A 119,086-nucleotide genomic window follows, 5' to 3' on the forward strand; every position below is an offset into this window, starting at 1 on the left:
CCTAGTCAAAACAAATAGAAAGAGGAAGAAAATCTCTCTACTTAGTTTTGTTTTTGTGGTTCAATTTTGTGAACCCTCCTATCCTCTTGCAGGGGCCAGTGGTTCTGTTTAGTTATTTGGTTATGGATCTTGTTTGTTAGTTTTGCGATAAGTTTCAGAGGAGAGATGATAGAAAGGTGTATCCAGAGGATTTTATTGCTAGTTCGAAGTCCAGAAAATAGCATTTTGTTTAGTACTAGTCACTCCGCTTGGTTCCCAACTTTGAGAGTAACTTTCAACTCTCGGCACAGTTTTCAATAAATTTCTCTCTCTATCTCTCTCTACTAATTACCACTCGACTCTCAAAAATAACTTTTTATAACTTTCATTACTCACAGTGATGTACATTCTGTGATTCTCCATATTTGTATTTGGTTATTTGCATTTGTTTGTGTCATTGGATAAAATTAAAAGGGGAGAAGGAATGGACATTAAGGAATGCCTATATTGTCCTTGGTTTTTTTTTTTTCCACCTTGGTCCAGAAAGTGAATGATTTTGATCAGCGAAACAGACCCCGAGAAAGGTCACAAATGGCGTAAAGTAGTCCATCAAGTGGACTACAGAGGATCCAGCTCAAAAGAAAAACCACTACAATTCAAATGCCTATTACTTGTTTCCAAACAACTCCTAATTGAACTTATTTTTGGAGACTTCTTTCATTTTTCCTTTTCACCGTCCTGCATGGGAAAGTAGGCCGATTGTCCCGAGAGCAATTTTGTTCGCCTTGGGATGACGTGCTTCTTGTTTTTTTTTTTTTTATCGGTATGGGGAAGGTCAATGTCTAATTAAGATTGACTTATTTGACCAATTGACCCTCCAATCTGAGTGGGACACGAGGCACCTTCAATGTGCGACAATTGGTGCCCGAGGATCGTGACATGTGGCATAGCAGTAAAAAGTGATTTTGGACCTGTGCCACCTGAGCAGCCAACGTGGCGCCAGCAACAAGATATGACCGTCAGGGAAACCCTGCGAGAGCCAGGAAGGGTGCGAGCCCTGACACACCAAAAGGATATCTCCCATGACCTTGGGTAACCTGAACAGGGGTAGAAGGCCCAATAGAGGAGAAAGACATTAGCGTAGTCCTTAGGAAGGAGAGAGATGCAAGAGAGGCCAACATATAGACTAGTGCGTACCCAGAGTCAAAGGGGAGAGAACACGAAGGAGCTCATAACCATCTTAAGGATCCAAACACTTGAGTTTGCTCCGACTGCTGTGGTAGGGCCTGACGGGCCCTTAAAGGCTTGGTCGCAGTATTGGCATGACTAAACAAGCCATAGCCTTGCCCCTAGAGGAATTGGTAGAGATCTAGTGATGAGGTGACTTGAAAAGGAGAAGGATTCTACATGAGAGGGGGAAGAGTCTGGGGTGCTCAAAACCAGCGTGAGGAGTTGTGTCACCCTCGCGGTCAGGGGTACGAAAGAGGTCATGTGTTAATATTTTGTAGAGATACCTAGCGCCTGAGTGCTCGCCCTAGATGTTTATAAATATGAGACATCCCCTTCAGATTTAACCTTGACAAGATATCTAGAGAGAAAAAGTTGATGAGTACGTGCTGATTCTAATTTCCAAGAGAGGAGAATATTAAGGAATTGCCGTTAAAAAAAAAAAAGAAAAAAGAATATTCTTTCTTTGGCATCCTTATAACGTCTTTCTCCCTTGGATTTTTGAGCCGACTTCTCTCACACACACACAGATTATTTGTCAAAAGAACATTTGACAAATTTATTGTGTTCATATTTATTTGTTACGAGACTAATTATTTTGTTTCGAGTCATTTGTCTCGAGACTATGCAAAAATTCAAAGATATTGATGAGTGCTTCATCTAAAAGTGATATTTCTTTAAGTTCTCGACTTGAAAATTGGATTTTTGAATCGAACACTTGCGCGTATGTGAATGAGTTGAACTTTCACATGATCTTTGAACAATTGATTTGAATATCATTGAAGTGAGACTCGAAATGAGCACACACTCACGAGGATGAACAACACGAGGTACAAAGGAATTCGATTTTGTTTATTAGAGTGACTAGAGTCCATCAAATGGAATGGGAAGTCCAGTCCAAGCAATTTTTCGTGCCCATCTCGATAATCGGAATCCTTTATTTTATAGAACTCATCGAAAATATTAATTATGAAAAAAAAAAATTGCCTCTAGCTTTTTCTTTCTTTTCTTTGGGAAATTGATAAATAAATCCAATGTATATAGGCTAGAGGAAAGGATCTTTCTTGAATATATTTATTTATTTAGGGAATTGATTTTCACTCCCTTTTTTGTTTTTTAGTGTTGAAAGTGAATTTTTTTTGGGTTAAAAGATGAAAAAGGGAGTGTGGATATCAAAAAAAGGAGAGTGAAAATCAATTCCCTTGGACCTTAATCTGGGATTTTTGTGATGAGAGTATAGAATTCGGAGCCCAAGAGAGCAAACTCTGAGTCTCCGATGAGTAGCGGTTGCTGCAAACTGAAGAAATTGTAGAAGATTAAACACTCATGGTTATGGTTTTTGAACTGAAGAATTTGTTGGGTATCTTCGTAAGAGGTGAAGATCCATTGCTGTGATGAAGATCAAGTTAGTTCTCTTTTAGACGGTTTAGGATATAGGCCCAAGAATGCCTCTAAGTCATGTAATGCGTCTGCTGGGAACACGAGCGCCAAAATGTCTTTCAAAAATATCCCAAACTACTGAAATTAGCGAGAGCGAGGATTGAATGCGCGGGCGTAGAGCGAGGTTGAGAGCGTGAGTGTAAGGCCTACTGAAGGATTATGTGATGAAGGATTGTCTAAAAGTGGAATTGTGATAGGTTTAGGGTAGGAATAGATTCCAGAGTAAGGATACTAGTAGAGGCAGAAGAAAAGTCGCATGGAGTGTAGGGATTTATTAGCTAGCCGTGTCCCATAGGTGAAGAATTTGGACTTGGTTATAGCTTGATTCGGAAGTAATTAGGGCTGAAATATTTGGTAGAGTTTTTGGGCAAAAACGAAAATTTGATGAAGAAGAAGAAGAGCCCAATGTTACGAGTTCGCTTTGGAGGCTGAAGCCCAGGGCTGGCCTCGGCCGAACAGGCTCAACAGACTTGGGTACAACCATAATTTTTTTTTTTTTTGAAAGGAGGGTACAACCATAATTAATCATACCAAATAGTCCACTTTTTGTAAAATTGGTGCTGTTTGGTTGCATTGACTTCACCAAGACTAACATTGCAGTCGTAGTATTATTTCCCTTCATCCTTGGGAATTCCAGCATTAAGACTGTGGCCAGGATTTCAGGAACAGTTCAATCAAACGCGTGAAGTACGATAATAGATGCCAAAACTTTTGTTGGGATTCTGAATGTGATTTTCTGAGACCGTATTCAATTGATTGGAATCTTCTTTTTGTTTTTCTAGTTTGATTTTCTTTTCTGAGGTAGGGGTGGATCCGATGTAGGCACAAAAGGGTCACGTGACCCTCTTGATTTGTTAATAAATAATATATATGTTGCCAATATTAACATAACGATTATTGGTGTAGTGGTGAAAGATAAACCTTCACCAGAGGTTAGTGGTTTGAAACTTGCTTTCTGCCTTTTTGCTCCCTTTTTAACAAAGGATTTCAAGGGATTTCTTGCTCAAATAAATAAACAAATACCCTGTATACTAAAATGTTAGTATGATTAAAGATATTTGACTTTGTTTCAATTTTTTCCTTTTACTTATATTCAATTTTAAAAGTACTAGCATGGACATTTTTGAAAGTTGATTATGACTGTAATTATAGGATGATATATACTTTTTTCGTATTCTTAGCAAGTTTTTTTTTTTTTTTGTCCATTACATGATCTTAATTCAAAAATAACAATTTTACAACAAAGGTTCAACTTTATTTAAGTGATTTTTATCTTTTTCACTTACTGTCAAAAAAATTATTGATGACCCATATTTAAGGTTATCTTGGGCTTTGAAATTTAAGGGCCAACCTTGTACTTGAAAGGTGACCTCTCTATATGAAATTTCTGAATCCACCACTGCCCTCAGATATAATAACATTCAAAAGAAGCCCCAAGAGATTTGGCCAAGTGGGCATGAGAAAACAAATAAGTGTTTCTCTTCCATGAGGTCGCATGTTCAAATCCCACGTAGGCCAAACATTCCAAAGCTTGGGGTCACTGGAGGGTTGCCCGGTCGTTAATTTTAGAGCCCTGAGATGCGCAAATTGGCACGAAAATCCGATTATCTAAAGTGAGAAACATTAAAAAATAGGGACCAAAGACCAGCTACATTGAGAAACATTCAAAAGTAATGACCCCCTGAAAATGAAAGGAGACAGAGTATCCTTCACTCAAACGTATGGATTGACTCGAAAGTCTTTCCCTTACCCTTTCACCTCAAACTCTTCTCTTTCCTTATATATGAGCTAATTTACTTCCTTGCTCTCAAACCTAGCAATGTCTTATCCTCTTCTTCATACTCTCTTCTGCTTCCTATTATTGCTGCCATTTTCTACTGTTGCTCAGACTAATGGAACTGTAGACGTTGGTGCATCTATCACAGCTGGTGACAATTCCACCACCCCATGGCTATCCGCTTCTCAAAATTTTGCATTTGGGTTTAAACAAGTCCAAGATAACAATCTTTTCTTGCTCTCCATATGGTATTACAAGATACGCGACCAAACCATTGTTTGGTATGCAAACAAAGGTGTTCCAGTGTCAGCTGGGTCGAAAGTAGGGATAACCGCGAGCAAAGGGCTAGTGCTCAGTGACCCTCAAGGCAGAGAGTTGTGGAGTTCCACTCCCATTCGTAACCAAGTAATTGCTAATGGCTTTATGAGGGATACGGGCAGCTTTGTGCTTGTTGGTGGGGGTTCGGTTAACATATGGGAGAGCTTCAAATACCCGACAGACACCTTGTTGCCTACGCAGATCATGGAGTCTGGCGAGCTCCTTTTTTCTCGACAGTCGGAGAAGAATTTCTCCGGGGGAAGGTTATTTTCAGAACATTTTGATAGTAGTTTTGGTTTATGATTATTGAGCTTTATTAGGATTTAAGTTACAAAATTAAACATGGTTTATTATCATCATTTTTCATGCTCTTGGATACCATTGCCACATATTTTCTCTATGTATGGATCTACTAACTGTTGGGAGTCTAATACGGCTGAGGTTCTCCAGTGCGCGCTAGCCCAATCCGTTGAGGAGTAACCACAGAGTCCACACCACATCACCTGGACCCAATATATATTGAATGACCTATATCCACTTAAAAGGCTAAGTCTTGTAAGTGGTGAGTCATCCAATTGTATATTAAGATCCAACTATTTTTCTATTTATCTGATGTGCGGCTCAACCTTTCACACATGTTCTCAACAATCTCCCCCTCATATGTGAATCATGCATTGGGCCTTGCTCCCCATCGATTTGATCCACTACAAGAAAAATTATATGAGGTGATGAATGAAAATCGTCGCAAATTACATGTTTTTCGTCACAAAAAATATAGGTGACGAAATTTTTTTTGAAGATTGTCGAGGAGTCCTACCTGGCGACGAAATCTATTTTTCGTCACCTATAGTGCCTTTTGATGACGAAATATTTCGTCCCAAAAATTGAGTAATTGGTGACGAAATTTTTTTCCTCACCTATTGTGCTTTTTGATGAAGAAATTTTTTGTCATCAATTATTCTTTTTGGCGGCGAAAAAATTCGTCACCGATAGGTCACATTGGTTTTCGTTGCAAAAGACGTTTTCATATATAAAAAAAAATCCCTCTTTCTTGCTACTGCTGGGTTTCAAACCCAAGTCCCATGAGTTTTTCTCGCAAGTTTCAACCAACTGCACTACACACACTTTTTAATACATATTTGAAATATCTAATATATAACATATATGTTTAACATGAAAATATATTTCGAATATAATTTTGAACTTTTAAACATTAAAATTAGCAATTTTGATAAACATGAAAGTTGTAGGCATTTGAGTTATTATTCAAACCCAATTTGAATTATTTTAATTGGAAGTTCTTAGTAAAGAGTTATGTCCGAAATATATTTAGTGACAAAGCTCAATTTATAAATTTCGTCACCGCCACCAAAGGTACCCATTTAACGACAAAATATATTTTTCGTTGCCGAAAGCGTTGAAATGGTGATGAAATTATTTTTCGTCACCAAAGTTAAGCATTTGGTGACGAAAAAAAATTTTCATTACTAAATTGGTCTCATTTGGCGACGAAATATATTTTTTGTTACCAAATGATCATCTTTGGTGACGAAAAATAATTTCATCACATTTTTTAAGCTTTCGGCGATGGAAATTGTATTTCGTCGCCAAATGGGTACCTTTGGTGACGGAAATATTTTTTTCATCTCTAAACAGGTATAATTGGTGACAATATTATTTCATCATGAAAGTTGTCAAAACAATGACGAATTTATTTTTTGTCGCCAAATATACTCATTAAGTGACGAAATTAAATTTCGTCCACTTTTTTGTCACCAAATTTCATTTTCTTGTAGTGATCCATGATCTTTTTTACTCTCCAACACCAATTTAACCTCGGACTTCACCGTACCCATTCCATCGATCGAGAACCAACCCCTTTACTCCATCGAGAGCCTCCATGTAGTGCTCCACCTGCATCCTTGCTCCATCGAGAGTTACCTTGGATTTTTCTTGCTCCTTTGAGAGTCTCCGTGCAAGTCCACCAAATCGGTTTGAGTCACCCCAAAGATCGTCAGCCATCGGCTCTGATACCACTTGTTAGGATCTGGGGTCACTCAACAACACAACAATATGAGGAAAAACTCCCTTAATATTATTTACATAATAATACAAGATGAAAAAACTTCTCTGGGAGAGCCACTATCGGCTCCCACCTCTCCAATGAGCCACACCGGCTCACCCACTCGACTTCACCCTCTCCCTCACATTGTTTCAGTCACACTCTTATCTGCTCTCATATACATCAATATATATAGGCAAGAAGAAAACCCTAATACGGTTAAGGAAATAAGATAGAGAGTGATCTTGTACTTCGCGCACACCACCCCACTTGGGTGGAATCCCAACACTAAGGGGAATGTGACTTGATTTATGCATTCGATCAAGAGAGAGAAATATATACAGAAACAATGAGACAGCAAGAAATTTGAAAAAGGGGTCTTTTTTTCACTACTTTCTATATCCGTGAGCAACTCTTTTCTGACTCATTCAAATTCTCGTGATGGAAGTGAACACAAAATGATTAAGGCTTGTGACTTGTGAGCACTTGAGTTGAACTTTGCAGCGGGTGCACTTCGTCTGGACCTTCACACTGGGAGTAACATCAGCTTTAGACAACGTTTACGCACCTCCCGGCTCCCATTCTCACAAGCATGATCGTTCGTACTAGTTACTTGCTTCTGGATTATTATGTGTTTGGAATGGATAATTATTTGGCCCTTCATAGTCTTTTGATGGATATTTACCATGGGAATAATTTTCTTGACAGGTTCCAGCTCCGCCTGCTCGAAGATGGAAATCTCGTACTTAATACTAGAGACTTGGGTACCAATTTCGCTTATGATGCTTACTACAAGAGCAACACTGTTGATGATGTTAATGTAACAAATCGTGGTTACCGAGTTATCTTCAATGAGACAGGATATATTTACGTATTGAAAAGAAGTAACCAAAGTGTAGTACTCGGACCAACAACTGTACTCCCATCTGGTGACTACTACTACCGAGCAACTCTCGATTTTGATGGGGTTTTCACACTGTACTATCATCCAAAGACTGAAAATGCCAGTCCGAACACTTGGACTGTTTTGTGGTCTGAGCCGGATAACATTTGTGTTGGTATTACAGCGAGTGAAGGTAGAGGGGCTTGTGGCTTCAACAGCATATGCACAATTGATGATAATAAAAGGCCTAATTGTTCGTGCCCTGAAGGTTTTTCGTTGCTTGATCCAACTGACAAGTACGGAGACTGTAAGCCAAATTTCACACTAAGCTGTGAAGAAGATGACCACAAGAGTTCCAACAGAGATCTCTATGACTTGTCGGTGTTAATAGATACTGATTGGCCACTGTCTGACTACGAGCAATTGAAGCCTTTCAGTGAAGAGATGTGCAGAAACTCTTGCCTCCAAGATTGTTTCTGCGCTGTTGCTATTCTGCGGCAAGATAGCTGCTGGAAGAAGAAGCTGCCACTTTCTAATGGCAGGAAGGACAGTATTGTTAATGGGAAGGCTTTCATGAAGTTCAGGAAAGGTGACCTTCCTCCATCTACTACCGATCCTCCTTTTCCTCTTCGGGACATAAAGAAGAACGATCGGACTTTGATTGTTGTTGGATCCGTGCTTCTGGGTAGCTCTTTATTCGTCAATGTCGCACTTCTGGGTGCCTTTTGCCTGGGTTTTTCCCTCATCTACCAGAAGAAGATCTTGAATAGTCGTCATGGGTTCGGAGCTGTGGAAACAAATCTTCGTTGTTTTACGTATGAAGAGCTTGCAGAGGCTACAGATGGATTCAAGGAAGAACTGGGAAGGGGAGCTTTTGGAATTGTGTATGGGGGGGCAGTACAAATAGGGAATTCTAGAACTTCCGTCGCGGTCAAGAAGCTAGATAGGGTGGTTCAAGAAAAAGAGAGAGAGAAGGAATTTAGAACCGAAGTACATGTGATTGGCCAAACCCATCATAAGAATCTAGTCCGACTGGTTGGATTTTGCGACCAAGGGGAGCACCGGATGTTAGTGTACGAGTTCATGAGTAATGGCACTCTCGCTAGCTTCCTGTTTGGAGAGACAAAGCCTAGCTGGAACCAGAGGAGCGAAATTGCGTTTGGAATTGCTAGAGGCCTTCTTTACCTACACGAAGAATGCAGCACGCAGATCATCCATTGCGATATAAAGCCTCAAAACATACTTCTTGACGACTATTACACCGCCCGGATTGCCGACTTTGGGTTGGCTAAACTGCTGATGATCAATCAGAGCCAGACAAATACTGGTATTAGAGGGACAAGAGGGTATGTTGCACCGGAATGGTTTAGAAACAAGCCGGTAACCGCTAAAGTTGATGTTTACAGCTTTGGTGTGTTGCTATTAGAGATCATTACTTGTCGAAAAAACGTAGAGGGGTCGGAGATGGGGGGTGACGAGAGAGCAATTTTAACTGATTGGGTTTTTGACTGTTTTCTGAAAGATGGATTGCATGCTTTGGTTGAGGGCGATTCTGAGGCCTTGAATGACTGGAGGAAGGTGCAGAGATTTCTGATGGTTGGAATTTGGTGTATTCAAGAAGATCCCTCTGAACGGCCCACGATGAGGAAGGTTACTCAAATGCTTGAAGGAGTTGTCGAAGTTCCTGTGCCTCCAAGCCCTTCGCAATTTTCTTTCGTCAGTCATGGTGTCGGGGAGGAGTAGATTGGGCACATACCTAACCTTTGGTAGTAAATGCACAAAGTGGATGTCTCCAGACTAGAACACACGACCCGAAGTTTCGTTGGCTGAGTTTTGTTTGCTCTGCTCTATTTATTCTAGTGTCACTTATAGTTGGTTCATTTCGCAAAATATCCCCTTGGTAAGTTAGCAACCAATATGTAATGTTCACTTAAAATAATGCCTGCTACTTCAGTGCACAATATATGTTGTTTTGAAAAAGGCTCTTTAGACGAAGGCCTGTGTTCTGATATGTTTCTGAAAATTGTGAGAAATCGTATAGCCTGTGTTTTTTCGTCCTACTAATCAATCATGAATATTAACTTCTGTGTTCTCAGTAAGCCTGCTTTTGTTGTTCTAATCTAGTGATTGTATATTGGATAATATCCTACATGATTTACCATTTATAGGGTCCCTATGAACCACCGATGTTGCGATGGCGATGCATTGCAACGGGTAGCCGTCGCCTGTCTGCGTTTCGGACACGCTTTGGGACATGGAGAGATAGCTGTGTTGACATGCCAATTATATTAGGAATTCTTAAGCAAGGAACATGCCGGGAACATGCATGCCCCAAGACTCAAGTGAGAGACCTGGGGACACGTTTGGGTTAATTGATAATATAACAAACCTATTTCGGAAATTGTATCATGGTATTTGCGATACAATGGTGACTAGTGTTAGTTTTGTTTAACTTTTGTTGGTTGTGGACACTGGATACATATTCATGACAATAAGACCGAAAATCGTGTACTCATTTCTTTTTCTCTGCGTCCCTTGCCATGCCTGTGTCCCACTTTCTATGATCGTAGTGCCATTTGTCTGTTACAAACATTTTCTATGATTGTAGTGTCCCGTGTCTGTATTTGTATCAACCATTTTCTGAAAAAAACTTTTTAAGGAAACATTAGGTTTGCTCTTGCTACAGCACGTCTGAGAGAGGTAATAAGTAGGCAACCTTTACTACTGCATGTTCAGGTGCGTTAACCAGTTTAAAGGTCTCAAGAGTCTGAAAGGTGAGTTAATGAAATTGATGAAAGATGGGAAAATCACCGGGCAGAGGCGTGGACCAGGTTTATTTACCATCTGATGGTCTTGACTCTCCAAATCACCATTCTAATGACACAAGGACAAATATTTACCAAGACATGGTGTGTGAAGTTGAATTGACAATTATACCCTCCCTTTTATATACCAGTAAAAAAGCCCTAATTCTCAATTGCTCCCAAATCCTTCCTCATCGTCTACTGCTCTCATCAACGGACTCTCCTCTCTCTCTGCACAACTGGTATGTTCCTCTCTCTCTCGTTCTCTCTCTCCTTCCTCTCTTCTCTTCGTTGTTCTTTGCTTTATCCTCTCTCTCTGGGGTTCTCTGCTCTCTTTATTTGTTCTGCTATTGGAGACGATTTTCTGGTTGAAAAACCAGATCGGAGCATCGGAGTCGCGAAAAAAATAAGCAAAATCCATTATGACGCTTGTAAAATTGGAGTTGCAGGGGGTAAGGGTTACTATGAAACCCTAGGCGCGGTTTGGAAGTAAAATTGGCCAGCATATGAACACTAACTTGTTCTTATAAGTTTGTGTCGGAGTGCTGTTTTACTTTTTTGATGTAACTCGTTCCAAAATAGAAATGGCTTGAACAAGTTGAAAAGTAGATATGCTTAAGTTAATAATGCTTGTAGCTAGGTTGTTACCTACTCAAGAAAAGCTACCTGTAATGCTAATAAGTGGGAATGGATTTTGAAGAAATAGATTGGTTTTTGATAGGTGGGATCAGAGCCCTTTTGGTGAGGAGCTGTTGGGTTACAGTATATTATGCACAATACCACAAAACTGTACCAATTCTGGCATAGAAACTTGGGCATTAAGGTGATTCATTTATGTGTCCTTTGTATGCATTCTATGAATTAGAACCTATATATATAGGTATTCCTTCTTACGCTCCGATTGTCTAAGGAATGATATTTCTAATGGTGTGTAATGACTGTTGTTGTGCCGTTTTCCTTTTATGTATAACTTTTCTTTTTGGGGTTATTGATTCCATGAAAGCAAACAAACCCAAATGACAGTCAGGTATAGAACCTGGAAACAAACACAAATCAGTCAATCCAAAACGTATAAATAGAAGTAAGCAAAGCTACCTCGGGATCGAGGATCAAAGATCCTGAAGGAAACCCTCTAGTCAGTAGCTAGAAGCCTTTTAGAATCAACGTTCTTGACAGTAGCTAGAAGCCTTTTAGAATCAACGTTCTTGATTTTCGTCCTAGAGGTAATGCAAACTCAATGGCCTTTTCCACCAGCTCATCTCTTTTGCCAAGCATAGCACACCTTTGTCATGTAACACTCTAAAGCCCCCAAATTTGTCCACCATAAGAGTACTCAAAGAATAGATGCTCATGGGAATCGTGAGAATTGCGAAGGACACATTAGGATTCACATTCATTCCCAACCTACAAGTCCATCTTTAGGGTTTGTTTGAAACCTAGGGAAAAGAAAAGAAAGGAAAAAAAAAAAACAAAGAATCAAGCACAATAAATTTCCTATACACTTTCCTTTCCTTTTCCTTTATTTTCCCCAAGTTCCAAACATACGTTTAGTTGTAAGCCTCCTTAGAAAATCAGCCATTCAATAAAAGTCCACCTGCGGACAAGATGGATAAACCAAGTGATTTTTCCCCATGGAATAGAAGTAGCATTCTCCTCAAGGCTTGATAATGATGATTTGTTAAATTCCATCCCAATATTAAGAGAATCGGCAGGGATTTGAGTAGTAATTGGTAGAATCTTTTCAATGTTCTTTGTTAATTATAGTATGTAATTGTGTTGTAGGGAGCTGAAAATCAGTCTATTGGGATGTGGTTTATGAGTATGGTCATTGATTTGGTTAAAAGGTAAAGCTATTCACTCCTTTGCCCTATGCATATATATGCAACCAATTGCAAGGGAAGACCTTGCCAGGAATGAAAGAGCGGATGGTAAGGCATAGATTGTATCGTTAATAACCTACTAAGTTATGCAGTTTATTGATAAGCACCTAAGATTGTATGATTGTGGTGCTTAAGTCCCCTAGTGAGTAGTGTTCTTAGTTATAACTCGTCGTTTTTACTCAATTTTACTCATAAGGTAGGTTGTTCAGTGTTTCAGGTAAAACGTCTCGAAAAGGATTATTCTGACCACGAGGCCAACCCCCTGGTGAAAACTTTGCCAGGATGACCCAAGAGCGAATGCGCTTCGGGTTTCCAAACCTTGTATCTAAGGCAAAGGTCTTCTTTCGGTTTAAGCATTTATCTCTATCCTCTTTTGTGCACACATGCAAATCGATATTGATAATGAAAGTGTGGTGGTATGTCTGCTTTTTTAAATGTTTACTACAATAGTTGTGTAGTAGATTACTTCTCCATTTGAGGACCAACATAGCTTTATTAGATCATCTTTAATGTGTTGTTCTTGAGCATTAAATTTGTGGGTGCTGTGTAATAGTATTAGTATTCAAATGTAAAATTTGCATTAAACCGGGCCAACACCTCTGACCCGTAATTGTCCCTTTTACTTATCCTCTTAATCCCAAATGATTTATAGATGGTGTGTAACATATGGTATTAAAGAGTTTAGTGGCTTAATCTAGAAAGATTAAATGATGTGGTTTTTGCACAGCATTGTAGTTGCTGCATACAAATATTTAATTTGACTTCCTATTGCTGTCCTGTGTGATTTACAAATTACCTCATCCAAACAAGTGTTGTGGGTGTAGTGTAAAGGGTTACATGTTTTATTGGACTCATCGAACAATTGAACGTCCCTTGTATCATGTAACTGGGTATGAATTGCGTAATGCTTATATATGTAGTTGATGTTGTGCAGCAATGTCTACAACTCCTCGGAAGTTGATGTGTTTTTGTTATTCGGGTGGTGAGCGCATGGCAAATGCGGATGGTAGCTTGGGGAAGTATATGGGTGGTGTATCTGAAGCCACAATCATTGAAGAAGGCATACCGTTTGAGGAGTTAGTCGTGAAAGTTTGCTTGCGCATGGATATGAGGTCCGATGGGAAGTCATTATTTTATAGTACAAGCAAGGACAAGTCGAAGCATTTGCGTATGAGGGATGCAGATGGTGTTTCTATGATGTTCTGTTTGAATGAGGATGAGGTTGACATATTTGTGGAAGAAGAGACCCTTGTGAACACACCAAGACAATGTAACATAAGTAGCAGGTATAACTGTTGTTTTTTTTTAAATATAACACACACACATATACATATATGAGGATTCTGCATGTTTGTGTTTATGTGAAAAGTGATATTGTTTTGAAGAGGTTACAAATGGGTAACATATGGTTTGGAAGAAGAGGTTACTGTTATCCACTTTTTCATTAATTGACTTGGTTGTTGCATAACATGTATGGCAATTGGTCTCCTTAATGATTTACTTGATAAGTTCCCTACTCAAGTGTTCTACTAAGACAATTTTTTTTTGTAGGGAGTCGAACCTGTTGAGTAGCAGTCCATCCACTGCCGCAGGAGAACCTTCTTCGACTACCAAAGATAGTTTGACTATTTGCCATGAAATGGGTTTGGTGCCGTACTCGCAACGGCAAGGTGAAGACATTCTAAGTGGTGATGGTCAGTTGTTTGACAACCATACGCTATTCAAGAAGGCTGTTATTCTTTTTGCAGCATTGAACAAGTTCACTTTCAAGTATTTGGACAATAGTCGTCATTATTATAGGTTAGCTTGCGTGGTTGATGGTTGTCCATGGAAGTTAACAGCTAGGGCACAAGGTAAGTCTGAACTCATTAGAGTCATCAAGATGAAGAATGAACATTGCCACATTGCACAGGACAACACTAATTTCAAGCCAAGGATTCGGGCAAAAGAGATGGGTATGATATTCATGGACAAAATAGCAGGGCAGCCCAATTTCCTCCCAAGGAGCATATGCAAGGACTACGAGCTTGCGTTCCATACTCCCCTAACTTACTCGCAAGGATGGAGGACTAGGGAACGTGCCCGTGAGTTCATAAGTGGGCCGGTATCCATGACGTATCACTTAGTGCCGTGGATGTGTCAACGTCTTATAGAATCAATTCCCAACACGAAGGCAGTTTGGAGTTCTTCTGAGGATGGTAAGTTCAAGCAACTTTTTGTCGCTTATGGTTGCAGCATTACGGGGTTCTTGGGGGGATGTCGCCCGATGTTGTTTATTGATGCATGTTTTTTGACTGGTCCATATCGCGGTAGTTGTTTGTCTGCAGTTGCCTATGATGCGAATGATCAATTGTACCCTCTTGCATATGCTATTGTATCATCAGAGAACTACGAGGATTGGTTATGGTTCATGCATAACTTGAAGGAAATTGTTGCCGGAAAGGAAGTTGTGGTTGTGACAGACCGTAATCCTGGGTTGTTGAGGGCAGTTAATGAATTATTTGGCGAGGAATGCAATGCATGGTGTGTTCGCCACGTGAAGGAAAATTTTAGCAAGTTTGCCACCGCAAAAGGAATGAAGGGGAACCCCAAGAAGACGGCATTGCATCTTTTCACAAAAATTGCCTATGCATGTGATGAGCGGCTATATGGGGTGTACTTGACGAAATTGTTTGGGCTATCACCTGAGTTGTCGAAGTGGGTTGAAGAAAATGGTCCACAACACTGGTCGAATGCGCGATTTCCGTATCGGAGGTGGGACAAATTGTACACCAACATTGCCGAAAGCTTCAACAATTGGATATTGAAATTGAGAGACTTGGACATCATCCAATTCATGAAGGGCCACGTCACCATCACCACTGACATGTTATATAGGCATAAGATGGAGGTGGGTAAATGGCATCCCTTGCCGGTTGGTCGTAATATAGACAAAATGATTAAGGATTCTCAGGAAAAATCTCGAGGTCTCACTTGTCGACCCACTTCTCCCATAGAGTTCATCGTGTTTGCATCCGACTGGAAATCTCATGCGGTCAAGCTCCATCCTTTTTACTGCAGTTGTGTGCGCTGGCAGATGAAAGGCATCCCTTGCAAGCATGCGGTGCGCGCAATACAAGGTTCGTCGTACAATATATATAACCTTGTGGATCCTTTCTATAAGGTGGAGGCACAACTTCTTATTTACACGACCGTAATGTCTCCCATTCCTTTGCATGACATGCCTAATTCGACTAACATCGTGCCACAAGTTCGTGAGATCCAGTACGGTTCTGAAGACCTTGACATAGCCACCTCTTCTTCCATACCCATGCAAGCGCTTCGACCTCCTGCTACAAAGCGACCAGCTGGAAGGCCGAAGAAAAAGAGGATTGAGTCACAATTCCAAGAAAAAAAAACTATTTTTTGTGGGCTTTGCCATGAGCCTGGACACAATCGAAGCACATGCAAGTCTCCATTGCCTGGGTGAGCGTTGAGAATGTAATCCAACCTTTAGCTACTTTGGTTGAGCCTTTTCGATTTTTTAGGTATGCGGCACTTTGGATTTTAATCTAACGTATGGAACTCTTGTTGCCTCTGAGTTTGGATTTTGTTGAATATAATGGATTGGGACCTTGTAATATTATAATGGTTGTGCCTCACCTACCTAAGATTGTTGTATTTCAGTCATATAACCTGCTCAACATGTATGTAATTCGAAGCACTGTCAAAAAGTAGCACCACCACAAGAATCAGCACTTGTGCAAGTCGAAAATAAGCACTTGAAGTTCTTTGCAGTAGTGGATTGTATAGTTCAATTCCATTTTGTGGCGATTGTAAGTTGATGTATGGCTGCTGTTGATCAGAGTAGTGTTTGCCTGCCATGGCTGGTAATGCTGTTTGCTCCTACTTGCTGTTGCTTCTTCTGCTGCTTGCTGCTGGAATACCATTCTCCGAGGTAGTAAGAGCAAGTAAATTTTACGAAAAAAGTACATTGGGTTTTCACACAGACTACCCTGTTGAATCACGAAGAGCACTTATGTTTGTATATAACTGTGGAGTATGAAATATTCCCTTTTCAAAGGGGCCCAGCTAAGAAGGCCAGTGAAACTTTGGATTGACAGTACCTAGCTCAAAGGGGTTGACAGCTGAAAGATAAAATACGGCTCTAAAGATGATTAATGATCTTGGGTCGCAAGAACCGAAGACTCATTGAAGTATCATTTGGGCAACTTCTATGGGATTTGTCTTGATCTTTCAAGATGGGTGGAAGATAACAATCCAAAGCACTTTATTGGCAGTTTTGGACGGAAAGTTTTGTGCAATGGTCCCCTCTAGGAACTTACTTGGGTACAGTTCATAGATAGACAGGGAGGCTGCTGTTTGGGGCGATGCTAGCTTCAACCGGCTTATGCGTTATTCTCATCCCCAAGTTTACTTTCATAATTGTTTTAGTATTCTATACTATGCCTTTTATATATTGTAGGTTTTTGATTGATGCATAGATTTTGTGTTATTCACTGTAGGTAAAGTTAATACATTTATCTCATGGGGAGACATGTTTTGTACAGCAACCATGAACCATGCAATCCTCGTGATACTCATTTAACAATTTCTATTCCTCCACTACTATTGTCATTGTAATTTTAACAAAGATTTGTTTCCTTGAGGCACCCCTAATGTGAGTTAATAGTCTACAGGGTGGTTTTAAATATGTTCGATGTGAGAACTGGAATAGTGATGAGAGATTTCAAGGGACGCGCATATCAGTTTGCAGTTGAAGGTGCAGTAAGCGGCGTTTTCAGGCCTATTTTCAGGTGCATTAAAAATATCTTTGATTTGGATGGATGCTTTGTGGCAATTGTTATTCATAGTTGTCTCATGTATGAGTATCAGTGATGGTGTGGCGGAAAAGAGGATAATTATTTTCCCTGAATTGGTAAAAGTGTTATCTTTGTCTATGTCTGTGAAACAGACACATTTACTCTTATTGACAACAAATCCATAAAGGTTGAAAACCTTGTGGAAATTAGTTGGTCGCCTACTGAACCCATTGTTGCACTCTTTGTTCCTGAACTTGGAAGAGGAAACCAACCTGCGTGAGTCGAGCTGTTTCATTTCCATATTCCGTTTATTTTGTTCCCTTTCTTTGTTCCGCATCAAGGAACAAGACATACCCATTGAGGTTTTCTTGGAGTTAGAGAACAAAAATGACAAGATTATTGCATTTGAACTTGATTTCCGAAGGTCCACAGATTCTCTGTCATTTACGGCGACAGCCCTAACCTTGACATTAGTTTCTACTCCATGCGTAGCACTCATAATTCTGGCTACGTTTCAAAGCTTACTACTCTTAAGGGAAAGCAGGCTATTGCTTTGTACTGGTCGCCAGCTGGACGTTTCATCTTACTTGAAGGGTTGAAGGGCTTCAATGGACAGTTGGAGTTCTATGATGTCGATGAAGAATTTCATGGCAACGGATATTGAATGGGATCCAACTGGAAGGTAATTTGTAGGAAGAATTTGGTTACGATTATGTTGGAGGTAATAAAAGTCAATTGCCAAGTTGGGGCTTCGGCAAAAACTTGCTTATGATTTCAAGTGAACTGAAGCTTATCGATTTCCTGCCCTAGTATTTCCTTAGCTTTCAATATACAGTTCTCTTGAAAGAGCATAGAATCCTTGCTTGATTTTTTTACGCACACGCACATCTGGCGATAGACTCCTTGTTTTATTTCTGAAATAAATTCATCTTATTTTCTTTATAAGCTCATCTGCTTGTGAATTCAGGTATGTTACAACTTTAGTTACTTTGGTTCACGAGATGGAAAATGGTTTCAACATCTGGTGTTTTAATGGCAAGCTTCTATATCGCATACTAGAGGATCACTTCTTTCAAGTAAGATTTGGTGGTTTTGGGGGGGGGGGGGGGAATTGATCTTATTATGCAACGTTTATCCTTTGGGGTTGTGGATAGAGTAATTAGTAATACATGACTGCCTTGGATTTGCCTAGGATATTGCTTTACCATATTTACTGATATTCAATTAATAGGTTTAATGCAGTCAACCCCAATGTTTGTGCTGGCTTTGGGTGAATTACTTTGTTCTCACATTCATCAATAGCGAAAGAAACATTCTATCGTGTCATAACTGGTGCATGTGCTGCTGCTTGTAATGACATTTTAATTTTGAAAATGAAATGGTCCTGGATGTCTTCATGACCCTGTAGATTTACCTTAGGTAAAAATGGATCTCATTATATAATGGACGAGTGACATAAGTAAATAGAATTGTCGCTAGTAGACTATATAGAGATTCTATGGGTGGAGATATCAGATATCTACAGTTATAAGTTCCTACTCTTGTGTAAAATTATATGATCGAACACCTTTCATTGTAACTTTGTCAAATGTGTACGATGCTATCATGAATTGCAATAATGTTTTTGAAAGGAAAACAAAACTCTCCAGCTTACATTACGTCATTAGTTTGCTATATTTGAAAATTGGAGAACTTTGATTTTGGCTGGAGGTCATGGGGGAGACAAGAGACTGAAAACAAAGGGAAAAGTATGACCTGCAGTTGAGGGAAATGAAAGAGTATTGGACATGTGGGGAATCCCTCACATTAAAAAAGGAGGATTGGAAAGCCACCGAACCAGTCCAGACCAATCCTCACTTAAACATGCTGTTGTTTCCAGTTATCAAAATTCCTTAAAACAATGACTACACAACGGAAGATGTATCAAAGCAACTCAAATGTTGATCTTGTATTTGTAGAAGTTTTGAACATCTTGCTGGGCTAGTAATTATGAGCTCTTCTGCATGGCCGGTGTAAACAGGGATTTTATTTCATTTTGCTTTGTTATTTTGGCAAGCAAACAGACAGAATCATTCCAGAACATGTTTCACCATTCTGTTGTCTTTTACTACAAACAGTGAAAGTACTTAATTTCACTGGTGTTCCATTTCAGTCTCTCAGGAACGAAAATGAAAATTTAGTGCCTACGTAGTCAAATACGACATGGCCTGACTATGGTATGTGTTTTCTGTTGATCATTGCAGTTCCTATGGTTCCTATGGCATCCAAGGCCCACCATCCTTCTTGTACCCCATAGAAGGAGGAGGAGATTGCCAAGAACTTGAAGAAGTACACCAACAAGTATGAATACATTAGGACGAAAACGTGTCGCTGCTGACTGAGCAGGACCGAGATGGGTTTTGGAGTGGAAGCGATTACATGAAGATGATAAATCAGACAGTTAGTGGCTTGGGGACGGACAAGCCAGTGACGAAGAAGAGGAATATGAGGCAAAGGAAGTCGAGGTTGAAGAGTTTGTTGATGTTTCGGAGGAGGTTCTATTCGACTTTGGGCATGAGTGAGCTGATACACTCCCTAACATCTTCCGTTATGCAGAGCAACACTCTCCAGCTTACATTTTTTTTTCAAACATGAAATTGTGTTGTGAGAAATTTTGATCATTCACCGAGATCATAAATATGTTGGAAGTCATGCTGACAAAATTATGGTCATGAAGTGAAGACCAATGCGACATAAAAAAGTAAATTTGCATTAATAACTAATATCGAACAAACCCAACCAAATAAACAATTCATATATGAGTGGATACATGACATCAAGTTAAACTACCAAGCACGATTACGTAGAAATAAACTGAAGACTAAATCGCAAATAAAACACATCCTGCAATTGTGTTGACTTCTCAATAACGCATTCAAGGTTTGCGCTTGTTATATTCATACATGCAGTTTTATGAGGTCGGAACAAAACGATGTTTCTTACAACGAGGCAAACACCCGTCTTTATCTTCCTTGCAAATTCTCCTTCTACATATGCCTTATGGTGGATACTGGCATTCCTGACTGTGTATGGCCGCATGATTTCACCAATGTGCCCACCTAAGTATTAACCACGTAGTTAGGTCAAGCGATAAATGACCATGATATTTATTGAATATAGGTAGTTGAACTTACGAGGTCGACACGTCCAAATGAAGGAAATTTATTCACAGTAGCCAAATCTGTGTATTTAGGGAACTGAAGGTATACTGCCTTTACAATATTTATCCACGCTGGGTTGTCTATGAAATCAGTGTCCTCACTCTCTACTGTAAGGGATCTATGAACTGCTTCATGTGTAGTCATTACCAACACACCCTCCCCTTCCCTTCTGCGATGTAACGCTTCTTGAACAACACCAGCTGGTCCGGGAATCGTCCGATCACGTACCCTTTCTGATCCCAAACTACATTGTCCCATGCCTTTGCCCTTCCATTTTGAGTCCGACTTGTCCATGGTTTTGTTCGAACCAACTTCTTTCAATGTGCCTGCACAAAAATTTAACAATAATAATTACACAAACATTCACAAATACCATTACCAACATACCATCTCACATATCCCTAATGTGTGAGAGGGCTACCTTACGTAGAAACCAATCTTGTATGGGAGTTATTGGTAGGGTACTTATGACAAGATTCTCTGGAATTCTTAGCTGGGCCCGTTTTAAAAGGGCAGGTGGAATAGGGGATGGCTCACACTTAATATTCCATAGTCCACATTTATATAAACACATAAGTGCTCTTTATGATAATAAATTGTACTCTTTGTGAAATAAAAGTATACTCCATGAGTAATCTTTACTTGCTCTTACTACCTCGGAGAATGGTAGGTGGAGGTACTGAACTCCATAGTACATTTACTACTTTTACTGTGAAACTATGGGTAAATTTCACTGACCTCCCCTGAGGTTTCTCAAACAAGCACTAACCTCCAAACACCGCTATGGCGGGAGCCTTGTGCATTGGGTTTTCGTTTTTATTTTATTTTTCCTCAAAATTTTCTACTTAATTCCCTTATTTCAGATATTGTAAATAACTATATTTTTATATATCATGTTATATCCTTAACCGCTTTTTCGTACAGGCTGAATAATAAAATTGAGCCCTCGTAGATGATTAACTGCATCGTTTACTTGAATGAAGAACTATGACAGTTCTCACAACAAACGTGAAAGTTGTGGAACGATTGATAGACGCATATGGTGGATTATTGGTAGGGTCCGTCCATTCATGGCAAGATTTGTTGGACTTCTTAGGTGGGCCCCCTTTCATAGGGCAGCTGGAATAGGGAATTCCTCACACTTAATATTCCATGCTCACCAGTGATGTAAATTACAAAGTGCTCTTAGTGATTATATTTGTTGTAGTCTCTGTCAAAAACAAATGTACTCTTTGAGTAATATTTACATGCTCTTGTTACCTGGGAGAATGGGATAATGGTAGTTGAGGTGCTGAACTCCATATTAATGTTAGTACTGTCACTGTTTAATTTATGGTAAATGATGTGTATAAATATGAGATAAGGAATTTATTTGCATCTTCATTATTTGGGTGTTGTCTTATAGAAATACTCACTTCATCTTCTTTTTGCCTCATACAATGTTTGATGGCTCCCCTCAATTTCCATCCCAACTATTTGTATACCTCTGGTTGGTTCACATAGTTATATCCTCCGAAACATTAACTACAATCCAAAGAAGCAAAAAAACCACAAAAGTGGTAATAGAAGACAAGATGTAGTTCGTTTCGATTCACAAACCGAGAAACAAGCAATACAATCCAAATTGTACTTCGGTATGGTATGGGCGATGTTGGTAAAAAACCACTAAAGTGGCTATTTACATTATTATATTGTATTTTCCTCGCGATCCCCGGCATCTTGATGAAGACTGGTCATAGCGGCCTTCTCAGCATTGTCAAGCAGCTTCACTTCTATGGTGTTATGCTTGCAAACCCGGGTGACCTAAAGTGACTATCTACATTATTATGTTGACTTGTCATGGTCAAGACAATTCCCACAGACTTGATGAAGACTGTCCATGTTGGCATTTACAGCAATGTCAAACAACAAGGACTTTTGTGGTGTTACGTTTCCGTAGGGACCCCCTTTTCGTTGTCTTATGTTTGTTAATGGAAGTTGTATGTATGCATGTTTGATTGATGGAACTATGTGATCGAGATTATGTCCATCTTAAGTTTATAAATTAGTGGGGTCATTTTAAGGCAGATGAAATGAAAATCAATTTTCTATTATGCAACAAATGTACATACTGCATTAATTATACAATAATGCTACCCACATACAGATGTGGCCGAGAGAGTGGAGATAGAGAGATGAGAGATGGAATTCAGGGACATATAAGTAATGGTTGTCGGTGGCGGCATTAGTGGTCATAGTGGTCGTACGATTCAGATGTGGCCGTTCTGGGGGTTGTCGGTGGAGAGAGCGGCGGTGTTGACACTTGATCTCGGGTGGTCGGCAGTTGTTCGCGGTGGGTGATGGTGGAGCAAAAATGTATTTTTTTCCGGCAAAACAGGAGGGGGGAGAGAGAGAGAGCGAGTGTGTGTGTGTGTGTGTGTGTGTGTGTGTGTGTGTGTGTGTGATTGGGGCCCTTTTTCTTTGCCACGGGGGCTGCTGTGCATGATCTATTTGTAATGTCTGTGTGGCTAGCATTATTGTTAATTATATGTTGTACGTTAATTATATGGTGTACACAGATGTTTGATGGGGATGTTTGATGTACTCTATTACTAATATTTCAATGTTCTTACTAAGTCGGACCATGGTAGTTGAGGTGTTGAACTCCCTACTACTTTTGGTACTTTCACTGCCAAATTACATATATTACAAATGTCATAATATTAGTCAAAATGTTGGTCAATAGTTATTGTTAGAGTTCATTTATGACAACATTTCTTGGGCCACGTTTTGTAAGGCCATCTCAAAAAGGGGATGGGGCACACCTAATATTCCATAATACGTAACTAATTGCTCTTTGTCATTCAACGCTGTAGTCTTTGGGAAAAAAAATTACTCTTCGAGTAATATGTACTTGCTCTTACTAACTCGGATAATGGTAGTTGAGGTGTTGAACTCCACAGTACATTTGGTACTTTCATTTATAAGTCATTGATATTTGTTTTGGCTTGTAATTTGCTGTCCTCATACCCATCTAACTGGTTTATAAAAATAGGGGACAAAAATAAATAGCAACAAAATGAAAACTACAATTCAAATTGGGTTTGAGCCTTGTGGGTGGATAAATTATTCACTACCTTGTCACAACAAATTGGATAGAACCCTTGTTCGTGATTTAGTGGGAGAGCGATACAATGATCCAAAAAAGTACATTGTTAGCTTCAAGATATTCATTGCGGTATCAATCTAGAAACGTAATGGTATCGATGGTACAATTATTTGGCCAATATATGACCTTGGAAGGAACGATTTATTGTTAGACTTATCTGAACTATGTCCATATAATGTCATAATGGTAGTCAAGAATTATTGGTAGGGTCCATTAATGACAAGGTTCACTGTCCTAAACATTTCCCGTGCTGGGCCCCGTTTCATAGGGCAGATGGAATAGAGAATGCCTCACACTTAATATTCCATAATCAATAGTTACGTAAATTAAAAAGTGCTCCTTATGATTATAAATTATGTTCTATGTGAACAAAAAATGAACTCTCTGAGAAAGACTTACTTAGTCCTGTTACCTCGGAGAATGGTAGCTGAGCTGCTGAAGTCCATAGTAATGGGAGTACTTTCACTGTGGAACTATGTCCATATAATGTCATAATGGTAGTCAAGAATTATTGGTAGGGTCAAGATTCACTGTCCTAAACATTTCCCGTGCTGGGCCCCCTTTCATAGGGCAGATGGAATAGAGAATGCCTCACACTTAATATTCCATAATCAATAGTTACGTAAATTAAAAAGTGCTCCGTATGATTATAAATTATGTTCTATGTGAACAACAAATGAACTCTCTGAGAAAGACTTACTTAGTCCTGTTACCTCGGAGAATGGTAGCTGAGCTGCTTCTGAAGTCCATAGTAATGGGAGTACTTTCACTGTGGAACTATGTCCAATTAATGTCATAATGGTAGTCAAGAATTATTGGTAGGGTCAAGATTCACTGTCCTAAACATTTCCCGTGCTGGGCCCCCTTTCATAGGACAGCTGGAATAGGGAATGCCTCACACTTAATATGCCATACTCAACAGTTACATAAATTAAAAAGTGCTCCGTGTGATTATAAATTATGTTCTATATGAAAGAAGAATGTACTCTTTGAGAAAGTTTTACTTGCTCCTGTTACCTCGGAGAATGGTTGTTGAACTCCATAGTAATGGTAGTACTTTCACTGTTAAATTTATAGTACAAATTTATGTGTATAAATAAATATGAGATAGGGAACTAATTTGCATCTTCATCTTCTTGTTCCCCTCAAATCCCATCCCAACTTCCTAGTCATAAACCCACAATCATTAACTACATAGTTATCTAAACTAAACATACTGACTTCGTCTTCTTTTTGCCTCAATTCTCATCCCAACTTTGTTCATACCTCATCTTTGACTACAATCCAAACTTAACTTTCCCAAATGGTTTGTCTTAAAAAAATTCTACTTGCTGCGCGTGAACAAGATGCAGTCCGTTTCGGTTGAAAAACCCATAAATAAACAATACAATCCAACCTTCTAAATTGCTCTTCCTTCACAATCTATGGTTATATACATTTGTTGTTGGGTTATTCTTATTGGGTATGGGCAGTGTTGGTAAGAAATAACTAAAGTGGCTATCTACCTTATTAGGTCCTTCTCCCTTATTAGGTCCTTCTCACACCCATTTCGAGCATATCTCATAATTTCTAACGCCGAGTTCGATATAAGTTCAAAAACCAACAACTCCATTTCTTTTCAGTGACAATATGTCACGAGCTTTCCCAAGCAGTTGCTTTTTCCATAAAATTAATGATAGGTTCATTGGATGCGTAAACCTATCTGCTTGGGTATGGTATGGGCGGTGTTGGTAAAAACCCACTAAAGTGGCTATTTACATTATTATGTTGACTTGTCGTCTCGATCCCCAGCATCTTGATGAAGACTGGTCATGGCGGCCGTTCTGGCATTGTCAAGCATCTTCACTTCTGTGGTGTTATGCTTGCAAACCGGGGTGACCTAAAGTGGCTATCTACATTATTATGTTGATTTGTCATGACGCACAAACAAGCAATCCCCACAGCTTTGATGAAGGCAACCCATGTTCGCATTTACAGCAGTGTGAAACAGCAATCAAGGACTTCTGTGGTGTTACGTTTTCGTAGGGATGGGACCCCCTTTTTGTTGTCTTATGTTAGTTAATAGATGTTGTATTTACACAATTTTTAATGACGAAACTATGTGATTGAGATTATGCCCATCTTAAGATTGTAAATTATTTGGGCCATTTTTAGTCAGATGAAATCAATTTTGTATGAAACAAATGTCCTCCTACTGCATTAAACTGCATTAATTATATGGTGTTTTCAGATGTTTTTTCATATAATTGTCTTTAATTACTAAGTTCGTTGTTTTGGAATTTCTGAAAAAGTTGGTTGAGGTGGAATGGAAGTTCGCACACGTAACTTTTCACACGTCTTAAAGTCAACACAACATATGCTCGTAATCAATAAATTATATATATGGTTTTCATTTATGTATGATGACCTGGGAGAAAGTAAGGTAGATGCGGACTACTAAATTCCCATCCTTATGGCATATAAATACCACCAAGTTGTACCTCATGTTACATAGTCAGAAAGTTCCCCCACTTCAGTGTCATCACAAAAAAACCTCTACGAATATGTAGTTCATTTGAATTGTTCACAAACCCACAAACATGCGACCAGAAGACAATGTTCATAAATTGTCTTCCATTACAAAGGTGTGTTGTTCTCCTGTTCTTCTTATGTATGGGCGGTCTTACAAAAAACCACTAAAGTGGCCATCTACATTATTATAGGACATTGTCTATCTGTCACGATAGTGCTGTGTATATTCTTATTGATTCCCTCCGTTCGGAGCAAACTGCCGTTGCGTTAGATGGGGTGGGTTTAACAATCTGATTACGCATCCAGCGGTAGAAAGGAACAATTTGGAATTCGATCGGTGGCTGGGACAGTTATGAGTAGTGTCGCTCCACTTGCGAACGACTGCCGCGTATTGTCTTGTCACAGTATTTGCTTGCTCTTACTACCTCGGACAATGGTAGTTAAGCTGTATATGAATACTTGCAAATCAATGTTAGTGAAGATATATTGGTAGGGTAAATTTATGACAAGGTTCGATGGGGTTTCTTAGCTGCGCCCTTCATCACAAGGGCAGGTGATATAGGGGGTGGATGACACATACTATTCCAGACTGTGAATTGAGTTATGTAAACACAGAAGTGCTCTCTATGATTATATGCTGTAGTTTATGTGAAAAAATAATGTACTCTTTGAGTAATATTTACTTGGTCTTATTACCTCGGAGAATGGTAGTTGAGCTGTTGAACTCCACAGTACATTTCGTACTTTCACTGCCAAACTGTATATAATTAGTTAGTTGGATATTGTCAAGATATATCGGTAATGTATGTCAAGATATATTGGTCGTAGATTGCTGACAAGATTTGCTGGGCTTCTTAGGTGGGCCCGTTTCAAAAAAACAAATGCTCTTTATGATTCTAAGTTCTAGTCTTGTTGAAAATAAAATGTAGTCTTTCAGTAATTGATACTTGCTCGCTCTAACTTCCTCAGAGAATGGTAGTTGAGGTTCACAACTCCAGAGTACATTTTGGTACTTTCACTGCCAAACTATATACATTTAATTAATGTCATAACGTTTGACTGAAAAAAAGGTCGGCAGTTGATTTTTGTGTTTTTTTTGGGGGGTTGTTTCATTTTTTTTGGGTTCTAATTTGCTATCATCATATCCATCTAACTGGTTCAAATTGGGTTCGCGGCTGAGCCTTGTGGGTGGAGAAATTATTCAATACCTTTATAGATGAAACTGGATGAACCCTTGTTCGTGATTTAGTGGGAGAGGGATACGGATACAATGTGGGTAAATCTTGACATTTTGTAATACCTTCAAATTTTTAATTCAATTCATACAAGAAAGATTGAAAATTAAATTTTTTAACATAATCCAAAAATTGACGTTGGCTCCTCGAATTTGATTGCGGTATCAATCGAGAAATGTAACGATATCGATGATACAATTATATATATCTTGTCTATCAGACCGTATGGACCGATACACAAGCATATAATGTTACCGGAGATCCAATGTCTCATCATTACTTAACGGTAGATACACATTATACATAACGCACTTTACAAGGGACATTTACAATGTTATCGGATACAATCTTGGATACAGTTGGGAACCAAAACTGCATGCAAACCTTGAATTTGTTAACCAAAAACATACTTCACACACAGCAGGCAGTTCCACCAAAAAAACCGGCAAATGAACTTGCCTGTTTAACACAAACAAACACAAACACCTCTTGGATGGGCCAAACCACAATTACACCTGCTATTAGTTTTATGCGTCTACCAAGTTTAGGATTACAATGGAGGATACCAAAAAAGATGATACCAATTGGTTCCATACCATTTCAACCAGAGCATAGCATTGAAGGCTACTGAAGCGAACAACAATAGCTTTAGCCACTAGCCTAACCTTAAGTGTAAATGCAGAATATTGCATGGTAAACAACAATAGCCACACGCACACCAGCTATGCAGTATCAGCAACTACCTATGTGCTGCTTGTCAAATGGTACAATCACTACGGAATGCTGCTTGTCAAATGGTACAATCACTACGGAATGTACCAACAAAATACAACGTCAACGTACGAAGGCTAAGAAAAAATTACAATGCTTCTTCCTTATCTTCTTGGTCGTCCTTTGCTTCTTCTAACTAACTCTTCTTGGCGTGCTTGGATACGTGTCGAACACTTGTCAACATTTGGCTCAGATAATCTGTAAATTTAAGACCACTTTTTGAAAGACTAGTAGGCTGCAACATTAGTTGCCAATTTGACCTTCTAATGTTGCCCCGCCTAAGTCGTGAATGTATCTTCCAAAAATTTATCATCATAGCCACCAAATATGGAACATAGCTTCATTGGTGCTGCAAGCAGAATATTGGACACAGTTTGGAACCAAAACTGCATTAAAACCTTGAATCTTCCACAAATACACCTGGTCATGAACATACACACAGCTACTGCAAACTTTTCAAACACCTGTTGAACAAAAAAACACTACACTAAAAACAGCACAAGACAGCAACAACACACCCATAAAGCTGTTGAAAATTGCATGGTAAACCCATAAACCTGTGTTATAGTCCCTCTGGCTCAGATAATATATCATCATATCATCATAGCCAACAATATATGCCAATGCCAAACACACACAGTCATGACAGCATGCTGAACTCAAAAAATTGCAGAAACAGACAGTCATGCTTGAACACCAAAGTCAAGATTTTCATATTGTTTTCTGCAGTTTCTAGTTTTCTGAACTGCATATTCCAAACACACACCCACACACCTGCATTTCACCATAACAAACACTATATGCCAATGCCATATAAGAGGTTACAGAAAAAATATGTTTTTGGCTCAGAAAAAATTGAAATGTTCAAAGGCACTAAGGCGGCAACATTAGTTGGCAATTGACGGTCTACGCCTAAGTCCTGAATGTACATATCAAAATGTTGTCATTATTGGGAAAAAAAGTTGAAAGTACTAGTACCAGAATAAAAATAAGTCCGAATACAACAACAGTCCCAAAACAACAACAACAACAACACAACACAACACACACAACACACACACACACACAAACAGCAGTCCAAAAACAGTTAAATGCAGTTTGAAAACAACCTTTGGCTCAGATCAAATATCATCACAGCCAAAACCACAAACACTTGGCTCAGCTTGTAACACATCATAGCCACCAAATTGGTTATGCATTTCCATAATAGCTTGGTAACAGCACAAAATAGCATGGTAAATCAAACTGCAGTAAAGCTAAACAGAAAACCATGTTGAAAACTGCAGCAGCCCTTTGCAGTTTGTCATGATGTCCACTGGGCTCAGAAAAGTATTAGGAAAACATGAGGGTACTCATGGCTGCAACAAAAGTTACCCCGCCAAGGCACTACCTTCATTTACATTGTAATTGTTTCATCATTGCCCTATTAGGGGTACGGAATCACCCATAACAAATTCGGGATGTACGATCATAGCAGCACCATATGCAGTAGCAGCAACTATGTATGTGGTACTTTTCAAATGGTGTATCTTGCACACAAACAGGAGCACAATACTCGTGAAAACATTCTCCAACAACCGTGAGGTGCACCATAGGAAAACATTTTGAAAAAATAGCTGGTACCATCTACGGTAACATAACAGCTCCCAGCTTAATAAACAGCAGCAAGATTAACCATTTGACATAATATAAAACAGCACTAACCTGTTGAAAGTATGTAAGAGCAGTACATACATATGATACACCACTAAAATCCCTTTTTCCAAAATTGAAGCCCAAAAAACATATTCTGCATATATTTTTGAAGTCTTCATTTGGTTCTTCATTTGGTCGGCAAATATAATAAATTGACAACCGCAAAAATTTGGAATACCGTGCATTAGTTGGCCCGTTTCAGTGGTAATGCATCTTCGTCACTTCAGCGATGTTGTCTAAACAACATCTCCCAAAACCATTCAATTTCAATTCACTTCACTAATTTTTGAAGAACCACATCTCGCAACTGGTTATGCGGGCTTAACAGCAACCGTACTAGCAGCCTCTTGCGCACATCAATAGCATCAGCTCCCACATGATCCTATAATGCAACCACATGTATGAGTTTCTGGTGCTCGTAACATTATATGCATAGGTAAGGTGAAGCAAGTATTTGGGCAAACGTTTCTTACCTCAAGTTCCCGTGTATTCATCCGGCCCCCCGTCCAGTGCTCCATGAACTTTAAAGTATAAAATCCCCAATCGTGCCTGCATCCACACAAATGCAGTTCATAAACATGCATGCATTATGTCGGCATTAGAGTAGCTTTGTATAAGTAACCACTCACGTGTTCGATTGCTGTGGGACTTCTGGTTCATGGACATGCCAGTCATTCCATGGGGTATGTAGTTGTTGCCTTGACCGAGTCCGACTCAATACGTTGAACAACATCCTTACCTACTCACTCAAACAAAACAGGTACATTACACATGCAAAGCTTGACAGAAAAATGACCATGCGAAAAGGAAAATAACATTCAACAAACATGATTGGCCTGTGCTTACCACTGTAGCATTAGCTACCTTCTTATCGGTAGTTTGTAATACCATTGAGTCAAGAACTTCAATCCGCTTATCCACCAAGTTGACAACAACACAATACCAATGTTCAATATCATTCAGCAACACCGGTAGAAACAGCTGCATAAACCCACAAGGATTTGCAAATAAGTATTATCGGGACCCAAGCATGGAGGACAACTACATCAGAATGATAGTTTGACAAATGTAGACTGTAAAACTTGCCAGATTGCACATTGCCACATCGTATCCCAACATGTTTGCATCCACTGGATCTTCAATGACCTTCTGATCTTGTACTTTATCGAAATTCAACAAATTGTTCTACAACAGGAACGAATGGAACAAAAATATGAATTACCACCAATATAAAAATGTAGCCGAATGAGTAAGGAAAGTGAAAATACACATATGCTAAATTACCACAAATGAACTTGAAAACATGTGTCGTGTTGGACGAGGGACCCCGTCTTTGATTGGGGCCTTTGCCTTTTCTTGTTTCATCAACCATTCGGTCATCGTTGTCATCACCTGAAAAACCATTCCAAGAAACACAAAATGGGACATGAATGTAAGTGAAGTAATGAAGACTGAATATGTAAGGAACACTTGCACTTAATAATTAATGCAATTGTAGATAAATTTATGCAATGTACTATAACTTACCATAGTGGACATATGACCCCTTGGTTTGAATACTTCGTGTAACATATCATGCGATAAATGGATCTTCCCGCCGTCCATTTTCACAACATAGTCCCTGCAAGTACCAACTTATTTAATTATTGAAAATCACAGGAGAGTAGTTTTAGAATGTAGGATTAAGTAGTCATACTCTTCTCCTGTTTTGTTTGGTGGTTGCATAACATACGCCCACACTTGACTTTCTTGTTTTGTGAGCTTTGATAGTTTGACCTCCGGTGGAGCCACGTACGGCGTTCTTGTCGCTTTACTTGGTTTGAAAGTCCTCGTACCCCGTTTCGTAGATGGTCGGGTTACGGACTTACTTTTCTGAACACGTGTACATGGCCTTTTGTTCAATGGCGGAGTCAATGCGACTTCTTGTTCTTTTTCAACCTCTTCATCTCCTTCTCCTTCTCCATCTCTTTGTCCTTCATCATCATCATCATCATCATCTTCTTCTTCTTCTTCTTCTTCTTCTTCTCCTTCCTCCTCCTCCTCCTCCTCCTCCTCCTCCTCCTCCTCGTCCTCGTCCTCCTCCTCATCCTCTTCCTCGTCCTCCTCCTCCTCGTCTTCTTCTTGTGCACCTTGTTTTTCACCTTCGTTTTCCACCACAGTTTCTTCTTCTAGCTCCACATGTTGCGCATTTTGTACAACATCCACTTGGAAAGCCTCCGGAGAGTACAATGGCATTTCCCGGGCAAATAAAAGGCCACTCATGCGGCTGCCATCCATGTCCTCCACGTCTACCCCATGCCTAACCTTCTTCGGATTGACAGTGGAGGTTGAAGGAAAATCCTCCACGTCCATATGTACATCACCCATCTCAACATCATCTTCATTTCGATTCTTTCTCTTCGTGGAGGGCTTCCTTTTTGACGGACTTGGTGTGCATGTTTTGGGAACATCACCCATCAATGCGCTTTCCAAGGCATCAAGATGTTGCATTTGGTTGAGGAAATTTTTCTTCAAATCATGATACGCAGCAATTGTGCACTGCACATAAGGTTAAGGAGTAATGTTATAAATATAAATGACATAAGAGGTACAATTGTATATCGGCGACGAAGTGAAGTTTCCTCACCGGATGCCGATAAGAAGCCTTAGGGAATTGCTCAGCAATTGGATCAACCAACTCCAACGTCTCATCCTTTGCAATACGTTCTTTTATTAACTTTGTCGTCCATGACTGAATAAGGGGTTCACCTTCACTCCCAACCTTCATACCCATTGGGTGTTTGTCAAAATATATCAGCTGCAACAAAAAAATATTATGAGTCAGAATAGATTACAAACGAAATTTATAGCAAACAATTGACAAAAGTTTAACATGTTGATGTACTTACCATTAGAAGTAACACACAACCAGCAACGCCAAGAGAATCCTTCTTACCACCACCAACCTTGCCACATCTCTTCTTGTACTTCGCAATTTCATTCACCAACCAATCAAGCACAAATTCTGCCCATGCATATGTAGGAGTTTGCAATATATTGTGCACTGCCGGGTAAAATTTTGTGGCAGCCACATCCTTCGTGGTTGGACACAAGAAACAAGAAAGCACAAACAGCACGTACGACGTTTGGAACTTCACATCAGCTTTCTTTTTATTGAATACTTGTTGCATCATCGCAAATGTGACTCCTCTCTTCAACGGTTTATTGTTTTTCCCAAACATCTTTGTAATGTGTTCAAAGTGGGGGTCTTGAGTGTCCGTCGGAACTGGTATCGTTCCACAAAATAGCCCTAGCGCCCTTCGAACATCATCAGGCGTGATTGTATAAACCCTGACCCTCCCAAACTCCAAGCTCTTGGTGACAGGGTTGAAATGCTTAACTAACCGACTTATAAAATCACGGTTCAACATTGTACACTTCAATTGAAGCATTGAACCAAAACCCACTCTTTGAACAGCATCTTGTTGGGCTTTGGTCAATGCCTCATTTACTTTGACCAACTTCAACGGCGAGCACCGACTGCGAAATACCGGCTACACATATAAAGGATTTACGATTTAATACAACGATTTAATATAACCCATCATTGTTACACACATGATATGTTAACATAACGATTAACTATACCAAAAACGACAACATACCGAAGCATTTTTCTTTTTTTCCTTCGGAATTTGCTTTTTAATGCGGGATTTTCTTTCATTGGTCTTGTCCACAAATGGGGCTCTTTCCGCATCAGACATCTGCTTCCATATTTCCGCAGCTACTTTGGTATGCTGGATAGTGGAGACAAAATTTTGTGTTCATACAAACATGCACTACAGTTTACCAAATAACCATACAAACTACAACCGCATTAACTCTAACCTGTCCAATTAAAAACCTTGGACTCTTATTCGCAGCTTTCGCTTCTTTAAGATAACCTTTACTGTAGTTGGAAATTTTTAAAAAGGCATTACAACACAACCAAATACCTGTCGCTAGTAAACACATTAACAAAGTAACTATATTCGTTGTAAAATACGTACAGGAAAAGCAAATAAGGATTGGTGTGGGTACGTCCCTCTGCTGCCTTTGACCCTTCAACTCCTGCCTTTGTTGCTTTTTCAACTTGCAATCGCTTCTTTCCTGTTGTTGTCATCCTTCATACAGCACAAAAATAACAAAACTTTAATTATTGAAACTATTATGAGCAAAAAGGATTAAGTACTCAAGCTGCTACTTCGTTTTGAGTTCTTAGGTTGTTGTAAAGGAGCTACCTACCTATCAACAACAAAAGAAACAGTCATGTGAGCTCCATATCATATCTCCTTCTATTGACCCTTTGCTTGCCAAAACAAAAATCTTGCCTTTAGGTGGCAAATGTCATCTAATTCACAAACTGTTTCAGCATCCATGTATAGACAAGAAAGGAACTCAACTGATCCATCATCACTCATCACCATGTGGGTCTAACAAGACAAGCGAAAATTGAATATTGACTAGCAAAAGTTTATTATCTTATGCAACAATATCATTGTTTCTCTTTTAAAGAATAAATTGAGCTTTTAGCTTGCTGAATACATAATAAATCTTACAAGTACCCGAACCCACTGAATATTGCAAAACAGTGTAAACCACAGAGATAAACTAGGATTTTAGTGATGAGAGATTTTTGTACTTTGGATCACCATTGTTTGCATAAACAGTTTGTTTCTGTGCTCTGCTCTCCTCAGTTTTATGGGAGAAGAGTACCCGAACACACTGAATATTGCAAAACAGTGTGTCGATAATGATATTAATGGTTTACCATCCTCATGATATATATAGAGAGAGAGACATTTATCCAATCTACCTAACTCAATTTTCACCACAACATTTGACAGGCAAAATGGTCTGAGCAATTTTCCAGTCTATTGATGAACAAGCAGAACCTTTGTCCCAAAATCTTACATGCAAACTTAAATGCATCATAATATAAGAACAGTGTAGACCTAACCCTTTGGCACATTTTCTGCTCTTCTCTGTGCATACTTCTCTGAAGTAATTCATGCATTCTTTGCTTGTTTTGTAAATTCAATGTGCATAGTAGACTTGGATTTGCTTTAATCATGGATTTTCAGAGGGCATTACCAAGACAAAGGACAATTATGAGTTTTACAAAGTAATGGTCTTTACTTCATCTTTTCCTTCACATCTACTATTAAAATTAAAAGTTATCCTTGCATTTGACCTCATATTGTTTTTGTGAGGTCGGTTTCAGTGATTCTGTGCTTCTAGATAATTCTAATCGTGATTGTTTATATTTCTGGGTTGGATAGTAATTGTTTGCCTACGTGCACCTGATCTGTTGATATAACCTCCCCCGGCTAAAAATGGAGAGTAACTATTACTATTCAACCTCCTTGTGTTATCAATTTTAACACAATTTTTGTGGGGCTAATCTACAAGGATCTTTGCGCATAATTCAATTAAGGCCTCCGCGAGAGGACCAGGATTAATCCCTAGGGATTATTGAGGTGTACGTAAGCTGGTCCAGACCCCTGAAATCTTATTTATTAATGAAATCGATGGTTCTAGGGTTTGGTGAAATACCCCTTCGATCGATAATCTACAATGGTTCTAGGGTTTCTTTGCAGAACAAGAGGGGAGAGGGATTGGTGAAATCGATGTTTGTCAGAGCGTTAATGAAATCGTCGAAGGAGGAGTCAGGGTGCGAATGGCACCAGTACTGAAATCAATTGAATTTTTTGGGAGGGGATGTGCGATTTTGGGCGCAGAAGAAAGGCGCTTCCAAAATTTTTGTGTCATGTTGATAACTTATATGAATTAATATGCTGCTTATAAGTTACATTTACAGACAATTCGAGCACTAAAAATAAATTTTAGACTACATTTACAAGAAAGTGAGTAAAATCACTAAATTATAACCCACCATTTTTAGAGGTATAACCGAGTATATTCATTGCTATAAATCTAACACCAACTATGTGGGGTACTGGATTTGGTGGGCGAGGTATCCCTTTATGAAATAGCCATGTGATAAATTTAACAGTGGTAAACAAGAAATTAATTAATTATTCATTCTGTTTCGAGCCTGTAACTAGGAGTTAAATCAATTCCCTTTTTTAATTGATCAAAACAATGTGGCCTTTTGCACAAAGTCAACGTAGCTATTCCTCAAGACAAAAACAGGTAACATTCACGATTTGCACAATCGAGAAATAATGAACTTTTGGGTCTTAACTGCGAGAGCATCCACCTATAGAGCTGTTAAAAGAAACAAAGAATGAACTTTTGGAAACTCACTGCGAGAGCATCCACCTATACCAAAGAATAAAAATAGCAAAGAATGAACTTTTGAAAACTCACTGCGATAATCCACCTATACCAAAGAATAAAATAATACACGCAAAACAGTATTTCTACAGTAAGCTATGGTTCCCTTGTTGTGAATTTGCATTCTGCGGATAGCTAAATGGATCTCCGAATGGATTAGAAGGACCTGGGTATTGAATCTGCTGCTTGGGATATTGAGGTAAATATAGAGGCTGCGGCGTCGTCATCATGTTTTGTATAGTAAGCTATGGTTCCCGATCCAACTTTAATATACAATCAACCACTCAACCTCCTACTTTCTCTAGGTGTCAACAAACTTTTTCCCAAGTGTGCTAGCCTACTACCCTAAGGCTCGGTAGACCATTCAAATAGTTAAACGCACCTAGGAACATTTGTGTCTCACTCAAATGATTCTAAGGGCAAAGAATGCCCAATGCATATAGTGTTTCTACCTCGAACACTTAGGAGTGTACCAAATCACCCGTAATATCCACATACGACATAACCTCCAAAATCGGTATGGATTCTAACAACCAACCTACCGTACTTTAACTATAACTTCTTATAGGTTTAGAGTTTGATTATAAGACTACCACCATTAGAAAGTAGATTTTCCATACATCAACTTCAATATATAATATGCACCAAACGGATTCCGGATGATAAAGTTATGATCGTCAGAAGTTTTAAAATTAAGCAGATTATTCATTCCCTATCAGTAGGACACAACCTCCTACCGGTAAAATACCAAAATTTCTCAAACATAGACACTACTGGACAGCATTTCTACCGGTAGGGCCAAAACTCCTACCGGTAGGACTTGTGTTTCAGCGTACGATTTCTAGTTTCGACAGATTTCTCCCAACAACAAATACGGACGTTTAAACAATCTTAAACACATCAAACCAACTCATAAACATATAAAGGAGGAGAGAAATCCCTAAATGTCAAATTGGCAAAGTTAATCATCCACATTCAACTATATCCAATTAAACAACGTGAATTTAAGGACGGGAACGAGTAAATTTGATTGAAAAATCATAACTCTTTCATCTTAAAACCCAACAATATTGGAACCAACGCCAAAAGTTGCACGACTACAAGTCCTACTCTCTCGGTAACAATTCCAGGTTCAGAAACGAGAGGAGATTAACCCAACAATCAAAGGAAAAACAGATTCGCAACCATTTTCGCCCTAGTCGACCAACCCTGCTTTAGAAATTCACCAAAAATTGTATACTTAACCAGATCACTTGATTCCAACGCCAATCCCTTCTTAACTTAAATATGCAGCTCCTGTAAAAGACCCAAATCCACCCAAAATGTTCATCATGCCCAGAAAATTAAAAGAAGACAGCCACACACAGATTCGCGCTTCCAGAAAACAGCCGGTATTTAAAAATTCATAACTAATTGTGTGATTATCGGTTTTTCATGATCTTGGTACCGAAATCTTCGTATTGAAACGTACTTTAACTGTTATGAAGACACCAAAAATTGATTCCTGGCAGAAGGGCTCCCAAAAGACAGATTTCCAAAACCCACGAAATTTTCAGCATATACCAGATTCATTCGAGACTCAAAATAAATGATCAAACTAGTATCTTTACGTACCTTGGAGTCTCCGCAATCTAAAAAAAGACTCATACCAATTATGACTAACTTCAAAACCAAGCCAAACACTAGTTACATTCTTCACGCCATGAAATAAACTAAATATAAAGACCAAGACGAAAACACAATCAGCACTTCCGAAAGATGTCATCATGCACCTTGTTGCACGAGCATAACCCCAAACGTACGAGTAGCCTCTTTCGCATATCAGTACCCATTTTATCCTCTAACATAAGTACATGTATAAGTCTCTTACACCAATTTGTGTTGTACATAAGTACATGTGTAAGTCGCTTGTTTCCTCTTTTCATCCTTTATTTCCACACTCCCATACAACAGTTGAAAGGTTCCATAGTCAGCAGTGTGTCACTTTGAAAAGTAATAAGTGTTGACCTTATAGAAGACAGATTTGAGCTCAGATGAGCAGTCACTCAATGTTCTAATATGTATGGGTAGATAATGGTGCCCTGGAGCTGATATTTTTGGTAAAGAGTGTACCATAAATCATCCTCGATATTTAGTCAACCAAACTGAAATAAGGCATTCCTGAAACTAATTACCACTGAATGGAGAGACAGTTGAACAACTTCTCACTTCAGTATTTGATTCTTTCATGGTTAAACAACACAATGCCGGTACATTCAGCGACCTGAAAATACACCTACAGTGATTCCTTTCATTAAAATCCTAGGACAGTAAATCAAACCCTAGCGACTTTAGCTCAAGTGCTCAACTCATATTGTGCCCATTTCGTATCAGTTTGTTACCTAAACAAGCAAAGTCCATATTGGAAGCCATTTAAATATTTTAGCCCCGATGGTTTCATTATTTGAACCAAAAGTGTATGCAGCTCGCACAAGCATTTCATCAAACACGTTTCTTGCAACGTGCCGGCGTGGCATTCGACATAACCAAGAGTGACAGACAGACATAACCCATGTTGTTCCCAATCACTGGGGGTATGGGTGGGAGAGGATTGGAGACAAACTTAACCTTTGGCAATATGCACAAAGTAATTGTTCTAATAACTTCAACCAACACGATTGAGGTGTGTTCTTCACCCTATGTATGTGTGTGTGATTCAATCGCACCAATGGAAAAACGCCCAAAATTCATCAAGTTACGAACCCCGACAGTCGATTGAACAACTAAATTACACATGGCAAGAACATCAACACAAAGAGGTAAATTCCAATAACTACATATAAAAATAAAAACGCCAAAAATGTGCTTGAATTGTCGATACATGTGATATACAGCACTTGATTGAGTACGGGACCTAGGGTTTTCGTTCCTTTTCGTTGCAGTTCCGTACGAGATCGAGAGAGCTCGAACTGACTTGGTCTGATGAGAGAGAGAGAGATAGAGAGAGCTATGCATACCAGGAAGGGGAATCGATTCAACTAACCTGATGAACTAGGGATGGCAATGTTGGAAGTGTGGACGATTGAAGGCAGCGTCTCTGGGGTAGAGGATTCAAACAGATGCGAAGGAGGGAGTTGGGGAACAAGGTTGCTCTCGAAGGAGGGAGTAGGCAGCAGTCTTCAGAGTGTGGGGAGCACAGAGGAGAGAATGGCAGGAGTAAAACCCTAGAGAGGGGAGGATGTGGTTCGGCTGTGGAGAATGAGAAGAAAAAGAGAGAAGGAAAACGGAAAGGGATTGATATATTGAACGGTATCGTCTTAACAAAGGGCAAAATTGTCCAATTTCATCATGTTTATTAACCCATACCATGTATTGGTGATATTGTTTGCAGGTGCCATGTCTTGGTAATTTGAAGACTTGACACCATGAAAGTGGTGATTATTTCCAGTCCACACAACCTGCCGGTAATTCTCCCAAAGGATTTGGTTCTAAAATTATAGAGTGCTTCTCTGGCATGCATTTGGAGCTCTTCGTGTCACTCATTTGTGGAAGACCCACCACAAAGGAGCTATGTAGACCGATCTCCATCTCACCAATAGGAAGTAAATGCAATACAATTTTTTTTTCCTTGATAACGAGCAGTTCTATTTTATCGATCTAGTCTAGAGAGCGGGATTGGGGTGTGAACCCGCATAGATGTTGTGGGACACAAGATTGCTAACTATGGGCTCACTACTAATTGTATGTACCTCAAAAAATGTGTGGTGGAGAAGGGTATTGAGACATCACATTGCAGCGGCCCAAGGCCATTGAATAATATAATCAATATTTTACACATATTGATGTGAAGTTGCTTTCATGCATCTCTCCTAATGAACGTGACGTTACTAGATTTTTTTTTTTTAATGAATGTGACAATATTTCATTGGTGTTTGGAAAATAACGACTCATCCGATGACTAATATTAAGAATATACTTTTCTTTTTAAAAAAAATAGCTTTTTTTTTTTTGAAAAAAATAGTTAATATTGACTTTTATTAACTCAATAAGAAGCCGAAGTTAGAAGTTTATTGGTTTAACTCTCCTGTTATTAATATTCCATCTGCTGCTCATATTCCCATCTTCCATTCCTTTTCCCTTGAAACCAGAGGAAGTTAAAAGGGTGCCGTGATGGTTTCGCGCTTCGCGCTCTCTTTCGCTCTCACTCTCGTCTTATCCGGTATCATGTCCGGAATGTCAATGGCGAAGGGGTGGTGAATGTGCAGGCCACGGAGGAGGAGGTGGCTGAGCCCGTGGCGGAATACGTCTCTAATCTATCGAGTAAATTTGCCCAAGAGAGAGGCATTTTCACAGTTGTTGTGGGTGCAGGTAGTGTAATACACCCTCAGGTAACAAACTACTCCCACTACAATAGCTTATGTTAACCGGATGTTCGGGTCAGCTTGCGTACACCTCGACTATTTTTCGATGTCCTAAAGTTAATGACTAATTACTATAATTATTACGTACTATTATCATCGGAAGTTTTCCAAGCGCAACATGAACTATTCGTGCGAATAGTTTATTTATTCCCTGAGTGAATCTGGACCGTCCATTATAACAATGGACGGGTAGCGATCGGTTGTGTAAAGAGTTTTGCACAACCATTGTGTGTGTAGCATTTTGGGTGAAAAATCAACTACCAAGAAAAATATATTGATGAAATATCTAACTGGATTTTTTCACCCTAGTGATAGTCGTGATTGGTTTCACAATTCGACAATTAGAAATATACAGATTGGGTAAATTGGTCCCGGTAAGGGCTCTTCTTGAGTTCACTTTGATAATGACAATCGTTCAGATTTTAGTACTTGCCAAGAACTATAATTGTATTTCAAGAAAAAATATCGAAGAAATTTCAATCAATTTCAGACTACTTTTATTTTGACTTAATGAATTATATGGATTTGCTAAGTGCGTTATTGTCCCACATGCATTAATTTATCGCATGTGTTTCGAAATCGTTTTAATCAAAATCTAACGGACACCATTCTATTACTGGATTGAGAGAAGATCTCTTGGTTTCTTTTTCAGAACTAGATTTTTTCCTGTTCTTAATTTGAATCTATGGAGACATTTCAAATTTGGGCAAATCTGAACCATTGTTTATCTCGATGTACAGTCATCTCAAATTATGATTCAGATTTAGACTGTTTCTTTTTGTCTAAATTAAGGGCCGGAGAGAATCCGATCCCTTCTTTTTCAATACTTTTGCGTGTGTTACCAAGAACGAAGGAATAGTAATGGAAGTTGCAAAATTTCTATGAAATTGGATGAAGAGCCGTACAGTAAATCAGTAGATTGGTCGAAATGGCAGGTGTTTTGGGTGGATGAGAGAATGGTTCCACTGACTGATAAAGAAAGCAATTACAAACTTGCCTACGATGGTTTTCTCTCCAAAGTAAGTAAAACAGTTGTTTGATACTTTTTGTATTTTGTTTTTAGGGAGTATTTTTTTTTTTTTGGGTCATAATTTTGTAATGCTGAACGAGTTCAACTTCCTTGCTCAAAATTTAATTAATCGGATATCGGTAACTACATAGTGAAATAAAACTTAAGAATCATGGTGATGGTTTGTTTCTTTCATAACAAATGTACTACGACCAATGAATTATCCACGTGTGATGAAGTTAGATTTTCTTTAGGTTTAGGCTATTTTACTTGTCCAGCTCTTTAATGTGAAGTGAACAATTCAAATCAATTTTTTGGGCTATCAAAATGACACCCGTTATGAACAGGCTCAACAGACTTGGGTACAACCATACTTAATCATACCAAATAGTCCACATACCAAATAGTCCACTTTTTGTAAAATTGGTGCTGTTTGGTTGCATTGACTTCACCAAGACTAACACTGCAGTCGTAGTATTATTTCCCTTCATCCTTGAGAATTCCAGCATTAAGACTGTGGCCAGGAATTCAACAATAGTTCAATCAAACGCGTGAAGTACGATAACAGTTGTCGAAACTTCTGTTGGGACTCTGAATGTGATTTTTTGAGATCGGATTCAATTGATTGGAATCTTCTTTCTGTTTTTCTAGTTTGATTATCTTCTCTAAGGCAGGGGTGGATCTGATGTAGGCACAAGAGAGTCACATGACCCTCCCGATCTGTTTTATAATTGTAACGCCCCGATTTTCGAACACGTTAATTAAATCATTTATAATTGATTTTATAATCCATAAAACTGATTTAAGAAATGAAATTTTATCAAACAAAGTTTAGCAGTAGAAATCTCGAATACCAAATTCAAAACTACTTAACTGTCTTACAACCCAACAAAATGAAACAGAGTTTGACAAATGTGATAACACTTTCGAAATTCAAATAACAATACTTTAAATTAACATAGCTTCTAACAGTAAGGTGTAGATACCCTATTTTGGACTTCTCAGATTAGTTTACTTACAGTATTTGATTCCCCGATGATGAATAAGATCAAGAATACCCTGAGAATGTTAGTATATTTGAGTTTTGAGCATTTAAAACCCTTTAAACCTGAGCCAAAAAGCCTCAGTAAAACCCTACTTGCATATGCTAGTGTACAACTGGCGTACGCTGGTCCAATTGCCACGTGTCAGTCATTGGTCAGTTTTGACCATTGACCGGGGCGGGGCAGATTGGATTCGCATACGCAGGTTATTCACCTGCGTACGCTGGTCAAAGCTACTCCCATCACCTTTATTCAGCCATAATCACAGGACTTTTAGGGCATCCCAGCACCTTGTTTATTCTTCTGAAGTTGACCTCATGGCAAGGGGATGTTCCCCCTCTCACACATAACCTCCATCACATTTCCTCCCTTATTTAATGAGAGGGAGGCTTGCACTCCAACCCAACCAGCCCTCAAACCAGTTGGTTACACCCCTCCTTCCCTCTATATCTCCTATAAATACCCCCCATTGTATCCCATGCAAAGGGTTACAAGTTTGGTTACCAATTTGCTAAGTGTTAAGAATCCTACTCCCTTTTGTTCATCTCTTTCTTGCAAAAGAAAGGTAAGGTGTTAACAAATCAACTCAACTTCCATACTTCCGCTACATTCCTATACACTCTCCATTCATCCTTCAAGCCCCTATTCAAGCTCAAACATCTTTTAAACTCAAAATCAAAGGTATAACACCTTGGTAATACTCTTTGTTTTGATCCCTGAGGGGGGCTGGCAGGGTTAAGACTGGTAATTAATACCAGTCTTGACCTTAAAGCTGGCAAGGTTTCAAAACCATTGGTGGTTAGAACTGATGCACGCCAGTCATCAGTATGCATACGCCAGTAATGGCAGTACATGTAGAACTGACGTGGGGATCAGTGTCTAGCTGTTTTATGTCTTTCTGTTCATATTCATCACTATGAAGCATGTTAAAAATCAGTTTATTGCTTTTCTTTGTTAAAACTGTTAGCTGTATTTCTATACTCATACCTGCTGTTATGGAATACTTTTGGAGCCTTTCTGAACATGTCTCAAAACCCAGAAAGTGCAAAGCCAAGCACTGGTCAAATGGCTTAAACTGGCGTACCGCAGTGGTTTACCTGCGTATGCCAGTCCAACCCTAACCAGTGGCTGACCCATGTATGGCAACTAGGCCTTGCCTCTGTTTTGTCCCCCACACTGTTTAGAGGGTGTTCTATTCTTTTGTTATCCTCTGAGCTCTTTCAAACTGCTTAGAACTGTATATTATCTGTAATATAGACTTCTTGGTTTGCCCTGAGTGTGCACTGGTCATTTCTAGAATCTAGAGGGTTGGAAATAAGAACTGTGGGCTTAGGCTTACTGGCGTACGCGAGTTTGTAAGTGGTGTATGCAGGTTAAAACAACATGCAGTGACTTGATCAGTGCATATTATTTTCTTCTTGCGCACGTCACTCCAGAACAACGTCATCCGATTTGTTTAAACTCTCACAGGAGTCTGTTTTTATCATATGCTAATTGTTTCAATAAAGTGAGCATACCATTTTGTCACATCCTGCCAATATGTTACAATTTTAATCCCATTTAACTGTTCTCCCGCTCTAACTGGCTAAAAATCGATTAATGAGAGAGAATAATAAACGTTTTACAAATGTCCGAGTAGAGACCGATCTCCAGATTGGGCGAGAGGGGTGCCTTAAAACCATTCCCCTCTCGTAACCTGGCTCCCGAACCTCAGATATGAAGGTAATGACGGACCAGTCTACGCCTTTTTCAAAATCAAACAACGTGAAAAAAATGTTTCAAGTTCAGTTCCTTGGGTGGTATACCACAAAATTCAAGTGGCGACTCTGAATTGAGCGTTTCGCCGTGCTTTTCCAAAAGGGCGCACCCTATTTTATACAAATTTTAGGGGCGTGTGCCCACATAAGGCAACCAAGGCTCAACAAACTCCCCTTCCTCAGCTGGGAGGTCCTTACTCTGGTACGGATCATCTTGCAGCGGATTATGTCCTTCGGTCTCTTAATTACCTGGCATAAAACGCCAGCCCAACGACACTATAATGAGTTTTGAAACTTAGTAGATAATCTTAACCCTACTAACCCCTTACCTTACAATAAGCAGATCAACAATATAATAATTCATAATACACAAAAGATAGAGATTAACAGCACATCGTCCTTTTCTTTACTATCCATTGACTTACTTAAAATCTAAGGATTATCTCCACAAGATCCTTTCTTCTCACATCCGCTAACTACAACCGTCTCCTGGGTCCACCATTTCTTTTGCTTATCCTGTACCAGGGTCCTAGGTGAGCGCACCTAAGTTATGTACAAAGCATGTTCTCACTTAAGACCATAACAGGAGGATCAAGTTCTCCCATGACATATTATACATTAGGGTCAGACATCTAATACCCCACGCTAACTATAACCGTCTTATGGACCCATTTTCTTCCCCAAAGAGAAACTTTCCATAATGTATCCTACATTAATGTCTCACTAACTATAACCATCTCATAGGACTCATTCCTTTCCTCGAAGAGAAACTTCCCATGACGTATCATACGTTAGTGTCACAACATATCTCATCACCGGGCCCCACAAGTAACCCTTTTCAACACATGGCCCCATTGGTTACCCTTTTTCAACATAGGGCCTCAATGGTTACCATTGCCATACCCATGGCTCAAATCACAATCCACAATTTCACATCTCAACACTTTATTAATTACCAGTTTTTCATTACTTAACATCGTTTACGTGAATCACTATTCGTAACCATCCAATGAATCTAGGTCCATTCTAACACGTACAATATGATACAATCAATAACAACTCAATTTATAACATGATATATTTTAATGAGATAAAAAGTACATATCAAATAATATTGTGCAAGTAAACACATAATATTTTAATTATGATTAGGCCGATACCTTTAAAATTTTATTGGTTATCTCTAAAGAAATTATATATCCTCATGTTCTTTTATAATTAAAATTCTTAAAATCATTATAACTAAGATAATATTATCACATTTATAAATGGATTAAATCTATTATTTGTGACTTGTAAATATTATACTAATATTAGCAAGGATAATATTATCATAACATATTTATCATTTTCAATTGCTAACATTACACCCTAGCAGTAATATAAAGAAAATGTTATTGAGCCGAAACTGGTGCCGATTGTAACTTAATGTATTTCTTTAGGCCAAAATAGTACACTAGAGTAATTAGGAGGGCCAAAGTGTGATTTTAACAAGAGAGATTTGAAACCCAGTTCGTTGGTTTCACTGGTCACGGCCGAGAAAACTAGAGGAATAACCATTCCGGCCACGCAACGTCGAAATCAATTTCTTTTATACTTGTTTACATCCGTTTTTAGCACCCAGTCCTGGGCTAGCGCTGGAAGGCCAGTTCATTATTATTTGATTAGATTTGGCCAAAAATAGAGATGTATTGGGTTAAAATTAATGGGCCAAGACAATATTTATTGTGCCCGAATAATTTTAATTTAATTTAGCCACGGGCTTAGTGTTTCTGGGCCTATTTATAAAAGAAAGAATAGAAAGGCCCATAGGAAGTTGATAATGTCTCTGGAAACATTTTTGTGAGTTAAACATATAAATAGGCCATTTAATTTATTTAAATGGCCCATTACCCGAGAGACCCATGAAAAGTGGAAGGTGGGTAAGTGCTTGTTGACTTGCAAAAAGACATTTGACTAAGTCAAGTGACTAGTGGTTTTTGATAACCCACGGAAATAGCAAATGGAGGTGGCCCACTATCTTTGTAACTGCCCATGAACAAGAGTAAACACATGGGTAATTCTCTGATAACTACCCATGTCCCCATGATCCCATGAAGTGGAAGTTGCAAAGGACACATGGCGCCACAAGAGGAGGACAACAAAGCCTTTGCATGCAGAAAAATCGAAGACCCTTGGCCTATAAATGCAAGTTCACAAGATGAAAAAAGGGTTCACATACCAATCAAGTTCAACGCTTAAACCAAAGCCTTCTCAGCGAAGCAATTATCTCATTTCTCTCTCATTTCTATCTCTCTTGTACCCCCAACTTTATTATTACGACATAATAAAGTTATTCTACGTTATTACTTCTTTTCCTACACGGTTAGGAAATTATTAAGTCCTCGCTCGTAGACGCAAAACCACGAATCAACACTGCAATCGAGCCCTTAGGTTTGCAACACGATCGCTCTTACAGATTTGAAGTCAGAAAAGGGGCACTCAGTCCTTTACATTGGACGCGACAAGTCCTGGCATGCCCGCTCAGTCCTTGAGCCATTTCGGAGCCGAAACAATACAGAAACAAAAAAATCAATATGTAATCACATAATATACTTAGGAGGGAGTAGGGGAGCGATTATTCTACCTTTAATCCAAACAAAACGATCAGCGGTGGAGTCCAGTGAGTTTTCGTTTGGTGGCAAAAGAGCAGTATTGTAGCAGCAACTTTGGACTGGAATAACTTGACTAAACCTCTACTGTTTTGGACGATTCTTATGTCTAATGTGAAGCTCTTGAAACACTCTACAACTTTTGTGAAGAAGTCCAAGCCCGAACACCACTCTAAGTAGAAGAAAAATGGAGATTTAGAATGGTCGCTGAATCTGCCTGGAAATTAGAATCCGAGAATTTTACCAAACTTTAGACGGCAATAACTCTATCAATCCTTGACCGTTCGATTCTTGGGGTGGAATCTAAGCTCTCGACCCCCTCTACAACATTCGTGGAGAAACTCAAGCCTATAAATGACATCAACATGGAAGAAACAGGCCACGAATAGAGGTACGTGATATGGTTGAAAAATAAAATGGTGTGATCTCTCTTTTCTTTTTCTTCTCTTCTTTTACAGATTTCTTCTCTCTCTCTCTCTCTCTCTCTCTCTCTCTCTATAATAAAATGGGAATGGTAAAGATGGGTTTGGTTTTGTAGTGCACGTGGAGTGATATAGGGGGAGTAGTGGAGAAAGGTGGGAGAGTGAGATGATATGGGTGAAGGTGATGGAATGTGGGAGGGAAGTGAGAGAGATAGAATCGGGAGAGATAAAGGAGAGGGGATGGGAGCATAATCCTATAAATTGTGGGATGGGTATATTATAAATATATATAGACACACACATATAGTTACAAGCTAATTAATAATGTATATGCTAAACTAATTTTAAACACCAAAAATTAATCTAGATTCTAGTTTAATCTAATTACCCAATAAAATAATTAATCAGTTATTATAAACTATTTGATTAAAAATAATTTTTTTATTCAAAAAAAAATAGGGCAAAAATCCGGATCGTTACAATAATATAGATAATATATATGTTGCTAATTTTAACATAATGATTACTAGTGTAGTGGTGAGAGATAAACATTCACAAGAGGTCAGTGGTTCGAAACTTGCTTTTACAATACCCTGTATAATAAAGTATTAGTATGATTAAAGATATTTGACTTTGTTTCAATTTTTTCCTTTTACTTATATTCAATTTTAAAAGTACTAGCATGGACATTTTTGAAAGTTGATTACGACTGCAATTATAGGATGATATATATTTTTTCCTTGTTCGTTACATGATCTTAATTCAAAAATAACAATTTTACAACAAAGGTTCAACTTTATTTAAGTGATTTTTATCTTTTTCACTTATTGTCAAAAAAATTATAGATGACCCCATATTTAAGGTTTACCTTGGGCTTTGAAATTTAAGGGCTAACCTTATACTTGAAATGTGACCCCTCTATATGAAATTCCTAGATCCGCCACTGCTCTGAGATGTAATAACATTCAAAAGAAACCCTAAGGGATTTGGCCAAGTGGGCATAAGAAAACAAATAAGTGTTTGTCTTTCATGAAGTCGCATGTTCGAATTCCACGGAAGCCAAACATTCCAAATTTTGAGGTCATTAAAGGTTGTCCAGTCCTTAATTTTAGAGCCCCAAGATGTGCCAACTGGCACGAAAATCCGATTATCTAAAGTGAGAAACATTAAAAAATAGGGACCAAAGACCAGCTACAGTGAGAAACATTCAAAAGTAATGAGATTCCCTGAAAGTGAAAGGAGACAGAGTATCCTTCACTCAAACTTATGGATTGACTCCGAAAGTCTTACCCTTTCCCTTTTCCTTTCCCTTTCACCTCAAACTCTTCTCTTTCCTTACATAGTTATATATGAGCTAATTTACTTCCTTGATCGCAAACCTAGCAATGTCTTATCCTCTTCTTCATACTCTCTTCTGCTTCCTATTATTGCTGCCATTTTCTACTGTTGCTCAGACTAATGGAACCGTAGACGTTGGTGCATCTATCACAGCTGGTGACAATTCCACCACCCCATGGCTATCCGCTTCTCAAGATTTTGCATTTGGGTTTAAACAACTCCAAGATAACAATCTCTTCTTGCTCTCCATATGGTATTACAAGATACCCGACCAAACCATTGTTTGGCATGCAAACAAAGGTGTTCCAGTGTCAACTGGATCGAAAGTAGGGATAACCGCGAGCAAAGGGCTAGTGCTCAGTAACCCTCAAGGCAGAGAGTTGTGGAGTTCCACTCCCATTCGTAACCAAGTTGCTAATGGCATTATGAGGGATACGGGCAGCTTTGTGCTTGTTGGTGGGGGTTCGGTTAACATATGGGAGAGCTTCAAATACCCGACAGACACCTTGTTGCCTACGCAGATCATGGAGTCTGGCGAGCTCCTTTTTTCTCGACAGTCGGAGAAGAATTTCTCCAGGGGAAGGTTATTTTCAGAACATTTTGATAGTAGTTTTGGTTTATGATTATTGAGCTTTATTAGGATTTAAGTTACAAAATTAAACATGGTTTATTATCATCATTTTTCATGCTCTTGGATACCATTGCCACATATTTTCTCTATGTATGGATCTACTAACTGTTGGGAGTCTAATACGCCTGAGGTTCTCCAGTGCGCGCTAGCTCAATCCGTTGGGGAGTAACCACAAAGTCCACACCACATCACATGGACCCAATATATATTGAATGACTCATATCCACTTAAAAGACTAAGTCTTGTAAGTGGTGAGTCATCTAATTGTATATTAAGATCCAACTATTTTTCTATTTATCTGATGTGCGGCTCAACCTTTCACACATGTTCTCAACAATCTCTCCCTCATATGTGAATCATGCATTGGGCCTTGCTCCCCATCGATTTGATCCACTACAAGAAAAATTATATGGGGTGATGAATGAAAATCATCGCAAATTACATGTTTTTCGCCACAAAAAATATAGGTGACGAAATTTTTTTTGAAGATTGTCGAGGATTCCTACCTGGCGACGAAATCTATTTTTCGTCACCTATAGTGTCTTTTGATGACGAAATATTTCGTCCCAAAAATTGAGTAATTGGTGACGAAATTTTTTCCTCACCTATTGTGCTTTTTGATGAAGAAATTTTTTGTCATCAATTACTGTTTTTGGTGATGAAAAAATTCGTCACCGATAGGTCACATTGGTGATGAAAATTTTCATCACCAATAATCAGTGATGAAATTTTTCATTGCAAAAGACGTTTTCATATAAAAAAAAATCTCTCTTTCTTGCTACTGCTGGGTTTCAAACCCAAGTCCCATAAGTTTTTCTCGCAAATTTCAACCAACTGCACTACACACACTTTTTAATACATATTTGAAATATCTAATATATAACATATATGTTTAACATGAAAATATATTTCGAATGTAATTTTGAACCTTTAAACATTAAAATTAGCAATTTTGATAAACATGAAAGTTGTAGGCATTTGAGTTATTATTCAAACCCAATTTGAATTATTTTAATTGGAAGTTCTTAGTAAAGAGTTATATACGAAATATATTTAGTGACAAAGCTCAATTCATAAATTTCGTCACCGTCACCAAAGGTACCCATTTGACGACAAAATATATTTTTCGTTGCCGAAAGCGTTAAAATGGTGATGAAATTATTTTTCGTCACCAAAGTTAAGCATTTGGTGACAACAAAAAAAAACCGTTACTAAATTGGTCTCATTTGGCGACGAAATATATTTTTTGTTACCAAATGATTATCTTTGGTGACGAAAAATAATTTCGTCACATTTTTTAAGCTTTCGGCGATGGAAATTGTATTTCGTCGCCAAATGGGTACCTTTGGTGACGGAAATATTTTTTTCATCACTAAATAGGTATAATTGGTGACAATATTATTTCGTCATGAAAGTTGTCAAAACAATGACGAATTTATTTTTCGTCGCCAAATATACTCATTTAGTGACGAAATTAAATTTCGTCGCCACTTTTTTGTCACCAAATTTCATTTTCTTGTAGTGATCCATGATCTTTTTTACTCTCCAACACCAATTTAACCCCGGACTTCACCGTACCCATTCCATCGATCGAGAACCAACCCCTTTACTCCATCGAGAGCCTCCATGTAGTGCTCCACCTGCATCCTTGCTCCATCGAGAGTTACCTTGGATTTTTCTCGCTCCTTTGAGAGTCTCCGTGCAAGTCCACCAAATCGGTTTGAGTCAGCCCAAAGATCGTCAGCCATCGGCTCTGATACCACTTGTTAGGATCTAGGGTCACTCAACAACACAACAATATGAGGAAAAACTCCCTTAATATTATTTACATAATAATACAAGATGAAAAAACTTCTCTGGGAGAGCCACTACCGGCTCCCACCTCTCCAGCGAGCCATCCCGGCTCACCCACTTGACTTCACCCTCTCCATCACATTGTTTCAGTCACACTCGTATCTGCTCTCATATACATCAATATATATAGGCAAGAAGAAAACCCTAATATGGTTAAGGAAATAAGGTAGAGAGTGATCTTGTACTTCGCGCACACCACCCCACTTGGGTGGAATCCCAACACTAAGGGGAATGTGACTTGATTTATGCATTCGATCAAGAGAGAGAAATATATACAGAAACAATGAGAAAGCAGGAAATTTGAAAAAGGGGTCTTTTTTTCACTACTTTCTATATCCGTGAGCAACTCTTTTCTGACTCATTCAAATTCTCGTGATGGAAGTGAACACAAAATGATTAAGGCTTGTGACTTGTGAGCACTTGAGTTGAACTTTGCAGCGGGTGCACTTCGTCTGGACCTTCACACTGGGAGTAACATCAGCTTTAGACAACGTTTACGCACCTCCCGGCTCCCATTCTCACAAGCATGATCTTTCGTACTAGTAACTTGCTTCTGGATTATTATGTGTTTGGAATGGATAATTATTTGGCCCTTCATAGTCTTTTGATGAATATTTACCATGGGAATAATTTTCTTGACAGGTTCCAGCTCCGCCTGCTCGAAGATGGGAATCTCGTACTTAATACTAGAGACTTGGGTACCAATTTCGCTTATGATGCTTACTACAAGAGCAACACTGTTGATGATGTTAATGTAACAAATCGTGGTTACCGAGTTATCTTCAATGAGACAGGATATATTCACGTATTGAAAAGAAGTAACCAAAGTGTAGTACTTGGACCAACAACTGTACTCCCATCTGGTGACTACTACTACCGAGCAACTCTCGATTTTGATGGGGTTTTCACACTGTACTATCATCCAAAGACTGAAAATGCCAGTCCGAGCACTTGGACTGTTTTGTGGTCAGAGCCGGATAACATTTGTGTTGGTATTACAGCAAGTGAAGGTAGAGGGGCTTGTGGCTTCAACAGCATATGCACAATTGATGATAATAAAAGGCCTAATTGTTCGTGCCCTGAAGGTTTTTCGTTGCTTGATCCAAACGACAAGTACGGAGACTGTAAGCCAAATTTCACACTAAGCTGTGAAGAAGATGACCACAAGAGTTCCAACAGAGATCTCTATGACTTGTCGGTGTTAATAGATACTGATTGGCCTCTGTCTGACTACGAGCAATTGAAGCCTTTCAGTGAAGCAATGTGCAGAAACTCTTGCCTCCAGGATTGTTTCTGCGCTGTTGCTATTCTGCGGCAAGATAGCTGCTGGAAGAAGAAGCTGCCACTTTCTAATGGGAGGAAGGACAGTGTTGTTAATGGGAAGGCTTTCATGAAGTTCAGGAAAGGTGACCTTCCTCCATCTACTACCGATCCTCGTTTTCCTCTTCGGGACATAAAGAAGAACGATCGGACTTTGATTGTTGTTGGATCTGTGCTTCTGGGTAGCTCTTTATTCGTCAATGTCGCACTTCTGGGTGCCTTTTGCCTGGGTTTTTCCCTCATCTACCAGAAGAAGATCTTGAATAGTCGTCATGGGTTCGGAGCTGTGGAAACTAATCTTCGTTGTTTTTCTTATGAAGAGCTTGCAGAGGCTACAGATGGATTCAAGGAAGAACTTGGAAGGGGAGCTTTTGGAATTGTGTATGGAGGGGCAGTACCAATGGGGAATTCTAGAACTTCTATCGCGGTCAAGAAGCTAGAAAGGGTGGTTCAGGAAAAAGAGAGAGAAGGAATTTAGAACCGAAGTACATGTGATTGGCCAGACCCATCATAAGAATCTAGTCCGACTGGTTGGATTTTGCGACCAAGGGGAGCACCGGATGTTAGTGTACGAGTTCATGAGTAATGGCACTCTCGCTAGCTTCCTTTTTGGAGAGACAAAGCCAAGCTGGAACCAGAGGAGCGAAATTGCATTGGGAATTGCTAGAGGCCTCCTCTACCTACACGAAGAATGCTGCACGCAGATCATCCATTGCGATATAAAGCCTCAAAACATACTTCTTGACGACTATTACAGCGCCCGGATTACCGACTTTGGGTTGGCTAAACTGCTGATGATCAATCCGAGCCAGACAAATACTGGTATTAGAGGGACAAGAGGGTATGTTGCACCGGAATGGTTTAGAAACAAGCCGGTAACCGCTAAAGTTGATGTTTACAGCTTTGGTGTGTTGCTATTTGAGATCATTACTTGTCGAAAAAACGTAGAGGGGTCGGAGATGGGGGTTGACGAGAGAGCAATTTTAACTGATTGGGTTTGTGACTGCTTTCTGAAAGATGAATTGCATGCTTTGGTTGAGGACGATTCCGAGGCCTTGAATGACTGGAGGAAGGTGCAGAGATTTCTGATGGTCGGAATTTGGTGTATTCAAGAAGATCCCTCTCAACGGCCCACGATGAGGAAGGTTACTCAGATGCTTGAAGGAGTTGTCGAAGTTCCTGTGCCTCCAAGCCCTTCGCAATTTTCTTTTGTCAGTCATGGTGTCGGGGAGGAGTAGATTGGGCACATACCTAACCTTCGGTAGTAAATGCACAAAGTGGATGTCTTCAGACTCGAACACACGACCCGAAGTTTCGTTGGCTGAGTTTTGTTTGCTCTGCTCTATTTATTCTAGTGTCACTTATAGTTGGTTCATTTCGCAAAATATCCCCTTAGTAAGTTAGCAACCAATATGTAACGTTCACTTAAAATAATGCCTGCTACTTCAGTGCACAATATATGTTGTTTTGAAAAAGGCTATTTAGACGAAGGCCTGTGTTCTAATATGTTTCTGAAAATTGTGAGAAACCGTATACCTTGTGTTTTTTTGGTCCTACTAATCAATTTATGTTCTCAGTAAGCCTGCTTTTGTTGTTCTGATATTGTGATTGTATATTGGATAATATCCTACATGATTTACCATTTATAGGGTCCCTATGAACCACAGATGCTACGATGGCGATGCATTGCAAAGGTAGCCGTCGCCCGTCTGCGTTTCGGACACGCTTTGAGACACGGAGGGATAGCTGTGTTGACATGCCAATTATTTTAGGAATTCTTAAGCAAGGAACATGCATGCCCCAAGACTCAAGTGAGAGACACCTGGGGACACGTTTGGGTTAATTTTGATAATATAACAAACCTATTTCGTAAATTGTATCATGGTATTTGCGATACAATGGTGACTAGTGTTAGTTTTCTTTAACTTTTGTTGGTTATGGACACTGGATACATATTCATGACAATAACACCGAAAATTGTGTTCTCATTTCTTTGGGTTAATTGTAGTGCTGTTTGTCTGTTATAGACATTTTCTATTATTGCAGTGTCCCGTGTGTCTGTATCTGTATCGACCATTTTCTAAAAAAACTTTAGGGGGAATTGCATTTTCTAAAAAAACTCATGGATCATTTTTTTGGAATTGTCCTAGAAAGGAAAACAATAATTCCCACGACATGATGTTGAAGATAAAAATACTCCTTCCTCCTGTCTTGAATCAACGGCAACTTAGGTTCAAACACGAAAACTTAAATTCATGTATGGGGAACTTAAGTTTATACACGGGATAACTTAGGAACATACTCGGGGCAACTTATTTGGATCGAAGGAGCAATTGTCACAGGCCCGTTTACACTGTACACAAACACTGAGAGAGATCAACGTCAGCAACTTTGGAAGATGTCGACACCGACGACTTGGACAGATCTGATATTGCAATTCACCCCCAAAAAACACACCATTTTAATTCCTCAAACCCTAGATTTACTACAACCCACAAATCGATAACGGAGCCAAACATCGCCGATGCCGGATCTGGTGTCTGTGAAGATCAGAGAGAGAGAGAGAGAGAGAGAAACAACCGAATGCTACAGTGACTCGCTGGCTCTATCGAGTCACTGTAGCAAAGTGAGGCAACGACGGGAACGGGGCAAGGATGAAACGAGACTGATGGAGATGCTTAGAAGCTTCAGACCATCTCCAACCTCCTCCTCCTCCTCCTCCTCCTCCTCTCTCTCTCTCTCTCTCTCTCTCTCTCTCTCTCTCTCTCTCTCACACACACACACACACACACACACACACACACACACACACACACCCTCTCTCTCCTCTGTATATGTATGTATCTATATATGTGCGTGTGGGTGTGGGTGTGCTTTTTTGCTAGGAAATTAGAATGATACTAAGAGGGTATATTAGTCTTTTTTGGAAGACCCACCACAAAGGAGCGATGTAGACCGATCTCCATCTCACCAATAGGAAGTAAATGCAATACAATTTTCTTTTTCTTTTTCTTGATAACGAGCAGTTCTATTTTATCGATCTAGTCTAGAGAGTGGGATTGGGGTGTGAACCCACGTAGATGTTGTGGGACACAAGATTGCTAACACTTGAGCTGGCCTGCAATATAGACTTTTACTACATGTCTATGGTGTGCAAGATGTAGGATGGGTCCTTGTTTGCTTTACGCCTCAATCAAGCGAGAAATCTCTATTCCACACTTGTTTAGCTCAATTAGAACTCCTAGGGGCTTAATACTAATTGTACGTACCTCACAAAATGTGTAGTGAAGAAGTGTATTAGGGCACCACATTGCAGTGGCCCAAGGCCATTAAATAATATAATCAATATTTTACACATATTGATGTGAAGTTGCTTTCATGCATCTCTCCTAATGAATGCATGTAACCTTACTAGATTTTTTTTTAATGAATGTGACAATATTTCATTGGTGTTTGGAAAATAACGACTCATCCGATGACTAATATTAAGAATATACTTTTCTTTTGAAAAAAAAAGTTAATATTGACTTTTAACTCAATTAGAAGCCGAAGTAAGAAGTTTATTACTTTAACTCTCCTTTTATTAATATTCCTCCTGATGCTCATATTCCCATCTTCCATTCCTTTTCCATTGAAACCAAACAGAGGAAGTTAAAAGGGTGCCGTGATGGTTTTGCGCTTCGCGCTCTCTTTCGCTCTTACTCTCGTCTTATCTGGTATCATGTCCGGAATGTCGACGGCGAAGGGGGTGGTGAATGTGTAGACCACGGAGGAGGAGGTGGCTGAGGCCGTGGCGGAATACGTCGCTAATCTATCGAGTAAATTTGCCCAAGAGAGAGACATTTTTACAGTTGTGGGTGCAGGTAGTGTAATACACACACTCAGGTAACAAACTACTCCCACTACAATAGGTTATGTTAACCGGATGTTCGGGTCAGCTTGAGCACACCTCGACTATTTTTCTATGTCATAAAGTTAATGACTAATTACTATAATTATTACTACTACTATTATCATCGTAAGTTTTCCAAGCGCAACATGAACTATTCGTGTGAATAGTTTATTTATTCCCTGAGTAAATCTGGACCGTCCATTATAACAATGGACGAGTAGCAATTGGTTGTGTAAAGAGTTTCGCACAACCGTTGTGTGTGTAGCATTTTGGGTGAAAAATCAACCACCGAGAAGAATATATTGATGAAATATCTAACTGGATTTTTTCACCCTAGTGATAGTCGTGATTCGTTTCACAATTCTGTTGGGAAATTGGAGCCTCGTGCTCAGACTCGCAACGAACAAAAAAAAAAAACTTCAGGATCTTGAGATACTATCGTCATAGAAAACAAACTTGAGAAAAGGAAGAGAGAGGAACAGAAAAACAGAATACACAGATATACGAGGTTTGGCAATTTGCCTACGTCCCCAGGAGCCACACCAGACTACTATGAACAAAGAAAACTAAAGATTACAAGTTTTCTCTTTCCTCTCTGAGAAAAGTTTTCTCTTGCTCTCTCTCTCTCTCTAGAATTCTGTCTCTGTATAGCAAAAACAGCCTCTCGCTTTTTCTGCTCGTTCTCTAGCAAACTGCTCAAAAAATAATGAATACAACAACTAATATTTATAGGCAAACCCTAAGTAATAGCTGGACCCCTCCAACCAACTTGGGCCGTAGCCCACGGCCCATCTTGGCCGCGAGCTTGTCTGTCATGCGCTACCTGCCGCGAGCCTGACCACGTGCCTACCTGTCCCGGAACTCTCCGCGCTGGTCACAAACCTTTGTTGCTGAACTCTGTTGCTGAAAGTTGTCTGCATCCCCAACAATCTCCCACTTGAAGATAACTAAAGTAAACCAATATCAACAACCTCAATCAATAGCAGACGTAGTGAACTTCACCCCTCCTGGTGCGACCCTGGCCCTCCAACTTCTCATGCGCGAAGGCCAACTGAAGTTGAGCACAACTTCAGTTTCTCGATGGTGACCGACTTTGTCAACATATCTGCTGGATTTTGACTCCCCAAAATCTTCTCTAGTAACAGTTCCCCTTCTTCCAAAAGCAAGCGAATGAAATGGTACCTCAAATCAATGTGCTTCGTTCTAGCATGAAACATTGGATTTTTCGCAAGGTGTATAACACTCTGGCTGTCATTGAAAAGAACACTGTTCTCCTGCTTCAAACCCAACTCACCCAGAAAAGCCTTCAACCGAATCATCTCCTTAACGGCCTCCGTGATTGCTACATACTCAGCTTCTGTCGTGGACAAAGTTACCAACTTTTGCAGACGCGAGACCCAACTCACCGCTATTGATCCCAAAGTGTAGACATATCCTATGGTGCTTCGCTTTGTATCATGATCACTAGCGAAATCTGCATCCACATATCCTCTCACCACCAAATCTGCTCTCCCAAAACACAGCGATACATCCGCGGACCCGTGGAGGAACCTCAGTAACCATTTGATAGCTTCCCAATGCTGCTTTCCCGTATTGCTCGCAAACCTGCTCACAACTCCCACCGCGTGGGCAATGTCCGGCCGCGTACAGACCATCGCGTACATCAGACTACCGATGGCCGAGGCATACGGTACCTTGGCCATGTGCTCCTTCTCAGCATCTGTCTTTGGAGACTGCATGTCAGAAAGTCTAAACTGACTTCCCAGAGGCACGCCAACTGCCTTTGAGTTTTGCATATTGAACCTTTCAAGAACTCGTTCAATATACTCAGCTTGACTCAACTTCAAGACCCCTTGAGTTCTGTCCCTACTGATCCTCATTCCAAGTATTTACTTCGCTGCACACAGATCTTTCATAGCAAACTCTGCTGCCAACTGTTGCTTCAACTTGTTTATCTCGCGTAAATAAGACCCTGCTACAAGCATGTCATCTACATAGAGTAGTAAGATTATGTAGCTCGCGTTACATTGTTTAAGGTAGCAACAATGATCCGCGTGGCACCTTGTGTAGCCGTTGCGCTGCATGAAACCGTTAAACTTTTGTACCACTGTCTAGGAGCCTGTTTCAATTCTTGAATCAGCACACCATCTCTTCCTTGCTCTTCTCAATGAAGCCAATACGTTGCTTCATATAGATTTCTTCATCCAAGTCACCATGAAGAAACGCAGTTTTAACATCCAATTGCTCAAGGTAGAGATTTTCAGCAGTCACCAAACTCAATACCACTCTGATAGTGGTCAGCTTCACAACTGGGGAAAAAATCTCTGTGAAATCAACCCTTTCTTTCTGTTGAAAGCCCTTCACAACCAATCTGGCCTAAAACCTCTTGCTACCGTCGCTCTCCTACTTGACGCGGTATACCCACTTGTTCTGTAGCGCCTTTTTCCCCGCGGGAAGCTTCGCCAACTCCCAAGTCACATTCGAGTGAAGAGAATCCATCTCTTCTTGCATAGCACGTTCCCACTTCACAGCATCACCGACCTATAAAGCCTCGTCATAGCAAGATGGTTCCCCGCTATCTGTCAAAAGCTAATAATCCAGCGACGAAAGGTATTTTGGATTAGGTTTGGGTACCCTAATTGATCTCCTTGCTACGACAGCCGGTGAGCTAGACGTTGTCTCTGGAACTGCCCCAGCCTCTATCCGCGAGACTGCCTCATCCATCCGGTCAGATCCCGACTCATCCCCACTGCTTTCTGGAAGATCCTCCAAACTAAAGTACTCAGGTGCCTTGCGATCCTCTTGCGCGACCACCCCTGCAGGACCCTCGCGATCTTGAGTAGAACTCCCATTGCATTGTTTGCTATCCTGTCCTTATACAACACCAACTCATTGAATATGACATCTCGGCTTCTGATTATCTTCCTGTTTTTCTCATCCCAAAGACGATAACCAAACTCATCGCCGCCGTACCCAATGAACGTGCACTTCAGTGACTTAGCATCTAGCTTGTCTCTGATTTTGTCACTGAGGTGGACATAAGCAACACAATCGAAAATCTTCAAGTGTGAGAGATTTACCTCTTTATCGCTCCAAACCTCCTCCGGTATCCTAAAGTTCAATGGAACTAATGGCCCATGGTTGATTGAGTATGCTGATGTATTGTTCGCGTCTACCCAAAACTGCTTGGGCAACCCCGCGTATATCCTTATGCTCTGTGCATGCTCTGTCAGAGTCCTGTTCATTCGCTCCGCAATGCCATTTTGCTGCAGAGTTCCTGGAAGAGTCTTCTCTAAACGGATCCCGAATAGAGCACAGAAGATAGCATTAAGGATATCTCGAAGGCACATGAGATTGGCTATTTGCATGATTATTTGATTTATCTACAAGATTGTCTTGTTGATCCGATTTTATTTTCACAAGCCACATAAAGTGATAATTTTACTAAATGGATTGATGCCATGAATGATGAGTTGAACCAATAAACATAATGAAGTTTGAAATTTTGTTGGATTGCCATAATGATACTAGAAAGTATGTTGCAAGTGGGTCTTCAAGACTACACTTGACTTAGAGGGCAATATAGAATGTTATAAAGTCAAACTTGTGGCTAAGAATTACACTCAGAAAGGAGGCATAATAGTAAAGAGTTTGCTTATCAAAAAAAAATAATAGTAAAGAGCTCTTATCTCTTATATGCGAGAAGAACTTGCAGAAAATTATCGTGGCATTGAGAGGTAACTCTTTATGATTTAGAGTTACATTTGGACGTGAAAATAACTTTTTGAATGAGAGTTAAAATGATAGAGTCTATATGAATCAACCTAAAGTTTTCTCAACTAAAGTAAAAGAGCACTTTGTTAAAAACTTGAGAAGTCAACTTTTGGACTTAAACAAGCTCCTACCATTGGTTTCTTATGTTTGCTGATACTATTGGTCTCTTAAACACTATTAACTGGTGTATATATCCAAAGATTAGTAGGAGTAAGTTTACATGTTTAATGTGTATGTTGACGGTGTTCTGTTTGCTATACTGATATTTATGTTGTTTGCACTAAAAGTTTTTCTCATGAACTTTTAAACTAAAGGTTATATGCTCACATTAAGGAGTCTGATGATCTTGAGTTTATTAGCTACTCAAATTCAGATTTTTGTTAAAAGCTTTAATAGTAGAAAGTCTACTTTTGATAAGTTGTTTCTATTATGTGAAAGAGCAAATAAAAGTTTTGAAGTAGCTATCATTGCTTCATCGATTATGTTGATAGAATTGTGGCAGTTGGGAAACTTATCTTAGGATTTGGGGTTGTTGACACCATTACCAAGTCGTTAGGAGTTTATGATTCCGCAACTATTTTCTTTTCTAAGAAAAATTTCAGAAACAAAAGTGTCACTAAAGGCATAAGCACATAACTTATGATTGCATATCCACTAATGAGTGGGTTAGTGCAAAGATGTTTAAGAAATATGCTAATTGAATGGGTCTAGCATAACCATAGCAATTGAAATTTATGGATTGCAATATGATGACAATATTATTCGACACTTTGAGAGATCTCAATTATGTGTTTCTGATAATTTCCTGTAATGTGTAGTACGTACATGTATGTGAATGATTAATGTTTATAGGAATAGTCTTTGACAAAAGACATTATTGTTGGACCTAATGAAAACGCTTCTCATTTAAAGACTATGTTAAAAAGTTTGCTAGTGATTGTGGTACATGGAGGGAACTACATCATCGTGATGTAGAACCGCCATGACTTGCACTAGTGGGTTGTTTAATAATAGTATTATGATTGTGACCATCATTGTGATGTATATGATATGGACTTATGGCGCGCCTTATGTTTACCTTGTTAAACTCTACTTAAGTTATCATATGGGTCAAGTGGGAGAATGTAAGACTAAATTTTGATTTAGCCATTGTGGTGGCCCACATGTATTATATATGGCACATATGAATTATGGGTTTAATGGGATTTTCCATATATTATGCTTAAGATATATTCTATTGGTCAAATAGAGAAGTTGTTTCCTAAATACGCTATACTTTGATGGGAAGTTAGTATCAATGGTCAATAAGAAAACTGGTCCTCTCTTTGCCTATAAAAGAGCGTCTAAGATTCTATCAAATTAACGTGATATACTAAGAGGCTAGAAAGTAAGGCAAGAGATAGAAACCTGCTTTCCACCTAGGGCTTAATGCTCTAGCGATATTACGGTTGGTTCAATTAATCACTGGATCGCTCAAGTTCCGCATTACTGGATTCGGATACGCCTTTCTTATTTATTTAGTTTCCCCTTAATGGTTGTATTGTGATAATCATGATAGTTCTAGGTCCTGGCATAACGTAGAGTGTTAATTATCTAACACCATAAAGAATAAAACTTACAGCATTGACTTCACCAAGACTAACACTGTAGTCGTAGTATTATTTCCTTCCATCCTTGGGAATTCCAGCATTAAGACTGTGGCCAGGATTTCAACAACAATTCAATCAAACGCGTGAAGTACGATAACAGTTGTCGAAACTTCTGTTGAGACTCTGAATGTGATTTTTTGAGATCGGATTCAGTTGATTGGAATCTTCTTTCTGTTTTTCTAGTTTGATTTTCTTCTCTAAGGCAGGGGTGGATCAGATGTAGGCATAAGGGAGTCACATGACCCTACTGATCTGTTTTATAATTGTAATGCCCCGATTTTCGGACACGTTAATTAAATCATTTATAATTGATTTTATAATCCATAAAACTGATTTGAGAAATGAAATTTTATCAAACAGAGTTTAGCAGTAGAAATCTCAAATACCAAATTCAAAACTACTTAACTGTCTTACAACCTAACAAAATAAAACAAAATTTGACAAATGTGATAATACTTTTGGAAATTCAAATAACAATACTTTAAATTAACAGAGCTTCTGAGGATAAGGTGTAGACACCCTATTTTGGACTTCCCAGATTAGTTTACTTACAGTATTTGATTCCCCGATGATGAATAAGATCAAGAATACCCCGAGAATGTTAGTATGTTTGAGTTTTGAGCATTAAAAACCCTTTAAACTTCAGCCAAAAAGTCTCAGTAAAACCTTACCTGCATACGCTAGTGTACAACTGGCGTACGCTGGTCCAATTGCCACGTGTCAGTCATTGGTCAGTTTTGACCATTGACCGGGGCAGGTGCTTCGTGCGCTCTGATATAAGGAATAACGCCCCAAGCGTAGAGCTTAATACGTCATTTGAAACATAATAATCCGAAAGATCGGGATCGTACCCAAGGAAATATTTAATACGGCTTGGTTGGATTTGTAGATGTAAGCAAGGTTTTCGGCCTTTAGACAACCAACTTTGTTTTACTTTAAGCGGTGGAAATTAAAAGGCTAAATTTAAGCGAATTAACTAGAATAAAAGACAGGATAGGTCTAGGATATCCTAACATCCACGACTCAAGTTAAATCACTCTTCTCATCCTACTACTTGGTTTGAGATACTCAACTAAGGTTCTCAACCCGGAAGATATACGGTTCGATTATCAAGCTAGCTCTAGAATTCATTTGGCAAACATTTTGAGCGACAGAGTTCCAAGCATCATGTGTGATAAATAGGCTCGCCCTTAACTACACATGATCAAGGAGGTTAACACTTTAGCAATTTGACAAACAAATTCGAACTACACATCAATTTTCGAACCAAATATTCAAACTTTATGATGAGAAAAATAAATTTAACTCAAGCCATGAGGTATTAATCACCCCATGACCTAATCTTGAAAAACTATTCACTCATATCTAGAGAGATAAAAGCAAGCAAAACTCTAGCTAACATAATGGAATAACAAAACTTGAAATAAACTAAAGATTATGATAGATTGGAAGAGTAGCTGCAACTTTAATGATGATAACAACAACAAAACTAAATTAACTAAGGCAGAAAATGAAAATTCAAAGCTGGAAAAATGAAGAACAATTCAAAAAGCAAGCAAATCTAATTCTAGATCAAAAAATAGGTACATTTCTGTCCAAATCGTACAATGGTGGCATAACGGGGTATTTATATTGCCCCTGTTTTATGCACAGAATATCCCAAAGATGCTCCAAAGATTCTGCTTCGAAGGCTCTCGGTACCGATAGAGTGAAATAGATGGTACCAATACCGAGCAGGCTAACTGTCGCCTCTAAGCTCCTCGGTACCGATACCTCTTTTTCCTTAGTATCGATACCGAATCCTTTAGCTCTAGCTTTAGCTTCACAGCTCCCAGCAGCTTTCACAGCACCCAACATCTTTCACTGCATCTTATTTTCATTCTCTAAACTTAAGTAAAGACTTCATTTTAAACATTTCTTTTACATTTTCTTTACTTTAATTTATTTAATGAAAATAAGGAAGTACCCCCCATTTGGAAACAATGGCATTACAAGAATTTTGAGATTTCAATCCAATCAAAATGTTGACCCCAACTTTTAGTGTAAAATAGAAAATAACACGCTTTTCTATAGAAGAAATGACTCAAAATATGATCTTGCTCTTTGAATAAAACCTTACAAATTTGACGTTGCTATTAGAAAAATTCAAGGATCAATTACCGCCATTTTTTATCTTAAAAATTGATATTTTTTCGAAAAGTCATTTCTCCATACTTAGACAGATTTTCAGGGGCTGACAGGGTCTTCATTAGTTCCTCGGGTATTTGGATGCACTCGGGTCATCCATGACGTCAAAACATGCCTTATTCACACGATTTACCTGAAAACACTAAAAACAAACCTTACGTGCAATATCAAATAAAAATGACTAATTTAACGATGAAATCAAACTAAATTGAGGACTTAGCGCACCCTTAATGGCATTGTTGTGTGCTTATCAACAGGGCATATTGGATTCGCATACGCAGGTTATTCACCTGCGTATGCTGGTCAAAGCTAGTCCCATCATCTTTATTCAACCATAATCACAAGACTTTTGGGGCATCCCAACACCCTGTTTATTCGTCTGAAGTTGACCTCGTGGCAGGGGGATGTTCCCCCTCTCACACATAACCTCCATCACTTTTCCTCCATCACTGAATGAGAGGGAGGCTTGCACTCAAACCCAACCAGCCCTCAAACCAGTTGGTTACACCCCTCATTCCCTCCATATCTCCTATAAATACCCCCTATTGTATCCCATGCAAAGGGTTACAAGTTTGGTTACCAATTTGTTAAGTGTTAAGAATCCTACTCTCTTATGTTCATCTCTTTCTTGCAAAAGAAAGGTGTTAACAAAACAACACAACTTCCATACTTCCACTACATTCCTATACACTCTCCATTCATCCTTCAAGCCCCTATTCAAACTCAAACATCTTTCAAACTCAAAATCAAAGGTATAACACCTTGACAATACTCTCTGTTCTGATCCCTGAGGGGGGCTGGTAGGGTTAAGGCTGGTAATCAATACCAGTCCTGGCCCTAAAGTTGGCAAGGTTTCAAAACCATTAGTGGTTAGAACTGATGCACCCTAGTCATCAATATGCGTACGCCAGTAATGGCAGTACATGTAAAACTGGCGTAGGGATCAGTGTCTAACTGTTTTATGTCTTTCTGTTCAAATTAATCACCATGAAGCATGTTAAAAATCAATTTATTGCTTTTCTTTGTTAAAACTGTTAGTTGTGTTTCTATACTCATACCTTCTATTATGGAATACCTCTGGAGTCTTTCTGAACATGTCTCAGAACCCAGAAAGTGCAAAGCCTAGCACTGGTCAAATGGCTTAAACTGGCGTACTGTAGTGGTTTACCCGCGTATGCTGGTCAAACCCTGACCAGTGGCTGACCCATGTATGGAAACTAGGCTTTGCCCTCTGTTTTATCCCCAACACTATTTAGGGGAGGTTCTATTCTTTTGTTGGCCTCTGAGCTTTTTCAAACTGCTTAAAATTGTATATTATCTGTAATATAGACTACTTGGTTTGTCCTGAGTGTACACTGGTCATTTCCAAAACCCAAAGGAATGAAAATAAGAACTGTGGGCTTAGGCTTACTGGCGTACACAAGTTTGTAAGTGGCGTACGCAGGTTAAAACAACATGCAGTGACTTGATCAGTACATATTATTTTCTTCTTGCGCACGTCACTCCAGAACAGCGTCATCCGGTCTGTTTAAAACTCTCACAGAAGTCTGTTTTCATCATATACTACATGTTTCAATAAAGTGAGCATACTATTTTGTCACATCCTGCCAATATGTTACAGTTTTAATCCCCTTTAACTATTCTCCCACCCTAACTGGCTAAAAATCGATTAATGAGAGAGAACAACAAACGTTTTACAAATGCCCGAGTAGAGACCGATCTCCAGATTAGGCGAGAGGGGTGCCTTAAAACTCTTCCCCTCTCGTAACCTGGCTCCCGAACTTCAGATATCAATGTGATGACGGACCAGTCTACGCCTTTTACAAAATCAAACAACGTGAAAAAAATGTCTCAAGTTCAGTTCCTTGGGTGGCATATCACAAACCCAAGTGGCGACTCTGAATTGAGCGTTTCGCCGCGCTTTTCCAAAAGGGCGCACCCTATTTTATACAAATTTTAGGGGCGTGTGCCCACATAAGGCAACCAAGGCTCAACAAACTCCCCTTCCTCAGTTGGGAAGTCCTTACTCTGGTACAGATCATCTTGCAGCGGATTATGTCCTTCGGTCTCTTGATTACTTGGCATAAAACGCCAGCCCAACGGTACTATAATGAGTTTTGAAACTCAATAGATAATCTTAACCCTACTAACCCCTTACGTTACAATAAGCAAATCAACAATATAATAATTTATAATACACAAAAGATAGAGATTAACAACACATCGTCCTTTTCTTTACTATCCATCGACTTACCTGAAATCTAAGGATCATCTGCACAAGATCCTTTCCTCCCACATCTGCTAACTACAACCGTCTCATGGGACCATCCTTTCTTTTGCTTATCTTGTACCAGGGTCCTAAGGTGAGCGCACCTAAGTTATTATGTACCAAACATGTTCTCATTTAAAACCATAACAGGAGGATCAAGTTTTTCCATGACGTATTATACATTAGGGTCGGACATACACTACCCCACGCTAACTATAACCGTCTTATAGACCCATTTTCTTCTCCAAAGAGAAACTTTCTATAGCGTATCATACATTAATGTTTCACTAACTATAACCATTGATAAGTGCCAAAATATACATATTTTGGCCCTTTAATATACATTTATTAGTTTTTTTTATATTTGTTAATTGATGTTTATTATTAATTTTTATGTTTATAGGTTGCTCGAGCCCGTTGATTGAGACTTTAAACAAAAAGAAGATTTTAAAGAAGTTTGGGGTTTAATGCGAAATAATTCAAAATTGAATGGTTCATATATTATTTCATGAAGTCCAAAGGGCCTTTGTGTGATTAAATATCTCAACCCCTATATAAACAATTCACCTACTGACTGCAGTAGGTTACGGAAGAAAAAGGAAGCTGCCGTAAGGATTCCCACGAACGAAACATAAAAAAAGCACCGATTTCGAGTTGGGGGCTACGAACTGGTGCCATCAAGATTTCTTTCTTCCGAATATTATTTAGTTTTTCTCGTGAGTTGTTTTCATTCTTTCAAGTTTTGAAGTTTTATTCAATTATTCGCATTCTGATAATTGGTTTTAATTTCTGTTTTTAATAAAAGTTATTCGCTGATATTTGATTAGTTGATAATATTCTGTTTATTTTTCATCTCATGCAATAAAAGCATGTTTCAAGTTAGGGTTTCTTTTATTTTATGCGCAATGATTAGTGAGTAGTTGTATAAGTTGGGTCACGGGGTGATTAGCACACTGTGACCAATTCGGGCACTACTCCTATTTTCAAACAATAAAGGAAAAGCAATTTTAAGATAATAAAGAACATTCGTTAGACGAATTCGGGCATTGTCGGAGCCCATATGAACGGGTGAACGGGGGTCCAAAACCCATTCTTCGCTACGTATGGGTGAACGGCAACCATATGGATTCGCATCTTTCGGGGCATCTTTTTCTCACTAAAATCGAACGTTTTAAGAACACTGAATGGAGTAGGCTAATCCGGATTGATTGCGAGTGCTATGAACCCTACGACCGTACCTCTTTTTTAATTATTTGAAAAGTACAATCAATTTTCTAGGTTTTAAATAATCTTCGCATAAATCGACAAGGGGTGGCTACCTAAGAGCCAGTTTAAACAGTAACAACCCGAGTTTTTAGTCAGCACACATCACCATCTCTGTGAATTCGACTCTGGACTTACCGAATATTGTGTTACATCGGTCTCTATCCTACGCTTGGGGCAACCCATTAATTTAGGATTAGGAAATCGTTAAGTATTTTTGGCGCCGTTGCTGAGGACAGTAACGTGTGTTAAGAATTCGAATAGTTATTTATTTATTTTGGTTATTTGTTTTCTCCTTGGCTCTTTTTTTTTTTTGAGTCATCATAGGTAGAGTTAAGTAATCCTCCATTATAGGAAATCAATCACCTCTGAAGCCCAAGTACTACCGGGATAACACCAAGCGTCTAATCTCCATAGATAGAGAGCCGATCCCCGTAGTTTAGGAAGTGTCAGCCAGTATTGAGTCTTTTAATATCGACAACCTTTTTGTCGATTTAGTAATCGAAACACCGATGACAGAGCAGAAGTCGATGCGTGAGCACATGCATCCGAAGAGGACCACTCCTCTCGGACCAATTGTTTTGCCACCATTAAGCCTGGTACGCATAATGCCCTTCCCCTGTTTTATGGGAAGGAGAATAAGGATCCGTATGAGCACGTCCTTTATTTCGAGGGATTGGTGCGCACCTTTGCCAAAATATACATATTTTGGCCCTCCAATATACATTTATTAGTTTGTTTTTTATATTTGTTAACTGATTTTTATTATGTGTTTTTATGTTTATAGGTTGCTCGAGCCCGTTGTCCGAGACTTTAAACAAAAAGAAGATTTTAAAGAAGTTTGGGGTTTAATACGAAATAATTCAAAATTGAATGGTTCATATATTATTTTATGAAGTCCAAAGGGCCTTTGTGTGATTAAAGCCCTTAACCCCTATATAAACAATTCACCTACTGACTGCAGTAGATTACGGAAGAAAAAGGAAGTTGCCATAAGGATTCCCACGAATGAAACATAAAAAAAGCGCCGACTGCGAGTTGGGGGCTATGAACTGGTGCCATCAAGATTTCTTTCTTCCGAATATTGTTTAGTTTTTCTTGTGAGTTGTTTTCATTCTTTCAAGTTTTGAAGTTTTATTCAATTATTTGCATTCTGGTAATTGGTTTTAATTTCTGTTTTTAATAAAAGTTATTCGCTGATATTTGATTAGTTGATAATATTCTGTTTATTTTTCATCTCATGCAATAGAAGCATATTTCAAGTTAGGGTTTCTTTTATTTTATGCGCAATGATTAGTGAGTAGTTGTATAGGTAGGGTCGCAGGGTGATTAGCACACTGTGACCAATTCGGGCACTACTCCTATTTTTAAACAATAAAGGAAAAACAATTTTAGGATAATAAAGAACATTCGTTAGACGAATCTGAGCATTGTTGGAGCCCATGTGAACGGGAGAATGGGGGTCCAAAACCCATTATTCGCTGCGTATGGGTGAACGGCAACCATAAGGATTTGCATCTTTCGGGATATCTTTTTCTCACTAAAATCGAACGTTTTAAGAACACTGAATAGAGTAGGCTAATCTAGATTGATTGCGAGTGCTGTGAACCCTACGACCGTACCTCCTTTTTAATTATTTGATAAGTACAATCAATTTTCTAGGTTTTAATTAATCTCCACATAAATCGACAAGGGGTGGCTACTTAAGTGCTAGTTTAATCAGTAACAACCTGAGTTTTTAGCCATCACACATCACCGTCTCTGGGGATTCGACTCCGGACTTACGGGATATTGTGCTACGTCGGTCTCCACCCTACGCTTGGGGCAACCCATTAATTTAGGACTAGAAAATCGTCAAGCAATCGTCTCATGGGACCCATTCCTTTCGTCGAAGAGAAACTTTTCATGACGTATCATACGTTAGTGTCACAATATATCTCATCACCAGGCTCTGCAGGTAACCCTTTTCAACACATGGCCCTATTGGTTACCCTTTTTCAACACCGGGCCCCAATGGTTACCCTTGCCATAGCCATGGCTCAAATCATAATCCACAATTTCACATCTCAAAACTTTATCAATTACCAGTTTTTCATTACTTAACATCGTCTACGTGAATAACTGCTTGTAACCATCCCGTGAATCTAGGTCCATTCTAACACGTATGACATGATACAATCAATAACAGCTCAATTCATACCATGATATATTTTCAATGAGATAAAAAGTACATATCAAATAATATTGTACAAGTAAGTAAACACATAATATTTTAATTATGATTAGGCCGATACCTTTAAGATTTTATTGGTTATCTCTAAAGAAATTGTATATCCTCATGTTCTTTTATAATTAAAATTCTTAAAATCATTATAACTAAGATAATGATATCACATTTATAAACGGAATAAATCTATTATTTGTGACTTGTAAATATTATCATAACATATTTACCATTTTCAGTTGCTAATGTTACACCCTAGTGGTAATATAAAGAAAATGTTATTGAGCCGAAACTAATGGTGCCGATTGCAACTTAATGTATTTCTTTAGGCCAAAATAGTACACTAGAGTAATTAGGAGGGCCAAAGTGTGATTTTAACAAGAAAGATTTGAAACCCAGTTCGTTGGTTTCACTGGTCATGGCCGAGAAAACTAGAGGAATAACCATTCCGGCCACGCAACGTTGAAATCAATTTCTTTTATACCGGAACAAAAAAATCAATATGTAATCACATAATATACTTCGGAGATAGTAGGGGAGCGATTATTTTACCTTTAATCCGGAAAAAACAATCAGCGGTGGAGTCTGATGAGTTTTCTTTTGGCGGCGAAAGATCAGTATTGTAGCAGCAACTTTGGACCATAATAGCTTGACTAAACCTCTGTTGTTTTGGACGATTCTTGTGTTTAACGTGAAGCTCTTGAAACGCTCTACAACTTTTGTGAAGAAGTCCAAGCCCGAACACCACTCTAAGTAGAAGAAAAATGGAGATTTAGAAGGGTCGCTGAATCTTCCTGAAAATCAGAATTCGAGAATTTTACCAAACTTTGGACGGATAACTCTATCAATCCACCGTTTTGGTCGATTCTTGGGTTGGAATCTAAGCTCTCGATCCCCTCTACAACATTAGTGAAGAAACTCAGGCCTATAAATGACATCAACAAGGAAGAAACATGCCTTGAATAGAGGTACGTGATATGGTTGAAAAACAAAATGGTGTGATCTCTCTTTTCTATTTCTTCTCTTCTTCTTTTCAGATTTCTCTCTCTCTCTCTCTCTCTCTCTCTCTCTCTCTCTCTCTCTCTCTCTCTCTCTCTCAGCCGAATAAAATGGGAATGGTAAAGATGGGTTTGGTTTTGTAGTGCACGTGGAGTGATATAGGGGGAGCAGTGGAGAAAGGTAGGAGAGTGAGATTATATGGGTGAAGGTGATGGAATGTGGGAGGAAAGTGAGAGAGATAGAATCGGGAGAGATAAAGGAGAGGAGAAGGGAGCATAATCCCATAAATTGTGGGATGGGTATACATTATAAATATACTAGCGAATGCCCGTGCCTGAAGGCACGGGTAAATGTAATATAGTCTCAATTGACAACATCAACAAAGGACACTATCCAATTCTATTCCACGAATCCAATTTAACTCCATCAAAGTTTTCTTTAAGCTAAGCAAAATGCAATTTAAAGGGTTGCCCACTTATAGAGTACCAAAAAAAGAGAGAGTAAAGCCATGTTGTGAGCTAGATCGTGACGTCAGCAAATATAGGAGACTTCACCCAAGTCGTCCTCTTGTAAACACCAAGCTTTCAAAAAATTTGAACTTCTTCACCAAAGCCGCTCTATTCCAAATAACCAATCTTAAAGTGTTTTATTCAGAGCTAGAGTAAGCCTAACAAAAATAAAGAAAAGATGTATTTTTTTTATAGGTGACAAAAGATGTATAATCGTGCATTCAACTTAAAACCCATCAATTCAAAACTTGACCCGATAAGCAATACCATGCACAATGCTCCAAAGCACAACCAAATTTATTTCGATGATAGGCAACTGCATATGCGATAGATGTATTATCGTTCATACAACTTAAAGGTCATACATGAAGCCAAATACCCTTATACTAAAGTTCACAATTGACATACTTTACTTTAACTGATCATCGCTGCATGATCTTTTTATCCTTTCAGCCCACAAAGCTACATGTGCTCCCTTATCCAGCTGTATGATTCCAGGATTAAAAAACGACACCTGCGAATATAGATTTTGTAGGAAAAAATTTCCTCGAATAGTGCCAAAAGAGGTTAGAGAATAAAATTATTTATCTTGGGGGTCCTTAACTTCGTTAGTCAAGTTCATAGGTAAATAAAGTAGAGATGATAAAAATGGATAGCATTATCGAGAGCCTAGTGACATCATTTTGTTTTCAATTATAGTAATAGAAAATGCTAGACAATGTGGAAACTTCTACAACAGCACGCTGACTTGACCTACTTAGTGATGTAGAAAGCAAAAGGAGAACCCTTAGCTAATGAGAAGAACATTCACCTCATAGGTTAGTCATACTTCCATCGCACAAAAGAAAACACAAAGAACCAAAATTACTTGAAGGAGCTTCATATCCCTCTCCCTCGTTCAGTGTCGATCCATTCAAATATTCATAGAGAACCCACATTACTAAGCCTATGTTTTATTTACAAAACTTTGGGCTCATGGTACCTGCTACCCACCCTTCCTCCTCTGCTTTGAGAACCGTGTGAACGAAGAGAGGGCAGAAGGTAAGGAGGTCCTCATACGGAGTCGCACACTTACTTGACCAGTGTGGGAGATTGGGGAATGGGTCGAGTAAACTCCCCTGGGGTTTAGTGGTGTGTAGAGAAAAACAAAATTTTTGAACCCTAGTTGCACATAAACTCAAACCATCCAGCTTTTATATCAACTTCAGCACTTTGGAACATGGATTTCAACACCTATAACCCAACTATATCTGAACAAAAAAATATCTGTGTAATGTGTTGACCAAAAGAAAAAGAAAAAGGGTGCTAACTGGATAATGGATTACAGGTTCTTACCTCGCACCTTTGATTTTGCTAGAGAATATAGCAGGAAAGAGAAGATCAAGGCTTAAATTATGCCCAAGTACGTAGCTGGATAAGGGATTAGAGTTTTGCACATTTGATTTTGCAAAACACTCCAGGTAAGCCGCTGGTATCACCTATCAAAGCAAATAGTTGTTAGTTGTATAATCCCACCTCCTACCAATCTGTATGCCCATTAATAAATCATACGTAATAAACCACATTTGTAGCCAGTTTGATCAAACAAATCAGAACAGATCAAGGCTTAAATTATAGAAGGCAAAGAACAAACAAAGTATGCAATTAGAGAAAGTCCACTCATTTGTCTCCCTCCATTTTGAAGCCAACCACCAAAGAATCTATCCCTGATATGTGAAAAGAACCCCATCACCCACCCCCATCCAACTACTACCCACAAAAGTGGAAGATGGCCATCGGATTTGCATTAATTCCCTCTTTCTATTCATTTTTTATCGATTGCATCATTCACGTTAAATCAAAAGTTCGTAAAGAGCAATCACCATAAATATTGTTCACTTTAAAATCGGATTCATCTTCTGCTCATATCAGAGAACCCTCATACCCCATCATCAAGAATATTTTTGTTTTGATATCATCAAGAATATATCCTACATAAAAAGGATTCAAGCCACAAAGAACCTCATAAGGAGATTATCGTCCTACCATTCAGGAAACAAATTAAGAGCAAAATTATAGGCTTCATGTGGCATTAAATAAACAGTGTATCCGTGTCCGACACACTGGGGAAATCATGTGGTGTGTCCATTAGATTTTGTTGTTGTTGGTGGTGGTGGTGGTGGTGTGTGTGTGGGGGGCGGGGGGGGGGGGGGGGGAGGGGGGCGTGGAAACACGGTGGAAATACAGGAGGGGTTAAATACGCATAGAACATCAGTACTAATTTGAGCCATTAAATAAAACAGCGTATCAACTAAACAAAGAAACAATGAACAGAAATAAGTTTTAAGATCCATCAATCAACTAAACAAAGGAAGCTCCATCCTTTAAATGTTTTGGATCAAAAAAAGGATGTCATATCAAGAAGTGCAGTTTTGTTTATTATTATTATTATTATATTTTTGGGAGGGGGGGGAGGGGGGGAGAGGAACATAGGAGGGGTTAAATACACATAGAACATCATTAGGAGAGCTAATTTGAGAAATTAAATAAAACAACGTATCAACTAAACAAACAAACAATGAATAGAAATAAGTTTTAAGATCCATCAATCAACTAAACAAAGGAAGCTCCATCCTTCAAATGTTTTGGATCAAAAAAAGGATTTCATATCAAGAAGTGCAGTTGTATCTACTTGTTCATTACCTTAGTATATTCGTAAACTTTTTACCTCCATACAACAATTTGCCCTCCCCCACTTCAAAATGAAGAGAAAGCTAAGGTCCTTCGTCGACCTCCATCCTCTATGTAAACTTGTTACCGAGTCTAATATTGATGTCGTAAACTTGAGAGCATGAAATGAAACCTTCAAGCAAACAATGCCTGAATCAAACGCCAATAATTAAGAAGTTAGACGGACTGGAAAAAAGAAAGGATGTCCAAATCTATACATGTAGCAAAAAATGGCAATAACAGATGATACTCACGTAAAAGGGAAAAACAATGGTTCGAATCAGTCCATTTACGATTTTTCCAAAACTCCAACCAAGTAATTCCACTAAATTTCCATTCCATGACACAACCGTGTACTTCTTTCTTTCTTTTTTCTTACCCTTTTAATGTGTGATTGAAGAGCTAAGTGGCCACCATCATAAAAGAACCTAGGCTCTGTTCACTTAGAGTTTTCAAGTACGACGCTCAAGGGGCGGGCAATCAATGGTTAATTTCCCTCAGTCCCCCTTACGGTTCCTATTCTCGAACTAAACACCTTCATCGACAAAACAGGAATAACAATTCAAGGCCTAATTTATCAGTCCATACGCAAGCCAATTCACGAAATATATTAATCGAAGTCACTCAAAATATCGAAACCAACAGATTTACATGGAACCGGTAACGAAACCGGCAGATTTACATCTAAGTAATAAAGCAATCAAGATTTTCGTTAGCTGTTTTAGAGAACCAATCACAAAAAGAAGAAACTGTGTGATGGCATTAAATATATATGTACCTCTCGCCTTTTACAGAGTTATTGTTATTGGTGTTGATTTGAACTCCATAAATGATGATGAGAGCAATAATCGTAGTACTTGCTCCGTTTGGTGCAAACACTCTGATTCGAATCACTGAAAACCCCCACGGCAACACCTCTGGGCTGAAACAGCAACTGTTGTTGAAGCAATGACAACTTGGCCACTACTGCCACCGGACAACTCCCTCCGCCGCCGCTGATCTGGTGTTGCCGAAGCTTCGCCGCCAGAATGGCCTACTGATCTTGACTGAAGTGGAACTGATCATCTGCCGTCGATGCCGAGAGGTCCCACGGGGACTTAGGGTTTGGTCGGAGGGAGAGAAAGGGAGTCGACAGAGGGATGCGATGGGTCTATCGAAGAGAGAGCCGCGAGAGAGAAGGGGACTGAGGGAGACAGAAGGAGAGTGAGATGGTGCCGCTAGGGTTCCAACTCAGCGTGTTTCAAATTTTGGAAATCAATTTAAGTAAAATTTTACTAAAATGCCATTTATGATAGCCCTTGGATGGATTAGGTGTTTACCAAAATGCCTTTTATAGGATGAAGGGTAGAGATTTATGTAGGCATGAGGATAAATCTAGAGCGTTGGTTGTCTTTTGGATTCAAACACAGCTCTATTTTATTATATAGATATAGACACACACATATAGTTACAAGCTAATTAATACTCCCTCCGTCCCAAAATATTTGTCCAATCCGCAAAACGGAGTCTTAAAAATAATACGATTTTGGCAAGAAAAATTCAAAAGTCTTTTAACAACTTACTAGATATCAATGAGTTCTATTAATTTGTAAAAAAAAGTTTGAATTTTTCTTTAAAAAATTGCATTATTTTTAAGTTATCGTTTTGCAGACCGAACAAACAATTTGTGACAGAGGGAGTAACGTATATGCTAAACTAATTTTAAACACCAAAAATTAATCTAGATTCTAGTTTAATCTAATTACCCTTTAAAATAATTAATCAATTACTATAGACTATTTGATTAAAAATAATTTCTTTATTCAAAAAAATAGGGCAAAAATCTAGGTTGTTACAATAATATATAGATAATATATATGTTGCCAATTTTAACATAATGATTACTGGTGTAGTGGTGAGAGATAAACCTTCACAAGAGGTGTGGTTTGAAACTTGCTTTTACAATACACTGTATAATAAAATGTTAGTATGATTAAAGCTATTTGACTTCGTTTTAATTTTTTCCTCTTACTTTCAATTTTAAAAGTACTAGCATAGACATTTTTGAAAGTTGATTATGACTGCAATTATAGGATGATATATACTTTTTCCATATTCTTAGCCAGTTTTTTTTTTTTTTTCCGGTTACATGATCTTAATTCAAAAACAACAATTTTACAATAAAGGTTTAACTTTATTTAAGTGATTTTTATCTTTTTCACTTATTGTCAAAAAAATTATCGATGACCCCATATTTAAGGTTTACCTTGGGCTTTGAAATTTAAGGGCTGACCTTGTACTCGAAATGTGATCTCTCTCTATGAAATTCTTAGATTCGTCACTGCTTTGAGATGTAATAACATTCAAAAGAAATCCCAGAGGATTTGGCCAAGTAGACATGAGAAAACAAATAAGTGTTCGTCTTCCATGAGGTCGCATATTCGAATTCCATGGAGACCAAATATTTCAAATTTTGGGGTCACTGGAAGGTTCTCCGGTCGTTAATTTTAGAGCCCCGAGATGTGCAAACTTGCGTGAAAATCCGATTATCTAAAGTGAGGCTCCGTTCCGGAAAGAAAAATAAGTACTTATTTTTTAAGAAGACAATTTCAAACTCAAAAATTATGTATTTACACAAATTATTTTCCTATCAATATAGATCTTGTTTGATAGATCTCATTGAGATCTTTAATACGGTGCAAAAAAATTGAAAAATTATTTTTCATTTACATTATTTTTTAGTTTGAAAATGTGAAATAAGTACTTATTTTTTAAGAAGGTGTTCTAGAACGGGGCTCAGAAACATTCAAAAATAGGGACCAAAGTAACAGTAATGATTCACACAAATATTTTTTTCACATATCTTGCACATACATTTTTGTGTGACCCATATCGGGATCCTACAAAATGATCCGAACCGCTCATCTTTTTTTAAATACTTTTTGGAGGATTTCTGTAAAAAATTAGCTCCAATGGATATCGGTAAAGGCTTTCTCAGAAATCGTAGCACGAATCATTCTGTTTTGTCCTACGAATTCTAAAAAAGTCCTTACCGATATCCGTTAGAGCTGATTTTTTACAAGAATCCTCCATAAAGTATTTTAAAAAAGATAGTGGTTCGGATCATTTTATGGGACCCCGATATGAATCTCATAAAAATGTATGTGCAAGATATGTGAAAAATACATATGTGCAAATAGCATGGTTGCAAAAGTAATGATTCCCTGAAAGTGAAAGGAGACAGAGTATCCTTCACTCAAACTTATGGATTGAGTCCGAAAGTCTTTCCCTTTCCCTTTCCCTTTCACCTCAAACTCTTCTCTTTCCTTATTTAGTTATATATGAGCTAATTTACGTCCTTGATCTCAAACCTAGCAATGTCTTATCCTCTTCTTCATACTCTCTTCTGCTTCCTATTATTGCTGCCATTTTCTACTGTTGCTCAGACTAACGGAACCGTAGACGTTGGTGCATCTATCACAGCTGGTGACAATTCCACCACCCCATGGCTATCCGCTTCTCAAGATTTTGCATTTGGGTTTAAACAACTCCAAGATAACAATCTCTTCTTGCTCTCCATATGGTATTACAAGATACCCGACCAAACCATTGTTTGGTATGCAAACGAAGGTGTTCCGGTGTTAGCTGGATCGAAAATAGGGATAACCGCGGGCAAAGGGCTAGTGCTCAGTGACCCTCAAGGCAGAGAGTTGTGGAGTTCCACCCCTATTCGTAACCAAGTTGCTTATGGCTCTATGAGCGATATGGGCAGCTTTGTGCTTGTTGGTGGGGGTTCGGATAACATATGGGAGAGCTTCAAATACCCGACGGACACCTTGTTGCCTGCGCAGATCATGGAGTCCGGCGGGGTCCTTTTTTCTCGACAGTCGGAGAAGAATTTCTCGAGGGGAAGGTTATTGTTAGAACATTTTGATAGTAGTCTTGTTGTTCATGCTCTGTGATACGATTGCCACATATTTTCTGTATGTATGGAATATGGATCTACTAACAAGGGTGATGTGACTTGATATATGCATTCGATCAAGAGAGAGAAATAGATACAGAAACAATGAGAAAGCAAGAATTTTGAAAAAGGGGTATTTTTTTCACTACTTTCTATATCCGTGAGCAACTCTTTTCTGACTTCATATTCTCGTGATGGAAGTGAACACAAAACGATGAAGGTTTGTGACAGCACTTGAGTTGAATTTTGCAGCGGGTGCACTTCGTCTGGACCTTCACACTGGGAGGAACATCCGCTTTAGACAGCGTTTACACACCTCCCGGCTCCGATTCTCACAAGCATGATCTTTCTTACTAGTTATGTGCTTCTAAGGCTCTAGGCGTAGGCCCACCAGGCAACTGCTTAGGGCCGTCACTTTTGGGCCAAAAAAATTGGGCCTCCAAATAGTGTTATGTATTAAATATTTTCTACATGAATTGTTTTACAACTACCATAATGTTTCACGGTGGTATGCCGCCTATTTAGGGAGCATGGGATTGTGAGTTTGATTCCCGTCCCATTCAATTTTTTAACGCAAAATTTTGATTCCTGTACTAAAAATGGGTATTAAATCAAAGCTCTTTAGTGTCAAACTCACGACCTTAGGGTTCTAAAGAGAGCATTAACGCTTTGCCACCAAACTACAAGGCTAATTTGTTTTATCCATCAAAAAAATAATAAATATACTAGAAAATGAGAGGCCCCATTTTCAAATCTTGCCTAGGGGCCAGGGCCTCGAAAGTCTCAGGGCCGGGTGCTTCTGGATTATTATGTGTTTGGAATGGATAATTATTTGGCCCTTCATAGTCTTTTGATGGATATTTACAATGGGAATAAATTTTCTTAACAGGTTCCAGCTCCGCCTGCTGGAAGATGGGAATCTCGTGCTTAATACTAGAGACTTGGTTACCAATTTCGCTTATGATGCTTACTACTGGAGCAACACTTATGATGGTGTTAATGTTACAAATCGTGGTTACCGAGTTATCTTCAATGAGACAGGATATATATTCGTATTGAAAAGAAATAACCAAAGAGCAGTACTCGGACCAACAACAGTACCCCCATCTGGTGACTACTACTACCGAGCAACTCTCGATTTTGATGGGGTTTTCACACTGTACTATCATCCAAAGACTAAAAATGGCAATCCGAAAACTTGGACTGCTTTGTGGTCCGAGCCAGATAACATTTGTGTTGATATTGTAGCGAGTGAAGGTAGAGGGGCTTGTGGCTTCAACAGCATATGCACAATTGATGATTATAAAAGGCCTAATTGTTCGTGCCCTGTAGGTTTTTCGTTGCTTGATCCAAACGACAAGTACGGAGACTGTAAGCCAAGTTTCACACCAAGTTGTGAAGAAGATGACCACAAGAGTTCCAACGGAGATCTCTATGACTTGTCAGTGTTAATAGATACTGATTGGCCTCTGTCTGACTACGAGCAACTGAAGCCTGTCAGTGAAGAGATGTGCAGAAATTCTTGCCTCCAGGATTGTTTCTGCGCTGTTGCTATTCTGCGGGGTGATAGCTGCTGGAAGAAGAAGCTGCCACTTTCTAATGGGAGGAAGGACAGTGTTGTTAATGGGAAGGCTTTCATGAAGTTCAGGAAAGGTGACCTTCCTCCATCTACTACCGATCCTCGTTCTCCTCTTCTGGGTAGCTCTTTATTCGTCAATGTTGCACTTCTGGGTGCCTTTTGCCTGGGTTTTTCCCTCATCTACCAGAAGAAGATCGTGAATAGTCGTCATGGGTTCGGAGCTGTGGAAACAAATCTTCATTGTTTTTCGTATGAGGAGCTTGCAGAGGCTACAGATGGATTCCAGGAAGAACTTGGAAGGGGAGCTTTTGGAATTGTGTATGGAGGGGCAGTACGAATGGGGAATTCTAGAATTTTCGTCGCAGTCAAGAAGCTAGATAGGGTGGTTCAAGAAAAACAGAGAGAGAAGGAATTTAGAACCGAAGTACATGTGATTGGCCAGACCCATCATAAGAATCTAGTCCGACTGGTTGGATTTTGCGACCAAGGGGAGCACCGGATGTTAGTGTACGAGTTCATGAGTAATGGCACTCTCGCTAGCTTCCTGTTTGGAGAGACAAAGCCTAGTTGGAACCAGAGGAGCGAAATTGCGTTGGGAATTGCTAGAGGCCTCCTCTACCTACACGAAGAAAGCAGCACGCAGATCATCCATTGCAATATAAAGCCTCAAAACATACTTCTTGACAACTATTACAGCGCCCGAATTGCCGACTTTGGGTTGGCTAAACTGCTGATGATCAATCAGAGCCAGACAAATACTGGTATTAGAGGGACAAAAGGGTATGTTGCACCTGAATGGTTTAGAAACAAGCCGGTAACCACTAAAGTTGATGTTTACAGCTTTGGTGTGTTGCTATTAGAGATCATTACTTGTCGAAAAAACGTAGAGGGGTGGGAGATGGGCGGTGAAGAGAGACCAATTTTAACTGATTGGGTTTGTGACTGCTTTCTGAAAGATGAATTGCATGCTTTGATTGAGGACGATTCCGAGGCCTTGAATGACTGGAGGAAGGTGCAGAGATTTCTGATGGTTGGAATTTGGTGTATTCAAGAAGATCCCTCTCAACGGCCCACGATGAGGAAGGTTACTCAGATGCTTGAAGGAGTTGTCGAAGTTCCTGTGCCTCCAAGCCCTTCGCAATTTTCTTTCGTCAGTCATGGTGTTGGGGAGGAGTAGATTGTGCACATACCTAACCTTTGGTAGTAAATGCACTAAGTGGATGTCTCCTGACTCGAACACACGACCCGAAGTTTCGCTGGCTGAGTTTTGTTTGCTCTGCTCTATTATTCTAGTGTCACTTATAGTTGGTTCATTTCGCAAAATATCCCCTTAGTAAGTTAGCAACCAATATGTAATGTTCTCTTAAAATAATGCCTGCTACTTCAGTGCACAATATATGTTGTTTTGAAAAAGACTCTTTAGACGAAGGCCTGTGTTCTGATATGTTTCTGAAAATTGTGAGAAATCGTATAGCCTGTGTTTTTTCGTCCTACTAATCATGAATGTTAGCTTCTGTGCTCTCAGTAAGCCTGCTTTTGTTGTTCTAATCTAGTGATTGTATATTGGATAATATCCTACATGATTTACCATTTATAGGGTCCCTATGAACCACCGATGTTGCGATGGCGATGCATTGCAACGGGTAGCGGTCGCCTGTCTGCGTTTCGGACAAGCTTTTTGACACGGAGAGATAGCTGTGTTGACATGCCAATTAAATTAGGAATTCTTAAGCATGGAACATGCCGGGAACATGCATGCCCCAAGACTCAAGTGAGAGCACTGAGAGACACCTGGGGACACGTTTGGGTTAATTTATAATATAACAAACCTATCTCGGAAATTGTATCATGGTATTTGCGATACAATGGTAACTAGTGTTAGTTTTCTTTAACTTTTGTTGGTTGTGGACACTGGATACATATTCATGACAATAACACCGAAAATCGTGTTTTCATTTCTTTTTCTCTGTGTCCCTTGCCATGACCGTGCCCCACTTTCTATAATTGTAGTGCTCCGTGTCTGTATCTGTATCTGTATCGTGCATCTTTTGAAAACTTTAAGGAAACATTAGGTTTGCTCTTGCTACAGCACGTCTGAGAGAGGTAATAACTAGGCAACCTTTACTACTGCATGTTCAGGTGCGTTAACCAGTTTTACGGTCTTAAGAGTCTGAAAAGTGAGTTAATGAAATTGATTAAAGATTTGGTTCTAAAATTATAGAGTGCTTCTCGAGCATGCATTTGGAGCCCTTCCCCTCACACATTTGTAGAAGACCCACCATCACAAAGGAGCAATGTAGACCAGTCTCCATCTCACCAATAGGAAGTAAATGCAATACTCCCTCCGTCCCTTTTTAAGTGTCCTGCTTCGTAACTCCAACTTATGAAAAAGACATCATTATTACACTTTTCACATCAACTTTTTCCTCCACTTTCCTTACTTACCCATCATCATTACACTTTTATTCACTAACTTTTCAAAATAAAATCTACTTTTAGGGACAAAATAGACAATACACCAACTTTTACCCCCCTAACTTTACAAAATGGACACTTATTAAGGGACAGCCCAAAATGGAACACTAGACACAAAAAAAGGGACGGAGGGAGTACAATTTTTTTGTTCTTTTTCTTGATAACGAGCGGTTCTATTCTATCCTAATCTAGAGAGCGGGATTGGGGCGTGCGCAGATGTGGTGGAACACAAGATTGCTAACACTTGAGCTGGCCTGCAATATAGGTGTGCAAGAGGTAGAATGGGTCCTTGTTTACTTTACGTCCCAATCAAGCAAGAAATCCCTATTACACACTCTGGACAAAAACTTGGATGATTCTATTTGCAACCCTTTTTTTCCTTCATACAACCCACTAAATTTTTCCAAATGTTAAGACATTAATGCCCTAATGTATAATAACCATATTATCCCATATAATTACTACACACAATCCATAACAAGAAAAACCTGATTCCACTAATGAATAAGTTGTTAGTTGTTCACACTTATCAATAAGTGTTGATTATTGATTAGTGTGAACAAAATGTAATTTCGGTTGTTTATTGTGAGCGAAATAGTGTAAATAAGTTATTGATTAGTGTGAACAAAATGCTAAAATGTAAAACTTGTTGATTAGTGTAAACAACATGCAATTTTGACACAAATTGTTTACCAAAAAAATTAGTGGAAGCGGCCCCCTAAAGACAACCCACCACACCCCATACAACCCATCTTCCTCTTCCTCCCTCCTACACACACCCTCCTTCCTACTCCTCCTCCTCCTAAAACCCTACTACACTCAAACCCTACTACAATCCACTCTCCTCTGTCATTCCTGATCCTCCTTCCTCATCATCTCTCTCAATGGAAAACAAATTCATTCAATGGAAGGTTCCACTCCGTATACGTCTTCGATGTCTTTGTGTTTGTTGTCCAGACATTTATAGATGTTCAATGTTGAAAAACGTAACTTTTTATAGACCTTAATATCCAAAATTTTATAGAAATTAAAGTTCGGAAGTTCAAAACCGAAAATAATAAACAATAAAAAAATCGAATATTAACGTCTAAAATTTACCTCTATTTTCAGTAGCTATTATCCGAAATGAGATATAGAGAACAAGAATTAAATAACTTTTCTTTCTTTTTTTTGCGTTTTCTTGGTTCAGAAATTAAAAACCGAAAATAGTAAACTATTTCTAATAAGATTGTTTGAAATGTTTTACTTATTTCAGATATTAATGTCCGAAATTTATCACCATTTTCAAAAATTAAAATCCAAACGAAATCCAGAGAGCAAGAAGCAACAAAACTATTTTTTTTTGGGTTTTGTTGGTTCGGAAGCTAAATACCAAAAGAAGTGAAATATTTTGAGGTGTCGCACTGGTGGGTCGGTTGTTGATGGTGTGGGTCTCTGTGTGTGTGTGAGAGAGAGAGAGAGAGAGAGAGAGAGGAATGTGCTGGTGGAGAGGAGAGGTGCGGTGCTGGTGCTAGTGGGTCGGAGTAGGACGGTCGGTGGTGGTGTGGGAGATGGGGAGATGAGTGATTTGAATCTCTTTTGTTTTTTAATTAACTGTTAGGGCATTTCAAGAATAATAGAGTGTATTTTCGGAAGGAAAATAGATTTATGAGAATAAGGGCGTCACTTTTTGGAATTTTGTTAGGTTGTATTTAGAAAATTTGTGGGTTTCAAAAATTGTAGTGGGTTGTATGAAGGAAATGAGTTGTATAAAGAAAAAGAAAGGTTGCAAATAGAATTCGCTAATGATTTGTTTAAGTCCATTTTCATGTCCAGATTTCACCAACTTGAGAAAAAGTGAAGTCCCTTGGTTGTAATACAAATTTGGCTCCCTCAAATTATTTGATCATAATCTGAATATTCAATGTGAATATGGAGAGTTTCATGCCGATTTATTAGGGAAATTGATTTTCACACTCCTTTTTTAGCTATCCACACACTTTTTTTTTGTCTTTATCCACTTGAATTTACTATCTTGCTCTTTATTCAATATACTTCTTACACTACTCTTTAATCTAAATAAGAATCATTAAAGAAGCCTTATCATTATTATTTTTTTATTATGAATCATTTAACTTAGTCATATTCTTTAGAGGTAGTTAGGAGGTAGGAGTAATTAAGAGTTTTTTTTTCTTTATTTTGATTGGCTGGTTCTTCTTTATGGTTTTAAATTAGTCCATTTCATTTTATATTAATGAGCTTAAACTCAAGCTCAAGCTTGAAAACTCGAAACTTTACAAAATTAAGCTCGCTCGAGATTGATTTGCATATTTCACAAGCTAAGCTTATCACGAATACAAAATTTCAAGTTTGAGCCAAGCTTGAATAATTAGTCTCAAAAAGTTCTTTAGCTCAAGCCAAACTTGAACACATGTAACAAGGAGTCAAGCCAAGCTTGAACAATGTTGTGTTTGGCTTGTCTGGCTCGATTAGCACCTTTAGGGGCTCACTATTAATTGTGCATATCTCATAAAATATGTGGTGGACAAGGGTATTAGGACACCACATTGCAGCAGCCCAAGGCCAATGAATGATAAAATCAATATTTTACACATATTGATATGAAGTTACTTTCATGCATCTCTCCTAATGAATGTGACGTTACTAGATTTTTTTTGTAATGAATGTGACAGCATTTCATTGGTGTTTGGAAAATAACGACTCATCCGATGACTAATATTCAGAATTTACTTTTCTTTTGAAAAGAAATAGTTAATACTCCCTCCGTTCTTTTTTAAATGTCCCGCTTCGTAACTCCAACTTATTAAAAAAACATCATCATTACACCTTTCACATTAACTTTTACCTCCACTTTTCCTATTTACCCTCTATGGAGGCATCATCATTACACTTTTACTTACTAACTTTTCAAAATCAAATCTACTTTTAGGGGCAAAATGAAAAATGTACTAACTTTTATCCGCTAACTTTACAAAATGGATACTTAATAAGGGACAGCCCAAAATACTGGACTTTAAAAAGGGAACAGAGGGAGTATTGACTTTTAACTCAATAAGAAGCCGAAGTTAGAAGTTTATTGGTTTAACTCTCCTTTTATTAATATTCCTCCTGCTGCTCATATTCCCATCTTCTATTCCTTTTCCCTTGAAACCAAACAGAGGAAGTTAAAAGGGTGTCGTGATGGTTTCGCACTTCACGCTCTCTTTTGCCCTCACTCTCGTCTTATTCGGTATCATGTCCGGAATGTCGACGGCGAAGGGGGTGGTGAATGTGCAGGCCACGGAGAAGGAGGTGGCCGAGGCCGTGGCAGAATACGTCGCTAATCTATCGAGTAAATTTGCCCAAGAGAGAGGCATTTTCACAGTTGTTGTGGGTGCAGGTAGTGTAATACACACACTTAGGTAACAAACTACTCCCACTACAATCGCTTATGTTTCTTCTTATTGTTATTTTGTTATGATAACCGGATGTTCGAGTCAGTTTGCGCACATCTCGACTATTTTTCGACGTCCTAAAGTTAATGACTAATTACTATAACTAATACTACTACTATTAACATCTTAAGTTTTCCAATAGCAACATGAACTATTAGCGCGAATAATTTATTTATTTTCTGAGCGAATCTGGACCGTCCATTACAACAATTAATGGACTGATAGCGATCGGTTGGGTAAAGAGTTTTGCACAACCGTTGTGTGTGTAGTATTTTTGGTGAAAAATCAACCACCAAGAAGAATATATTGATGAAATATCTAACTGGAATTTTTCACCCTAGTGATAGTCGTGATTGGTTTCACAATTCGACAACTAGAAATATACGGATGGGTAAATTGGTCCCGGTAAGGGCTATTATATATGGGCTCTTCTCAAGTTCACTTTGATAATGACAATTGTTCAGATTTTAGCACTTGCCAAGAAATCTAATTGTATTTCAAGAAAAAATATCGAAGAAATTTAAATCAATTTCAGACTACTTTTATTTTGAATTAATGAATTATATGGATTTGCTAAGCGCGTTATTGTTCCACATGCATTAATTTATCACATGTGTTTCGAAATCGTTTTAATCAAAATCTAACGGACACCATTTCTATGACCGGATCGAGAGAAGATCCCTCTGCTTCTTTTCAGAACTAGATTTTCTCCGGTTCTTAATTTGAATCCAAGGAGACAATTCAAATTTAGGCAAATTTAAACCATTGTTTATCTCGATGTACGGTCATCTCAAAGTATGATTCAGATTTAGACTGTTTCTTCTTGTCTAAATTAAGGGCCAGAGAGGATCCAATCCCTTCTTTTCCAATACTTTTGCATGCGTTACCAAGAACGAATAGTAATGGAAGTCGCAAAATTTCTACTATTTCAGGAAATTGGTTGAAGAGCCTTACAGTAAATCAGTAGATTGGTCGAAATGGCAGGTGTTTTGGGTGGATGAGAGAATGGTTCCACTGACTGATAAAGAAAGCAATTACAAACTTGCCTATGATGGTTTTCTCTCCAAAGTAAGTAAAACAGTTGTTTGATACTTTTTTGTTTTTGTTTTTAGGGAGTAATTTTTGTTTTTGTTTTTGTCATAATTATGAAAAGCTGAACGAGTTCAACTTCTTTGCTCAAAATTTAATTAATCGGATATCGGTAACTACATGGTGAAATAAAACTTAAGAATCATGGTGGTGGTTCGTTTCTTTCAGAACAAATATACTATGACAAATGAGTTATCCACGTGTGATGAAGTTAGATTTTCTTCAGGGGTTTAGGCTGTTTTATTGTCCAACTCTTCAACGTGAAGTGAACAATTCAAATCAATTTTTTGAGCTATCAAAATGACATCCGTAGTGAATTTGGATCTGGATTCTCTCTAGTTCACATCACGATTGTCCATTAGTCTAATAGAAGAGTTTTTGAACAAATCTCAACTATTCATTGCAGCAAGTGGACGGGTCTATACATAGATTGTTTCGTCGAGTCCAAATGTTGGTCGGAGGAGAGGATGCGGATCCAATGAACTCGCAGCACAGCATGAATCCCATCTCTTATTTTTGTGTGTGCAAATTTTGGGTTCTATCTTCTTTGTCTCAAAGACCTCTATGCTTCTGTGCCGGGGGTTATCCGACAGTTGGATTATGTTTTCTTTTTTTTATGTTTTAAATTCAACGATCGAAAATCCCTCGACACAGAGATACATGAGTTTTTGGCACAGAATATCTTGCCTCACAAATTTTCCGGTGGTTAATGACTTATCTTAAGTTTTGAACAGGTACCCATTCCCCCTACTAACATCCACGCCGTCAATGTCACACTACCGGCGCCCGCCGCAGCAGAAGCCTATCAAACCCTCATCAAAACCCTAGTCGACAACAAAACCATAGACTCCTCCAGTTCCAGTGGGTCCCCGAGATTCGACCTCATGTTACTCAGCATGGGCCCCGACGGCCACGTGGCGTCTCTATTCCCAGGCCACCCTCTCCTCAAGGAAAAGCAGCGGTGGGTCGCCGCCGTCGAGGACGCGCCATTCCTGCCCAGGGAGAGGGTCACCTTCACATTTCCGGTGATCAACTCCGCAGCGAATTTCGCGTTTATGATAACCGCCAGCGATTTGCCGGAGTGGGTTAAGGCGATGCTGGCTGATAAGGTGGAGAAGGCGGTGAACGGCCGCGGCTGTGGTGAGGGGGAGGGTTTGTTGCTGCCGGTTGAGATGGTGAAACCGAGAGGGGAGATGAGGTGGTTTTTGGACAAGTCAACTGCTGCGAAGATTGAGGGCTGAGAGTAATTATTTGGATGGAAATAAATTTCGGATTTTAATTTTCACGCTCTTTTTTTACTGATATCGCTCAACTTTATTCATGAAGTCACATTAAAAATGGAGCGCGAACATCAATTGCCACGAGCATTTCTTTTCCTGCCACGACCCTTTATTGCACTCATGGTGAGAGTGACGCTTTTGTTCTCTTTTCCAAAGTAGTCAGTCCATACTACAATTAATTATCAGTAATCCCCTTTCATGAATTAACTTTCCCGAATTGTCACCTGAGTATATATACAATATAAAAACTAAGGGTACACTACAGCAAATGCAATCGAAACTAATATCATCGAAATTGTTCAAATTGTTAAGCATGTTCTAAAAGTTTTTTGTAAAAAAATCAGCTGATTCGATTATGGGTAAGGGCTTAATCAATTTTTTTCCTTGCATTTGTTAGGAGAAAAATTGAATCAATTGATTAAGCCCCTTACCCATATGTGACTGGGTTGATTTCTTGGAAGGGCAATTAGAATAATATTTCAAGCAAATTGAACGACTATGATTAATAGTGTATGACTCCAAAATGAATCTTATGTAATTTGGTGTATAATTGGAGGATGACACTAAATCATGTATCCATAGTCGGGTAAAGACAAATATAATTCCAAACGGACGGCTTTTTTAGATTCTATTCTTTTCAATTTCGTGTCATACTGTATTTTTCATTTTCAAAAAAAATTAACAAAAGTAAGGCATTATAATAAAGAGAAACAAAATTTAAAAACAAAGTTAGAGGTTAGAACACTGTAAAGCAAGAAAAAAAATGGAACAGGGAGAATGACGGGTTTTGTTTAGGATTTCTAAGGCCCAGCTTTTGACCAAAGAGGACAAAATAGTCACTTTGACCTCGAGTGCATTAAATGGTCGTGGCAGGAAAAGAAATGGTCGTGGCAGGAAAAGAAATGCTCGTGGCATTATCGGTTCCCTTAATAAAAATGGAAACAAAAATAGATCTCAGGCGGACTCTTGTTTGCATGAAGATTACGTAATTAGAGGGGGGAAATCTCAGGGCTTTTTTCGTTTGGAGCTTTAAAGCTTCTGCGGCATGGTTCCTAATATATTTTCTTTATCTATCTTTCTCCAATTAAATTTCCTTCAAAACTCTAAATGAACAAGGTCTCAGTATTCTTTGAGGAGGCTTTTTGGACTTTTTTTTAAAAATTTGTTTAAAAAAAATTGGGTTTCGGCTATAATTTTTTTATTAAATTTTTTGATTTCTCTTGTCAAAACGAATCAACAACCCATCAAATTTTGACGCAAAAATAACAAATGCATATTTTTAATAAGGACAAAATAAAAGGCCAAATGCTTTTTTAGGAAAACTTAATTAGCTAGGCAAATGATTAACGTATGTAAATAGAAAGGAAAATAAGTTTTCATAGTCTTATCAATGTGAAGTAAATTAATTTTGGGTGTATTTGGCCTAAATTAAAAAAAAAAATTTAAAACATTGGGTATTGTTGAGTCTCTACATATTTAAGAGACGGGTTTGCGAAGATAAAATATGATGATTCGGATTATTGGTGCCTATCCCTTTTTCCTGAAATTGAACTATCAAGATTTTAAATTGAGAGAAAAATTTCATGGTATGATTTTCCAATCAAATGCAGTTCACAAAATAGGAAAGATCGAAATGACAGAATTTTTTTTTGGTGTCACTCATCTGAAAAGGCGTATGGCATGAGTATTTTAAAACCATCTTACAACTTACAAGCAAAAAGTCCAGAGCCATCACACCAAAATGCGGTTGTTGCGCACAACGTGTGGGGCCCCCTTCGGATCCCACATGGATGATTCAAGTCGTTCAATAATTTTAAAAAAAACGAGTGGGTATCACGAAAAATCATGATCAATCGGATATGTGTAGGTGCTCGATCCAATCTTCTCTTTTTTGAAAAATCGGAAAAAAATGGAAAGATTGCGTTTTCCGATTTTTCAAAAATATATGAAGATTGGATCAAGCACCCACACATATCGGATTGAGATGATTTTCCAATATGTCCACTCGGTTTTTTTTTTAAAAAAAACTTATTGAACGGATCAGATCATTCGTGCGGGATTCCGGAGTGGACCCCACACACCATGCATTTTGATGCGGTGGCTGTAGCGCTGTTCATCTTACAAGGACTATTTAGATCAAGTTTTCCTTAGTTTATCTGCCATGACCTCCAAACTAATCATATAGGCAAAAGCTACGAAATTCTGTTGGATACAACATTTTTTTGGGTGCATGTGTGTGGAAGTCCCACTCCATATAAGAGAAGTGCGCAAATAACCGTTGTTTTGTTATTTAACTCGTTCGACTTATGGTGTTTGAAAAATTCAAACTATTAGCAATCGGCTTGTAATCAGCTCGATTAAAGCCTGTTTTGAGATCGGTTTCACATTTTCTACAAGCCAAGCTCAAACATAATTTCATGGAAAAGTCTTCAATACACATCCCTTTAACGTGTGTACCATATGCACCTATTGTGTGGTTCATATTGTGCCACCTCATAAAAAATTACTTGTAGGAATTGTCATTCATAACATTTTATTTCGTATCGTAACTTTTATACTAAAAATTCGTAACTTTTTAGCAATAGATTAATAACATTTTGGGAATCATAACATTTTGGTGTGTTTCAATGAGGGTGCATATGATACACACTCAAATAAGCGGTATGTATTATAGAACTTTCCTAATTTCAAAGCTCGTTAAATTTTTAAACCAAAGGTTTTTTCTTGATAATTAACGAGCGGTTCTATTCTATTGATCCTAGTCTAGAGAGCGGGACTGGGGCTTGAGCCCGCGCAGATGTCGTGGAACACAAGATTGCTAGCACTTGAGCTGGCATGCAATATAGACTTTTTTACGTACATGGCTATGGTGTGCAAGAGGTAGGATGTGCACTTGTTTACTTTACGTCCCAATCAAGTGAGAAATCCCTTTTCCAAACTGTGAAATAAAAACGCGGACGATGCTATTTGCAACTCGTTTTTTTCTTTCATGCAACCCATGCACTAAGATTTTTCAAATGTTAAGACATTAATGACCTCATGTAAAATAACCATAGTATCCCCTGTAATTACTACCTAATACAACCCACCACACCCCATACAAGATCTAGAGCAGCAAGAAGTCATAAGATAACTAATTTATTTTTTGGGTTTATTTTGTTCGGAAGTTAAAAACCGAAAATAGTAAACTATTTCGGATATTATTGTTCGAAATGTTTTACTTATTTTAAATATTAATGTCCGAAATTTATCACCATTTTCAAAAATTAAAATATGAACGAGAACCAGAGAGCAAGAAGCAACAAAACTAATTTTTTTTGGGTTTTGTTGGTTCGGAAGTTAAAAACCGAAAGAAGTGAAATATTTTGAGGTGCGGTGCTGGTGGGTCGGTCGCTGGTGGTGTGTGGGAGTAGAGAGAGAGAGAGAGAGAGAGAGAGAGAGAGAGGGGGGGGGGGTGGTGGGGGGGGGGGGGGGGGTGGGTGGTGGCGGTGGTGGGGGTGGGTGGTGGATAGAGAGACGATCAAGGGAGATGTGTTGGTGGAGGGAGAGGTGCGGTGCTGGTGGGTCGGACGATTGAGGGAGATGTGCTGGACGGTCGGTGGTGGTGTGGGATGGAGATGGGGAGATGAGTGATTTGAATCTCTCTTTTTAATTAACTGTTAGGGCACTTTAGGAATAATAGGGGGTATTTTCGGAAGAAAAATAATTTTTTGAGAATAAGGGCATCCTAAGGGCATATTGGGTACTTTTTGGAATTTTGTTAGGTTTTATTTAGAAATTTTTGGTTTTCAAAAAGTATTGTGGTTTGTATGAAGAAAAAAAGGTTGCAAATAGAATCGTCCGAAATCACTAATGATTTGTTTCCCAAGTCCATTTTCATGTCCAGATTTCACCAACTTGAGAAAAAGTGAAGTCCCTTGGTTGTAATACAAATTTTGCTCCCTGACAACAATGACTCAAATTATTTGATCAATAATCTAGATTCAATGTGAATACAGAGAGCTTCATTTACCGATTCATTAGATATACGATGTAGAAAAAAATGAATCCATGGATAGATTTCGCTTAAAAGTTTGTCTTTACTCTACTTTTTCTATATTTTGGCCTAATTTTCTTTAACTCTTTTGGAAGAACTGAGCTTCTATGCAGTCTGAGGTTAGATTGCAAAAAGGAGTTCGAGTAAATTCAGTCATCCTTAAGTGTTTTTTTTGCCCCTCTTTCCGTGAAGATTCAATTTTTTTGTAAAGAATTTTTTAAATTCTGGACTATTGGTTACCGAGTTGCAAGCGTGGTCCTTTTTGGAAAGTAATGGAAGTTGTAACAGGGAAGTGAAAAATTTTGGGCTCTTATTTTAGAAAGAAGACCAACAACAAATAATAAGCAAAAATAGTCCATGCATTATAGTATATTTCTGCCAATTATTTTAAAGAAAACAGGTTTTCGTTCTTTTTAAGACAAATCGGCAAAGTAAAATTCTTTGACCAAAATAGGGTTTTTTTATATTTACTAAAATCATTTTTTGGGGATAAAATTAGCAAATAAGCAAACTGAACCAAACAGCGGATCAGATCCTCTAATAGCCACATATTCATGTCCGCGTAATCAAATGCATGTATTATTAGCAATATGATTAGGTCTTTCAAATTTGTGTATTTTCGCGATTGAATTGATATTGCGTGAATTGAGGCATAAGAACAGGATAAGAGGCAGGGGATCATCAGCTGGAAAAATTATACAATGGCCACGTGGCGTCCCAACACTCTTTTTCACCACATATTTATGTGGGGTTCAGTATTAAATGTATGTACCCAAGACCATTGAAAAATTAATCAATATCTCACACATATTGATGTGAAATTGCTTTCATTTTCTCTTCTAATGAATGTTACGTTACTTGAATTTTTTTTTTTTTACTATAATGAATGTGACAATATTTTCATTGGTGTTTGGAAAATAACGATTCATCCGATGAAAAAATTCAAAATATACTTTTCCTTTGAATTTTTTTTTTTTTTTGGAAAAAATAGTTAATATTGACTTTTAACCAAATAAGAAGCCGAAGTTAGAAGTTTATCGGTTTAACTCTCCTTTTATTAATACTCACTCTCCTTTTTCCGTAAATAATGGCAGAGAGAAATTTAATTTAATTTAATTTCTCACCAAATTATAGTACCAAATCTGGAAAATGGGACAAGATATATCCTCTTGCTGCTCATATTCCCATCTTCCATTCCTTTTTCCTTGAACTCAAACAGAGGAAGTTAAAAAGGGTGTTGTGAATGCTTTCGCGCTTCGCGCTCTCTTTCGCTCTTGCTCTCGTATTATCTGGTACGTCCGGAATGTCGACGGCAAAGGAGGTGGTGGATGTGCAGGATACGGAGGAGGAAGTGGCTGCGGCCGTGGCGGAGTACGTCGCTAATCTATCGAGTAAATTTGCCCAAGAGAGAGGCATTTTCACAGTTGTTGTGGCTGGAGGTACTCTAATACACACACTCAGGTAACAAACTACTCCCACTACAGTAGCTTATGTTTCTTATAAATATTAGTATTATGTTTTGATAGCCGGATGTCCGGCCGGGTCAGTCTGTGCACACCTCAATTGACTATTTTCGAGCGGCTAAAGTTAACGATTATTTTAATTATTACTACTACTCTATTATTATCTTAAGTTTTCCAAGAGCAACGCGACAAATGAAAATTTTTATTTTATTTTTCAACCGTTTGATCACTGGATACTCAGCTGAGAAGAATATACTGATGAATATCTAATTAACTGGATTTTTTCACCCTGGTGATCATAGTCGTGATTGGTTTCACAATTCGACAATTAGAAATACATCGATGGGTAAATTGGCCCTGGTGAGGGCTGAGATGGGCTCCTCCCGAGTTCACTTTGATGATGGAAATCGCTCAAATTTTAGAATACCAACTTTAATTGTATTTCAAGAAACATATCGAAGAAATTTCGATCGATTTCAGACTACTTTTATTCTGAATTAATGAATTATATGGATTTGCTAAGCGCGTTCTTGTTCCACATTTACTGCATATCTTCCGAAATTGTAGTAATCGAAATCCACCATTTATGGGACTGGATCGAGAATTAAGATCCCTTGGTTTCTTTTCCAGAATTGGATTTTCTCTCCTTTTTTTTTATTAAATTTTTTTTTGATCGGGATTTTCTTCGGTCCTTAATTTGGATGGAAGGAAATAGTTCAAATCCGGGCAAATCTTAATTTGGTTTTTCTCAATTTATGGTCCTCTCAATGTAAGGTTCAGATTTAGACTGTTTTCTCTTGCCTAAATTAAGGGCCAGAGAGAATCAATTGAGACTATCGGTTGACCAATACTCTTGCATCTTATTAGGAGGTCACGAGTTCGAATATCTCTACTTGCATGTGGGTGCTTTTCTCTTAGAGTGGTTTTTCATTTCTTTCTTTGTTTCTAATCTATAATAGGCTTATTTCTTGTATTCGTTGATTTGTTGAGTTAGGTTGTCTCGTAAACTCTCACAATTACTATAGTGTTCCGAATTTGTACACTGTACTCCATATATGATGAAATAATTTCTTCTATCGATTGAAAAAAAAAAAAAAAAGAGGACGGGAGAGGATCCTATCCGATCCCTTATTTTCCAATACTTTTCCGTTACCAAGAATGAAGGGATAGTAACGGACGTTGTAGTAATAAAATGTGTATTTCAGGAAGTTGGTTGAAGAGCCGTACAGTAAGTCGGTAGATTGGTGGAAATGGCAAGTGTTTTGGGTGGACGAGAGAATGGTTCCACTGACTGATAAAGATAGCAATTATAAACTCGCCTACGATGGTTTTCTCTCCAAGGTAAATAAGACAATTGTTTGATATACGTTTTTTTTATTTTAGTAAATTTTGGTCTTAAAGAAATAAAGATAGACAAATCAAAACACATTGTCCGGACCCCTGCGCTTCTGTTTGTGACCGTGGCATTACTCAGTTAGAAAGTTTAAACACCAAAATGATGATTTCACATCAATGGTGCAGCTATTCAAGACCTAGTGGGCCCTGAAAGTTTCTCCATTGAAGCAAGTTTCACCGTTAGACATTGACATTTTAATCTAAGTGGGCATTCTTTTATTAATGATGCTAGTACCACATCCAAATTCATACTCAAACACATACCCACCACTCACATGAGTAGTGGGTCCCACACATACTACACACTCTAGTATGTGTATGGAGCCCACTACTCATGTGAGTGTGGGTGTGTCACTAGAATTATTGTTCTTTTATTTGAATAATTAATACTTCCTCCGTCCTTTTTTTAAAGTCCAGTATTTCATTTTGGATGATCCCTTAAAAAATGTCCATTTTGTAAAGTTTGTGGGTAAAAATTTGTATATTTTCTATTCTACTCCTAAAAGTATATTCCATTTTGAAAAGTTAGTGAGTAAATGTACAATGATAATGTCTCCATAGAGGGTAAGTAGAGAAAGTGGAGCTAAAAGTTGACGTGAAAGGTGTAATGATGATGTTTTCTTAATAAGTTGGAGTGACGAAACAAGACACTTAAAAAGAGACGGAAGGAGTAATATTATACTCCAAACAAATGCGGACTCAGGGATCCTGCTGGCACTCTGTATTGCACGTCACAACCGTCCAAACGAGCTATCAACGGTCCAAATTTAAAAATAAACTATTCACGCGAAAAAATTATTTTAAATCAAGATCGTTAAAAATACTCTTGAAAAGCTGTGATTTGCATTCCAACGAATGCATCTGTGCTGAAACTGTTATACGTACGCGAGCATTATAAAATGATAAGGAGCACACACATATCGTTTAGTTTCCAATACATCGCAATTCAGAATTTGTGCATGTAACTTTGTCTTCGTACGGCCCAAAGGATCCAAACCAGTGTTCATTCGGAGTCCGAAAATTCAATCGAAATCCTTCGCGTTGTAAAGCTTCAAAATTTAATTCATCGGATATCGAAAACTACTACATGATGAAATAACACTTAAGAATCATAGTGGTCGTTTACTCATTTATTTCTTTGAGAACAATATACTATGACAAATGAATTATCAACTGTGATCGATGAAGTTAGATTTTCTTTAGGTTTAGGGTGGTTTTTACTTGTCCAGCTTTCAACATGACTTGAACAATTTGGATCAAATTTTTGATCTAGCAAACTGACACTTATTTTGAACTCGGGTTTAGCTCCTCTCCGGTTCACATCACGACCGTCCATTGGTATAATAGAAGAATTTTTGAACAAATCTGAATCATTCACTACAACAAATGGATGGAGCTATGTACGGATTGTCTCGTCCACTCCAAATGTTGGACCGGAGAGGATGCGGATCCCATGAACTCGCAGCGCAGCATAGCACAACACGAATCCATTTCTTACTGAGCCAGAGGCGGCTCCATGTGTGTCATTCCATGGTCAACTGACCACCCAAAAAAAAAAATTCCCTTTAGAATACATGTAAAAATTTTGGACTAGACTTACTTTGAACACTCAATCCAAATGTTAATGAACACGTACCCACACCAAAAATAGCCCACAAATTAATCCACTTAATTAAATTGAAAGCAATCTGCGCAATCGAATTGGAGATTAATGAATGAATGATTGCTTAATTACTTATATAGAGAGTGATGTATTTGATACTGTTGATAACGAAGATATCATGCAACAGTTTCAAAATATGAAAACTCGTCGAGCACAATTGTAGTAGCTTATATACTTTGCTATTTTTGGGTCGCATTTTAGATATTATGTATAGCTTCACCTAAGCGCGTCCGCACTCAGCAAAGTGCAAACGTCCCCTTTTCCGATCGGATTTCGATGACCTGAGCCGCTCAATGTGATTTTAAGGATCCTCGCGTAAAATCAACAATAAAAAAGACTGAGAAGAGCTTCATCCAAGAAGTTTTTTATTGAACGGTTAAAAAAAACTGCTCGAATGGAGCCTTTTTCGGTCATTTTTTTTGCCGATTTCCCATGAGTATTTTTAAAATTACGTTCTGAACTCATTGAGCGGTTCGGATCATCGAAATTCAATCGGGAAATATGAAGTCCTTAGTTAAGCTAAGTAAGGACTCCCTTGTAAGAAGGAGATTGATTATGTATAACTTTTTGTTTATATATAGTTGTGATTTCTCAAGATAGTATAGTGTAATTTCTGAACACCCTTAGAAGAATTTCTGGAGCCGCCACTGTACTGAGCTTTAGTTTTGAACAGGTACCCATTCCCCCTACTAACATCCACGCCGTCAACGTCACACTACCGGCGGCCGCCGCAGCAGAAGCCTACCAAACCCTCATCAAAACCCTAGTCGACAACAAAACCATAGACTTCTCCAGTTCCAGTGGGTCCCCAAGATTCGACCTCATGTTACTCGGCATGGGCCGCGACGGCCACGTGGCGTCCCTATTCCCAGGCCACCCTCTCCTCAAGGAAAAGCAGCGGTGGGTCGCCGCCGTCGAGGACTCGCCATTCCCGCCCAAGGACAGGGTCACCTTCACACTTCCGGTGATCAACTCCGCCGCGAATTTCGCTTTCGTGATAACCGCCAGCGACTTGCCGGAGTGGGTTCAGGCGATGCTGGCTGAGAAGGTGGGGAAGGCGGTGAACGATGGTGGCTGTGGCGGTGGTGGTGGTGAGGGGGAGGGTTGTTTGCCGGTTGAGATGGTGAAACCGGGAGGGGAGATGAGGTGGTTTTTGGACAAGTCAACTGCTGCCAAGATTGAGGGCTGATAGTAATATCATATATTTCGATGGAAATAAATCTCAGTTTAATAAATAAAAATGAAAAACAAAATAGATCTCAGGTGGACTCTTGTTTGCATGAAGATTGCGTAATTAGAGGGGAAAAACCTCAGTATTCTGTGAGGTGGCTTTTTGGACCTTTTTTCTTGAATTTGTTTTAAAAAAATTGGGTTTCGGCCATAAATTTTAAATTTTTTAATTACTCTCGTCAAAACGAATTAAAAATTCAAAAAAATTGACGCAAAACTAACAAATGCGTATTTTTTAATAAAGACAAAATAAAAGGCCAGATGACTTTTTTGGGGAAACTTAGCTAGGCAAATGATTAACGTATGTAAATGGAAAGGAAAATAAGTTTTCATAGTCTTTTATTATGAACTAGTGTTTGCACGTGTCTGCGGTACTATCCACCCCAGCCCATGTTTACGGTACTACTCATCCCAATTGGAATTGAAATACCCTTTGAATTTTGATAATGGCTCAAAACATTATTTCAATTTTGGAATTGAAATACCTTTTAAATCTTGATAGTGGCTTAAAACATTATTTGAATTTTTAGGTAGCTACAAATTAACCCCCCCCCCCCCCCCCCCCCCCCTTTTTTTAACGGCAAAGAATGTAGTGGAGAAATTAGCAGCTCACGAAATTATGCAGAACGCCGTTCAAAAAGGGAAAAAAAAACCCCACAAAGTCTCTATAGCTCTACAAAACAGAAGAGAGCATTTAACAAATACATGGTGGGTAACAGAAAATACCTCTCCAGATTATGGAGGAAGTGTATACGAAATAGAAGAGAGCATTTTAACAAACAAATGGTGGGCAACAGAAAATACACCTCCCAATTTGATTTCCCCCGACGGAAGTGACTGTCAAGGAGGAGTGGATGGTCCCAGTGATCGGCAGTCCACTAGGGAAACCCCTTCCCCGAAGACAACCAACCCATAGGGGAGGAAATGTCTCGTAGAAAGGAAGGAAGCAAGGAGAATTGTTTTTTTCCTCTTAGACAACAGATGGCATTTATGTTAGAGCAGTGCTATGTGCACAGCAGCTTATACACAGCAGCTGTGCACAGATGCCATTTTCTCCCGGCTCGGGTCGCACAAAGATGATCGGAGCCGCTCATGTTGTTCTAAATATGTCGTTTAAGGTCTCTGTAAAAAATGAGTTTCGTTCGATATCGTTAGAGGCGTTAACAAAACACCCAAAATCACTACAGAATTTATGTATTCTGTAGTGATTTTGGGTGTTTTGTTAACGCCTCTAACGATATCGAACGAAGCTCATTTTTTACAAAGACCTTAAACGACATATTTAGAACAAAATGAGCGGCTCCGATCATCTTTGTGCGACCCGAGCCGGGAGAAAATGGCATCTGTGCACAGCTGCTGTGCACATAGCTTTTCTGTTTATGTTATATGATGGGCAAATATGGATACTTTCATAAAATGTGAAAAAATGCATCTCAACTCTTGGATCAAACAAATCTGAGCCGTTGCAACAATTTATCCCCACATCCTTCTGTTTTATAATAGAGATTTCACACTGTAAAATAAATTTATAATTGAAGCTGGCGTCTAGATATTGATGGTTGTGGCTCTCATCAATCTTTTGCTGTCAAATCTCTTAATTTGTAGATGTCGTATATCTTTTTATTTTACCAGCCCTATGTGGCATCAAAGTTTCACTTCAGTTAATATTGGGCCTTCTTTTCAAAAAAAAAAGATGCATTTCCACTAATAGGAATAAAAGAGAAAGTAAGAGGGACAAAATGCTATAGTTTAAAACTTCAATAATGGAGCCTTCTTTTTGAGGGTATGTAAATGGAAAGGAAAATAAGTTTTCATAGTCTTTTATTATGAACTAGTGTTTGCATGTGCCTACGGTACTATCCAACTAGGCAATGTTTACGGCACTCCTCACCCCAATTGGAATTGAAATACCCTTTGAATTTTGATAATGGCTCAAAACATTATTTCAATTTTGGAATTGAAATACTTTTTAAATCTTGATAGTGGCTTAAAACATTATTTCAATTTTTAGGTAGCTACAAATTAACCCCCCTTTTTTTAACGGCAAAGAATGTAGTGGAGAAATTAGCAGCATGAAATTATGCAAAATGCCGTTCAAAAAGGGAAAAAAAAACCCCCACAAAGTCTCTATAGCTCTACAAAACAGAAGAGAGCATTTAACAAATACATGGTGGGCAACAGAAAATACCTCTCCAGATTATGGAGGAAGTGTATACGAAATATAAGAAAGCATTTTAACAAACAAATGGTGGGCAACAGAAAATACCCCTCCCAATTCGATTTCCCCCGAGGGATTTGACTGTCAAGGAGGAATGGATAGTCCCAGTGATCGGCAGTCCACTAAGGGAACCCCTTCCCCGAAGACAACCAACCCGTAGGGGAGGAAAGGTCTCGTAGAAAGGAAGGAAGCAAGGAGAATTGCTTTTTTCCTCTTAGACAACAGATGGCATTTATGTTATATGATGGGCAAATATGGATACTTTCATAAAATGTGAAAAAATGCATCTCAACTCTTGGATCAAACAAATCTGAGCCGTTGCAACAATTTATCCCCACATCCTTCTGTTTTATAATAGAGATTTCACACTGTAAAATAAATTTATAATTGAAGCTGGCATCTAGATATTGATGGTTGTGGCTCTCATCAATCTTTTGTTGTCAAATCTCTTAATTTGTAGATGTCGTATATCTTTTTATTTTACCAGCCCTATGTGGCATCAAAGTTTCACTTCAGTTAATATTGGGCCTTCTTTTCAAAAAAAGAAGATGCATTTCCACTAATAGGAATAAGGGAGAAAGTAAGAGAGAGAAAATACTATAGTTTAAAACTTCAATAATGGAGCCTTCTTTTTTAGGGTAGGAAAACTTTAAATCACATAATCAAAAGTTGATTCTCAATAATGGAGCCCTTCTTTTTAAGAGTGGGAAGATGCTGTAATCAAAAGTTGAAATGGACAAGAAACAGTGTTAATGTCGTATATGGGACATATTGATGGGCTGATATTGAAGTGTCGTTTTATTGATGCACTAGTACTTGCCCGTGCCTACGGCACTTGCTAGCTAGTGGCTTAAATACTAAATCGATTCATTAGTGTGTAATTAACAAATAATGCCCTATTTCGTACTGCCCTAATATTTTACCAGTAGGGTTATACTCCACAATCATCCCAAATCATACAAAAACACACCTAAGATCATTCCCCTTCTTCAGCTCGATGCCAGATATTAGTTGAAAACGAACCAAATCAAACCCACCCCCAATCTATAGCTCGATGCTAGATAGGGAAGCTCTTTTCTAAATGGAATAAACGTTGAGAAGAACTTTTTTCTCTAGATTTGAATTGCCGAATATATGTATGTGCCTTTTTCTTTTTTCAAAATTCAAATTCTGAAACAAAACACTTCCATAACAATAATTAGTGACAAAATTGAAAAATCATACCTCAATGTATTCAAGTTGGAGGCGGCATGGTGGTGAGGCGAAGCCCCGATAGGCTACGGAGGAGGGGGAGGGTGTTGGAAGTCAACGGGGACGAAAGTCCAATTCTTGGCGGGGGGAGCAATGTCATTGGTATGAGAGAGAGAGAGAGAGAGAGATGAAATGGCGCAGTGGGTTTCCAAATTTGAAATTAAGCACAAAAATGTTTTGGAATGTGCAAACCAATAAAGGCACGGCGCAACACGTTTTTTAACACAACTAAAATGACTTATCAAGATCCATGACCAAGTGCACAACAAACATATAGTAGTTTGTTGTTCCAAAAAAGCTATACAAACTTAAACTCAAATACAAATTGTTCCAAAAACAACATCCCACAACAAACATATCATCCATAGTATGATCAGTATATAGCTTGTTCTCTACCTCATGTCCAGATCCATGTCAAAGCGCATCCAAATTTGATAGTGTTCAACATCCTATTCAAGTAACATCGTCGATGTTGCGTCAAATAGGTGGTGAGTTCTTTGTTTTCACTAAACTAAATGGTCTAAAGCCCATGTTTTCTAGGATTTTTAGGCATATCATTCTTCTCACATTCAGATAAACAACTTAACTCAAAAAAACTATTAACCCTTTTCAAACAGATAAACAAAAATCTTGAAAAACTAAAACCACTACAGAAAAAGAAGAGGAAAATTAAATCCATGTTTTTGCAGCCTACACATTGATCTCAACGTAGCTCACCCATCCACTACCTTTGAACTTATCTAGATCTATTTCCTCGACCCTATCCTGATCAATTTCCCAGTCGATCCGGTACTCCAATCGAATGCTAGGTCCCACCTTCTGAATGAATCTATCTAGAGTGGACTACATAGAAGAAGACACAGAGTTCTTAGTGTCTGTTGCAATTGGGTTTGAATTGGGAGATTGTGGATTGGCAGGCAACAGGAAAAAAAGAAAAAAAAAGAAGAAGGATTGAAAATGAACTCACATCGTGTGGGTAGGTTGCAGTCATCGGCGGCTCGACGTTGGTGGGATTTGGAAGACGGAGAGGTCATTTGTTGGTTGGTTGCCAATTGTGGGCACACGCCCCTAAAATCTGGTTTTAAAATCGGGTGCGCCCTTTTTTTGGAAAGCACGGTGAAACGCTTCGATTCAGAATCGCCACTCAAATTTTTGCGGTAAATCACCCAAGGAACCAAACTTGAAACGCCTGCTATGTTGTTTGATTTGAAAAAGGCTTGTAGACTGGTCCGTCGTCACCTTTGATATCTGAGGTTCAAGAGCCAAATTACGAGAGGAGAAGGATTTTAAGGCACCCCTCTCACCCAATTCAAAGATCGGTCTCTACTCGGGCATTTGTAAAACAATTGCGCTTTTCTCTCATTAATCATTTTTTAGCCAGTTAAGGCGGGAGAACAGTTTAAAGAGATTAAAAATGTAACATATTGGCAGAATGTGATAAAATGGCATGCTCGCTTTATTGAAACAATTAACATAGGATGAAAACAGACTCTTGTGGGAATTTTAAACAGACCGAAGACAGTTCCAAAGTGACGTGAGCAAGAAGAAACCAGCATGCACTGATCGAGTCACTGCATATTGATCCCACGTGCGTATGCCACTATACAACTAGCGTACGTCAGTAAGCCTAAGCCCACAGTTCTTGTTTTCAACCCTCTGGGCTCTGAAAATGATCAGTGCACACTCAGGACAAACCAAACAGTCTATATTACAGATAATATACAAATACAGACAGTTTTAAAGAGCTATAAAGCCATAACCAAAAAAAAAAGGAACAGAGCACCTCATAAATAGTGTGGGGACAAAAAACAAAGGCCAAGGCCTAGTTGCCACGCAAGGGCCAGCCACTAAACTGGGCTTGACAGGCGTACACGGGTAGAATACTACCGTACGCTGGTTTTAGCCTCTTGTCCAGTGCTTAGTTTTGCATGTTTTGGACTCTGACACATGTTGAGAAAGATCCCAGAAGCATTCTATAGCAGCAGAAAATAAATACTGAAAAGTAAAATTAGTAGTTTTAACAAAAAAAATAGTAAACTGATTCTTAGCATGCTCACAGTGAGATATATGGAATGTAAAACAGAAAATAGCTAGACACTGATCCCCACGCCAGTACTGCATATACAGCCATGACTGGCGTACGCGTACTTGGGACTGACATGCGCCAGTTTTAACCATGCACGGTTTTGAAACTTTGCCAACTTTAGGGCCAGGACTGGTATTGATTACCAGCCTTAGCCCTGTCAGCCCCCCTAAGGGATCAGAACAGAGAGTTATCACAAAGGTGGTATACCTTTGGTCTTTGAGTTTGGAAGGATGTTTGAGCTTGAGAAGTGGCTTGGATGATGAATGTGGAAGGATGGGTATATATATGAAGTGATGTGTAGTTGTATTGCTTGTTAAATCCTTGGCAAGAGAAGGATTGAACTAGAAAAATGAGTGATATTGTAACTTGGAGAACCAACTTAGCAACTTTTGACTTAGGAAACTTGAATCCTTTCTATGGGGAGAGGTGAGGGGTTTATATATGAGATGGGAGGAAGGTGTAACTAGCTGAAAGAGGCTGGTTAGCCTTGGCCAAGAAGTCTTCATGCATTAAATGCACAAGATAAGGTGATGGGGGTTGGTTGTGAGAGAGGGGAACATCCCCCTGTCCGAGATTGCTTCTCAGACGAATATACAGAGTATAGGGGTGGCCAAAAAGTCTTGTGAACGTGGCTGTATAAAGATGATGGGATTACCTTTGACCGGCGTACGCTAGTCAGGGACCTACGTACATGAGTCCAAGCCCGGTCAATGGTCAAAGCTGACCGATGACTGACACATGATAGTTGGACCAGCGTACGCCAATGTAGGACCAGCGTATGCAGGTAGGGTTTTACTGAGGCTTTTTGGTTCAGGATTAAAGGGTTTTAAAGGGGTTTAGCCGCTCAAAACTCAAACATACTAACATTCTCAGGGTGTTCTTGATCTATTTCATCATCGAGGAATCAAATACCGTAAGTAAACTAATCTAGACAGTTCAAATTAGGGTGTCTACACTAATTATTCAATCAGCTTCAAGATCCTGTACGTGTATAGCTAGCCTCTCGTGGAACACACCTTGGCATAACTCAGCAATTCTATTAGTCCATATGAACCAACAATCTATAACCAATGTTTTGATGGAAATATATTTGAAGAAAAGAGCATAAAAGTTTAAAAAAATCAGTATTAAATGCAACCAAAAACCAATTTTAGATGCAAGCTTAGTATCTACATCCCATGTGATGGAAAATGTGTTTTTTCATGCAAGTTCAGTACATAAAATGTGTTTTTTCAGAGGAAAAAAATAAATCTATCATTTTAACTGAAGCTAAAGAGTTTGAGAAACCCAAGCTTCAAAGATAACTTTAAAAATAAATCTTATACCCGTGCAATATGGTTGTTAGAAGAATTTTTCGATTAACTCCAACTCCTAATTAGAACCCAGCACTAATTTTCTAAACAACGCGGCGAGAGAACAAAGAACTGGCTGGAAAAAAAAAGAGAACAAAGAACTAAGAGCCATACCTATGGAAAGTCAACCAGAGAGAAGGCGCGGTCAGGGAGACAGAAAAGAAAACTAAAAAGAAAACGTTTAGGAAGAGGGAGAGAGAGAGAGAACCGAAAATGAGAATAAACGCCAAAGACTATATTGCTTAATCAAGCTTTCATTACAAAAAATCGGCAATCAAAATCACTACCAAAAATCAAGCCCCCAAAAATCTGCCATTACCAAATCTCCCAATCAAACCTTTCCAAAACCAGAATATAGCATTCAACTAAAATCCTCCCTCAAGTTTTTTTTTTTTTTTTATCTATTGATTAATAGATAGCATTCAAGGCCATCTATGTACTCAACAAGAAAATTAAATCATTACCAAATCCGAAAAATTAAATACCAAAACTGAAAGAATCAGTACTCAATCATTTATTCCAGAAAATGTAAAGTATTTACGAAAATGCCATTAGTTTGTATATGAAGGGTAGAGAAATCTAGACCGTTAGATTTGTTTGTATGGGTAAATAAAATTTTGTGTCAGGAAGAAATCTGAACCGTTAAGAGAGAATATTCTTTAGGAATATTCCCAAAGACCCTTGTGTCTTATTAGGTAGATTAATAGATAGCATTCAAGGCCATCTGTGTACTCAATAGGAAAATTAGATCATTATGAAATCCGGAAAATTAAATACCAAAACTAAAAGAATCAGTACTCAACCATTTATTCCAGAAAATGTAAAGTATTTACTAAAATGTCATTCGTTTGTATGTGAAGGGTAGAGAAATCTGGACCGTTGGATTTGTTTGTATGGGTAGATAAAATTTGTGTCAGGGAGAAATCTGAACCGTTGAGAGAGAATATTCTTTAGGAATATTTCCAAAGACCCTTGTGTTTTATTAGGTAGATGTGTAGTAAATCTAGGATGTGTTCGGTCTAAATTTTTTTTTTTTTTTTAAAAAAACATTGATTATTGTTGAGTCTCTACATATTTAATAGACGGGTTAGCGAAGATAAAATATATATGACGATTCGTTGAGATTGAACTATCAAGATTTTAAATTGAGAGAATATTTTCATAGTATGATTTTCCAATCAGTTAAATGCAGTTTACAAAATAGGAAAGAAATGACTTTTTTTTTTTTTTGGTATCACTAGCTCGTCCATAAAGGCGTATGGCATGAGTATGATCTATAAATTTTAAAACCATCTTAAGTTATCCACAGTGGTATAATCAAAAATGGATAATCAAAAGTCAACACATCAGTTTTTGATTATTCACTTAAGAGGTTGTTAAACTTAACAATGTTGAGGTTCACAATGGTCACTTTTAGTTCATAACCAAAATAAGGGATCCACTACAATTTTCCACAATCTCTCCATCCCCTTTGTTTTCCATCATTCACTTCCCAACATTACGTTTTTTTTTTTGGCAAAAATATATCGAACATATGGTGTTCTTCCTAGTGTTATCTATCAAAACAACATCGAAACTTCTTTTTTTCTTTCTATTCCGATAGCCTATATCACAAATTCACCACTCTCTTAATCTTTCAAAAAAAATCAGATGTGTTCTTGAATTTGGAAAAGAATGCAAGGTTCTTCCCTTCTTTTTTTTTCAAGGTTCTTCAATTACTCAACCATAGGAGGAAGAACAAAAAAGGAATAACCACTTTTTAGTCGAAAAAATCATTTTTTTTGCTAAAAAATGATTATGTCTCAAAATACTTGGATAAAAGTAAAAAAAAATTACTTTTCTGATTCCTCTCATCAAGACGAATCAATAACCCATAAAAGTTTGGTGCAAAATTAACAAATACAAAAAAAATTCAAATAAAGACAGTTTTCAGATTTAAGTTAAGTTTAAGTTAAGTTCATAAGAATGTAGCCTAAAATAGAAACAGGAAAGAATAGTGAAATACCTTAATCCGGCAACGATGTGTTAAATTGTAGATAATCGAGAAATATGAGTTTCACTTTTCGAAGAAAAGAAGGAGAAACAGTTTGTGATTTAAGTGAAGAAGATATAGAGCAGGTGAAGAAGAGAAGAATAAAATATTAGTTGAAATGCGCGTTCGTGTATATAAATTTTGGAATCAGTTAACTTATGTGGTATGGAGTTCACAAATTTTGATTATTGAAAAAGGTTGCTAGTTTTTGTTATCTAAAACCCAAAATTTGATTATTTCTAAGGATGTTGCTAAGTTTGATTAAACCATTGTGAGCCAATTTTTGCACCAATATTGTTAACTTTAACAATAATTGGTATTTAATTATACCACTATGGATGACCTTACAAAGACTATTTAAATCTAGTTTTTCTTAAGGAAAATACTACAATACACACTCCTTATTTGGGTGTGTATCATATGCACCCCCCAAAATGTTATGAATTATAGAGAAAATGTTATGAATCGTATTGCTAAAAAGTTACGAATAGTATAAAGGTTATGAGATGCACCAAAATGTTATGAATTATAATAAAAATGTTACGAATCGTACTACTGAAAAGTTATGAATTCTTAAACAAAAGTTACGAAATACTCTAAAATGTTATGAACGAACCACAAAATATGTGCATATGGTACACCCTTTTAAGGGGTATGTATTATAAACTTTCCCTTTTCTCTTAGTTAGTGATGCAGGAAAGCGTATGAAAACAAGAACAGACATGAGAACAAAACCCACAAACTCACAATATAGAGAAAGCTCTCTGTTTTCTTATTATTCAAACTCAACCGAATTGCCCTAAGGCTTACAATGCTTATTTATAGGCTACTAAGATCAAGCTAATTAGGAAACAAATAACCAAAAGGCAATACTTGCCAATCAAGAAAAAGATCTAATTACCAAAAATAAAAATATGACTTATTCCTAATATTAATTCCCAGAGAATTCTTGCCAAAACAAGCGGCATTGCAAAAGAAGTTTCCTATTAAAAGATACTCAAATAAAATATTCTCCTACTCGAAAATCAAATCAAATCTTTTCCCATATATGTGAAGATTTGGAGGACTTCTAGAAATTGTGGTTCTAAAATGATTGATCAAATAGTGGGCCTCAATCATGGGTCGCTCCTCCACTGATACTTAAGTCCTTGGACTATTTTGCTCAAACCGGCCCATATAATCAAGTGCGATCACTTCTGCATCAGTTAGTTTACCTGCCATGACCTCCAAACTAATCATGTAGGCAAGCTACGAAATTTTGTGGGATACAACATTTTTTGGGTGCATGTGTGTGTGGAAGTCTCAGTGTCCCACCCCATATAAGAGAAGTAGCTCGATTAAAATCTGTTTTGAGATCGGTTCACATTTTTTTCAAGCCAAACTCAAACATAATTTCAAAGCTCGTTAAATTTGCAAACCAAACTTTTAGTTTTGATTATTCCATTTTGGTTGCTCTATTTCAAGAAAGAGTTTATTTTAAATTCAAACTGTTGGAAATACTTTTGGACGGCTATGATTACTCACTAAACCTTGCTCACTACAGAACTCTCGGATCCTATTGTATTGTCTCAATTTGCTAGTTGCTTTTGGAAGGGTGTCACTTTTAAATATATTTTTTAATTTTTAAGATTCTACTTCGTCGGTCTCATTTTAGAAGATTGTGTTATTTTGAAATCTTCAAATAAATTACTTTTCGAAAATTAATTTTCAAATTTTTCCGCACTATTCAAAAGATCTCAAAAGTAAACGATGTGAAAAAGTTCGGAGTTTTTTTTTTTCCTCAAAAACAACTTATATTTTAAGTAAAAATAACAAGACTTTACGTAACAAACAAACAAAATGAGACAGAAAGAAGTACGCAATTTTGAAAACATTATTTGGGGGAGCACCTTACTTAATACCTCTAAAAAAAGATTCATATTAGGAAATACAGCATGCTGCTGATTAGGAAATGAGTACTGCTATTGGTACCGATGGTACTGTAGAGAAAATGCACCGACGGCCACCGGATGGCCGTCTCCGGCCACCGGACGGCCGATTCGAGCCATCCAAAAATTTTAAAAAACAAAACCGAGTGGGCTTACACGAGAATCAATGGCATCCGAGGTGTGTAGGGTACTTGATCCGAGCACCCATTTTTCGTCTATATATGTATATATGTGTATATATACGAAAAAAGGGTGCTCAGATCAAGTACCCTACACACCTCGAATGCCATTGATTCTCGCTTAGGCCCACTCGGTTTTGTTTTTAAAATTTTTGGACGGCTCGGATCGATCGTCCGGTGGCCAGAGACGGCCGTCGGTGCATTTTTCCTACGGTACCATCGGTACCAATAGGATTTTCGTTAGGAAATACTAACAGTACTGTCAGTATTGTATGGGAAATAATTTTGCCACTTCTTCTTTTTTAACGCGCTTTTTTTTTTAACGTTACTCCCTTTTTTTAAAAAAAATATTAAAAAAAAATGACAAAATTATTTCTCATACGGTACTGATATTTACTACAGCATCAATTAAAAAATCTTACTCCACTTAAATGAGGGAGTGGGACCCACCATTTTAAATGCGCGAATAAATATCCGCCAGATGTTTTTGATGTGGGTATCCAATATTCCATGCGAGCGACAATAAAAAGAAAAAGAAACAAATCGGAGAACAAGCTCAGCTCAGCTGGTAGACTTCTCTTGTCGGCTGATCACCATCTCTTTCCGCATCAATTACTGCGAAAAAAACAATCTACCTGCGTAAAAAACAATCTTGCTGCGTAAAATCTGGAAATCATCCATGGCGGGTGGGCAAGGGAATGCGAAAGTTGAGGTGTTTGATGCTGAGGAAGATGTGGCCGTGGCTCTAGCAAAATACGTTGCTCGTCTATCAGACGTACACACAAAGGGGAAAGGTGTCTTCACCGTTGTTCTCTCCGGAGGTACTCTCATCGATACAATGAGGTGACCAACTTTAATTCTTTTATTCTCTCTGTTTTCTGAGTTTGATCTTATTTTGCTTCAATTTTCATGGTATGCTTTTGTGGGTTCTTGGTGGTTTCTCGTCTTTGTTATCTATTTCGTAAGTTTCCGGATGTATGCTACGTGTTTGACAAAATGCGCCAATTACAAGGACCGAGCTCCCCACCCAGTTTTATTAGGGCTAAACCCTTTCCGTTTCTTATGTTAAGGGTCCTTTTCTGGGTCTTTTTTTACAACTTTGAGCAGCCAATATAATGCAAAAACAGAAGTTATTTCTTAACGTTTTCACATTGGGCTTTGAGTTTTTCGAAGTGGAATGAGTTCAAAACTCTGGGTTTTTGTTGGCTATTGTTTCTTTCTTTTCTTTTTTTTGATTTGTAGGCTATTGTTTGTAATGTACAACTGTACAAGGTTTACTAATCTGGTCAATCGGATCTAAATTATCTTTTTTATGATATTTTTCGAATTGGGGATGAAATTCAAATATGGAAAATTTCCTTGGAAATAATTCAAAGGATCAACCATACACTGTACAAATGAAAGGAAAATACACCCTTTTTCGGTAAAACATAAGTTAGGAAAAATTATTTTCACTGGAGAATATTTTACGTTGAAACAAAAGACCAAAAGGCATAAGGTATAGATTATGGTGAAAGTATAAGTACAGTTTATGGTTATGTTTGATGGTGATATTCCAGGAAATTGGCCAAACCTCCGTATCTTGATACAATTGATTGGTCAAAATGGCACGTGTTTTGGTTGGATGAGAGAGTAGTACCCAAAACTGATCCTCTAAGCAACTATAAACTCGCATATGATGGGTTCTTATCCAAGGTATTATTCGTAAACGTCCTCTTTCTTAGTTCTTTTATAAAATTGTTTGGTTTTTTACAAGTGATGCTTCATCTTGGGCACCGTAGCCATTTTAAGAGACCATAGCTACCCACATGCATAAATAAATTGTGGCAAAGGAAGCCTTCAAAGCAATAGGAAAGGGCATAATAAATTGGAAGCAAAGCTTGTGCCCTTAAACTTGCTCAATCCTTCCAATGGGGCTACATTTAGCTTTTAAGTAATTTCAAGCATCATCTTTTGGAATCAACATTTTACTTTGTATCCAGTTCTTTGATTTGTAGTTCATCTGGAACTATTGAGTTGACCATGATCATCCACTATTATTTCTTTGTGCATGAGGTAGGGCAGCTGCACCTTGTAGTCAGAGGGTGCAAGTGATCCCCTGATTGTTTGAACGAACCATCTAGCAGAACAAGGAAACTCCGGAACCAAACTTTTTAGAACTGGAAAAAAAAAAAAAACCACTCCACTCTAGCTACACCATATTCCTTTCGTTAATCAGGCTTCTCTGTAGTCTAGGGTTGGACTGTAGAGAGCTATCCATGTAACCTTGGCTGTCCAAAAGCGGTTTTAATGGCTAAGATTTGTTGAAAGAATATTCCCGGGAAGAGAATAGCATCTTACCGGGAAGGGTCTGTTTAATCTGGATCATTGATTTGCAAAATAAACGACCGAGATACAATTGCATAGGCTTCTTTGTAGTCCGATAGAAGAGAAACTGGTTCCTTCTTTAATCTCTCTTTTTCTCAAAAAAGGTACACTAGAACCCTGATAATCTTACACTAAAAGTTTGAAACGCATGTGTATACAAGACAAAAATTTATAAAAATATCTCATTTTTCGCTCTGCTTCATATCATTGACCCCATCTTTCTGAATGCATTTTTCCATAACAAAGTATGAAGACGTTACAAATTTGCGATTTGCTTATGTTTCAAAAGTTCATTTTAAGTTTATAGGTTTATTGGAAGCAGAGCCAAATTGTTAGTGTTAAATATTATTAGAATAAGTGACTAGTAGTACCATTGATGTTTGTTATGTCGTCGCTAAGTGGAATTCCTGAAGCCTCACCTGACCTGAGAGAGTCCATACTTTTCTTTTGTTGCCATTTCTAATTAATACTTAATTATCCAACTGTTCTACCAAGCAGATTTCATTAGCCTTTTATTTTAACAGGTTGCGATTCCCCCCAACAACGTGTATGCTATCAATGATACATTGCCTGCACCAGAGGATGCTGCTGACGATTATGAGGCTTGTCTTAAAAGCTTGGTTGAGAAAAAGGTCCTAGAATTATCACAGGCTAGCAGTTTCCCAAAGTTTGATCTCATGTTACTTGGTATGGGTCCAGACGGACATGTAGCTTCTCTCTTCCCCAAGCACCCTCTTCTTAAGGAGCAAAAGCGTTGGGTTACCTACATTAAGGACTCACCAAAAATGCCTCCAGAGAGGATTACTTTCACTTTTCCGGTTATCAACTCGTCTGCATATATTGCCCTCGTCGTGACTGGAGCTGATTTAGCCAAAGCCGTGCATATAGCTTTGGGAAATCACGACCCTTCTGATCTTTTGCCTGTTCAGATGGTTTCACCCAAAGGAGAGCTGACGTGGTTTTTGGACAAACCAGCAGCTTCTAAGATTTAAGCTTGTAGCCTTGTATGGCTAAAGTTTATTGTTGTGAAATATTAAGTTGCTGTTTGAAAATAAGAAAGGAAAGAGATGTACTGTGTGTTGTGTGGCTTGATTGCAAAATAAAATGTGAAATATTAAGTAGCTGTTTGAAAATAAGAAAGGAAAGAGATGTACTGTGTTGTGTGGCTTGATTGCAAAATAAAATCTGGATTACTGTGACAATGAATGTTGAGACTACTATCATTCATGCTGGTATTGAAGGAGAATCTGGATAATATCAGATTGATTTGTGTTTCTCTTTGATTTTACTTCAAGTTTTAACTCAGTTGTTTGGGCAGTTAGCAACTTTTGCAAAGGAGGCTATTGGGTATTTATTTTTATTGCAATAATAAGCAATTCTTCTCAACTGTTGTTATGTTTCTATGGGAGGGAAAAACACTTTTCTGACATATAAACTGGGTTATGTAACCAAATGTAGCTGTGGATGATCCTGTGAATTGTTGCCTTCAGGTCGTGATGTGCCTCAAGATGGCCGTCTCCTGACCCCCTGCCGGTGGGGAATCTGCTCCCGGTTGTGATTGATTTGCATCGTGAATGAGGGGAAGGGAATATGTAATGTCCATCAGGTGTTTCGTTGGATGCCTACTGAGAGAGACAACTCTCGAGTATAAGTGGTTATCCTGTGGTGGGAAGGATTTTGAGCAGTCAATTTTGTTCTTTGAGCGGATGAAGTTGAAAGGATTTGACAAACTAACCCGACCGAACCCCTAATTTCTTCATGTGGCACATGAAGAAATTTGGGGTCTGATTTGGTCAATAATTAAATAGATTAACTTAACAACAATTCTTCTTGTGCCCACCCACATAAATTTGCAGTTGATCCAATTATAAGCTTTGTACATTCAATAAAGGCAGTTGATTTTATTAAACATGGTGGACAATAGATTTGCATTTGTCATACCAGGAATACCATAAGCCGCCATATCCAGATGCCATGAAAACCAATCACAAATACTATATAGATCATACGAAACAAACCACAAAATATTGTGAGCGAGCATGATTATCTTGTCAAATAAGATCCCTCATAATAATACAACCAAATGCACAGGAAGGACTTATCCCCTGATTCACCTTAAAACAAAAATCTCCAAGTTCATATACCTATGGGAAGTAGGTTCCATCATCTAAGCATCCAGAAGAACTATAGGAGACAGCCTTTAAGATTATAGGAAACATTCCCTGAATTTCTACAAGAAGAAAATGAACCACCCTCCAACCTGTGTAGGTGTGTTTGAATGAATACATGGGTAATTTGGGTCACTTGGGCAAAACCCCTAATACAGAGGAGGGCCAAAAACACGTGCAATGCAGTAAAAGAAAGGATACACGTTGATTAACCTAGAAACTCCTCAAAACTCATACGGTTATAAGCATAGATTTGGATGAACAGTTTTCTATCTCGAGGTTCTGCAAACCTCAGCCCTCTCACTTTTAAGTCTTCGTAATCTCTGCTTCTAGTTCAACCATCAACCAAGCAAACGAGAAGTCAACTTGTGTCCACTTGTTTCCCATCTGGAATTTCTTCTCCGTCCTCGTTGGCTCCCTCATTGACCTGCAGTTGTGCTGGGGCGGGAAAAACCTCTGCAACCAACTCTACCAATTCTTCAATACTTTCCCCCAACCGCCCCTCACAGTCGTCTATAAGCTGTGAAACAAAAGAGAAACAAATGAATATTGAACAAATAATCTTTTAGACTAGCCCTCCGGTCAATCATCAACATGATTTCCAGCCAATTCACAGAAGCAATGACCCCATCAACTAACAGTGGCCTAAATTCAGTGGCACAACTGATCACGACCAATTCTTGATTAGGGACAACAACTATACTCATCTTGTTCATTAGCAAAGAATAAAATAAAACATAAAGGCTTATAATGCCGAAACGTAGAAAACTGGATAAGAATCCTGTCTAAAACCATCCAATTTAAGACCAATTTGAGAATACAGAGAAACAAATCTAAAATCTGATTTGACAAGAACTGTGGTCAATTGAACTCGAAAGGAAAAACATCCCGCATGAAATCTGTTTTCACCCGACTCCCTTGGAGAACTTATAAGCTTCACCAAGAAGAAGGCAGGATTCACATTGTGTGCAATATGCACACGACTAGAGCCTAATGGGAGTCAACTCCAGGACCTTCACCAAAAAAAAAATTTACACAAGAACATCTTATGGTGCAAAATACGGAAATTGGAAAATGCAGATTCATATCATTTGAGGAAATGCCATAACCCAGTTCTCCAAGCAAGGGAAGTTATTTATAAATTACTAAAGAGGACCGCACCCAAAAAATACCAATGAACAGGACCAAGAACACAGTTTCCTTAATCTTTTCTAGCAGGGTTAGAAATCTGATTCATCAGGGAAAACGCTTCCAAAATATTGGTCTACATTGAAGAGAAATTATGCAGTAGTGTGGGCACTGGGCACCAATAATATCTAACTATCCCATTCAAGAGCAATTTCGCCTTGCATAATTATGGAAAATGCAGAGCAGTGAATGCATCTTCTGCCCATGGCCCCAATCATATACAACACTTAGCCTCCAGGAATTAGCCATGGACCCAGTGACATGTGAGAGCAATTATGAGGTGGGTGTCTAACAAAATATCCAACTCGCGAAGAATCTGGACAATAAAGTAATATATAAGCATCAAAAGTGTGAAAACCATCGAATTTTTTCAGAGGCAAAAATGATTTTGATCAGGCTTAGGTGTACTTAAAGAAAATTTTAAGAGCATTCTAGAAGAACTACCGGGTCGATATCCACCACAGAAGAAGGCCTAATGTTGATGATGTTGAGAATTTCAGCTTTTACTAGCTTGTACTTCTCTGATTTTTTCAAAAATTCTGCAACACTTTCTCTCGTCTGATTGCAAGCAACACTCTGCTCCAAATACTCGAAAACCTACAATACCATGAAATCAGTTTGTAATGATCCTCAGTACTATATGCCGACAAAAAGCATAAGAGGAAACTTTTTGGGGAGGTCAGTTTACACACTTTGACTTCTGATGGTGCTACAGAAACAATAACCCGAGTGGGATCCTTTGCAGCACCTCTAGATCGTAGAAAATCGAGCACTTCGAAATTGGTAAGTGGACTAGCATTGGCTTTCTTTCTGCATGACATCGATCAAAAGAATCAAAACCACTTAACAAAATCATAGGCGAAAAAATAACTACCAAGTACCAGCAATGCGGTGGTCAACTCATTTGGACAAGAGAACTTCATCAGTAGAACTATTATGAACAGATTCTGGAGTTGATCATTCTAAGAGGGGAAATTACATACATCTTCATCACCGAGGAAACAAATATTGAGAGGACCTAGCTTGGAATATAACAATCTTGAAAAGCCGACCAGAAGGTTTCAAATTGGGATATCTGCACATTCAAACGGTATTTAATAAACGAGAAAATTCAATAAATATATAGTCAGCCACATAACAATTGAACAAGACGATAATTTGACAAAATTTTGACGATTAACAGTAGTTGAACAACTAAAACCACATATTTGGGATTGGGAACTTAAAGTTCTATAAATTATATGCTTAAATTCAGTCTCTGTTGTATGTTCACACGCTTTGAGAATCAGGCATGCACCCATTGTAACGAAACTCTTGGCAGATAAAAAGGCCTGTAAACACATGCCTGTTTGATTGGCTGGATTAGAGATGGATTCGAATTCATAACCCAAGGCATCACACTCTCATTTCCGGTTTTCGAATGCAATTATTGATAGAGTGGAAAACTAGTCACATAAAACATGAGATATACAATCCATTGGGATTACTCACCTTACATTGGCAAGTTTAGGCTCGTTTACTAAAATGAGCGGAGATCGAAACTCAAAAGCTCAGCTCGTTTGTGTAGGCTCGACTCATTTAAATAGGCTCATTAACTGAATTATCCAAGCTTAGCTCGTTAAGGGATCGGCTCGTTTAAAGAAAGACGAGCCATGCCCGAGCTCGAATTTAGGCTCGTTTAGTAAACGAGCCGAGCTAGAACACGACGAATCTCAGCTTGGCTCGTTTGCACCCCTAGCTACATGTAATCCAATCCACGACGGCGTAAAGGCCTGTTAAACGCCACCATAAGTTCAACAGCGTTTTTTACCACGCGTTGGCAATGCTGCCGTCGCCTTATGTTCCCTGCGCTTAAAAAACGTAAGGATAGAGTTTTTGCAGGCGCTTTTAAAAACGCCATTTAAAGGTTGAACCGTTAGCCAGTCCATCCCCTGTTACGATGACATCATGCTAACATTGTTTGCCAACATTTTATCAACAAACACCGGAGCCAAATTTTCCAAAGCCCACAGAATTAAACCCAGCATTTGACCCAGCAATCCCAACTCTAAAAACCCACTAATTTTTGAAATTAGGACTCCATTACATGTAACCATCAATTCCAATTCTAAAAGAAGCTTCAAGTTCTTAAGAACTTTAAAAAAAAAAAAAAACCGACCTTGACCTAAAATGATGTGTTTTCCGTTTTTCTTCCCAAATGGTAACAATGTTAGCACTAACTCATTAGAGGTTAGAATAAATGAAGCTTTTATATGCTAATAAAAAAAATGATGCTTTTATATAGCAACAGACACCACTCACCATGTTTAGGCATGGTTAAGATGGGAAATGACAATTAGATTGAGCAGTAGGTCCACTTATCAAAACCCATACTATGTGACCAAAACAAATTCTCCTAACTGATCTTTGAGAAAAACAGAGCAAGCCAAAGCCACAATCAGATCTTCAAGCTCTTCGCAGATACTGATCTTACTCCATAAACATCAAGGAATAGTTACCCCAAAAGACCTCATACAAGTCCCTAATGTTCGCCATACACCTCGTACAAGTCCCTAGATGTTCACCAAGTACCTCCTTTTTTACTAATTTGACATTCCTGCACTTCTTACATGGACACATGATTTCATACGACTTAGTACTGATTCCACATGTATATACTTTCCAAAATCCTTCACTCCTTGAATGTATGCTGGATGCAACCTTGGAAGACTTATCCACCCTTTATCCATTAGCGTTTGTCAACTGTTTTCTTTTCTTTCTTTTTTTGCACAAGAAAAACCAAGCTATGAAATAACTTGACTTCAAATCACACAAAAATAAACAAACAAGTCAAACATTGAGCAAATCACACAAGTAAAAAATAGCCGCCAGTACATAAAATACATACAATCTCATACTTTGAGCAAATCAAATATTTCAACTATACATACCAGCGAAATTAGCTTTCAAAACGTGAGATTCAGGTTCGATTTTGGGGAAAAAAACACACGAATTCTACGATTCAGTGAGAGACCACAGCGATTTCACCATGCATTTATACATAAATATTTGCAGAAAAGAAACTTTATGAATCTCAAACATCATGTAACTACACTGGTAAGAAACTGAAAAATAAGCCTCAAATTTTGCAGGAACTGATGAAACGAGGAGGGGGAGGAGAGTACCTGAGCGATTGAAGATTTTGGGCTGCCACTCAAACTGAAATTGTTCGGTTGAGGTTCTGAACTTGTTCGATTTTCAAAAAAACAAAAACAAAAACCGAACTATCCGATTCAAAATCTGCGATTCTCGGTCTTCATTATCGATCGAGAAGGGGTTGAGGTTCAGATTTCATTATCGGGGAGAGATGGGTGAGGCTTGAGGTTCTGAAGTTGACGGGAGAGAAAGAGGAGTGGGGTTGAGATTCTGAAGTTGCGGGAGTTTGCGTACGCGTGTCTTCAATTAGACCGGCCCCGTTACAGAAATTTTCTTACAAAATAAGCAGTTTATTTCATACTATTTTCAAATTTAAAAATAATATAAATAAAAAATATTTTTTTAATTTTTTTTTGCACCGTTTAAAAGATCTCAATGAAATCTATCAAATAAAATTCATATTGCTACGAAAATTATTTGCGTAAACACATAATTTTTGAACTTGAAATTACCTTCTCAAAAAATAAGTATTTATTCCTGTTTCTGGGACAATCTATTAATGAAAAAATTATCCGGCACTTTCCCAAGCCGATTTGGTTGAAAAGTTAAGTAAATTTTTTTTGCATTTGTTTATTTTGTGTCAAACTTTTGTAGCTTATTGATTCGTCTCAACGAGAGGAATCGAAAAAGTAAATTTTTTTTATTAAAACTCATAATTTTTTAAATAAAGACAAAAATAAGTCAAAAATACAATTTTTTTTTTTTACTTATTTTTGTCTTTTTAAAAAAATTTTGAGTTTCAATCAAAAATTTATACTTTTTCGATTCCTCTAATCAAGACGAATCAATAAATCACAAAAATTTGAAGCAAAATGAGAATTTTTTTTTTGATTAATGACCAAAAAAAAGTCACTATTTGACTTTTAAACCAAATCCACCCTTACTCTCTTAAAGCCAAATCCACCCTTACTCTATGTGATAGTTATAAACACCGCTTAATCCCGTTTTTTTTGTAGTGTGTGTTTCAGTATTTTTATGGTATTTTGTTAGAGTTTGTCTCACATCGGTTAATTATCTTCTCCAAAATTAGTATATAAGTTTGGACGATTTTTTCATTTATTGTCAATTAATTTTGAGTTAAATAATTTAACTTACTTTAAATATTTTATACACTGGTGGAGAGTGGACCAATGCTCTAGCCCAAGTGCGCCCAAGTTGCCATGGAAGATGTCTCAGGTTGGAGTTGACAGAAGAATATCGGTTTAGGTCCCGTTTTCACTAACAAAAAATATTAAAACTTAACGTATTTTATCATCCCATTTTCATTAGTAAAAAAATTTCAGCATTTTACCACCTCATTTTTACTAACAAAAAGGTTGTCAACAAATATTGTTTTTGCTATAGTAACGTTACTCACAAACCATAACAACTTATTCACTACCGGAAACAACTTGATATTTTTCAACAACTTATTCACTACCGAAAACAACTAACAACTTCTCGACCACAAATAAAAATCTACAAATTTTTCACTACCGGAAACACCCCTTACTGTTGTAATTTACTAACCAATAACATATTCTATCTCTGTGGTTAAAAAGAAATGGGTGGGGGTGAAATAGGAAAAACATTGGACAGGGAGAGG

The 119,086-nt window shown here is 38.3% G+C and overlaps 8 protein-coding genes, 2 long non-coding RNA genes and 2 pseudogenes across 12 annotated transcripts; 8 read left to right on the forward strand and 4 right to left on the reverse strand.

The window, feature by feature from the left end:
• Positions 1–4,361: 4,361 nt before the first annotated feature.
• Positions 4,362–9,780, forward strand: LOC131304208 (G-type lectin S-receptor-like serine/threonine-protein kinase LECRK3). Its single transcript, XM_058331360.1, has 2 exons — positions 4,362–5,004; positions 7,512–9,780. The coding sequence occupies exons 1-2, from the start codon at positions 4,466–4,468 to the stop codon at positions 9,427–9,429; spliced, it is 2,457 nt and encodes an 818-aa protein (XP_058187343.1). The 5' UTR covers positions 4,362–4,465; the 3' UTR covers positions 9,430–9,780.
• A 92-nt stretch (positions 9,781–9,872) lies between these two features.
• LOC131331173 (uncharacterized) lies at positions 9,873–15,839 on the forward strand. The gene is made up of 6 exons (XM_058365055.1): positions 9,873–10,028; positions 12,273–12,334; positions 12,506–12,566; positions 12,652–12,691; positions 13,305–13,656; positions 13,922–15,839. The coding sequence occupies exons 1-6, from the start codon at positions 9,873–9,875 to the stop codon at positions 15,837–15,839; spliced, it is 2,589 nt and encodes an 862-aa protein (XP_058221038.1).
• A 393-nt stretch (positions 15,840–16,232) lies between these two features.
• LOC131331183 (eukaryotic translation initiation factor 3 subunit B-like) lies at positions 16,233–19,733 on the forward strand (annotated as a pseudogene).
• Positions 19,734–30,357: 10,624 nt separating this feature from the next.
• Positions 30,358–37,882, reverse strand: LOC131331194 (uncharacterized). The gene is made up of 16 exons (XM_058365075.1): positions 37,879–37,882; positions 37,614–37,681; positions 36,021–36,035; positions 34,393–34,475; positions 33,707–33,874; positions 33,600–33,660; positions 33,377–33,508; positions 32,621–33,265; positions 32,359–32,529; positions 31,874–32,270; positions 31,429–31,660; positions 31,260–31,353; positions 31,017–31,124; positions 30,819–30,917; positions 30,579–30,713; positions 30,358–30,471 (listed from the first exon to the last, which is right to left on the reverse strand). Exons 1-16 carry the CDS (start codon positions 37,880–37,882, stop codon positions 30,358–30,360), a joined length of 2,526 nt encoding a protein of 841 aa, XP_058221058.1.
• Positions 37,883–38,052: 170 nt separating this feature from the next.
• LOC131326218 (uncharacterized) lies at positions 38,053–39,488 on the reverse strand. The gene is made up of 2 exons (XR_009199936.1): positions 39,047–39,488; positions 38,053–38,313 (listed from the first exon to the last, which is right to left on the reverse strand). It is a non-coding gene; the product is annotated as an uncharacterized LOC131326218 (long non-coding RNA).
• A 9,194-nt stretch (positions 39,489–48,682) lies between these two features.
• LOC131315589 (G-type lectin S-receptor-like serine/threonine-protein kinase LECRK3) lies at positions 48,683–53,950 on the forward strand (annotated as a pseudogene).
• Positions 53,951–71,140: 17,190 nt separating this feature from the next.
• Positions 71,141–75,089, reverse strand: LOC131315623 (uncharacterized). The gene is made up of 4 exons (XR_009196834.1): positions 74,729–75,089; positions 73,924–74,100; positions 72,577–72,719; positions 71,141–71,755 (listed from the first exon to the last, which is right to left on the reverse strand). It is a non-coding gene; the product is annotated as an uncharacterized LOC131315623 (long non-coding RNA).
• Positions 75,090–77,198: 2,109 nt separating this feature from the next.
• LOC131315595 (G-type lectin S-receptor-like serine/threonine-protein kinase LECRK3) lies at positions 77,199–81,018 on the forward strand. Its single transcript, XM_058344757.1, has 2 exons — positions 77,199–77,842; positions 78,783–81,018. The coding sequence occupies exons 1-2, from the start codon at positions 77,307–77,309 to the stop codon at positions 80,647–80,649; spliced, it is 2,403 nt and encodes an 800-aa protein (XP_058200740.1). The 5' UTR covers positions 77,199–77,306; the 3' UTR covers positions 80,650–81,018.
• A 4,061-nt stretch (positions 81,019–85,079) lies between these two features.
• On the forward strand, positions 85,080–87,842 carry LOC131315616 (probable 6-phosphogluconolactonase 4, chloroplastic). Its single transcript, XM_058344783.1, has 3 exons — positions 85,080–85,348; positions 86,314–86,449; positions 87,205–87,842. The coding sequence occupies exons 1-3, from the start codon at positions 85,128–85,130 to the stop codon at positions 87,709–87,711; spliced, it is 864 nt and encodes a 287-aa protein (XP_058200766.1). The 5' UTR covers positions 85,080–85,127; the 3' UTR covers positions 87,712–87,842.
• LOC131315603 (probable 6-phosphogluconolactonase 4, chloroplastic) lies at positions 85,091–97,570 on the forward strand. 2 transcript variants are annotated; one of them, XM_058344769.1, is made up of 4 exons: positions 85,091–85,119; positions 93,020–93,247; positions 94,455–94,590; positions 96,981–97,570. In XM_058344769.1, the coding sequence occupies exons 2-4, from the start codon at positions 93,030–93,032 to the stop codon at positions 97,494–97,496; spliced, it is 870 nt and encodes a 289-aa protein (XP_058200752.1). In that variant the 5' UTR covers positions 85,091–85,119; positions 93,020–93,029; the 3' UTR covers positions 97,497–97,570. The 2 variants fall into 2 exon arrangements, with proteins under 2 accessions (XP_058200752.1, XP_058200747.1); XM_058344764.1 differs by lacking the exon at positions 85,091–85,119 and having other exon boundaries at positions 92,869–93,247.
• An 11,505-nt stretch (positions 97,571–109,075) lies between these two features.
• On the forward strand, positions 109,076–112,224 carry LOC131326059 (probable 6-phosphogluconolactonase 4, chloroplastic). Its single transcript, XM_058358652.1, has 3 exons — positions 109,076–109,426; positions 110,143–110,278; positions 111,475–112,224. Exons 1-3 carry the CDS (start codon positions 109,263–109,265, stop codon positions 111,940–111,942), a joined length of 768 nt encoding a protein of 255 aa, XP_058214635.1. The 5' UTR covers positions 109,076–109,262; the 3' UTR covers positions 111,943–112,224.
• Positions 112,225–112,959: 735 nt separating this feature from the next.
• Positions 112,960–117,757, reverse strand: LOC131332633 (uncharacterized). 2 transcript variants are annotated; one of them, XM_058366931.1, is made up of 5 exons: positions 117,471–117,757; positions 115,290–115,381; positions 114,999–115,116; positions 114,751–114,903; positions 112,960–113,638 (listed from the first exon to the last, which is right to left on the reverse strand). In XM_058366931.1, the coding sequence occupies exons 2-5, from the start codon at positions 115,295–115,297 to the stop codon at positions 113,480–113,482; spliced, it is 438 nt and encodes a 145-aa protein (XP_058222914.1). In that variant the 5' UTR covers positions 115,298–115,381; positions 117,471–117,757; the 3' UTR covers positions 112,960–113,479. The 2 variants fall into 2 exon arrangements, with proteins under 2 accessions (XP_058222914.1, XP_058222920.1); XM_058366937.1 differs by having other exon boundaries at positions 115,290–115,344; positions 117,470–117,735.
• Positions 117,758–119,086: the final 1,329 nt, after the last annotated feature.

Source organism: Rhododendron vialii, chromosome 1a, assembly GCF_030253575.1.
Source record: "Rhododendron vialii isolate Sample 1 chromosome 1a, ASM3025357v1".
Taxonomy (NCBI): domain Eukaryota; kingdom Viridiplantae; phylum Streptophyta; class Magnoliopsida; order Ericales; family Ericaceae; genus Rhododendron; species Rhododendron vialii.

Excerpts from the sequence above, each read along its gene's own strand:
- LOC131304208 (XM_058331360.1), top strand. The coding sequence starts at position 4,466 with ATGTCTTATCCTCTTCTTCATACTCTCTTCTGCTTCCTATTATTGCTG. Across the intron at positions 5,005-7,511 it reads AAGAATTTCTCCGGGGGAAG|GTTCCAGCTCCGCCTGCTCG; the intron begins GTTATTTTCAGA and ends TTTTCTTGACAG.
- LOC131315595 (XM_058344757.1), top strand. The coding sequence starts at position 77,307 with ATGTCTTATCCTCTTCTTCATACTCTCTTCTGCTTCCTATTATTGCTG. Across the intron at positions 77,843-78,782 it reads AAGAATTTCTCGAGGGGAAG|GTTCCAGCTCCGCCTGCTGG; the intron begins GTTATTGTTAGA and ends TTTTCTTAACAG.
- LOC131326059 (XM_058358652.1), top strand. The coding sequence starts at position 109,263 with ATGGCGGGTGGGCAAGGGAATGCGAAAGTTGAGGTGTTTGATGCTGAG. Across the intron at positions 109,427-110,142 it reads ACTCTCATCGATACAATGAG|GAAATTGGCCAAACCTCCGT; the intron begins GTGACCAACTTT and ends GTGATATTCCAG. Across the intron at positions 110,279-111,474 it reads ATGATGGGTTCTTATCCAAG|GTTGCGATTCCCCCCAACAA; the intron begins GTATTATTCGTA and ends TTATTTTAACAG.
- LOC131332633 (XM_058366931.1), bottom strand. Across the intron at positions 114,904-114,998 it reads TAGCACCATCAGAAGTCAAA|GTTTTCGAGTATTTGGAGCA; the intron begins GTGTGTAAACTG and ends ATGGTATTGTAG. Across the intron at positions 113,639-114,750 it reads CTGTGGTGGATATCGACCCG|CTTATAGACGACTGTGAGGG; the intron begins GTAGTTCTTCTA and ends TTTGTTTCACAG.
- LOC131331194 (XM_058365075.1), bottom strand. Across the intron at positions 31,661-31,873 it reads AACTGTGGTGGAAAACGAAG|AACAAGAAGTCGCATTGACT; the intron begins GTGAAAAACAAG and ends AGGTTGAAAAAG. Across the intron at positions 31,125-31,259 it reads GGGGTCATATGTCCACTATG|GTGATGACAACGATGACCGA; the intron begins GTAAGTTATAGT and ends ATGGTTTTTCAG.
- LOC131331173 (XM_058365055.1), top strand. The coding sequence starts at position 9,873 with ATGTTGCGATGGCGATGCATTGCAACGGGTAGCCGTCGCCTGTCTGCG. Across the intron at positions 10,029-12,272 it reads ATGCATGCCCCAAGACTCAA|GGAGCTGAAAATCAGTCTAT; the intron begins GTGAGAGACCTG and ends ATTGTGTTGTAG. Across the intron at positions 12,335-12,505 it reads GTCATTGATTTGGTTAAAAG|TCCCCTAGTGAGTAGTGTTC; the intron begins GTAAAGCTATTC and ends GTGGTGCTTAAG.
- LOC131315603 (XM_058344769.1), top strand. The coding sequence starts at position 93,030 with ATGCTTTCGCGCTTCGCGCTCTCTTTCGCTCTTGCTCTCGTATTATCT. Across the intron at positions 93,248-94,454 it reads ACTCTAATACACACACTCAG|GAAGTTGGTTGAAGAGCCGT; the intron begins GTAACAAACTAC and ends TGTGTATTTCAG. Across the intron at positions 94,591-96,980 it reads ACGATGGTTTTCTCTCCAAG|GTACCCATTCCCCCTACTAA; the intron begins GTAAATAAGACA and ends AGTTTTGAACAG.
- LOC131315616 (XM_058344783.1), top strand. The coding sequence starts at position 85,128 with ATGGTTTCGCACTTCACGCTCTCTTTTGCCCTCACTCTCGTCTTATTC. Across the intron at positions 85,349-86,313 it reads AGTGTAATACACACACTTAG|GAAATTGGTTGAAGAGCCTT; the intron begins GTAACAAACTAC and ends CTACTATTTCAG. Across the intron at positions 86,450-87,204 it reads ATGATGGTTTTCTCTCCAAA|GTACCCATTCCCCCTACTAA; the intron begins GTAAGTAAAACA and ends AGTTTTGAACAG.